General features: G+C 57.1%; 1 protein-coding gene across 24 annotated transcripts; it reads right to left on the reverse strand.

Moving 5' to 3' along the window:
* Nucleotides 1–4590: 4590 nt before the first annotated feature.
* SCRIB (scribble planar cell polarity protein) lies at nt 4591–114808 on the reverse strand. Of its 24 annotated transcripts, none has more exons than XM_051611365.1 (47): nt 114608–114808; nt 92453–92570; nt 92134–92212; nt 90346–90435; nt 89621–89677; nt 83362–83425; nt 82149–82223; nt 81917–82061; nt 80445–80563; nt 79200–79399; nt 77335–77501; nt 76653–76777; nt 76405–76530; nt 75236–75460; nt 73417–73728; nt 71415–71477; nt 61065–61154; nt 59635–59712; nt 56835–57149; nt 55839–55919; nt 50108–50359; nt 49586–49696; nt 48298–48474; nt 46664–46780; nt 44460–44648; nt 43448–43567; nt 43153–43209; nt 38880–38936; nt 38132–38215; nt 32417–32821; nt 29705–29773; nt 26376–26426; nt 25872–25913; nt 24936–25064; nt 23107–23214; nt 22647–22694; nt 22329–22494; nt 20750–20918; nt 19279–19368; nt 18355–18543; nt 14647–14811; nt 13695–13834; nt 12810–12847; nt 11797–11871; nt 8978–9029; nt 8795–8829; nt 6680–6769 (listed from the first exon to the last, which is right to left on the reverse strand). In XM_051611365.1, the coding sequence occupies exons 1-46, from the start codon at nt 114767–114769 to the stop codon at nt 8825–8827; spliced, it is 5796 nt and encodes a 1931-aa protein (XP_051467325.1). In that variant the 5' UTR covers nt 114770–114808; the 3' UTR covers nt 6680–6769; nt 8795–8824. The 24 variants fall into 24 exon arrangements, 23 of the variants coding, with proteins under 23 accessions (XP_051467313.1, XP_051467314.1, XP_051467312.1 ...); XR_007888679.1 differs by having other exon boundaries at nt 6703–6769; nt 8753–8829; XM_051611353.1 differs by lacking the exon at nt 8795–8829 and having other exon boundaries at nt 4591–6769; nt 24936–25061.
* Nucleotides 114809–120028: the final 5220 nt, after the last annotated feature.

Consider the following 120028-nt stretch of genomic DNA (forward strand, 5'->3'; position numbering starts at 1 on the left):
CTCTGCTCAGTGGTGCCTGTGACAGGACAAGGGGAAATGGCACCAAGTGACAACACAGGAGGTTCCACCTCAACAGGAGGAGAAACTTCTGCACCGTGAGGGTGGCAGAGCCCTGGGCCAGGCTGCCCAGAGAGGCTGAGGAGGCTCCTTCTCTGGAGACACCCCAGCCCCTCTGGAGGTTCCTGTGGGACCTGCCCTGGGTGCTCCTGCTGCAGCAGGGGGGTTGGACCCAAGGACCTTCAGAGGTCCCTTCCAACCCCTGTGGGTCTGAGCTGCCCTTGCCTGGTTGGTCTGACGTGGGGGACACGGTGTTTGCTCCTTGGGCAGCTCCTTCATTTCTGGGGGGTCCTGCCACCACCCCAGGGCTTTCCTGAGGTCCTTTCCAACAGCTGCAGCTGGAAATTAACCCCGACCAGTTCTGTGGCCTGACTGGGACACAGGTCTGGGGTGGCTTGAGCATTTCTGGTTTGGATGGAGAGGAGCTGCTCTGGTGCCCCAGCTGGACAACAACTCAATTCCCTCCTTTCCTTGCAAGCTTATTTACAGATTTTTTTTTAAAAAAACCCACCTTATTATTTAATTTCTACTGAGTCATTTGATTTGCACGACCCGGGCTTCGCAGCCCGGCGGGTGTCAGGCAGAGCAACAGCAGGAGTGACCCCGAGTTGTGCTGTTATCAGACCGAACAGGAAGGGAAGGGGCAACACGAACCCCTCGGGGAGCCTGGAAGTGTCTCCTGCCCTGGCAGCCCCCGCAGGGCGACCTCGGAGCTGCCCTGGAGAGCCCTCCCTGCTGCCCCCCGGGAGGGCAGAGCGAGGGAAACGGGGCTTTTCCCCCCAGAAGCTGGAGCTGCAGCCCCTCCTGGGCCCCCTGCCTGGCGGGGCCCGGGTTCAGTGTCTCTGGGAGGCTGAAGCTCAGACCTGGGCTGCAGCAGAGGAAGGTCGTGGCTGGAAAACCTGGCACCTCAGCGGGGTCGTTCCTGGGGGGACAAAGTTGAGAGCGAAGTGGCAGCAGCAGCAGCAGCAGCAGCAGCAGCAGCAGCAGCAGCAGCAGGTGGGATTCATGACCCTTCCAGCGTTGCTTGATCCTCTGGGCTTTGTCTCTTCCCCCCTTGCCCTGGGAGACCCTGCCGGGATCTCCAGCCCCTCCCTGGGGACACTTTTGTGCTTCCTCCCTCTGGGAGGGCTTGTGAGGAGCAGCAGGAGGGGAGTGTGACCCTGCTGTCCCACCCGTCCCCCCAGCTCTGGGCCAGGTGCCCTGGCCCACCTGGAGCTGCTGCAGCAGGAAGGAGCTGCTCCCTTCCCACCCGCTGGGTCCACCATTCACACCTGGGAGCTGCTCAGGTGAGGAAGCCCCCGTGGGAGGGTCTGGGGGCTCCTGAGCATGAGCCCTGGCAGCCTCAGGCTCCACTCAGGACCTTCTCCAGCCCGTCTTGGTGGTTGGTTGATTCTTGTTGGGTTGTTTGGTTGGGTTTTGTTGTTGTTGTTTGTTTTGTTTTGTTTTTTTCCAAAACAAGTGAAATGAACTAACTTGGGCTCCTGTCAGTGTTGTTCCTTCTCTGGGAACTGGCCCGGGGCGGGTGAGCCTGCTCCTGCCTGTCCTCTCCGGGTGGAAAAATGGTGAATAGGGTGGAAAAATGGGTAATAATAGGGCAGAAGAATGTAGGGCTGGGCCAGCCCAGAGGGGCTTGTGGCTCCTGCAGGGCTCCCTGCTGCGGAACCCGGGGGGAAATCCTTCCCAGCTGGGGAGCAGGGAGGGCAGGAGCTGCTCGTGGGGCAGGGCTGAGGGTCCCCAGGGTGCAGCTGAGGGGGGGACCTGTCACCAGGGGGGCTTAATGAGCGCAGGTCTCTGGGTGTCATTTCATCTGTGGCTTCATTAAAAAAAAAAAGAAGGGGCGGGTCTGCAGGGCTCTGGGAAAGCTGAAGGGGAAAGACTTGGCTGGAGCATCAAAGGAGCTGGTTTATCTGGGGTGTTTGGGTTAACACTGGTTGTGGTGAGGGTGAGAGACCACCCGGGTCATGGGGCTGGAGGAGCTGCTGAGGAGAAGGGCAAGAGAAGGCTCCAGGGAGACCTGAGAGCACCTTCCAGTGCCTGAAGGGGCTCCAGGAAAGCTGGGGAGGGGCTTGGGACAAGGGCAGGGAGGGATGGGAGCAGGGGGAAGGGTTTCCAGCTGGCAGAGGGAGCTGGAGCTGAGATGGGAGGGAGAAATTCTGGGCTGTGAGGGTGGGGAGAGCCTGGCCCAGGTTGCCCAGGGCAGCTGTGGCTGCCCCATCCCTGGCAGTGTTGAAGGGCAGGTTGGATGGGGCTTGGAGCAGCCTGGGCTGCTGGGAGGTGTCCCTGCCCATGCAGGGCTGGCACTGGGTGGGCTCTGAGGTCCCTCCAACCCAAACCAGGCTGGGATTCTGTGTCTTGTGCAAACCCTTCCTGAGCAGGAGGAGCCTCTCACCCGCAGGGGTTGGGGCTGAGCTGTGTCTGTCCAGGCTGTTTCTCTGCTAAATTAATCTTGGCAGCTGGAGCAGCCTTGTCCAAGGAGCTGATAATTCCATTCCAAGCCTGGCCCAAGCTCAGCAGCGGGATCCCAGCCCTGGCCCGGGCAGTTCATCCCTCTGGCACCAGAGGTCACACTCAGCCAAGATTCAAGGGACGTTTTTCAAGGTAAAATCACTTTGATCCCCCCGGCACAGGAGAGAAAAACCTCCCGACTGGTTTCATTCAGCACCATCATCCCTTCTCCTGACAGCGTCCCTGCGGGTTTTCCCCTTCCCAGGCGTGTCCATCAGCAGGTCTGTAACTTCACAGGAATTAATTTTGGGAACTAACTGAACAAAACAAGCGTTTTGAACCTCCCAGTGCTCCCACACCTGCCCGTGTCTGTTCCCACTGGTGCTGCTGGGCCCTGCCTGGGTTTGTATTCGCTGCTCTTTACCAAAAGGCTCTAATTCATTTTCTTGTCCCTCATCTTCATTCAGCTCCAGGTTCCTGGGTGTCCCTCCCCTTCCACCAAACCCAACACTCCCTGCAGCATTTACCATTTGAACACGTCACCTCTCAGGTCTCGGCTCCCGACAGACCCTGGCTCAGGTCCTTCCATTGTCCCTTCCAACCTTCCCTCGTTGGCCTCATCCTGAGGAGCCTCATGGAGCAGGAATGTTTGTCGAGGCGTGTTGCAGCTTTTCAGCAAGTCACACACTCCTGGGTTGACATTTCTCTCATATCTCTGAATACCAGAATCCCAGGCTGCTTTGTGTTGGAAGGGACCTCAAAGTTCATCTAGTTCCAACCCCCTGCATGGGCAGGGACACCTCCCAGCAGCCCAGGCTGCTCCAAGCCCCATCCAACCTGCCCTTCAACACTGCCAGGGATGGGGCAGCCACAGCTTCCCTGGGCAACCTGGGCCAGGCTCTCCCCACCCTCACAGCCCAGAATTTCTCCCTCACATCTCATCTCCAGCTCCCTCTGCCAGCTGGAAACCCTTCCCCCTGCTCCCATCCCTCCCTGCCCTTGGCCCAAGCCCCTCCCCAGCTTTCCTGGAGCCCCTCCAGGCACTGGAAGGTGCTCTAAGGTCTCCCTGGAGCCTTCTCTTCTCCAGGCTGAACACCCCAGCTCTCCCAGCCTGGCTCCAGAGCAGAGCTGCTCCAGCCCTCCCAGCATCTCGTGGCCTCCTCTGGACCCTCTCCCAACAGCCCTCCCTGCTGCCCTCAGGATCTTGAGCTCCACCACTTCATGGTCACTACAACCAAGGCTGCCTTGGAGCTCAGGACCCCTCACCAGCCCTTCCCTGCTGGGCAGAACAAGGCCCAGCATCACCCCTCTGCTTGTTGGCTCCTCAGTTACCTGGAAAAGGAAGTTGTCACCACCCATCAGAAGGGAGAACCAGCCAGGCAGGGCTGGCACCAAGTCCTTTACAGACCAGAAGTTCCATCCCCCCACATTTATACATTTTCATTGTTGTTTGTTTTTTTTTTGCCAGGTGATCCTGGATCTTGATGCAGGGAATGCAGGAGGTTGCAGCTTTCCCCCCCCCCTCTGCCCTCAGCAGGGTGTTGCTTTGTGAGCAGGTGGTGGTGGTGAATGTGACTAAAGCCCCATTTCCTACATGAATCATCTCTCCCATTTGTCCCCATTTCCTTTTCCCACAGCTTCTCTGGAGCAGAAACCTCTGCTCGAGAGGGAAGCTTGGTCCAAGGTAAGGAGTTCAGACCATGCAAGGCTGGAACTAACACTTCCTGGCCAGGGTTCTCCTCTTCCCCTGAGCACTGATACCACTTTTCTCCCAAATTTCCTACCATCCCAGCTGGGTTTGGGTTGGAGGGACCTCAAAGCCCACCCAGTGCCCCCCCTGCATGGGCAGGGACACCTCCCAGCAGCCCAGGCTGCTCCAAGCCCCATCCAACCTGCCCTCCAACACTTCCATGAGCAGCTCTTGCCATTCCTGCTGTTGGCAGCAGCTCAGGTGAGCACTGAATTCCTGCAGAAAAAGCAGGAAAACCACCAGGGTTTGTCAGGAAGAACCCAACTGATAAGGACTGAAGTGTTGATACAGAAACTCCTCACACAGGGAACAAAAAAACCCACACGGACCAAAGGCTCTAAAATGTAAAGTAAACTTTTATTATCCTTGAACCACAAAATAGATTTCTTTGGTTGTACAAATGTCACTAGTTACAGTCTTGATGCGCTAATTTTCCCTCAGAGTCTCTCAGGACAGAACAGGAGAGAACCCAGAGCCTGGCACCAGGTACCACCAAGGGAGAGGAAGAAAGAATCACAAGTTAGTCACCAAAACCAGCCCAGGATTGTTTCCAAAACTGCTGTTGTTAAAAAGCAAAGGCTAAAATTAGGTTTAAAAAGGAAAAGCTCAACTTGCTGCTGTCGGAAGCAGCCGCAGCTGGAGATTATCCCAGTCCCCCCCCTTCAAAGCTCTGCTAAAACTGAAACATCCCAAGGCAGTCAAAATGATCCACGGGATTTTGGCATGAAGGGAGATTCCCAGCTGAAGGGACCTGCTCCCAGCTCTGTCACCAGCCAAGGTACCAGCAACTGCCTGTGGCTCCCAGCCCCGACCAGTCCCTGCCAGGCTGAGGCTGCAGCAGGGAGCACCAAGGGGGCAGGGTGGGCAGCTCCTGCTGCCAGGCTGGGCCCTGCTCCCTGAGAGGGGCTGGAAACAAAAACCAGGAGAAGGGGAGTTTTCCTTGGGCTGTGGCAGCAGGGGCTGGTCTCGCAGCTCTCCACAGCTGTGGAGATGTGCAGCAGCTGTTCACAGCCCTTCCTCCACTCGTGGAACCCAGGAATCCCAGCCCTGCAAGCCAGAAATCCCAGCCCTGCAAGCCAGGAATCCCAGCCCTGCAACCCAGGAATCCCAGCCTTGACACCCAGGAATCCCAGCCCTGCTCCTTCTTCACTTTCCTTTTCTCCCTCCAGCAGGGGCAGGTGTTTCCCCTGGTCCTCAGGGAGCAGGGCCTGGAGCCCAGGGGTCTCTGTCCTGCTCCAGCTGCTCCCTGCCTGGCAGCTCCTGCTCCAGAGCTGGGGAAAGAAGGAATTTTTACTTCCAGCACAACTGGGCACCCCCGTAGGGCCCCGCTGCACGTCCCTGTGGACTCCCCACTAGTACCCTCCTACCTGTAAGACCTGTTACTCCTACCCCACCGATGCCACTTTCCTCCCCTTCCCCTTTTCCTGAATCCTACCCCACTATCCCAGCTGCTGCTCCCACCTCCCTGCCCTGCCAGGCTCCTGCTCCAGTCCCACCAGTCCAGCCCTGGTGCTGCCAGCAGATCCCTCCCCCAGCTCCCAGTGCCTCCAGAGGGGCTCCCCCTGCTCAGGCTCCAGGCAGGAATTCCTGCCTCCTGGATCAGCAGGTGGGCAGGATCAGTGTCCTGGGGACAGGTGGAGCTGGCCCAGGCTCCTGCCCGGGCCCTCCTGCTGAGCACAGAGGTGAGGGGCAGGGGAGGCACCTGGCTGGAATTCCTTTTTTTCCTTTTTCTTGCTTTTTTGTGTGTGTTCTGCTGCTTTTCCCTCCGAGCTCCCCGTTCCCACCCCCCAGAGGAAGGGGAGGGGGAAGATGCTGCTTTGTTTTTTTTTTTCTTTTCCTTTTTTTTTTTTTTTTCCCCCCCTTCTTTTCTTTTTTTTCCCGTTTCTGGTTTTGGCAAGAGGCCTGGGAACGGGCCAGGAGCAAAAGGCAGGAGGGACCTTCCTTCCACCCCACGGCAGGGCAGAAGCTCCCCCAGGAACCAGAAGCAGGAGCCAAGCGGAGGGGCAGCAGCTGGAGCCCCCCGGGCTCCCCCTCCCCTGCTCTCCCTTCTCCTCCCCTTCCCACACACACTATTTACAGGCTAACAAGCTGCACTACCCTGTCCTACCCACACCTCCTGCCCTGCCCGGGCCGCCCTTCCCCTCGGGCTGGGAACTGTCCCCGGGCAGCCTCGGGTGGGGAGCCAGGGCTGGTCACAGCCTGCAAGGAAGTTCTTGCCCAGGGTGATTCCCTGGGGTGCTCAGGTCCCATCCCGGAGCCCGGGAGGCAGCAGGGGGGGCAACCCAGGGCTGTCCCTGGAGCCCAGGGAGCCCCGGAGCCCCGTGCCGGGCTGTTCCATGGCCCAGGTCCATCGGCTCCTCTACGTGGGAACAGCAGCTTCCAGGCTGCGCCGGCTGTGCCGGAGCTTCCGCCTGTTGCTGTAGAGAGGCAGGTCCTCCAGGGCTGAGGGAGGGGGCGAGGGGTCCCGGGGGGCCAGCAGGTCCTGGTCCTCTGGCTGCCCATCCTGCTCCTGGGGAGCTGCGGGGACAGGAGAAGTCAGGGCTTGGAGAGGAAGTGCCAGGTTAGGCAGAGCTGAGACACTTCATGCAGACACTGATGTGGGCATCTCTGGAGGAGAAGAGAAGGCTCCAGGGAGACCTGAGAGCACCTTCCAGGGCCTGAAGGGGCTCCAGGAAAGCTGGGGAGGGGCTTGGGACAAGGGCAGGGAGGGATGGGAGCAGGGGGAAGGGTTTCCAGCTGGCAGAGGGAGCTGGAGCTGAGATGTGAGGGAGAAATTCTGGGCTGTGAGGGTGGGGAGAGCCTGGCCCAGGTTGCCCAGGGAAGCTGTGGCTGCCCCATCCCTGGCAGTGTTGAAGGGCAGGTTGGATGGGGCTTGGAGCAGCCTGGGCTGCTGGGAGGTGTCCCTGCCCGTGCAGGGCTGGCACTGGGTGGTCTCTAAGGTCCCTCCAACCCAACCCAGGCTGGGATGCTGTGCTCCATGACAGATCAGGTCCAAGGAGCAGAGCCTGCTGGGCTGTACCCAGGGCCCACCCTCTGCTCCAGAGCCAGGCTCCAGGATGCACCATCCCCGTGTTCCAGCATGAGGAGCAGACACAACTCACAGCCCTTCCTGAACTACTAACCAGGGCATTAACCTGCTGCTTGAACAGGTCCCCAGACCAGCTGACTGCAGGTGGCAGCTCTGCCATCTCAAGAGGACCTGGGGACCAGTGGGCAGGTGGCTTCCAAACCAAGCTGGAAGGTGCAGGAGAAGGGCAGGGGCACATGCAGGGAACACCAGCCTGGGCTGGGCTGGGCTGGGGGTCAGGGGGGCTCAGAGGGAAGTCCTTCCTTTCAGACCCCCCGAGGCTGGGATCTGCCAAAGGAGCCCCCAACATGCAGGATCATGGTCCCACCACAGCACCAGGAGCTGCTAAAACACTCCTGGCTGCTCCTCAGCCAAAGCTCAGCAGGAACCAGCTGGGCCAGGATCTCCCAGTGGGGAAGGAGGAGATCAAGTCAGCAGGAGACCCCCCTGCTGACACCCCCTGAGCAGTCACCTGGGTTGGGTCAGGCTTTGGTGACTGAGGAGAAGTGATGAAGACTGTACTGAGAGGAACTGCTGATGATCCCAAGCTGTGTATTCCTGCCTGGAAGTGTCCCAGGGCAGCCTGGATGGGGCTTGGAGCAGCCTGGGCTGGTGGGAGGTGTCCCTGCCCATGCAGGGGTTGGGACTGGATGGGCTTTAAGGTCCCTCCAACCCAACCCATTCCATGGTTCTGTGGTATCAGGGTAACCCAATGAAACTCAACAACAAAAAGGGTATTTAGGCTTTTCCCAAGTTCTCTGGGCAATGATCTGGAAGGTGAAATTTACTGCAAATGTGAGAGAAAGAAATAAAACCACTCTCCAAGGGAAGGCTCTGCCTTCCAAAGTGCTAACCCACAGATCCCTGGAGTGCCATTCCAGGAGGAATCACTCCATGCTCTTCTCCTCTGATGCTCTTTCCTTGGTGTTCCCAGGGGCTCCCATCAAACCAGGCGGGACCAGCCAGAACCTTGTGCTGACTTAAGGTTATTCTTACACTGCTGGATGATGCTCAAGCTCAACAGAAGTCACAGAGTGGTGAGGGAGCTCTGGAGATCACCCCTCGCAGCCCCCAGAGCAGGGTCACCCCCAGCAGGTCCCACAGGAACCTCCAGAGGGGCTGGGGTGTCTCCAGGCTTGGATGGGTGATCTCCAGAGGCCCCTTCCAGCCCCACCACCCTGTGACTCTGTGACCCTGCACATGGATCCACAAGTGGGGAGTCACCCAGAGGCTCTCAGTCCTCTGATGAACTTCCCCACGGCTGCTGGTGCAGGCAGCAAGAGGCTTTTCTCTAGGAAGAGGGGCAGGAGCCCCTGAACCATAGATATTATCTACTTCCAGCAGGTGACAGAGGCCAAAACTTCCCACCCATGTTCTGCCACCACTCCCCACTCCAGACCACAAAGCCAGAAGGGGACATGCTTGTTCCACACCATTCTCAGCAGATCAGCCACCACTCAATGCAAACATCCTACCCAGAACTCAACGAGGCCAGTTGGGAGGGTTCATTCTAGAACAGACAGAACAGGACATGGCTTCAAGCAGCAGGAACTGAAGTCCTTGGGGTGGATTCCACAGGCAGGCCAAGGGGAACCCTCTGGAACCAAGGGGGCAGGAAGCAAGGAGTGGGAAGATGACACCTTTGGTGGTGAACTTACCCGAGTTGTTTCTGTCATCCACGTATCTGAGGTCATCAGCTGCATCAGGTGACTGCAAGAGAAGAGAAGAAGACATGAGCACCCACCTCTGCAACGCTCCTGCCAGGTGGTTCCCCACCTGCAGCACCCTGCAGAGGGGCTGGGAACCCAGCACCCGGGCTCTCAGGGGCCTGCAGGTGGCTACACCCCCAGTCCTCTGCTGGAGACCATCAACCTGTGGGCTGATCTGCAGGATGAGGTGTGTGTCCCCCCATCAGGGCTCCCCTGCTTTAGCTGTGTGTGAGGAGGAGAGGAGAGCAGGGGACACGAGAGGCAGAAAGTGGGAAGACTAGAGAATGAGCAGAAACTCGGGAGCTGCATTTCCTTGGGGTCCTGGAGCCTAATTCTTCACCTTCCCTGCTCCCAGGCCCAGCTCCTCACGTGGACCCACCTTCTGCCTCTATATTCAGGTGTGTGGAGAGACCTGAAGTGGGACAGGGAGCCAAGAGATGGCAGAGGCAGCTTTGGAGAAATGGCTTTATGGTAGTCATGGAACTGCACCTGCCAGAGTCACTGAGGTTGCAAAAAGAGCTCCAAGGTCATGGAGTCCAACCATCAACCCAACCCCACTGTGCCCACCAACCCATGTCCCTCAGCACCACATCTCCAGGGCTTGGAAACCCCTCCAGGGATGGGGACTCCCCCCTGCCCTGGGCAGCCTGGGCCAGGCCCTGACAACCCTTGCCAGGAAGGAATTGTTCCCCAGATCCAACCTCAGCCTCCCCTGGCACAACTTGAGGCCGTTCCCTCTTGTCCCAGGGCTTGTTCCTGGGGAGCAGAGCCCGACCCCCCTGGCTCCAACCTCCTCTCAGGCAGCTGCAGAGCCAGCAGGTCTCCCCTCAGCCTCCTTTGCTCCAGGCTGGACACCCCCAGCTCCCTCAGCTGCTCCTCACAAGTTCTCCAGCCCCTTCTCCTTCTGCTCCAGCCCCTCCCCCAGCTCCGGGGCCCTTCCCTGGACACGCTCCAGCCCCTCCATGTCCCTTTCCTCACCCAAACCTGACCCCAGGGTTTGAGGAGTCCCCAGTGCCCAGCACAGGGGGATGATCCCTGCCCTGCTCCTGCTGGCCACCCCAGTGCTGACACAAGCCAGGATGCTGGTGGCCAAGCTGGGCACACACTGGCTCCTCTCCAGACCCTGTTGACCACCACCCCCAGGTCCTTCTCCCCCGGGCACTTCCCAGCTGCTCTTCCCCAAGCCTGGAGCCTTTGCTGCTAATTAAAACTCCCTCACAGCCTGAGGAACATTCCAACCACCAGAGCTGCCTGGAGCTCACCAGAGCTGAGCGACAACACCCTGAGAAAACAGCTTTGCTCGGGGTGAGGAGCTTGGGCTGGTGTAAAAACCAGCACTACCCCGGGATGGGCAGCAGCCCCAGGCCCTGCTGATCTGGCTGGAACAGAGAATCCATCCTGGCTGCTCCTGGAGCTTCGAGGCCAGGGAGGCCAGAGCATCCCCTGGGGCTCAGTGTTTGCTGCAGACGTAGCTGCCTTTGGTACTTCTACTGTTCCTTCCAGGCTTGTAGGTATCTCTGTTCTGTGATTTATTTTGTATTTGCACTGAGCTCCACACTTCTCTGAGCTCCACAAACACCAGGAGAGGGTTTCAGGGGAGATCAGTGTCCAGCAGGTTTAACAAAGCCAAATTCATCCAAAAGTTCCAGCCACTACTGAGTAAAACTGATTTTTCAGGGCTCTTGTTGCTCAGATCAAGAGCACAAGTGATGAGCTGAATTTTTCTTTAGTTGTAGGAGCATGGAATGGTTCAGGTTGGAAAGGACCTTAAAGATCACCCAGTTCCAACCCCCCTGCATGGGCAGGGACACCTCCCAGCAGCCCAGGCTGCTCCAAGCCCCATCCAACCTGCCCTTCAACACTGCCAGGGATGGGGCAGCCACAACTCAACCTGTTCCAGCATCTCCCCACCCTCAGAGTGAAGAATTTCCTCCTAATGTCCAACCTAAAGCCTTGGGTCCCTCCATCTCTGGCCAACTGGCACCTAGAGCAGAAAGGGCAGCAGCTGTGGCCTCTGCTCCTGCCCATACAGTGCCTTTCATCAGGAAATCCATAGGAATTCCAAACACCTGGTCAGCAGGAAGACCACCTTTGGCTCACCCAGACAAGAAAAGAAAGGCAGCTCATTGTCCTGGGCAACTGGTTCTAGGTGGCCCTGCCCGAGCAGGGGGGTTGGATGAGGTGACCTTCAGAGGTCCCGTCCAACCTTGACCCTTCTGTGAGTCTATGACAAGTCATCAATGGAAGGAGGTTCTTTCAGGCAGGAGAACCACCTCACCATGGTGTTCTCCCTCAAGCTTGGGGTCCCCTTCCCACAGGGGTAGCTCACAGCTCACCCACAGCACTGACAGCATCTGGGAATTGTCACCACAGCTGCTGCCTGGGCGGGCTGCTGGACACCTTCCAGTTGGGAGTGAACATCTGCTCTGCAGCCTGTTGGCAATCACTGCTATAGCTCTTCCCCTTGTTTTAGGTCTCACCTTTCACTTCAAGGTCTCTCAGGATCAGCTAAGGTGAAGATGTGGCTGCTCTGTAACTGCAGAGCTTTCGTCTTTAATTTTAACAGCATCTGGACCAACTTGTTGTCAGTGCCCCCCGACCAGGGCTCCAACAGACCCCCAGCCACCCAGCACGGCTGGATGTCACTGCCTCCCTCAGACAGGGCCCCTGAAGAGGCCTCCCCCAAGCTCAGCCTCAGCCCTGAAGGTCACCAGTTCCATCAGACCAAGTCCTGCCCCACCTGGGGGGGCTCAACATGCAGGTTATACCTGGATTTCGTAAACGGGTTTGGAGGAAGGAATAGCAGCAAATTCCCGGTAGTCAAACTTCTTTTCAGACATGGACTAGAAAGGACAGCAGGAGAGAAGAGAGAGAGAAGAGAGAGTGAGGGGAGAGAACTGGGGGGAAGCAGCAGCCAGCTGAGCAATCTGTGAGCAGATAAGAGACCAGCATTCCCAGCTATTCCCAGGAGTGACACTGGGCAGCTCTGGGACGGGGGCTTTTGCTGGGCCGGTGTCAGGACACGGGATCCAGGCTGCAGAGGAGGGATGAAGCCCCCCAGGGAAATGCAGATGCACTGGGTGAGGAAGGAAACCTGGTTTGTGGGAAGATTCCTGGTGGCACAGTCAGGATTTCGACCCAGAGCTGGTTGCAGTGTGACCCTGGGCTAAACCAGGGCCCCTCTCTCTGCAGCTGCCCCCCCTAATCTGACCCTTCTCTGCAGCCACTTAAGAGGGCTCAGAGAAGGGAAAATGCTGCTTCCAGCTACAGGTCTCAGGTCTCTGCTCTTGAGGAAATAAAGATCCAGAGTGGCTGGTGTCAGTGGCCTCCTGAACAGGGAGGTGCAGGACCAAGGAAAGGATGAAATAATAAAACAGGGAAACAGAAAACAGGTCACGTGGTAGAGCCATGGAATGGTTTGGGGTGGAAAGGACCTTAAAAATAATCTCATTTCAACCCCCTCTGCACGGGCAGGGACACCTCCCAGCAGCCCAGGCTGCTCCAAGCCCCATCCAACCTGCCCTTCAACACTGCCAGGGATGGGGCAGCCACAGCTTCCCTGGCCAACCTGGGCCAGGGTCTTAGTTGCAAAAAGGGGTGGATGCCCCAGGCAGCAGGTCTGGCAGAGCTGCCCCCCCTGCTCAGTGTATCCTGCAGCCAGACCAGGCTGGAGCATGTGAGGAGGGGCCCCATGGCCCATGGGCACAGTTCACACCCACACTCAGCAACTAGGAATTCCCAGGATGACAGGAGAGAGAACAGAGGTGAGGGGATGTCATACCAGCCTTCCTGGGGAGGTGACATTTCTGGGGCTGCAATCTGCAAAAGATGACAGAAAAGCACTTGTCAGGAATGGCTGCATCATCTAGTCATGGGATGGGTTGGAAGGAGCTTAAAGATCATCTAGTTCCAACCCCCTGCATGGGCAGGGACACCTCCCAGCAGCCCAGGCTGCTCCAAGCCCCATCCAACCTGCCCTTCAACACTGCCAGGGATGGGGCAGCCACAGCTTCCCTGGGCAACCTGGGCCAGGCTCTCCCCACCCTCACAGCCCAGAATTTCTCCCTCCCATCTCAGCTCCAGCTCCCTCTGCCAGCTGGAAACCCTTCCCCCTGCTCCCATCCCTCCCTGCCCTTGGCCCAAGCCCCTCCCCAGCTTTCCTGGAGCCCCTTCAGGCCCTGGAAGGTGCTCTCAGGTCTCCCTGGAGCCTTCTCTTCTCCAGGCTCAACACCCCAGCTCTCCCAGCCTGGCTCCAGAGCAGAGCTGCTCCAGCCCTCCCAGCATCTCCGGGGCCTCCTCTGGCCTCACATGCAACACTTCCCTGAATCTGACCCTTCCGTTTAGCAGGATTTAAGTGGGATAAAAGATGCTCAGGAAAGATGGTGCCTTCTCAGAACCAGTCAATGCATCATTCCTGTTGTACTAAGGACTCCTGATGCTGGTTTTAGTTCAGCCCTGGGTGCCTGGAACCAGACACCTCACATGTTCTCTCCCATTTTCCATGGATCAGGCCCATCCCCTCTGCTGAGAGATGGTGTCACACAACCCACAGGACCTCCCAGTCCAGGCTGAAGGAGGAAATTCCTTTCACCAGGTCTCCTTTCCAGCAAGTTAAGCTAGGGAAGCACCAGCTCTTTTCCTGGGAGGCAGAGAGAGGCACATTTACCTTCCAGTGGTGTTGGTGAGGGGGTGGGGACGGGGGAAGGTGACTCTGCCAGCTGCTCCAACGTGCTGCGCTTCTTCCCCTCCTTGGACTTGGCAATGACCATCTGGGCTTTCAGGGCATCCTGCTCAAGGGACTTCATCCTGCCTCGGGAGTGAGGGAGGGAGAAAGAGACATCAGGCTTTGTCTCCCTGGGAAGAGGCAGCGCTGCCTTCTGCACCCAGCCCACCAGAAAGGCGCCGTGAAGCACCCCTGCTTCCCTGGGTAGGGAGGAGAGGAGCTTGGTCTGCTGTCCCCCTCAGCCACACAGGCCCGTGTGGAACACAGCCCAGAGCTCAGCTGCAAGGTGCTGAGAACCCACAGCTCCTTCCAGAGGTGCCAGCTCCCATGGGAGACCAACCCAGGCTGGGCAAGGAGCTGCAGGGGCTCACAGGAGCAGTTCTCAGGGCCTGGCTCTCCCCCGTGCTCTCAGGCTGCTGCATCTCGACCCTCTACAACCATCACATTATGGAACAGGCATGAAAAAGTGGCCTCAGCCCTCAGAAAATCTGCTCCCTTCTCCCAGCCAAGCAGACCCAGCATCCCACCCCAAAACCTCCTTCTCTTGGAGACAACAACTGCTGGGAGTCTGTGGGACCTCAGGGAAATGAAGACCAGCAACAACTACAGTTGAATCAGACTGGTTTGGGTTGAAAGGGACCTTGAAGAACATCAGTCCCACCCCTGCATGGGCAGGGACACCTCCCAGCAGCCCAGGCTGCTCCAAGCCCCATCCAACCTGCCCTTCAACACTGCCAGGGATGGGGCAGCCACAGCTTCCCTGGGCAACCTGGGCCAGTGTTTCTGGAATTCCCTCCCTACCCTGGGCAGGGCAGAGCTGGGAGCCCTGCAGTGGGATGCAGGGGCAGAGCTGGGAGCACGGGACATGCAGCTGGCAGGGAAGGGCTGTGCACACCTGGATTGGCTTCCTGACCCAGGGAATCTTGAGGCGTGACTCTGCTTTGGACTAGACATCTGAGCTGGCCTGGCCCCGGGAGCAGGTGCCCACTGGCGGGACTGGTACAGCTTCCTGGCCAGATCCTGCTCGTACTGTTTAATACTGTCTTCAAGAGCTGAGGATCTGAGGAGGAGGAGGAGGAAGAGGAGGAGGAAGAGGAAGAGGAGATGATGGTGATGAGCATCGCAGCAGACAAGCGCAGGGAAAGAAAGAAACAGGTACAGGAACATACCCTGGCAAGGAGAAACACGGGGCTGACGCAGCCATGGAATCCTTCTGGTTGGAAAAGACCCTGAAGATCAGCGAGTCCAACCATTAACCCAACTCTGCTGAGTCCATCACTAACCCATGTCCCTCAGCACCACATCTACATGGCTCGGAAACACCCCCAGGGGTGGGGACTCAACCACCTCCCCGGGCCAGGGTTTGAGAACCCTTCCAGTGAAGGAGCTTCCTCTAAAATCCCATCTCATGCAACAGGCTCCTACACCTGATCCTGCCCTACACCCACTGCTGCAGAAGCAGGAACCTCCAGAGCACCATCTGGGATGATGGAGCCAGAAGCATCATCCTGCAGAGCCTCAGCAGCTGGAGCCTGTCCCCTTCCTGGGCTGGGAGGAGAGCCCAGGAGCACCTGGCAGAGCCCTGGGAAAGGCCCAGGAGCTGGTGGGGACACAGTGTGTGGGTGTGAAGCCAAGGGAGGGAGCACAGGGCACAGGTGGGTGTGTGAGCACATGGCTGAGGGTCTCTCTACGTGCTTTTGCACCCGGGTCTGACCACCTGCTACCTGCACCTTGGTGTGACCACGGGAAAAGGGGAACCCAAATGGAGAAGCATATTGTGAAAGGTCTGTTTGCCCTGGAGGACGTGTGAGTGGAGAGGTGAATGACTGCCAAGATCATGGAATACCAGGCTGGGTTGGGTTGGAGGGACCTGAAAGCCCACCCAGTGCCACCCCTGCACGGGCAGGGACACCTCCCAGCAGCCCAGGCTGCTCCAAGCCCCATCCAACCTGCCCTTCAACACTGCCAGGGATGGGGCAGCCACAGCTTCCCTGGGCAACCTGGGCCAGGCTCTCCCCAGCCTCAGGGTGAGTTGCCCACAGCCCCTCTGGACACCTGGAGATGTGCCTGCACCTCCTCAGCCCCACTCCTCCTCTGGCACTAGTGCCAGGGGCTGTGTGTGCCCCCCACTGCTGTACTGGGGTCCCAGGGTGTTTGTCCCAGCAGAGCACAGGGGTGTGCTGGGGGGTGGATCCCATGTCCTGGCACAGCACGGATGACACGGGGAGAAAAAGGAAAAAGCCCAAGAAGGTGCAAAGTGATGGGGTCAGGAGTGACAGGACACAGACCAGAGAACTGGAAAGAAGCAGAAGACAGCAGATTAGAAAGGAAGTCATTGCATCAGTGGCATGCACTTCAAACACAGGTTAGTGGGGCTCAGCACCACGTGCAGGATTGGGCAGTCCCACCCCCAGGCTGCCTGGGGCCTCTGGGAACAACACCTGAGCTGCTGTCCCCTCCCTGTGCCTGCTCCAGCAGCTCTGGGAGGGGGATCCTAGCAAGGCCAGATCATCCTGGGGGGTCAGTGGTAGCAGGGATGTGGCAGCAGCTTTGCCTGACAAGAAGGAGCACGTTGTGGTGGAGTCTCCTTCTCTGGAGATGTTCAGGCCCCCCCTGGATGCAGTCCTGAGGGATGTGCTCCAGGCCACCCTGCTCTACCAGGAGTCGGACTAGATGATCTCCAGAGGCCCCTGCCAACCCTGATGACTCTGTGATGGTTACTGATTCCTGCTGAGGCCAAAATAAGCACCAAGGAGTCAGGCAGGCACTTCTGCAAGGACTGAATAAAAAGCTGCAGGTTGGTATTGGAATGAGAGTGGAGCTGAGGACCTGCTCTGCTGGACCTAAACCCAGCAATACTGGATCTGATCACTGAAAAGCAAGACAGCTGCTAGGACCCCAGGATCCCAGACTGGTTTGGGCTGGAGGGAGCTTAAAGATCATCCAGTTCCAATCCCCCTGCATGGGCAGGGACCCCTCCCAGCAGCCCAGGCTGCTCCAAGCCCCATCCAACCTGCCCTTCAACACTGCCAGGGATGGGGCAGCCACAGCTTCCCTGGGCAACCTGGGCCAGGCTCTCCCCACCCTCACAGCACAGAATTTCTCCCTCCCATCTCAGCTCCAGCTCCCTCTGCCAGCTGGAAACCCTTCCCCCTGCTCCCATCCCTCCCTGCCCTTGGCCCAAGCCCCTCCCCAGCTTTCCTGGAGCCCCTTCAGGCCCTGGAAGGTGCTCTCAGGTCTCCCTGGAGCCTTCTCTTCTCCAGGCTGAACACCCCAACTCTCCCAGCCTGGCTCCAGAGCAGAGCTGCTCCAGCCCTCCCAGCATCTCCGGGGCCTCCTCTGGCCTCTCCAGCAGCTCCGTGTCCTTCCTGTGCTGGGGACCCCAGCCTGGCCCCAGCCCTGCAGGGGGGTCTCAGCAGGGGGGACAATCCCCTCCTGGCCCTGCTGGTCACACTGCTGGGGATGCAGCCCAAGACACGGGGGGGTTCTGGGCTCATTTTGAGCTCCTCTTCACCCAACACCCCCAGGCCCTTCTCCTCAGGGCTGCTCTCCATCCATTCTCCCCCCAGCCTGGATTTGTGCCTGGAGCTGCCCTGACCCATGGGCAGGACCCTGCCCTTGGCCTTGTTGAACTTCATGTCCATAAGCACGTCAGGAACACAAGCAGGTCTGTTCCATGATCAGGTAACAATGGGAAGCTTTGTTCTCTCAAAGCCCCAGACAATGAGCCAGCTCTCACTGAAGATCCCACTCTCTATTTCTTCATCCCTGGAGCCTGCCCAGAAGATGGCACCATCGTTATCATCCATGTCTGAGCACAGGCACTGGAACTTCCAAGTGGTCCCACAACTCACAGAATTCCCTTTGGCCTTTTATATGTCAGGGGGGGAAGGATGAACCCCTGGCAGCCCTGCTGCCAGCAGCTCTCCTTTCCTTCACCCCCCAAAAGAGACTGACTGTCCTTTGAATGCCTCCTGCAGGAACACTATGGGAAGAACACTAGAACTGATCATAGAAGAAGCCTGACTAATGTTTGAAAGGAATTATGTGGCACAGTAAATGCCTGGACGGGCTTCAAGTCTTCAGTTCTGAGCCAGGAACTTCTCTTCCTTCTCCAAGAGTTTTTCATCACCCTTTCATAGCTGATGGGCCAGCCTGTGTGGGTAGGAATGCCCTCCTCTTGCTCACTGCTGGACCTCAGGAACGTTTCCAGCCCAGTGGCACTGATTGTGGGAAGTGCTTTTCTCGTGTTGCAGTCACCCTGCAGCTCCAGGGTCTCCCAGGTGCTACCAAGGAGGGAACGTGTGCCGAGAGGGGGGAACACCTCCCCCATCCCATGGAGGTGCCTCAGGGGCGGTTTTCAGAGAACTCCACTTTCTGTGTGATCGTGGAGCAGCGTTGCAAGGGGGCACCTCCCCCGTGCAGCTGCCAGGAGGTGAGCTCAGCCCAGCAGAGGCTGCCCTGGACCCTCTGGACAGGCAACATCCAACCTCCCTAAGCTTCTCTGCTCCCTGGCCTGGGTCCCACGTCACCCAAAGGACAGGCAGCAGGTCCCCCTTCCCCGGGCTCAGCCTGGTGAAGAGTGCAGGTGCTTGTGTCTCACCGTGCTGCCCTCCACATGGCCCGTTTCTCTGCCTCCAGAGCACGACGTTCTGCTGGAGAGAGCTCCTTCTCCTGAGCGCTGAGGAGCTCGGGGCTCTGCATCCGCAGCCGCTCCTGGTGCCGCCGCTCGGCTTTGGCCGTCCGGACAGGGGCCCCCCCCTCCCCTGCTGCCAGGCACGAGGGGCTCGACCTGGGGAGAGAAAGAGGGAGAGGTCCCAGCCAGCCCTTCCCTGCCTGTCTGCAGGACAAAAGGGGACGAGCAACACCCCCCAGCAACAGCTCCCAGGGGAGGAAGGCCAAGGAGCTGCTGGAGAGAGTCCAGGGCAGGGCCCCCAAGATGCTGAGGGGCTGGAGCATCTGCCTGGGAGGAAAGGCTGAGGGAGCTGGGGCTGTTCAGCTGGAGAGGAGGAGCCTGAGGGGGGGTCTCCTCAAGGCTGAGCAGTATCTGCAGGGGGTCAGCAGGGGGGACCAGACTCTGCTCAGGGCTGCCCAGGGACAGGACAAGGGGCCACGGGCACAAGCTGGAGCACAGGAGGGTCAAGCTCCCCATGAGGAGGAACTTGTTGCCTGTGAGGGTGGCAGAGCCCTGGGCCAGGCTGCCCAGAGAGGCTGAGGAGGCTCCTTCTCTGGAGACACCCCAGCCCCTCTGGGGGTTCCTGTGGGCCCTGCTGGGGGTGACCCTGCTCTGGGGGCTGCCAGGGGTGATCTCCAAAGCTCCCTGCCAGCCCCTGACATCCTTTGATCCTGGGACATCACCTTGGGAGATGGATGGACAGACATCATAGGTGAGTTTCCCTTAAGCAGGTGGTTCTGGCCACAGTTTCACTCTCTCCACAAAATCCTTTTGCACGCTCTGCTGAGCAGGAGGAGCCACCTGCTCTGTCCCTGGCAGCTCCTGGGCAAGGGACACTGCTGAGCCACTTACCCAGACATCGAGCTGGTTCTCTGCTCAGGCTTGATCCCATCTTCCAGTGAATTCCTCTGTGAGCTGCTGTTCTCCCCGACCTCAGAAGGCCTAGAGCAAGAGCAACAGGTCACCCACGGGCTGCCAGGCCCAGGAAAGGCTCAGAACCCTTCCAAGCCCCACAGAGCCACAACCAGCTCAGTTTGCAGACACGTGCCCTCATGAATTTGCTTCTCCAGGGCTGGAAGATGTCCCTGGCCAGGCCATGAGAGCTCACTGCCTCTATCATAACTCATTTCCTTCACCTGGAGGAAGGAACCACCCTCTCCCACACACACACTCCTCAAAGCTGCCAAGCTCTGGCCCAGTTCTAGCCTGGCTCTTCCCAGCTTCTCTTTTGTGCTGGGTAGCCTGGCTGCTTCCTTTGCTGATGGCAGATGTGGGTACACCTTATGTCAGATGGTGACTGTTCCCAAGGGATGACCCCCTGGGCTGTAAGGGGATGCACATCTGGGCTGTAAGGAACCCTGAGTGCTCTCCCATCACCTGGCACGCCGAGGCTTAACGCTCACAACCAAACCACTGCAAAGCTTCCCAGGATCCCAGACTGGCTTGGGCTGGAACCCCCCTGCATGGGGACACCTCCCACTAGACTCTGAGACCTTGTTTTTACTGCTCAGGTTAATTTGGATTGATTGCCAACGTTCTAGCGTGACAAAACCCATTTCAAGCAGCATAAATGGAGTCTGTTCCACTGCCTCACCCCTGTTCAGGCATGGATAACAAACACCTGGGAGCCAACTGATGGATCCAGCCCTGCTGTCCTGAGCTCCCACACTTAGTACAACAACAGGGATAACTGGGCCTTCCCCCCAGACCAAGAGGCTGGTCTGCATCTGGCTGCTGTCCTTCCCTGCAGCTGCCCTGTCAGCACGGGAGGCCTCAAGATGTTCATTATGTGAGAAGTTTCTCAGCAGAGACTGGGCAGAAATAACATAATAAGATTCAAAATGCCAGGATAAGGGTTTTCAGCCTCCATAAGGCTGACAATAAAAGTATTTGTGAGGAGAAGAATGTCTGTACCAGAGACCTGGAAGGGAGAGTCAGGTAAGCACAGCTTCAGCTTTATTCTAGTGCAACCTTCTTTCTGTCTGAAGTCTTGTGAGAAGCCTTTTCTCATTCCCAGTTCTAAGCCCAAGAATTAGAAAAACATCAAGGTAATCTGGAGGACAAGCCAAGGAGAACCAGGAAACAACAGCCTGAAGAACCCCAAACCTGGATGCAGCATCGGGCCTGATTTTGAATTAGTGATCTCTAAAAGTCTCCAGCTGTGCAGCTGAAGGAGCTTTTCTTCTGAAAAGAAAGAGCTGGAAAACTCTGCTCATTTCCATGCTGAGGAAATGTTGGGCATGTCCCTGCCCAGCCCTCTTCCCTGAAAATGGCTGATCCTGGGACACCTCTGCACACGTGGGGGGCACCAGTCGTGTCTTACCGAGCTGCTGGGGGCTGGAGGCTCCTTCCATTTAGCCTTTCAATCTTGTACTCGACCCCTTCGATGATGACACTGGATGGCACGTTCACCTCAGGCACCTGCTTCACCATCTCCTCCTCTTCTGCCTCCTCCTCCAGCAGAAGGGCACGTTTTTGCTGCAGCTTTCGAGCTGCCAAAAGAAGAGAGACCCATCTTACACCCCCTGGGGATGCAGCCTCTGGGCAGGTCCTTATGCTCCCACCCCTGCAGGTTTGGGCTGTTTTAAGTCCACACCCTCTCCCTGGAGGCCTTTCTTTCTCCTCCACTCCACTAATGCTTCAGATGTAACAGACTCTAGCCCATTCCTTCATCCCTCCATCCTTATTCACCAGACTTCCATTCCTGGATACTCTACAGAACAGATTTCATAGGATCCCATCACACTGGTTTGGGTTAGAGGGACCTCAAAGCCCACCCAGTGCCAGCCCTGCATGGGCAGGGACACCTCCCAGCAGCCCAGGCTGCTCCAAGCCCCATCCAACCTGCCCTTCAACACTGCCAGGGATGGGGCAGCCACAGCTTCCCTGGGCAACCTGGGCCAGGCTCTCCCCACCCTCACAGCCCAGAATTTCTCCCTCCCATCTCAGCTCCAGCTCCCTCTGCCAGCTGGAAACCCTTCCCCCTGCTCCCATCCCTCCCTGCCCTTGTCCCAAGCCCCTCCCCAGCTTTCCTGGAGCCCCTTCAGGCACTGGAAGCTGCTCTCAGGTCTCCCTGGAGCCTTCTCTTCTCCAGGCTGAACACCCCAGCTCTCCCAGCCTGGCTCCAGAGCAGAGCTGCTCCAGCCCTCCCAGCATCTCCGGGGCCTCCTCTGGCCTCTCCCAACAGCTCCGTGTCCTTCCTGTGCTGGGGACCCCAGCCTGGCCCCAGCCCTGCAGGGGGGTCTCAGCAGGGGGGACAATCCCCTCCTGGCCCTGCAGTCTCCAGCAGTTGATCACACTGAGTGCACTCACCCTCAAACAGAAGTTTGCTGAGCCAAAGCTCAGATACCTGATAGGTATCAGATCAGAGATCTGATTGGGATGTTTCATCCTGAGTAACTTCCTAGTTTACTGTCTGGACAATTTTAACCCTGGGATTTCTCTTCCACAGAGGGATTTATTTTATTTTATTTTTTATTCTAGTACTCAGAGATACCCTAATTAGAGGTGATGTTTCTCCTCATCTATCCCATTTAGCAAATCTCAAACCAAGCCAACATGCAAGCCTGAAGCTCCTCATCACTCCAGAGTTCCTCCTCCCACACTTCCTGTCTTGATCACTGCATCTCCCCCCTGGGTCTGCAGCAGCTGTGTCGTGTTTCATGGAAGCACCCCCCAGCTGCAGGAAGCCCTGGCACCACAGCACCTCCCCCAGCCCGCAGGTAACAGCAGAGCACCCACCAAACTGCTTCACCTTCCACTGGCTGGAGCTGCTCCCAGGTTATGGAACAACCAGCTGGGAGAGCTGGGTGTGTGGTGTCCTCCCTCCTGCCTCCTCCCTCCTGCCTCCCCGTGAGGAAGGATCCCCCCACCGGCCACTCCCTGCACACATTCCAACCTACCTTCCTCTTCCTTCATTTTCTTCAGGTCGTCCTCTCCTACCAGGGAGACGCGCTTGGGGGGCCGGTCCAGCTGCTGCTGCTTCACCTCCACCTCGAAGTACTTCTGCCTCTCCCGGAAGGATCTCTGCTCGGGGCTGTGCAGCCCCCCGGGGCTCTGCCTGCCCACCTGCCAGGGACACGCCACAGCTGCCACGTGGCCCAGCCAGCCCTCCAGCTTGCCCCAAGCTGCCCACCCTCTGATCCTGCCTCTGCAACTCCCGGGAGCCCCAATCCCCCCGAGTCCCCATCCCACACCCAGCTCCAGCCACCACAACTCACCTCTGGGGAGGTTCTGGGATTCTCTGTGCTGGTCTGACCAGGTGATTCCTAGAAAAAGAAAGTGAGACCTTGGCCCAGGCTACCCAGGGAAGCTGTGGCTGCCCCATCCCTGGCAGTGTTGAAGGGCAGGTTGGATGGGGCTTGGAGCAGCCTGGGCTGCTGGGAGGTGTCCCTGCCCATGCAAGGGTTGGATCTAGTTGATCTTTAAGCTCCCTCCAACCCAAACCAGTCTGGGATTCCATGATACTATGAGTTGATACATTTACAGACAGGACTCTGCAAGGTGATCATCCACAGTACCAAAAGATCTTCCAAGGGGACCTCAAGACACCCCTCCTTCACGACAGCCTGCTTTGGAGGGGACACATCTCAGCCTCCTCCCTGTTCTCACCCTTCCCTCGCCCACCAGCAACACTCAACCTTGTGTTTGTGCAACTCCTGCCCAGGCAGCCCCAGTTACCTGTGTCTCGAGCAGAGGGTGTGACAAGGGCACAGCTGCAAAGGTCTTGTAGGCTTGCTTGACATTGATGGGGATCTCGTCAGGAGAGGGTGGTGAAGGTGGCTTCTGCTACAGGGACAGAGACAGAAGGCAAAGGTGACCAGAGGTGCTACAAAAAACCAGACACGGGTCAAACGCAGCACAAGCCTCAGCCTGCAAAGCCTGGGGAGTGGGATCCACAGGGGCAGCTCTGCAGCCTGGGTGGGCAGTGCACAGCCTCCCAGAGCAGCACACACACCACGGGCCCCTCTGCTGCTCAGCTGGGGGAGGAAGGAGCCTCCTGGTGGCACAGACCCTCCCCGGCTTGAGCAGAGTGGTGGGGCTGATCTCTTGGCCAAGGGGCCACACTGCTCCATGGTCCTGAGGGATTCCCACCCGGATCAACCAGCACGTGGCTGCTTGAAGCAGTGGGTGGTTGGGGCTGGGACAGGACAGCTGGGTCTGACCCTTGCTAAGGGCTGAACGAGCCACATTTCGTTGGCTAGAAAATGAAAGAGAAACCCTGGCCTCACCTGGCCTTTCTGACTGAAGGGGCCTCCTCCACCAGAAGGGATCTGTGAGTCTCCTTTGGGTTTTGCAGTGGCTGTTGCACTTCTGGTCACCCAATGACCAGTCTGCACCTCTACAGACTTCAGGGCTACCGGCCACTTCTCCCAAACCAGAGTGGGGACCCAACCACAGGTCTGTGCTCTGCAGAACACCTGCATTTCACCTCCAACTATCTTCCTTTCTAAAAACTCCACTCACTCAAGAAACACCTGGCAAGACCCAAGAGGATCCTCCTACTGCTTGTTACTTGTCTTTGCTGGCCTTTTCCTCACCCATCTTCCCCATGGCCCCTCCTACACATTCAAGGAGGAAGAAGAGGTGGGATGACCTGCTCAAAGCACCACAGGAGTGAAGAGGAGCAGGGGGGAGTGATACCCCTCACCTTCCTTTCTGCTAGAAAGCAAATCCCCTTGAGTTGCTCCATTCCTTCAACCCCTCTGGCTGCACTAACTCAGTTTCAGGCTCTTCTTTGTCCTGGACTGAGGTTAAATTATCTTGTTTGATAGTGTTCCCTTATGCACAGGCTAAAGAACAGCACAGAGATCTGAAGAAATTGTAATTTATGTGAACCTTGGGCAATTACACGGATTATTATTATTATTATTATTATTATTATTATTATTATTAGAGCTGCTGGCCTGCAAATCAAGTCTCTAATCTGGAGTCATGTCATACAAGCTCCAACAAAAAGAGAAGGGCCATATGGCAGGTAGACAAGCCTTCTGTCACGACAAAGACCAGAATACCTGAATCTTTCTCACCCATCAGCACGTAGCCCAGGGATTATGAATCTTTCAGAAACAATCACTTTGCAAGTCATAAAGCTTATTATCAGCAAGATGGAGCTGGCTCTTGCTCCAAGATGCAAGACATGGACAGACAAAGGTTCTGAAGGATTTATGACTCAACAGAAGGCAACTCCTCCTAAACAAGGAGCTAAAACTGAAACTGCTCTGGGGGTTTCAGCTACTACAGCTGGACAGTGGGTTAGAGAAGACACAGGGCAGGCTGGTGAGGCTCATCTGCCTTAGAAAAACAAATGTGGTGCACTGAGCATGACCCTGCTTGTGAAGAGTAAGGGTCCTCACCCAGGCTGAGGCACAAGCCAAGGTGTGTGGCCTTTGAACTCCAGCATCCCCCCCTGGGATTTGCCTTCAGCCTTCCTCTCCGGATCAAGTGGCCCCGGAGCAACCACGGGCAGGCAGGCACAGCTTAGCAAGGAGGACGTGCAGGCCACTTACAGGGTTGTGGATCCTGCTGCTCAGCTGGGGCTGCTGGAAGGGGTTGGGGCTGTCCCCGTCCTCGGAACTCGGCGGGGCAGCGCTTTGTCGCAGGCGGGGCAGAGGCTGAATGACACCTGGCTTGGTCTGCTGGTGTCAGTCCCACACAGCAGGGGCAGGCAGAGGAAGGGGGGAAAGGAGAGAAGAGAAACGAGCAGTTAGGGCAGCAAGATGTCAGTGCCATGCAGGGGGGAGTCAGACAAACCCATGCGCCCGAGCTCAGCTCCTCAGCTGTGCTGGGAGGCAGAGCTCCTGAAGCCAGCACCAAACCGTGCCTGTGGGGCAGGGATTTTGGACAGGCAAAGAGGGTCAGACAAGTCAGGGTCACTACAGGATCAGTGGGTTACAGGACACAAGGAAGAACGTGCCACACAAGAGCAGCTGCACGGGTCAGAGGGGGATGGCAGGAGCACGACGAAGCCTGGAGAACGTCAGCACCATGAATGGAAGATGAAATAAGGGGAGGTCAGCCAGGAATGGGTATCAGCAAAAGCTGGGGATGAAAACGAGCTGAGACCCAGCCAGGGCTGCAACTAGAAATGCCAACAGAAGAGCAAAGAGCCTGAGGTTGACCTAGACGGCATCACTGCTAAATGTCTGGAAGTGAGCAGAACTTCTAGCACCGAAGAGCAGAAGCAGGAACTGAGTGAGCCAGGAACAAGGGTGGACAGGAATAAAAGCTGCAAAAATACTCGCATCTAGTTTTCAAACTGATGATATTTAGGACTTGGTGCATTTGTACAAACTCGAGGCACAGTGGGGGACAGAGGAAGGCAGAGCCAGAGCCAACAGTGAGACTTGCAGAGCTGAAGTGAGCACACACAGGAGGAGGGAAGCTCTGTGTGCTGGAGAACACGCAGGGACTCTGCAGTAAGGTCTCCTGGTGGGTCTACTTACTGATTTACTGTCATCCTGTGAGGTAATGAAGTTGATGGAAGCCTGAGAAAAGAAAGACAGGTGTAAACGTGGAGTCCAGGCGGGAAGCCCGCAGGTTACCCTGCTCCACGCAAGAAGAAACACCAAACTTCCCCGCTCCTCCCCTCCGGGAACAGCCCCAGCGCCACACTCACCCACCCCTCCTCGTCTTCACACAGAGCCTCTCCCAGAGACCTTCTCCCCTCCCAGAGCTCTGCCCGCGCCTCCCGGGCACTGCCCCCCATCCCCTGCCCCGGGCTCCCCAGCTCCGTCCAGCAAGCCCAGCAGCACCGCAGCTCCTCGGCCGGGAAGCGAGGAGCCAGCCCAGCCCCGGCGAGCGGGAGCCCCGAGAAAGCGCCGGCCCGCGGCGGGAGCAGCGCTGGGAGCAGCGGGGGCAGCACTGGGAGCACTGGGAGCAGCACTGGGAGCAGCGGGAGCAGCACTGGGAGCACTGGGAGCAGCGGCGGGGCACACCAGGGCACTTACAAAGCGGGTCTCCCTGCCCGCCAGGCGAGCGGGCCGAGGGGCTGCAGGCGGCTGGAGAGGGTCGTCAGGGGAGAGAAGAGAACGAGAGAATCACGGAGCTGGTCGGGGTTGGAAGGAACCCCCTGAGAGCACAACCCAGGGACAGAGCTCCCTGCGAGGGCAGGATCACGTGGGATGGTGTCCAGAGGGGCTGGGGTGTCCAGTTCTCCTCCGGAGAAGGAGCCTCCTCAGCCTCTCTGGGCAGCCTGGCCCAGGGCTCTGCCACCCTCACAGGCAACAAGTTCCTCCTCATGGGGAGCTTGACCCTCCTGTGCTCCAGCTTGTGCCCGTGGCCCCTTGTCCTGTCCCTGGGCAGCCCTGAGCAGAGTCTGGTCCCCCCTGCTGACCCCCTGCAGATACTGCTCAGCCTTGAGGAGACCCCCCCTCAGGCTCCTCCTCTCCAGCTGAACAGCCCCAGCTCCCTCAGCCTTTCCTCCCAGGCAGATGCTCCAGCCCCTCAGCATCTTGGGGGCCCTGCCCTGGACTCTCTCCAGCAGCTCCTTGGCCTTCATCCCCTGGGCAGCCCAGAGCTGGGCCCAGCTCTCCAGAGCTGTCCCCCCCAGGGCAGAGCAGAGGGGCAGGAGAACCTCCCTGACCTGCTGCCCACGCTCCTCCTCATGCACCCCAGGATTCCATTGGGATCCCACTTTGCTGGCTCATGGATCACTGACTATCTCCCGGGACTCCCAGATCCTTCTCGGGGCTGACGGGGCAGGGGATAGAAAAGGAAGGGACGGGGTTTTCCACGCAAGAGGCTGAGACAGGCTCCTCTCCCAGCACAGAGGCTGCCATGCCCTGGAGCCACCTGTGTCCCCACGCAGCTCCCTGCTGCCTGCCATGGAGAAAGCTCCTCTGCCCTCCTTGGCAGGCACACACAGACCCACCCACCACCTCCTTCCTCCCCCACGTCTGCTTCCTCCCCCTCAAAAGCCAAGAATGCACGCAAAAAAACCAGATGGCAGCAGAGAATCAGAGATGTGTCTCCTTGCAACTTCTGCTCCAGAGCAACAACTTGAAGGTCAAGTCTCCTGAATCCCCAGAAAATGTACAAGCCACAAGATCAGTGATGGCCCCATGTCCTTTGGTGTTATCTGTTGGACCTGCTCCATCTGGTATAACATTAACTGGCTAGAGGGGATGAAAAGAAACAACAGAATCTCTCATGGCATGCACAACTGAACAGGGATAAAGGAGAAAGACAAGGAAAAAAGCCACCTAGATGATTCACTGTGTCTCTGAAGCTACAGAGAATTGATGATACAAAATCCTGAAGTGATAAAACAGGCTACAGGTTACAGCAAGTTCCACAACGGGGGAGCTGAGGCACTCAGCTTACAGTCAGAAAGGCAAACACGTCGCAGGAATGCTCCTGGGATGCTCCTCACTCCACAGAGGGCATCAGTGAGACCTTGTTTGTTCTCCTCAGAGCCCAGGGAGGAGGGTGTGAACAGCTTCCCCTGGGAAGTCTCCACTGTCAGAGCAGTGGCTGCCACGAGGAGACAAAGCAGTCACCACTGCCAGAGGAACTGGGCTGGGACAAACCTTTAGACTCTAAAGACAAAGAATCTCGCATGGAGCAAGTCCCTCCAAGTCAGAACAGCAGGGACCTTGGCTCCTAGTGCCAAAACACCAATAACCAGAAACATCAGGGGCTCTACCAGAGCCACCCATGTCAAACTGGAACGAGGGACACTCCATCCAAATACAAGTTGAATAAAAAACCCCATCACAGTGAGAGTGCTCAAACACGGGGGGTGGCATCTAGAATGATGTCACCTTTCCCTCAATAGAGGTGCTCAACATTTACCTGGCCTTGAAGAACCTGATCTAATTGGACCTGCTCTGAGTGTGATCTCAGACCAGACCTTCCATCCTAAACCATTCCACGAGCAGCTGCACGGCCTCCCCTTGGGATCTGGGCTTCTTTTTCACCTGAGAGCTGAGAATCTTTAAAGACTGAGCGAATTAACATCTAGGTCTCTTTCTAGTGTAGAACGAGGAGCATCATCCCCACCCTGTTCCTCCTGCTCAGCTCAAGACCAGTAAGAGCCAGTGGGACCAAGCAGCTGGCGAGCACTCCATGAGAAGTACAAGGGGCACAAAACACCTCTGGGCAGAGCACCAAGTACCATGTTCATTCCTGTCCCCCCAGGAAAACCAGTAACATGTAATGACTGCGAGGGGAAAACCTACAAAGGCACCAAAGAGCACTGAATAGGCTCAACCAACTTGGGAAAAGGGCTGTGATGGGATGGCAGGTGGGAGCAAAGACCCAGCAGGATTTAAAAGGAAAGATCAGAGGAGATACGAGAAATAAGAACAGGGAATGCTTCCAAAAAAAGTAATATACAGAAGCTGCAGGAAATAAAGAAACTTCCCCTTCCAGAGGACAAGCTGGCCTCTGACCAACAAGTTTGAGAAAATCAGTCCCTATAATCTACACAGTTCTCTGCTGCAGGATCCTTCCATTTTCTTCCCAGCAGCTGATGTGGGTTTGCTGGCAGCACAACAGAGAGCTGGGGATCTCTGGGGGGCCTGAGCAGCACTGGTTCCAGATGAGTCACCAACTCCTGACTTCTCCATTTCTTCTGACATCCCAGTTACCAGAATTAAACAGCCTCTGTTCTGGGCACTGGTGAGGCCATTCCCAGCAAAGACAGACAACCACCACTGCTCCAGGTGCTCCCCTGCTCACTGTCCTGCCAATTCAGTTCCCTGTCAGAGCAGCAGCTGCCCCTGAGTTTATGACCAGCCAGGAACTGTATTCCTGGGTCTCTGAGACATTTTGAAAGAGCAGAGTTCTTCCCCATGTCCTTTAGTTGCCTCCAGCAATGGACACCTCTCCACCTCAACAGTACCACTCTCGAGGATGGAAGTCATAGAATCCCAGAATGCCAGACTGGTTTGGGTTGGAGGGACCTCAAAGCCCACCCAGTGCCAGCCCTGCATGGGCAGGGACACCTCCCAGCAGCCCAGGCTGCTCCAAGCTCCATCCAACCTGCCCTTCAACACTGCCAGGGATGGGGCAGCCACAGCTTCCCTGGGCAACCTGGGCCAGGCTCTCCCCACCCTCACAGCCCAGAATTTCTCCCTCCCATCTCAGCTCCAGCTCCCTCTGCCAGCTGGAAACCCTTCCCCCTGCTCCCATCCCTCCCTGCCCTTGTCCCAAGCCCCTCCCCAGCTTTCCTGGAGCCCCTTCAGGCACTGCAAGGTGCTCTCAGGTCTCCAATCATACTCAGCTTCCTCTGCCCTGGTGCCACCTTGCCCTGCCTGTCCCGGGACAGTCTCACCTGCTGATTTCCAGGAGAACAGGGGGTTTCACGCCTGGAATTTCCTGTCCCCGACTCGCCTGCAGGAGCCTGGAAGAGAGGAGACAGAGCTCGATGGTCACTGAGCAGCAGCAGCTCCCCTGCCTCTCCCTGAGCAACCAGACCAGGAGCAAGGGACACCCCTGGCACCCAGAGGCCACCTCACCACGAGAGAGCAGAGTTAGACCTGGGCCCGACAGCAGCTGCCACAGAGCAGAAACTTGCAAACAGCACTAGAACAGCAGCCAGGGAAAGTCATCAAACCTTGGAACTGAGCACAACCTACTGCCCTGAAAGGCCAAGAACCAGGTTAAAGCCTCTGCCTTGTCAGGCATGCCCAGGAATCCTCTTCCCTATAACTGGGCCACAGTCTGAGCAAAGCCCTGTCCTGAAGACACTGAGAAAAAAGCCACTCCCAGCTGAAGGGGACAAGATCCATCGTCCCCAGTCACATCCAGTCCTGTTGGCCTACAGGCAAGACCTTTACAGGCAGCCCAGAGCACAGAATTCCCAGAATAGCTTGGGTGGGAAAGGACCTTAAAGCCCATCCAGTCCCATGGGCAGGGACACCTTCCCCCAGACCTGGGTGCTCCAAGCCCCATCCCACCTGGCAAGACAGGACTCTCACTCCAGAACCCACCATCACCACCCAGGCTGAGCCAGCTCCAGCAGCTATGACCAGCAAGCAGAGTCCCACTATTGAACTCCTCAGGAGCAGGATTTTAAGCCTTTCAGATGCCTACAGATGGAAACGGGTCCTTTGGGATTCACAGACCTGTTGGAGCACACCGAGGGTTCTGCCCTCATGAATCCCACACCCCTCATGAATCCCACACCCCTCATGAATCCCACACCCATGCACTAGGCAGTCGTGCTCATTTGGCTCAGGTCAGCCTCGGGCAAGGGCATTTCTACTGAGCAAGCCACGAGATGTGACCTGAAGTTTCCACTGGAGCCCAGAAAACACCTTTCTTAGCCCCGCAGCGGCAGGGAAGGTGGCAGCACCGAGGCAGCTGCTCCCAGACCTGCTCCTCCAGCTGCTGCCTCCAGCACACACAGCCCTGCACTGTCCAAGGAGCTGTCCTACAAGCCTGGTTTTCAGGGACCTCATGCCCCTGAGCCAGCTCCAGCTCTGGTGTGGGGACACGGGAGGGACCAGGCAGGGGAACTGATCCCTTCTGGCTGCAAGGTGGAATCAGACCGGGGCTGCAGCTACCCAGGACACCCACCCCCAGCCTGCTGGCAGCTCAGCTGGCACCATGTCTGCCTTCAGAAAGGGTCAGTGCTCTGGGGCTGCTGCTTTTTCATCTGTTGAACTCCAGGGCTGGATGCCCCCAGTGTCCAAACCACAGCCTTTGGACTTGTAGTCACTCAGTCACACTGAGAGGCTGGGGAGATGCAGCCACGTGCCTGGCTCTGTGCTCCCCTGCCCACACATCTGTGAAGAACAAACTCCCACCAAGGAACCAGGCTAAAAACACCTGTGAGAACTAACTGGTGTTTTGTTTGTTGGGGTGTTTCTCCCCTATGTGTGGGGGCTGCTTGTTTGCAGTCGTGTTGCTCCTCTTGCTTTTCAGACCTCCTGAAAGGCTGAAGAAGGGAAAAGGGGGGAGTCCTGTGGTGTTAATCTGGACTAGAGTATCTTTGTCTAGTCCTTGCTCTGCCCCAGGTCTTCTGTGGAACAGTGAGAACATGAAATGCAAACAGATTTCCCAGAGCAGAAAGTAAAGTTCTCCCTTGAAATCCAAAAGCCAAGCTCCAGTGTCAGGCCAAGGAGCAGCTCCCGGGCTGCAGAGGAGCTGCAGGGCCTCTGGGCTTCCAGAGCTCTAGGAAGGGCTGCTGGTCCTGGCCCAGAGACACACTGTGCCCCCAGCCCCGTGCTGCCCCCAGCCCCTCTCACAGCACAGGACACAGGAAACACCCTGTTCCCAGCCTGGCTCCTGCCTGCCCAGAGAGGCACTGGGGAAGTCATAGATCATGGAATGGGTTGGGTTGGAAGGGACCTCAAAGCCCACCCAGTGCCACCCCTGCACGGGCAGGGACACCTCCCAGCAGCCCAGGCTGCTCCCAGCCCCATCCAACCTGCCCTTCAACACTGCCAGGGATGGGGCAGCCACAGCTTCCCTGGGCAACCTGGGCCAGGCTCTCCCCACCCTCACAGCCCAGAATTTCTCCCTCACATCTCAGCTCCAGCTCCCTCTGCCAGCTGGAAACCCTTCCCCCTGCTCCCAGCCCTCCCTGCCCTTGTCCCAGGCCCCTCCCCAGCTTTCCTGGAGCCCCTTCAGGCCCTGGAAGGTGCTCTCAGGTCTCCCTGGAGCCTTCTCTTCTCCAGGCTGAACACCCCAGCTCTCCCAGCCTGGCTCCAGAGCAGAGCTGCTCCAGCCCTCCCAGCATCTTCCTCCTCCAGGGAAGCCCATCCTCTTCACCCACCCCAACTGATGTTTCAACACCCTGCTGATTTTCAGGCCTGACACCCCTGCCTCCCCTGCAGGAGGGGTTCCCACCATGCACCCTTGGCAGCAACTGGGGCACGTTAGTGGCTGGAAACCAACCCCCTGCCCACCCGGGGCCGAGAGCCGGGGCTGGAGCAGCGGGTTAGGCGGGACCAGCCTGGTGCTGCCCGAGCAGGGTTTAGTAGGAATGGCCTTCCCTGGGGACACAAGCCACACACAGCATGCGGGGGGGACTGCTTGCCTTGGAGTACAGGTTGGTCTTCAGCACTCCCCCCCTGCCATAGCCCAGGGGCGGGCCCCCCAGGCCAGCCTGGCCCGCTGCCTTCCCCCTGCGGTTGGCCACCACGAAGGGGTTCTCACTGAAGAGGATGGGCTGAGAGTCGATCAGACACTCTTGCTCTGGCGTCTCTGGCAGCTGGTCCTGGGACAAGGGACCACCCGTGGGATCCTGCTTGTCTAGCTGGGGCTTTTCTGCCCCACTGGTGGGCTTGTCAGGTGCTGGAGGGTCCCGAGGCCGGGCGGGCGCACCGAGGGTCGGACCCGCTGCTGTGTCCGGGGGGGAATCCCGGCTGTCCCGAGCCTCTGGCAGAGGCTGCACAGCAGAGTCACCCTCCATCCTGGAGCTGGCCTTATTATACCAAAGGAGCTGAGAGGAAAACAAAAGGATCAGAAAGAAATAAGGAGAACAGAGTAAAGGAGAGAAGGGAGAAAAACACAGAGCAGCTGCTGGTGCTGAAGGACGGGGGAGAGGAGGGAGAAGCGCAGCACTGACGCCCACACGACCAGCCCTTCCCTCTCTCCTGCTCCACCACCACGCTCAGGATCTCACCAGCTACTTTCCAAGGGGACCTTGCTGCCAGCCTGCAGCACTGGCACCCAGCTGCTGGCAGGCACAGGCTCACTCACTGCACCCTCCAGCCTGCTCTCCAGGAACACAAACCCCACTGCCAGGACCTGCAGACGTCCTGTCCCACCTCGCTGCAGCACAGCCCCGTCTCCACTCCACCAGCACGTGCCCAACCAGCTGCATTCCCACCCCAGGACGCTCTCATGGAGTGGTTTGGGTTGGAAGGGACCTTAAGGATCCTCTAGTTCCAACCCCCTGTGTGGGCAGGGACATATTTCAGGTAGTTCCAGCAGTGTCAGGCAGACAAACACCTCCGGCTTCAACACGTCTCCGCAGGGTCTCAGGGATCACAACACTGTCTGCCCCACATGTCCCCATCACACCTGCACGGGCAAACATGCTTCTGTGGCCTCACTCCATCCAAACACACCCTATCAAGTAACAGCTAATTAACAGCTAATGAAGCACACATCCCTCTGAGCCCTCTTCCTGAAGGCAGGACCAAGGCAGAGCTCCCGTTCTGCCGGGGCTCAACTGCACCCATCCAAGATGAAGCACTGACCTTTCCTCCTTGATCCCTGTAAAAGAGTTTGTTACCCCTGCCAAGGCCTTCTTCAGGGAAGCAGAGATGATCAGAGAGCAATGATCAAACCTCCTTCTATCCAAGTGCCTGCTGGGGAGCAGAAAGAGCTCTTCTGCTCAGAGCACATTCCCCAACTCCCGTGTCGTGGCAGCAGTCACAAAAATAGCTCTCAAGGGCTGGGTGGGCTGGTGACTACAATGGCAGCTGAGAGGCTCAGGAATGTCTGAGGCCCTGCCCTAGCCCCTCAACCCCAACCTCCTATCAGATTTCTTCAGACAGTGAAGTGCTACCCATGGAAACTGGAGTTATCGGAGCAACGTGACTTTCCAGCATGAAAAAACCCGACCAAAAAACTCCCCCCCCAAAAACCCACACCAAAAAAAGCACCCAAGCCAAAAAATAAACCCAAACAAAAAAAAGCCCCAAAGCAAACAAAACCCAAACAAACAAACAAAATCCCACATTCCAACCTTCTCTTCCCAGAGGGCACCACAAACTGCACTGGCCTGAGCCCCAGTGCACAGAAAGTGATGCTGGGCAAAAAGTCCTGTCGGGGTCACCACCTGCTGCCTGGGGATGCTGTCATTAAGCCTTGCTAGGAACACACCCTCACCAAGGGGGTTTGTGGTGGCCCAGCCAGGCCCCCCCAGCACCAGTGCCTCTTCTTGCCCAGGAGAGCAACACAAACACCCACCACACACTTGTAGGGCACTGTGGAGATGGGTGTCTCACCAGTACTGCATGAATGCTGATAGTGCATTGGGAGCCTCAATCATGGAATGGGTTGGGCTGGAGGGACCTGAAAGCCCACCCAGTGCCACCCCTGCATGGGCAGGGACACCTCCCAGCAGCCCAGGCTGCTCCAAGCCCCATCCAACCTGCCCTTCAACACTGCCAGGGATGGGGCAGCCACAGCTTCTCTGGGCAACCTGGGCCAGGCTCTCCCCACCCTCAGTCTCTTACTTTGCCCACAGACATGACTGAGCTTCCTCTGCCCCTCACCTTCCCCTCCAGCCCTTCTGCTGCAGCAGCTCACTCCAGAGCAGGATGCCTCACTCCCTCTGCTCCACAGGGGACTATTTTTATCAGACAAGCAATGGTTTCTATTTTGGGGCAGCCAAGATTTTGGCTTCTGCCAGCCCTGCCTCTGTCACTGCCCAGGCAGGACAGTCATGTTTCACCCTGTCCCCTCCAAGGCACATCCAGGAGAAATTAATTTCCACCACTTTGGCCCAGACACTGACACCAATCTACTTTTAAATCTAATGAATGAGCAGAGAGAAAGAATCAATGGCCAGGAATAGAAGAGGAACAGATTCAGACTAAAAAGTGCCCCTTGCTAATGAGCTAACGATGGTGACCTGCTACAGAGAGATGCCAAGACTTCTCCATTTCTGACACTCCAGCCACAGCAAAATGAGGTGACCAAGGCTTGGCTGTGGCTGGGTGCAGCCCTTCCTGGCTGTGGCTCTCAAGCCTGCACTGTGCAGAAGGCAGAGCCCACAGCAGCTCCTGAGGAGCTGCCACAGCCCGAGGCCATCGCTGAGGCTCCCATGCAGCTTTCCTCTGGAATTCTTCAGCTGGGATTTTAAAAGCACACAGAAACCCCCCAGGCTTGCCTCTCAGCCTTTGTTAAACCTTGCTCCCCAAAGGACCAGGCCACAGCGATCCAGGCTAATCTAAGCCAGAAAATAACATCTGCCCCCTTCTTCAGGGGCAATTCCTGGGGAATCCTGGTGACAAAGTCCACCTGCCAAGTACAGAGAGCTGCAGTGTGAGGAGCAGCAGATCCTGGAACTGCCTGCAGGGAACTTGGGGCAACAAAGGATGTGCAGGCACTGGGGAGAGGGCAAAGCACCTGGTGAGAAAGCTGGCCTGGACAGGAAGAATCACAGAGAGGTGGGGCTGGCAGGGAGCTCTGGAGATCACCCCCGGCAGCCCCCAGAGCAGGGTCACCCCCAGCAGGGCCCACAGGAACCTCCAGAGGGGCTGGGGTGTCTCCAGAGAAGGAGTCTCCTCAGCCTCTCTGGGCAGCCTGGCCCAGGGCTCTGCCACCCTCACAGGCAACAAGTTCCTCCTCATGGGGAGCTTGACCCTCCTGTGCTCCAGCTTGTGCCCGTGGCCCCTTGAAAGAAAAAGTACTCTGGGAACTGGGCAGTTAGTCATAGAACCATTGTATCATCCTGGTTGGAAGGGACCTTGAAGATCATCAAGTCCAACTATAACCTGATTCCCTGACCATGACCTGATTTACCCGCTCAGTGCTGCAATCATGTCCCTCAGCACCACGTTTCTCCTGAACACCTCCAGGGATGGTGACTCCACCACCTCCCTGGGCAGCCTGTTCCACTGTCCAGCCACTCTTTGGGTAAAGAAATTCTTTCTAATCTCCAGTCTAACCCTCCCCTGGAGCAGCTTCAGGCCATTCCCTCTGGTCCTGTTATAATTCCCTTGGGAGAAGGGCCCAACTCCCACCTCACCCCAACCTCCTTTCAGGCAGGTGTAGAGAGCAATGAGGTCTCCTCTTCCTCAGCCTAAACATCCCCAGTTCCCTCAGCCTCTCCTCACAGGGCTTGTTCTCCAGACCTTTCACCAGCTTGGTAACTCTTCTCCAGCAACTCCACCTCCTTCTGGTGGTGAGGGGCCCAGAACTGCACCCAGCAGCCACCCTGACCCACAGATGGACAGAGGGACAGAGGGACAGATGCAGAACCTGCTGCCAAGCCCTGTGCTCTGCTGCTGGCAGGACTCACCCGTGCCCACGTCTCCCAGGCAGGAAAGGTGCAGCTCCTGAGGGAGCCCAGAGCCCTCCTGGCCCTGGAGCTCAGGCTGGGCAGAGCCCTGGTTTCCAGGAGAGGAAAGGCAGGGCTGGGCAAGTGACAGCTGGGAAAGATCAGCCCGGGCACCAGCGGGACATTTATAGACGCTGCCCGTCCAGCCCGGCATTCCGGCCCCGCATTCCAAGGCATTCCCAGGGCTGCTGAGGCACAGGCTCCCAAGGCTGCTCTGCTCTGGGTGACAGCAGGGCTGCCCCAGCACCCAAGCAGCTGCTGGCCTGGGCTGGCTGCCCCCTCGCTTCCCGCTCCCAAGTGACAGTCAGAAATGCTAAAAACACAATGCACTTTTTCCTGGTGATTTTTCAGCCAGGAGAGAAAACCCAAAAGCTGGGGAGAACAGGGAGGAACAACATGAGGCAAAGCTGGAGACAAAGCAGACAGCAGAAAAGCAAGAGGGTCTGAAGTCCATGAGAGGATGGAGACAGGAGAAGAGACCTGCCTGGATGGGATGAGACGGAGACAGGAAAGGCAAAGGAGATGATCCTGAAACAAGGGAATGGGCATGTGGGATCTGATGGTGACAGCAAAGGGTGGTCTTGCTGCAGCAGGAGGGAAGGAGTGGAGGTGAAGAGAGAGGATGTGAGTGAAGGAGCAGGCAGAGCCCCAGAGGAACAGGAATGGAGCAGGGAAGGTAACACACGACCACGGGAAGAGAGGAGAGGTGGGATCTGTGTGGGAAGCCTGGATCGTCCCTCTGCTGAGCTGCCACCAGGTCCCAGGGACTGAACTGCAGGTCCCAGGGGCAGGAGCAGCCCAGGCTGAGGCAGGGTTGGTCACCAGCACTTCTGCAGTCCCAGATGGACCCTGACTTCCCCCTAATACTGTTGGAACCAGCAGCATCCCTGCTCTTCCCCGAGCACCCTCCCGCAGAGCTCACAGCTACACTGCACACGTTGGCACCTCCTGTGTCAGGAGGAATCTTCCTCCTCCTCCTCTGCAGCTCTCAGCACTTGCCCCCTTCCACGACAGACCCCCTGTGCTCTCCCACCCCCATGTATCCCTCTCTCCTCCTCTCTTTTTCCAGACACTTCCATCTGTGTCTGGGCAGCGACACATCCCACTTCCCTTTCCACCCGGGAGGTGACCTGCCCCTCTGCTCTCCTCCTTTTCCTTCATTTTCATCTTTCGTGGCTTCCTCCTGTTTCAGGTGGTGTCCAAGCCTACCCAGGGTTCTGCTTCCCAGCTTTCCTCTGCAGGGAGCACTGCCATGGAATCACAGGATGCTTTGGGCTGGAAGGGACCTTTCAAGGTCACCAGGTCCACCCCCTGCAGGGCACAGGGACATCTTCAACTAGACCAGGTTGCTCAGAGCCCCATCCAGCCTGACTTGGAATGTGTCTCCAGGGATGGGGCCTCCACCACCTCTCTGGGTGATCCTGCTTGAGCAGGGGGCTGATGATCCTCAGAGGTCCCTCAGAAACCACTCAGTGACTGGGCAACCTGTTCCTCACCACCCTCACAGTAAAGAACTTCTCCCTGATGTCTCATCTCAATCTTCCTGCTCTAGGTTAGGACCAGTGCCCCTCATCCCATCCCTCCCTGCCCTTCCGAGTCCCTCCCCAGCTTTCCTGCAGGCCTCACCTCTCACCCCAGGGCACAAGGGAGAGAGCAGGCAGCAGATGGAGCAGGTAGCAGATGGAGCCCAGGTCCCCCATCCCAGGGGCCCCCACCTCCACAGCCCCCACTTACAGCACGGTTGACTCTCTGCAAGCCAGTGCTGGGCAGGGCAGCCAGGGTCCTGTAGTCCAGTCGCAGAGGTTCACTGGGGATGTTCTGCAGAGGGGCAAGGAGGTTGGGGAGCAAAAAACAAACACACACCAGGAAAAGATCAGGCCAGAACTCGACTGCATCGACCAGAAAAAGCAGCTACAAGGAAAGCCCCCCCCCCCAGTAATAACCCAGGCCTTATCTCCAGACTCTGCAGAGTGTTCCCACTGCCTGGAAATGAACCTGGAATTGTTCCAGACACAACAACAGGGACTCATGATAGAGGAATCCTGCAGAGATCATGTCCCCCTGGGCCCCTGGTGCACAGACCCCCCCATTGCTCCTGCCCTCCCAGGGGAGAGGAGCAGGCCACACAGCCCCCTGTTCTCCACATCCAGAGAGGCTTCCAGCCTGGACCTGGAGACCTTTGAGGGTGCAATTCTACAGCTCCTCTACACTTCTCTTTCTTCAACCTTCACTCACACTCAGGTAATTTCATTTGACTTTGATTCCCATTTGCTCTTCTCTGCCTTTCTATTCCAGCCCTTGGTTTTCACCATTCCCTCCTCAACCAGTTTCTTGACTCCTGGTGTCTTACATCTTTTGGGAAGAGAGGGAACAGAGAAGAGAGGTTTTGGGGAACCAGCACTTGTAGAGATTTATCTGGCTCTCCAGTCCAGGTCTGGGGCTTTTTCCAGGGCTTCTCCAACCCTCCCCTCCTGCTCCTCACCTCCACCTCCTCCTCAAGCTGCTGCGTGGCTGCCTCCCGCTCCCTACGCATCCACTCCTTCCAGGAGACAGGACAGAGTCAGAGCAGCATCCAAGCAGCACAGGCAAAGAGAGAGGGAAAGAGGTCAGCACCATGCTGGGGGGGCACTCCAGAAGGGACAGAGGAACAGGGCTGGCACCAGGAGAGGGAGAGCAGGAATCCAGCACAGGGAAAGAGGAGCTGGAATTCTGCGTCAGCAGGAAAACGGGGGGGAACAGAACCCCTTGGTACAACAGAACCCAGGGTGTCCCCAGGGGAGGGCAGGAAAGCAAATGTCCCCGAGACCCTCAGCAGGGTGAGTCCTGGGGAACTGCCAAAGCCTCCCCAGGCACCAGCTGCACCAACCCCAGGGGAAGGGAGGAGATGGTTGTTGGGAGAGACATCTCAGCAGAGCACAGACCGGAGGGGCTGGGAGGGAGTGGAAAACCCAACCTAGAGAGCACAGGCCTGGCTGCCCCTGAGGAAAAAAGCCCTGGAAGCAAAACCCACAGGCTTGTGAACAGCCCCACAGCCCAGAGGGACAGCAGGGGGTGAGCAGGGGGCAGGGTCAGACCCCCTGCTCAGCCCCCAGACTGCAGCACCGAACGTGGTCAGTGACCAGGGCCTCATCCCACAAGCCCCAGGCTTGTTCCCAAGCTGCCAGAGGAAGGCAGTGACATTCCCTGTCTGAATCAGTTGATTTTGGGGGGTTTTTGCCCAACCCCCGTGCTGCAGTGGCCAAGAGCAGCAGCACCTTTCTGTCCTGCTGCACAAACCAACCCTCCTGGCTGTTCCTCCCAACCAGCAGCAACCAGGTGGTCCAGAAGACCCCAGGCTGGGGGGGTGGGAGGTGGAATCTGAGAACACCAGAACCAGCTCCCCAGGGCAGGGGTCACAGCATCAAGCCTGCCTGAGCTCAAGAAGCCTTTGGATGATGCTCTCAGGCACATGGGGTGATTCTTGGGGTGCCCTACACAGGGACAGGAGTTGGACTCCATGATCCTGACGGGTCCCTTCCAACTCAGCATGTTCTAGGATTCTATGAAATAATCAGTGTCCCTCAACACACTCCCACCTCCAGACAATAATGAGCAACATGAGAAGACACCAATGCTCTGGGGGATCACAAGACCCCAGAGGATATTGAAGCTAAAGTCTATTCTGAATCTGATCCTGCTATTTTGGACAAGTGTGGTGAGTGCCCAAGCTGACAGTGATCTTGTAGCTGATCCTTCTCTGAGACCTTCAAGCTGAAGAGAGGCAAGAGCCCCAGCCAGCCCAGATGGAGCTGAGGAACATTCAGAGATCATCTCTACATCATCTGGGGAGCCTGGGGAAGCTCTGGATTAAAACTAGAAAAATGACATAGGATATCTCTCTGGGATAGAGAAATGCCCCATGAATCAGTCCAGAGAGATCTGGAGTTACTGACACTGCTGAAGGGCAGGCAGTGAGGGCAACAGTGGGACCTGGAAACCTCTGCAGGGCTGATGGTGAGTGCAGCAAGGTCAAAATCCTGCCTGTTTCTGCAGCTCACAACCTTCTGTGAGGAGACACGTTTGATCTCTGTCCCCAGAGTGGGCTGGGTTGGAAGGGATCCTGACAGGTCCAGACACTGAAGGGTCAAGAGGAAAGGGCCAAAAATGATACAAAAAGTGTCCCCGGGCACGAGGTGGGTCCCCCAGCAGTACAATGGTGACTGTTACAGAGCTGGCTTCACCACTGACACCCATTTAACCATCAAAACCAGTATGAAAGGCAGAATCCCAGTTTCAGGGACAGGCTGAGAGGCAAGAGCAGAAAAACATGTCCTTGCTCTTGGGTCTCAGGTTCCCCAGAGACCAGAGGAGCCTGGAGCTTCCACTGCCACCTCCTTAACGGAGGGGACACCAAAACCCAGGGGATGCTGAGAAGGCACAGGTGGTTCTGCAGGGATGTCTGGGACTCTGAGGGAAAATCCTCAGCCCTCCAGAGGCTGAAGAGCCCTGCAATCCCCCCGAGCCACACGGTGAGGAATGAGGCAGCACGGGGGACCTCACAGTGCCCCAAGCACAGGGCACTGCCACCCCAGGCTGCTGCTGTAACCTCCACCCGTGCTGAAGCAGCCAAGAAGGATGAAGCAGCACTCCTGGGTGCTGCTCAGCCTGCAGGGGGAACTGATCCCACCTGCTGGAAGGTGCCCAGCACTGCCTGGAATGACCACCTCTTGCTGAGGGTTTGGCTCGTTTGGTTTTTTCCTTTAAGTTAAGCATTTTAATAAAATGCCAAGTTCTCCATTACCAGCTGCCAGGAAACCACCAGTGAGATTTAACCAAGGCTGCATCTCCCACCATAAAGGTTTTTTCTGCTCTTTTGACAGAGTCTCTGGGGTGTTTTTAAGCAGCCTTAAATCTTGCAAAGCCCTTACCCAGCCAGGCCTGAGCAGCCTGCTGGGACAGAGCAGCACAGCTCTGGGGCCAGACCTGCTCCCAGTTTACCCAGAGCTGCTGGACATGCTGATGGGGACTCCCAGCACCTGAAGGCTCCTGGAGAGCCCTCCAGTCCATGTGCCACCCAGGGAACAGTGGCAGGAACAGCAGAGCAAAGAGCTGCAAACTCAGGTGTTCTGACACCACAATCAACCACTCTCCCCAGGCAAGGACCAAGACGTTCCACAGGGAAAACCTCCAGCTGATCTGAACTGGGCCAAGTGACCTGTGCAGGTCCCTCCCTACATGACTCACAGGCCCATGGGATGGCTCAGGCTGGAAGGGACCTTTAAAGGCCACCTCCTGCAGGGAGCAGGGGCACCCTCAGCTGGCCCAAGGCTGGAGATTCCTCTCTCATGTCCTTCCCCTGGAGGAATTCCCACCTCAGGGCAGATCTCAAGCACCACCAGAACACCCTGCAGACACCTAGGGCAGAAAGCCCTTGTCTAGGGGGTTGGTGCAGACACCAACCCAGGCTGCAGGCCAGGGAAGAGCTTCCCAAGGGAGTCTGCAGACCCCAACCCCTTCTGTCTCCCCCATACTCTGACAGAACTGTGCCCTGCACAGGCCTCTGCAGCCACAGACAGGAGGCAGAGCAGGAGTATAAACATATAAAAGACATGAATTTATACTCAATGACTGCACACACTGCATGGCTGAAAGGGGACAGGGCCATTTCCTTCTCCATGGCTCTGTCCTCTGGGCCAGTCTCTGCTCAAAACCTCAACAGCTTTTTCCCAAAGCAGGTAAAATCTCAAGTGTTAAGGACACTACAAACCCCACCTCCACCCAGACCTGCCAACAGATCTGCACTCCTGTGGGGCAGGACGTGGCCAAAAAGCTGAGTGGTTGCAGCTACAGAAAGAACCTGGAGAACTGTTGGGTGTAACTGAACTGGAAACCTGGAGAAACACCTAAAAAATGTACACAGACTTATCTGCCAATGCTGGGGGATCCCATCTTCCCTCAACTTCCCCAGGAATCTGACTGAACAAAGTACAGTTTTAAGTGGGGTAAGAGGAAATGGCCTCAAGGTGTGCCAGGTTAGATGGGAAGAAACTTCTTCACTGAAAGGGTCATTAAACCCTGGCCCAGGCTGCCCAGGGAGGTGGTTGGATCACCATCCATGGAGGAGTTTCAAAGCCTGGTAGGTGTGGTGCTGAGGGACATGGGTCAGTGGTGGCCTTGGGAGAGTTGGGTTATGGTTGGAATAGCTGGGTTAGGGTTGGACTTGATCTTAAAGGCCTTCTCCAACCAGAAGGATCCTGTGATAATGATAAACCCAAGTCCTGGCAGGGCTGGGCTCTGCTGACCTCTTGCTGTGAAGGGCTGACCTCCTGGGCAGAGACACCAAATTCTCACAAGGGGTCAGAAAAAGGAGGCTGTGACCTGAGAAGCACAAACGTGGTGGGTTTAACAGCACCCCTCTGGGGGCGGCTTGGAGCTGTGTGTTCTCATCTTGGCTCCCAAAAGCTCTGCCAGGTCACAGAGTCTGTGCAGAGGGACCTGGGGGAAGGTGGGACCCCTGAGCCCACGGGACACTTCTCCAAGTGGCAGCTTGTGTGGGAAGAACCAGCAGGTCACAAGGCCTGTGAGCGACAGGGAGCACCAGCAGGGAGGGTGGCAGGAAGGCAGGACAAAGCAGCTGGGGCACCCCAGGGGGGCACTGCAAGGAGAGGAGGCCCCAAAGCCCCCCGGGCAGCAGGAGCTGGGCAGGGACCCTGTCCTGAGGGGGCTCAGCAGAACCGCTGTCCAGAACAGATTCTGCTACAGGAAAAATCTCTCACCACTTTCTCCATTTCTTCTCTCTCCCACTGAGTTGCTTCTCTCACCATTTCCATCTCCTAGGAGAGACCAAAGTTAGAGCCACTTCCCCCCGTGCTCTCTCCCCACTCCTGTAGCCTCAGGGAGATTCCAGAGCCCCATCCTGGCACGTTCCTGACTGGGGGGACCTGCTGATCCCCCAAGAAGCAAGTCCACTACCCATGGTGCTGCAGACTCCACACACTGAGGGAGACACCAGAGATCTTCAGGAGGTTTTTCCACTCCACACCACTCCCCCAGCTGTACTGGAACACCCACCTTCTGGAGGATCTCCAGTTCCTCAGGGCTGAGATCCCGGTCGATGGAAGAGATGCTTTCCAGGCTGTTCTTGCGCCCAATTCCAGCAGCAAAAGGGTTTGCAATAATCCCAGGGGACATCTGCAGAGCAAACAGGCAATAAGACACGGTGGAAGTCCCAGCGTGCCATAAAAATAATTCCATATCGTGGGCTCCCAGAGCACCAAGAGGATCCCAGGAGAGCCACAACTCCCTCACAACCTGGAAGCTCCTTTCAGCTCCCGGAGCTGGAGGTCTGAGAAAGATGAATTTAAACTGGGGATGAGGTGACCTGGGACTGGGTACAATTTTCTAGTGGAGAATAAAAGGGCTTATTTGCTAAGCCTGGAAAAAAGGAAGCTGGGAAGGCAGAGGATGGCAGTGGGTGCCTCCCTGGGGGAAAGGCAAACACCAACTAACAATTTAAATAAAACAAAGGCATGAGAACAAGTGGGTATAGACAGTCTGGAAGAAAGCAGCTGGAAAACTACATTTCTAACCAGTGCAGACACTGAAACAGTTCTGTAACCACAGAAGCATCAGGGTTGGCAGGGAGCTCTGGAGATCACCCCTGCAAGCCCCCAGAGCAGGGTCCCCCAGGAGGAGCCTGAGGGGGGGTCTCCTCAAGGCTGAGCAGTATCTGCAGGGGGTCAGCAGGGGGGACCAGACTCTGCTCAGGGCTGCCCAGGGACAGGACAAGGGGCCACGGGCACAAGCTGGAGCACAGGAGGGTCAAGCTCCCCATGAGGAGGAACTTGTTGCCTGTGAGGGTGGCAGAGCCCTGGGCCAGGCTGCCCAGAGAGGCTGAGGAGGCTCCTTCTCTGGAGACACCCCAGCCCCTCTGGAGGTTCCTGTGGGCCCTGCTGGGGGTGACCCTGCTCTGGGGGCTGCCAGGGGTGATCTCCAGAGCTCCCTGCCAGCCCCACCACCCTGTGGCTCTGTGAAGAGAGAGGTGGGATCCTCGTGGTCACTCCCTGGCAGCCTGTGTCCTCACCTCCATGGCAGCTGCAGCCTTGGGGTCGAAGCCCTCGCAGACCAGCACCAGGAGCGCGTCCCCCACGGCGCGCAGGATCTGCACGGCTTCTGTGTGCGTCATGCCCAGCAGGCTCTGGTGGTTCACCTCCAGGATCCTCATCCCCACCTGCAGCCTCCCATCCCGGGCTGCGGCCCCCGAGGAGCTCACCTGCAGAACGGGGGGACACGGGTGTCACCAGGGGGACAAGAGGAGAGCGCGGGGAGCAGGGAGGGACGAGAGGGGACGGGGCGGCGGGAGCAGGGGGAGGAGGTTGTGGCCTCGTGGCAGGGAAAGGCCCTGGAAGTTCTTCTAGGTACTGAAGGAAAGGGCAGGGAAAATGTGGCAGTTTGGGGGAGGAAAGGGGTATGGAGGGAATCGTGGAGAGGAGATGAGAGGAACCTGTATCTAAAACGGGTTGTCCCGAGGGGAGAAACCGCTCGTTTGGTCAGTGAAGCTGCCGAGAAAGGCAGGTCTCGTGTCTCTGCCTCATCCTCACAGAAAGTGGGTGGGAGATAGACAATGCAGGTCTGGGGGTGATTTCAGGGGACAAACGAGGTACAAGGACCTTCTCACCGTCTCTGTGGCAGGGACAGGGGGAACACACGACATGTGTCTGCCATTTCCCACCCTCCCTTTTAGAGAGCTCAGGGTAATTCCTGTTCTCTGTCCCCAGCAAGTCACAGAACTCCTCCTGGCCCCGTGTCCCCAGGCTGTCCCCAGAAAGCAGCTGGGCAGCACCCTGAGCAGAGGGATGGGGAGGCAGCCTGAGCCCCAGCACTAAGGCCGGGAGGGACAGGAGGGTTGTTCCTTTTTATCCCCTTTGGAACAGGGCAAAGAGCCCACAGGACCTGCTGTGGGGACAAAGTGAGAGGAAACAACCCCAAAAACCCCAAGACCTGCAGGCACGAGGCTGAGGAGCAGGCAAGCTGGGAAAGTGAGGAGAAAGTGATCAGTGGTGACAGGGGAGAAGAGCAGAAGCACAGGGTGCAGCTCAGGGGCAGGAACAGGGGCACCCAAGGGGCACCACTTTTCCTGCTGGAAAACTGAAGAGCCTGGAACAAACTGGGATGTGCAGGGAGCCCAGTTGGGCTGCAGACCTTGGAACACAGGGAACATGGACAGGGCTCGTGGGGACACCAGGGCCAAGCAGCAGCTTCAGCCCCAAAGAAGAAGATCCAACATGACCAGGACCATAAATCAAGGGAATTCAGAGCCAGACCAGGGCAGAACAGTCCAAGGTGAGGGGGCTCAATCAGAGCCTGTGGAGGTGGGACAGGAGGGTAAGGAGAGCAGGAGGGCACCCAGAGGGGGGTGCTGGGTGAGGGAGACATGAGGACATGTCTGAGTGGTGGGTGAGGTGGGAGTGAGGCAGAGGGAACATCAGGGGAAGGGGAGAGGGGGGCAGGGGAGAGGGAGAGAGAGAGAGAGAGGGAGAGGGAGAGGGAGAGGGAGAGGAGAGGGAGAGGAGAGGAGAGGAGAGGAGAGGAGAGGAGAGGAGAGGAGAGGAGAGGAGAGGAGAGGAGAGGAGAGGAGAGGAGAGGAGAGGAGAGGAGAGGAGAGGAGAGGAGAGGAGAGGGAGAGGAGAGGAGAGGGAGAGGGAGAGGGAGATGAGGAGGAGAGGACGGGAGAAGGAGATGAGGAGGAGAGGAGAAGGAGATGAGGAGGAGAGGAGGAGGAAGAAAGGAGAAGAGGAGGAGGAAGGGAGGAGGAGGAGAAGAGGAGAAAAACAGAAGAAGAGAAAGAAGCCTGTACACCAGATATTGCTGGGGTCAAGTGTGACAGCAGAACACCCAGAAATGTTGGAAGGAGGTGAAGTTACTGTAGAAAAATGTCCTTAATGCCACTAACTGCCACCTGTGCTATTGCCACTGAGGGACACCGAGCTGTCCCCACTGAGGCAGACCAGGAACACCAAGTTCTGGATAGAATTTATATCCTTATGGTGTCCACCTTGTAACACCTCATTGAGGAGGTTTTTGAAAGGAAGAATCAGATTACAACTTGTTGGGCTTTTTTAAAATTACAACTAAGGGACTCAATGGAAATGCACATTAAAAGAGCTAAGGAGAAGGTATTAATCAGACACCCAAAGGGGAGGAAGAGCAAAAAGCTCTGCTGCGTGTCAATCACCCTCCTCCCTGGCAGCCCCTGCAGGCCCCAGGCTGCAGGCAGGGCTCTGGTACCTTGGAGATGAAGATGCCTTCATCAGTGGGATCAAAGGGGTTCCCAGCATGGCCCTTGGCTCCACCACGGATGCTGATGCCCAACTTCTCTCCTGGAGCCTTCTCAATGCATATTTCCTGTAAAGAGAGACAAGGTCTCCTTGCTTCTGGGACCAGCTCAGACTGGACTTGGTGAGGAAACACCCCCAGCAGCTGCAGTCTCTCCAAACACCCTGGAAAGGACCCAAGTGAGAGCTCCTGCTCATCTGGCAGTTTATTCTTTTTGATGAGGCTCTGGTCATCAGGTCTGATCACTGAGCACAGCAGCACCACGGGCACGGCCAGAGACCCTCCCATGTCCTCAACTGGACACACCCGTCCTGCTTTGAGCCAGGATGGAGCCAATTTTCCTTTTGCTGATTTTATTTTTCCCTCCAGTGAGCTCTCCCTTAACCAGCAGCAAGTGCTCCAGCTGGGGGGCTGGTAACACCGAGCACAGGAGGGTCAAGCTCCCCATGAGGAGGAACCTGCTGCCTGTGAGGGTGGCAGAGCCCTGGGCCAGGCTGCCCAGAGAGGCTGAGGAGGCTCCTTCTCTGGAGACATCCCAGACCTGTCTGGATGCCTTTCTGAGTGACCTGCCCTGGTTTTGGTGCTGCTCTGGCAGGGGGGTTGGATTCGTGGTCTCTGGAGGTCCCTTCCAACCCCTGACATGTGGTGATTCTGTGACACACACACTGACAGGAGACTGGATCCTGCCACAGGAGCAGGGAATTCCCACCCGGAGCTGCCTTGCCTCTTTACTCCCAGACTTCCGTCCAGGTAGGAAACCCCCTTCAGAGCAAGCCCATGTCCCACCTGCCCATGTCCCACCTGCCCACGCCCACCTGCTCCTGCCCACACCCACCTGCCCCATGCCCACCTGCCCATGTCCCACCTGCCCCTGCCCACCTGCCCATGTCCCACCTGCCCCTACCCACCTGCCCATGTCCCACCTGCCCACATCCCACCGGCCCATGACCACCTGCCCCATGTCCCACCTGCCCCACGTCCCACCTGCCCATGTCTCACCTGCCCATGCCCACCTGCCCCATATCTCACCTGCTCCACATCCCACCCGCCCCGTGACCCACCTGCCCACATCCCACCTGCCCTGCCCACCTGCCCACCTCCACCTGCCCATGCCCACCTTCCCCCATGTCCCACCTGCCCACCCACCTGCCCGTGCCCACCTGACCCATGTCCCACCTGCCCCTGCCCACCTGCCCCGCCCACCTGCCCATGCCCCTGCCCACCTGCCCCTGCCCACCTGCCCGGCCCACCTGCCCCATGTCCCACCTGCCCACGCCCACCTGCCCCTATGTCTCACCTGCCCATGCCCACCTTCCCCCATGTCCCACCTGCCCCACGTCCCACCTGCCCCATGTCCCACCTGCCCTGCCCACCTGCCCATGTCCCTGCCCACCTGCCCCTGCCCACCTGCCCCATGTCCCACCTGCCCCTGCCCACCTGCCCATGCCCACCTTGCCCCATGTCCCACCTGCCCACGCCCACCTGCCCCTGCCCACCTTCCCCTATGTCTCACCTGCACATGCCCACCTTCCCCCATGTCCCACCTGCCCCATGTCCCACCTGCCCTGCCCACCCACCCTGCCCACCTGCATGCCCGGGGGCGGCGGGTCCCTCCGCACCAGCAGCCGCAGCTCCTGGGCGCTGCAGAGCAGGGCGCTGACGGCCTCCTGGTGCGCCGCGTGCCGCAGGTCCGTGCCGTTCACCTCCAGCAGCCGGTCCCCCACGCGGAGCCCGCTGCGGGCGGCCAGCCCGCGGGGAATCACCTGCGGGGCAGCGGCCTCCAGAGCGGGGAAACCAACCCAGCCCTCCTGCCTGAGACGCCCCCTCCCCAGGTGCCCACCCAGCGGGGCCGCGGGGGCTGCTCCGACTTCTCCCTCTGCACACAGGGTTCCCCAGGAGATGATCAGAGCTGAGACCTCCTGGCAGGGAAGGGAGTCAGATTTGCTCTGAAGTGTCATTTGGGAGAGTTGGGGTGTTCAGCCTGGAGAGGAGGAGGCTCCAGGGAGACCTGAGAGCACCTTCCAGTGCTTGGAGGGGCTCCAGGAAAGCTGGGGAGGGGCTTGGGACAAGGGCAGGGAGGGCTGGGAGCAGGGGGAAGGGTTTCCAGCTGGCAGAGGGAGCTGGAGCTGAGATGGGAGGGAGAAATTCTGGGCTGTGAGGGTGGGGAGAGCCTGGCCCAGGTTGCCCAGAGAGGTGGGAGATGCCCCATCCCTGGAAACATTCCAGCGTAGGTTGGATGGGGCTCTGAGCAACCTGGTCTGGTTGAAGGTGACCCTGCTGATGGCAGGGGGGGCACTGGGTGTCCTGGGAAGGCCCCATCCCACCCAAACCATTCTCTGATTCTGTCCCCTGATTCCAACCCAACCAGTGTGAATGTGCAGGACTGTGAAGGAACCACCTGCAGCTCCTGTGCTCTCCCTGACCAGCACCAGCTGGTGCCACCACTGGAAAGGGAACACCAGGACAAAGGGCCCTGGTCTGACTGCAGAAAGGTGCTTCTGTTTTTCCCTGCAGTTCCACATCCATCCCACGAGCCCTCCTGGGGCAAGGTCTGGTGTTCTGAAACGCCTGGATCTCACCAGGTCTCACAGGAAGGGAACACGAGCCCAGCAACTTCACACTCTCTCTCTCCAGGCAGCTCAGCACAAACCCAACCTGTCTGCAGGGCTCCTCAAGCCCTTGAGATGCCTGCAACAGCAGCAGGATGGCAAGGAGAAGCTCTTGGCACGTGCTCACATCCCTCACCCAGCCTGTTCCCCTCCTTTCAACCCATTCTCCACTTCTCAGAGTCCTGCCCCAAAACCCTTCACCCCAAGCCCAACCAGTGAGCAGCTCAGGGCTGCCCAGGGCCAGGCTGCTCCCACCAGGCTGTACCTTTGAGATGAAGACACCAGGTTCATGGATCCCGAAGGGATGGCTGGAATGGTCACTGCCTCCCACGATGCTGAGCCCCAGGGGACCACCTGCTTTTACAAGGTGAATTTCCTTGAGGGAAGAAGAAGCAGGGAACAAGGGACATCACATGAGGACCACGAACATTGGAACACACGGAGTCAGGGACAGTTGGCACCAGTGAGCACCACAGGACAAGGGGTTCTCCAGCACATGGTGAGGGTGGTGAGAGCCTGGCCCAGGTTGCCCAGGGAAGCTGTGGCTGCCCCATCCCTGGCAGTGTTGAAGGGCAGGTTGGATGGGGCTGGGAGCAGCCTGGGCTGCTGGGAGGTGTCCCTGCCCATGCAGGGGGGTTGGAACTGGATGGTCCTTAAAGTCCCTTCCAGTAGATCTTTCACAGAGTCTCAGTCTGGGACTGGATGGTCTCTGAGGTCCCTCCTCCCCAACCCATCCACCTGTGATTGTTTCAAACCAACCCCCCCAGTTCCCGCTGCCCCAGCTCACCTCGATGGGATACTGGTCCTCCAGGCCTTTGGAGAGGTGGTTCCTCTGGGGTGCAGGTGTCTCCTGGGCTGGGCTGTCCCCGTGGCCGGGGGGTGGTGGGGAGGGCATGAGCCCCCGGGGGGCACCAGGGGCCTCTGGGGGGCCGGGCTGGGCCCCCTCCCTCTCCACCAGCAGCAGGATGGTGGGGGCAGCCGCGGTAAGCAGCGCTACGGCCTGATCATGCCTGGCTTCTGTCATGTCTACCCCATTGATCTAGAACAACCCGCAAAGGCCGTGTCAGAGCAGCCCCCCGGGCACCCCAGGCTCGCAGGGATGCTGCTCTGGCTGGGCATCCCAACCCTCCCTTCCCAGTAGCCTGATCCCCCTGAGCTCTCGGCAACGCATCCCCACTTCTTCTTCTGCCAGGCTGGGAGAGCTGGGGTGTTCAGCCTGGAGAAGAGAAGGCTCCAGGGAGACCTGAGAGCACCTTCCAGTGCCTGAAGGGGCTCCAGGAAAGCTGGGGAGGGGCTTGGGACAAGGGCAGGGAGGGCTGGGAGCAGGGGGAAGGGTTTCCAGCTGGCAGAGGGAGCTGGAGCTGAGATGGGAGGGAGAAATTCTGGGCTGTGAGGGTGGGGAGAGCCTGGCCCAGGTTGCCCAGGGCAGCTGTGGCTGCCCCATCCCTGGCAGTGTTGAAGGGCAGGTTGGATGGGGCTTGGAGCAGCCTGGGCTGCTGGGAGGTGTCCCTGCCCATGCAGGGGTGGCACTGGGTGGGCTCTGAGGTCCCTTCCAACCCAAACCATTCTATGACTCCTATATGGCAAAGGGACCTGCTCATTCCTCCTGACCACAATCCTCCTTCTGTCCTCTCACCAGCCCCTTTCCCTCCTCCCCTCTACACCTCCAAGCCCTGACAGCAGCAGTGATGCTCCAGGGGACCATGAATCACAGAGTCCTTTTGGTTGGAAAAGACCTGTAAGATCATCAAGTCCAACCATGACCCAACTCTACCAAGTCAAAGCTTACACCACGTTCCCAAGCCTCAGACATGCTGGTTTGGCTTGGTGGGTTTTTCTGGTAGCAGGGGAAGGGCCCCAGGGGTGGCTCCTTAGGAAGCTGAGAAGCTGCCCCTGCTCCAAACCAACCAAGGAGCCATCAGAGGGACAACAGGTGTGCCCCTGCCATTAACATATGAAAGAACTGAGGTAAGAGCTGGAAAGAGGAGCAGGAGAAGGAGCTGAGCTGGAGAGGGTGGAAGCAGTGCCAGGGTGAAGATCCTGAGGCTGGTGAGGAAGAAGGAGAAGAAGGTGCCCAAGCAGAAGTTTCCCTGCAGCCCATGGTGAGATGGCAGCTGTGCCCCTGCATCCATGGGCAGAAGGGCCCAGGGAAAAGGGAGGGTGGGGTAAGATATGTGAGCCCTGCTCTGGGTGTCTGTGTCCTGTGGGCATTGATTAGTGTGAAATGAAATTATTAGTTTTCTCCAAGTTGAGTCTGTTTTGCCTGGGACCTTAATGGGTGAAGATCCCTCCGTGTCCTTGGTCTCAACCCATGAGCTTCTAGTTGGGTTTGTCCTCCCCACCCCAGTGTGTGTGTGTGAGGGGAGTTCAGTGAGTGGCCACGGGGCTGGTTCTTTGTTGCCAGGTGAGGCCCCAACCAGGACACCAGGACACACATCTACACGTTTCTCCTGAAACACCCCCAGTGATGGAGACTGAGCCACGAGGATGGAGACTCGACATGAAGACCATGTATGATGCTCCACCTCCTGGAGCTGCAACCCCAGCCCACCCTGGGGCTCCCTCATTCCCAGGAGACCACCTCTCACTCCTTGGTTTCACCTTCCAGCTTTGCTACAGGGTCCTGACAAAAGAAGCCCAAGAGGAATGGGTCCCCTAAAGGTCCATGAGAAGAAAGGGCCCAAAGATCTGCACATGGGAAGAGGCCAAACCAGCAGCGACCTGGCAGCACATGGATGTGCTGCACCAGCTGCCTTTGCTCTGGGCCAACTGTCCTGATCCATCACTCCCAAAGCCCAGACATGGGCACTGAAGAGCACGACCTGCTGGGTGACAGGACCTGCCTCTGGGCCAGGCAGCTTGGGGCAAAAAACGTCTGTTTTGAGCCATCAAAATGTAGCCCAGGTGTAAAAAGAGTTGGAAGCACCGAGGAGGAGACTCTGCTGCCCCACAGGGACTGCTGGCTGGCACCAAAGGAGAACCAGAATTCTTCTGGACAAGCAAACAGTTCCCAACAGGCCGTGCCAGACTGTTCCAAGAGCACAGCTCCAGTTGTGGTACCAGTGCAGGACAAAACGCTTCGGAGAAAAGCAGCCCTTGCAGGACACCCAGGGGAGCAGCAAAGTCACCCCTGGGAAGCCCTGAAGAGAACTCATCTGAAAAACTACACCCTGTTCTCACCCTTCACAGGCCAAGATGTAATTACCTCGTGTAACTGAACAAGATGTGCAGAGAAAAACTGCTGTGACAGGCAGGGGAGCAGGGAGACCTTCCTGCAGAACCAGACAATAGAACATGGAAATGTTCTGCAAATTCAAGGGACCAGAAAGGAAGTGACTGTTCTCCAGGAATGTCTGAGGGGCAGAGTATTAAGAGGAGAGCACTGCCTGAAGGGCCCAACTTAACATCAAAAAGTTGAAGCTGGAAATTAAAAGGTTTCTAGTCCTCAGGTTCTGGAAAAGCTTTCCAGAATTAACCATGATTCCATGAAAACCACCCTTGTTGAGATTGAGTTTGACCAGCTGACAAAGCAACAACGTGGTCTTGGGCATGAGGAGGAAATTCTGGGCTGTGAGGGTGGGGAGAGCCTGGCCCAGGTTGCCCAGGGAAGCTGTGGCTGCCCCATCCCTGGCAGTGTTGAAGGGCAGGTTGGATGGGGCTTGGAGCAGCCTGGGCTGCTGGGAGGTGTCCCTGCCCATGCAGGGGAGTTGGAACTGGATGGGCTTTTAGGTCCCTTCCCACCCAAACCATCTGGGATTCTATGATGCCTGTGAAGAGCCCCTGGACACACTGGAATAGGGAAGAGCTGGGGAGTCAGAAGCAGTGACTGGGAGTTCTGGTAACTCTGAAGGGAGATCCAGGCTGGGCTCTTCACTCCCTGCACTCCCAGCTCCCCTGGAGAAGCAAAAGGAGCAATTCCAGCCCTTTCCCTGTGGGGAAGTCCAAGATGACTCTGAGCCCAGAGGAAGGAGGGAAGCTCTGCTGTGCTTCTGGTCCTCAGGAGACAGGAATTCTTTGGCAAAGGGAGAACTGAGGCATGGCTGGGAGATGATGGTTTGGACACCACCCCATGTCCCAGGGACTCTCCTGCTTTCCCTGGGCAGGCACCAGGGAGCACCTGCACATCCCAGAGTCCTCACATCCTGAAAAGCTTTCCAGTAACAAATGGGCAACCACTGCTGCAGGAGCTGTGGGAAGCAGGGAGCTCACAGGAGGCTACGTGGGGTCTGCCTGGAATTGAACAGCCCCTCTGACCACCCAGCAGCCCAGGGCCAGGGCTCCCACAGCTCTGCCCCAGCACCAGATCCCACCAGGGATGGAGTGAAACCCACACAGCTGCTCGTGCTCCTCTGCCAGCAACGAGAGACCCTCGAGGACAAATAGGGCCAGGCCAGTGTTCTCCTGGAAGATCATGGTTTGTTGCTGCTTCCATCACAGCTGAGCACAAGGTCTGAGCTGCAGCTGCTGCTCAGCATCAAACCAGCAGAGTGCACACATGGGTGACATCCCTGAGAGCAGAACCACAGGATGGTTCTGGTTGGGAAAGACCTTTAGGATTATTGAGTCCAACCATAACCAAACTCTACCAACCATAACCCAACTCTACCAACCATTCATCTGACTCTAGCCAAGGCCACCCCTGCCCCGTGTCCCTCAGCACCATCTCCAGGGCCTGGAAACCCCTCCAGGGATGGGGACTCCCCCCCTGCCCTGGGCAGCCTGAACCAGGCCCTGACAACCCTTGCCAGGAAGGAATTGTTCCCCAGATCCAACCTCAGCCTCCCCTGGCACAACTTGAGGCCCTTCCCTCTTGTCCCAGGGCTTGTTCCTGGGGAGCAGAGCCCGACCCCCCTGGCTCCAACCTCCTCTCAGGCAGCTGCAGAGCCAGCAGGTCTCCCCTCAGCCTCCTTTGCTCCAGGCTCAACACCCCCAGCTCCCTCAGCTGCTCCTCACAAGTTCTCCAGCCCCTTCTCCTTCTGCTCCAGCCCCTTCCCCAGCTCTGGGGCCCTTCCCTGGACACCCTCCAGCCCCTCAAAGCCTGTAGTGCTGCTTGGGGTTGGTGTGACCCAAGTGTAGGACCTGGCACTTGGCTTGGTTGAACTTCATACAACTGCCCTCAGCCCCTGGATCCAGCCTGTCCAGGTCCCTCAGCCCATGGATCCAGCCTGTCTGGTGTCAGAGGACAATGGCAGCAGGGCCTTCAGCACAATAAGAGCTGACAAGGGCCCTGAGCCCAGCAGTGCCTTCTGAAGACCCTGCAATCTATAACCAGGGAATGAGATCTGCTTTTCCTATGAAGCTGCCCAGATACCACAGATATAAATAGAGCTGCTGATGGGGGTGGAGACAGGTTTGACTTGTGACTCTATTCTGAGATCTTGTGTTTCCTCCCTGCCCCAGGTAGGGTGAACCAACTCCACAGGCTGTGTCTGCAGCCTCCCAGGTCATGCCTGTGGAGCATCACAAGAAGAGCAACACCAACATAATTCACGCTGGTGGAAACTACCAGGATCAGGGCTTGACTCTGGGAGGAGAGGGTGCCCTGGCAAGGAGGGACAGATGCTGTTCAAGTGTCCTGCAAAGATCTGAAGGTCAGACCTGGGCCAGAGCTCCACTGAAATTCTGTGCCAGAGCAAATGGTGGGGAGAGCCTGGCCCAGGTTGCCCAGGGAAACTGTGGCTGCCCCATCCCTGGCAGTGTTGAAGGGCAGGTTGGATGGGGCTTGGAGCAGCCTGGGCTGCTGGGAGGTGTCCCTGCCCATGCAGGGGTGGCACTGGGTGGGCTTTGAGGTCCCTCCAACCCATCCCATGACTCCCTGAAACAGAAGACAGCCCCAGCCTAGGGATAGAGCAGACAGAAGCCAGCACTGACGAGGCTGTATCAGTGTTTACTCACGCCAGCTCTGTGGTAACACGTGCTCTTACCACAGCAGCTGGAGCAGAAACCCACCACCAGCACCAGGAGGCAGGAGCTTCCAGCCGGAGCAGCATGCGAGCTTGGGAAGAGGGTCAGGAGCCTGAGCAGACCCTCCCCACAGGAGCGGGGGAAGTGGCACATCAGGCACAGAAAGGAGGTTAGAGGCAGCAGTGAGATCCAACACTGGCACAACCAGGAAGGGAAAGTGAGGCTGGAGGTCCCAACAGAAGGAGGAGGAGACACGGTGGCCACAGGGGTCCCTCCCCACCCACCATGCCGTGGCAGAGACCCCAGCCCATTTTGCCAGGCCCTGAGGGACCCCAGGATGAGGCAGTGCTGTCACATTGCCCCTCTGGGGTCCAGCCTGGGCTACCAATGCCATTCCTGTGGGAACGTGCCCACAGGCAGTGCTTGGGAAAAGGGGAGACATGGACGGCACCCACCACCCGTCACTGGCAGGGGGAGAGCCAGCAAAATGAAACACCCCCCCAGAAGGTTGAGGAAAGCACCCCCAAAATCCAGCTTCCACGACAGGAAAAGCAGCCCCTGGGTGAGGAGGGGCAGGGGCCTGGGTCAGACCCTCCCTGCAGCCCCACACTCACCGAGATGACCCGGTCTCCAACGTGCAGGATCCCGTCCCGATGGGCTGCGCCACCCTCTGCGATCCGCGAGATGAAGATCCCCTGGAGCACGGGCAGAAGGGTCAGAGCAGCTGCCCCTGGCCAGGGCTCAGCTTTCCAGAAGTGCTCCTGGTCCCCAGGCAGGTCCCAGCCCCTGGGCAGACCCCTCCCCTTGCCCTGGCACTTCCCATCTGTTCCTCTCTCCACACAACCCCCTTTGCTGCTTTTGGAGCCACCTCCAGCAAAGCCTCCATGTGGGCCAGAGCCCAGAATACATGTCAAGAGGACAGCAGCAGGATTAAATGTCACTGGCAGGGACTGTGAGTCCCAGCTCCTCTTCCTTCTGAACTTCTCTCCTTCCCCAGCTGAAGAGCTCCCAGGGGATGAAGGCCAAGGAGCTGCTGGAGAGAGTCCAGGGCAGGGCCCCCAAGATGCTGAGGGGCTGGAGCATCTGCCTGGGAGGAAAGGCTGAGGGAGCTGGGGCTGTTCAGCTGGAGAGGAGGAGCCTGAGGGGGGGTCTCCTCAAGGCTGAGCAGTATCTGCAGGGGGTCAGCAGGGGGGACCAGACTCTGCTCAGGGCTGCCCAGGGACAGGACAAGGGGCCACGGGCACAAGCTGGAGCACAGGAGGGTCAAGCTCCCCATGAGGAGGAACTTGTTGCCTGTGAGGGTGGCAGAGCCCTGGGCCAGGCTGCCCAGAGAGGCTGAGGAGGCTCCTTCTCTGGAGACACCCCAGCCCCTCTGGAGGTTCCTGTGGGCCCTGCTGGGGGTGACCCTGCTCTGGGGGCTGCCAGGGGTGATCTCCAGAGCTCCCTGCCAGCCCCACCACCCTGTGGCTCTGTAAGAGCAGACTGTGGCTCTCACAGCCCTCCTGGCCCACCCACCCAGGACCCTGTGGCTGGAGCAGACCCCTCTGCTGCCACAGGAGCTGCCAGGCCTGGGGAATCCAACCCCTTCCTCCCCAGGGAGCTGCACTGACCGTGTCCCCAGCCCGGTAGGGTGTGGAGCCTTTCCCCCCCGCGATGCTGAATCCCAGGCCCTTCTCGTTGCGCATCAGGCAGGTGGAGAACCTCTGGCTGGGAGGTGTCCCCTCGGGTCTGTCCGGGAAGCGCAGACCCCCCCTCCTGTCCCGGGGGCTGTAGTCATCCTCGGGGCGCAGGGGGGTGACGGTGATGGCGTTCTCAGGCTCCACCATCCGCTCCCGCAGCACCGTCATGGAGACGGAGCTGCCCGAGCCCCGCAGGGCTTCCACGGCCACGTGGTGCTCAGCAGAGTGCAGGGACACGCCGTTCACCTGGGGACAGGCAGGGACAAGGGTCACCTTCCAGGGGAGTCACTGCAGCAGGGACATGGGCAGCTCCAGCCCTGGCACCTGCTGCAGCGCGAAGAGCAGCTCGTCCCCTGGGGACACCTGGAGAGCAGCCGAAGGAGGGGATGGGGCTGTTGGGTGAGGAGGAGCTCAACGTGAGCCCAGAAACCCCCCGTGTCCTGGGCTGCATCCCCAGCAGTGTGACCAGCAGGGCCAGGAGGGGATTGTCCCCTCTGCTGAGACCCCCCTGCAGGGCTGGGGCCAGGCTGGGGTCCCCAGCACAGGAAGGACACGGAGCTGCTGGAGAGGCCAGAGGAGGCCACAGAGATGCTGGGAGGGCTGGAGCAGCTCTGCTCTGGAGCCAGGCTGGGAGAGCTGGGGTGTTCAGCCTGGAGAAGAGAAGGCTCCAGGGAGACCTGAGAGCACCTTCCAGGGCCTGAAGGGGCTCCAGGAAAGCTGGGGAGGGGCTTGGGACAAGGGCAGGGAGGGATGGGAGCAGGGGGAAGGGTTTCCAGCTGGCAGAGGGAGCTGGAGCTGAGATGTGAGGGAGAAATTCTGGGCTGTGAGGGTGGGGAGAGCCTGGCCCAGGTTGCCCAGGGCAGCTGTGGCTGCCCCATCCCTGGCAGTGTTGAAGGGCAGGTTGGATGGGGCTTGGAGCAGCCTGGGCTGCTGGGAGGTGTCCCTGCCCGTGCAGGGGTGGCACTGGGTGGGCTTTGAGGTCCCTCCAGCCCAAACCAGCCTGTGACCCTACCACATCCAATGGAAACACCCATTTCCTTTCTATCCATGCAAAATGAGTACAGTGTTTGCAGGGAGGACACCGGGATCTGCAGCTCTGAGGGAAGAAACCTGATTCCCTCCACTTTTGCTTCCCTGATGTCAGAGAAGAACCTCCTACCACGATCAGAACATCGAGGAAATGCAAAGCAGGGGCCCGTGAAGCTGAAAACAAAAATAGTCTTCCCAAAGCTGTCACGGAAGGGGGATCTACTTGACAGAAAATAGTAGGGCTCCATAAATCAAAGGGCTGGGAAAGGGAGTGATCATCTCTAACTCGTCAAGATGTGAGTCCCTTTTGACAGCCATTCTGCAGCAGATGCAGCACCAGGGGCTGGAGACACCTCAGGGCCTAAAACATGCACTTGATCCTGCCTGGTCTCAGGTATATTCCTTTTTGGACTTAAAACTTCACAGAGTTCCCAAGACAATCCTCAGGTAACTGCAGAAGTGAAGCAGGTGACTTCTGAAAGTCCAGAATCAAGCTTTCCACTCCCTAATTACAGAGCCCCACAGCCCTTTGATTGACTTCTGCATGGCCAGTGCCCCGAGAGAGGGAAGAAAGCCTGAACACAACGGAGGCAAATGCTAATTCATGGGCTGTGGGGAGGAGGAGTGGGTGAGAGGCCTGGAGACACCAGAGCAGAACACAGAGCACTTGTCCCTCTCATCTCTGTCCAGCCCTGTCATGACACCTCCTCCCTGCATGGCACCATCAATCCTGCCCCCACTGCAGCTCAATCCCCTGTGATTAATTATGTCTTTAAATAACGTGAGGACAGGCAAGTATGGCCCGTGCCTGGTTCCCTGGTCAAGGAGTCATTCGACAAGGTCCACTTTTGCCCCATGCAGGATGTGCAGAGCCTGGATGCTCTGCTGAGCCCCCCCTGCAGGGCTGGGGCCAGGCTGGGGTCCCCAGCACAGGAAGGACACGGAGCTGTTGGAGAGGCCAGAGGAGGCCCCGGAGATGCTGGGAGGGCTGGAGAAGCTCTGCTCTGGAGCCAGGCTGGGAGAGTTGGGGTGTTCAGCCTGGAGAAGAGAAGGCTCCAGGGAGACCTGAGAGCACCTTCCAGGGCCTGAAGGGGCTCCAGGAAAGCTGGGGAGGGGCTTGGGACAAGGGCAGGGAGGGATGGGAGCAGGGGGAAGGGCTTCCAGCTGGCAGAGGGAGCTGGAGCTGAGATGTGAGGGAGAAATTCTGGGCTGTGAGGGTGGGGAGAGCCTGGCCCAGGTTGCCCAGGGAAGCTGTGGCTGCCCCATCCCTGGCAGTGTTGAAGGGCAGGCTGGATGGGGCTCTGAGCAACCTGATCTAGTTGAAGATGTCCCTGCTCACTGCCGGGGGTAGGACTGGGTGACCTTGAAAGGTCCCTTCCAACCAACACATTCTGTGACTCTGCGGGGACGTGGGCCCAGGCTGCTGAGCATCATCTTCCAGCCTGGGTTCCAAACCACTCCAGAGCTGGGCAGAGGGAAGGCAGGAGCAAGCCCTGCCCCTGTGAAGCAGCACAGCATCAATGGTGACACTAACTACACAGCCCGCTCGGAGCCAGGGATGTTGTGTCACGACCCTGCACAGCTCCTGGGGCTTCACTGGGGCCACAAACCAGCGGGATGCAAACAAACACCAAACCCTCCTTCTTCCTCCTTTCTCCAGTCGTGAGAAGCCCTGACTCCTCCAGAGTAGTTGGGTTCTTACCTCCAGAAGCTTGTCCCCCACACGAACCCCTGCCCGAGCCGCAGGACCCTCTTCTGACACGCGGGAGATGAAGATGCCCTGGGAAGAAAAGCTCTTGTTAGAAGAGGTGGAGCCCCTTGCTCAGCCCTCTGAAGTGTGGAGAGACCACAGGACCCTGCCCAGCTGATGGGAAAAGGCAAATCCCTCACCAGTCCCACCCCTGGCTGTGTGACAGGACAGGGAGATCACCCCACCCAGGAGGAGGGAGAAAGGGGAAGGAAACTCCTGGCAGAGCCACCCCAGAGGTGACAAAGGGGAAAAGGGAATGACAGTTGAAGCCTTTTCCAGCAGGATGACCCCATGATGCAGCTGATGCCACCAGGTGTGGAAGCCAAGCCTGTGAGTCCTGCAGCTCAGGACAGGGATGGGGAAGAGGTGGCTGTTCTGGTGGCTGCTCTCTGGGGTCAGCAGCAGGAAGGTAGAACCAGTCGTGCTCCAGAGGCAGGAGGACACTCAGCCCTGCCCAGGGTGGGTCAGAGCTACTCCCACCCTGCTCTGAGAGCCCAGCCACAAAGCTGAGGAAGGGTCTGGAGCACAAGTCCTGTCAGGAGAGGCTGAGGAAACTGGGAGTGTTTAGTTTGGAGAAGAGGAGGCTGAGGGGAGACCTCACTGCTCTCTGCAGCTCCCTGGAAGGAGGGGGTGGGGAGGGTTGGCTTCTTCTCCCAAGGGAATAAGGACAGGACTGGAGGAAACAGCCTCCAAGTTGCCCCAGGAGGTTCAGGTTGGACCTTGGGGAGAATTCCTTTATGGAAAGAGGGGTCAGGCCCTGGCATGGGCAGCCCAGGGAGGTGCTGGAGGCACCATCCCTGGAGGGGCTCAAGGAACGTGTGGATGTGGCAGCTCAGGACGTGCTCTGGTGGGCATGGGGGGGTTCATTTCTGGGGTGTGGTGCTGGGTTTGGGGGCTTTTGCTGTTGTTTGGGTGGGTTGTGTTGTCTTCCTCCCCCCACCTCAGGGTGGATGGTTGGTGATCTTAGGGGTCTTCTCCAACCCTGATGGTTCTGTGATTTTGGCACCTACAGACACCCAACCTGCAGCGAGGGGGACCCTGACCAAGGGAGATCTTGACCAAGGGAGATCCTGGACCAAGGGAGACCCTGGACCAAGGGAGATCCTGGACCAAGGGAGATCCTGGACCAAGGGAGACCCTGACCAAGGGAGATCCTGGACCAAGGGAGACCCTGGACCAAGGGAGATCCTGGACCAAGGGAGATCCTGGACCAAGGGAGACCCTGACCAAGGGAGATCCTGGACCAAGGGAGACCCTGGACCAAGGGAGATCCTGGACCAAGGGAGATCCTGGACCAAGGGAGACCCTGACCAAGGGAGACCCTGACTGAGGGTGACTCTGAACCAGGGGTTCTTCAAGGCTGCCAGAGCCCAGGGTCTTACCTCATCATCACCCTTATAGGGGGTGGAGCCCTTGCCCCCCGCGATGCTGATCCCCAGCCCCCCCGTCTGCCGCACGATTGTCAGCGTCAGCTGGAAGCAGAATGGACACAGGTTATGGGCCAGTGCAGACCGGGAGAACCACCAGAAGGTCTGGAAGAGCAAGGGGTGACCACTCAAAGACAAAGGGCAGAGCACGGGCTCACAGCTGTGCCAGCTGTGGGATCCACACCTCCAGGGCTCCGAGGTCACAACACGCGGAAAGAAACCAACCCCCTTTCCCAGCTGAGGCCTGGACCTTTGTCTCCAGACCAGGAGTCGAGTCTGCCTGGAATGGACAGGCTGGGAGGAGATGTCCAGCACCCAGCAAGCTGAGCTGCAGTGGATGGGGCTGGATAAAGACCCAGGGGCAGTGGTCACAGCCCAGCCCCACCACATGGCTCCCCTCGGGGGGCAATTCCGTGTGGTCACTGGCAGATTCAGGGTCACCCCAACCCCAAGCTCAGCACCTCTCCCACAGCACCCTGGACTGATCCTTGGCTTGGCTCTGCTGATGGGAATCAACGTGTGGCTCCAGAAAAGCCATCTGCTTTGTCCAGCTGGCTCCTTCCTCTCCTTCCCTCTGCATGGGCAGGCCCAGGATTGTAGCTGTGCAGGCCAGAAGCACCTTCTCCTTCCTGTCTCCCACCTCTAAGTACCAAATTATGCCCATTTCCAACAGCAACACTTTTGGTCAAACTTGCACTGAAATGGTCTCTGTTCAGGACAGCAGCACGAGCTGTTCACGTCGGTGAGCAGGCAGGCAGGGAGCAGGTGGCAGGACACAGAGGCAGGAATGGGATAGCCAGGACTCTCTCAGGGATCTGTCAGGGCCAAGGAGCAAGGAGCTGGGGAGGTTAAGTGACAGAAATGCACAGAGAACCAAATCTGCTGTCCTCCAGATGTCACCTCCCTGGAAACCAAGCCCAGTTCGGAGAGCGGCTGCTGCAGAGGGTTCTACCAGGGCTTCAGGGCTCCTGGCCCAGGTCGGGGTGTGTGGGGCAGCCAGGGAAGCAGCAGCCCTGCCTTCCTGCACCCCTCTGCCCTTCCTGCAGCCACAGGGGCAACAGCCCCTGGGGCTTCATCTTCTGAGGTTGGAAACCGACCCACAAGCTCCCCCCGGGAAGGCAGAGCTCAGAGCTGAGGTCCCTGCCACCCCCCTGGAGCCCGTCAGCAGCAGAGCTGAAAGCTGCTGGGGTCTCCCCCAGGAGATCCCTGCTCCTAGAGGGAAACCCAAGTGTGGAGAGACAAGGATTGCTCTGGTGAGACAAGAGAAACGTGGTGGTCACGAGACAGGACTGCGTGCCCCTGGATTGATACCAGGGGGAGGTCCCACCAAGGCCTCTGCCACGAGGAGGTTCAGTGGGATCTAACTACAAACACCACTTTTTCCCCTTCCCATCTCACCGGGCTTCAGCAGCCCTCTCCAGATTTACACCTGTATCCAGCACAAAACCTCCTAAAGACAAAGGCAACAACCTCGGTCTCCCAGAGAGCGTCCCAGTAACAGGATCCAGGTGTTCCCAAGGCAGACAGCTGAGACTTCTGCTCCGTGCCTGGATGCACAGGACAGGGTTGCTGTTCCTGACCACGAGTGAGGAACACGCAGGGTCACTGGTGACAGAAAGTCACTCCCAGCTGCACAGTGAGCTGGCTGTGCAAACCAACTGGAAGATGAACAACAAACCCCATGGATTTCACAAACCCACAGAAACCAGACTGGAAATAGGGGGAAATCTGCCAGAAAAGTCCACTGGGCTGAGGGTTAAGAACCTTATGTCTATCACATAGACTGAAAAAACAAAACACCAGGGAGGAACCAGACCTAACTACTCTTAAGAGACACTGCTAGAACAGCAGCAAAGGGGCTTGTTGCACATCAATGTTGTTTAGGCTGGAGAGTCCAAACTTCCAAAGCAAACTGGTTCTCCCACAAAATCAGTGTGTGAAGAAACTAGAGAATGTTTGTTTGAAGTCTGTGAAAAGAATAATTGACAGGAAAATGAATCAGAGAAAGCAGGAACTGGATCCAAGAACCTGGAACAGCCTTTCAGCTTTACCTCCAGTATTTCCACGACAGCCCAGACACTGCTCCTGGCACCAACCAGCCGGGTATTTCGCCCTGAAAGTGAATCTGTCCCAAGGCTGCTCCAGAGCTGCCTTGATTTCCATCATGTCTGGACTGGAAACCCAGCAAAGAGCAGCAGGGACAGCACAGCCTGCACCCCCTCCTGCCTCTGACTTCCCTGGGGAGTCCTCTCCTCTTGCATTTCCCCCCTGGAAGCAGGGATGCAGCCACCACCCAGCACCAGCTCATCGGAGACCTCACAGCTCATCTCTGATCACCCCCCTAGGAACTGGTTCTGGCTCAAGGCTGGAGAAGCTCTGGAGCCAGGCTGGGAGAGCTGGGGTGTTCAGCCTGGAGAAGAGAAGGCTCCAGGGAGACCTGAGAGCACCTTCCAGTGCCTGAAGGGGCTCCAGGAAAGCTGGGGAGGGGCTTGGGACAAGGGCAGGGAGGGATGGGAGCAGGGGGAAGGGTTTCCAGCTGGCAGAGGGAGCTGGAGCTGAGATGGGAGGGAGAAATTCTGGGCTGTGAGGGTGGGGAGAGCCTGGCCCAGGTTGCCCAGGGAAGCTGTGGCTGCCCCATCCCTGGCAGTGTTGAAGGGCAGGTTGGATGGGGCTTGGAGCAGCCTGGGCTGCTGGGAGGTGTCCCTGCCCATGCAGGGCTGGCACTGGGTGGGCTTTGAGGTCTCTCCAACCCAAACCAGTCTGTGATTCTATGAATCCCTGCAATTACTGCACACGAGGCTGGATTGTCAACAATGACCCAGCAAACTCCAAGAGGAGACAAATCCTCCTGGTCTGTATTTGGGCACAAGCCGGAGGAAAGACACATCACATCAAGGTGACGAGTCACTCCAGCAGCAGCTGAGGGATCCATTTAACAAGTTTTTCAAAGTTTAAGGACTTTTAAAAGTTTAAAGGACTGAATAACTTGTGTTCAAGAGTCCTGACAAGCGACTGAGATCTCAGATAAACTTCTAGAGCATCTGTACAATTCTGGACTCTTGGTGCCTTGTGGTGTTAGGCAGAGATTACACAGGATGGTGCCTGGAGCCACCAGCTCCCTATCCTAGCACCAATTCCAGAGAAGCAGCTGGAGAACAGGAAAGCCTCTTACCAGGCACACAAAGAGCACTGGACTGTATGAAAATGAGGTCTCCCAAACACAGTTCTGCTTCATTCCAAGACTCCAGACTTGGCTGATAAAGGAACAGCAAAGTTTTAATGAGACTTCTGTACAACATGGAACTCACTGTCACAACATGTTCTCACTGCCACGTGGTGCTGGGTTTGGGGTTATCTTACAGAAGGGAAGGAGCAGAGAGGTCAAGCACCACCAGTGCAGAATGAGGGAGCAGGAGACCCAAGTCGGGCCTGATCTTGTTCCACATCACAGGCACTAAAAATGCTCCTCGTTCCACAGGAGGGGAAGCAAAGAGCCTTCAAACAGAGGAGGGGGAGGGACAGGCATCCTTCTACCTTTTCATTCCATTAATAACTTCATAGGAAACCATCAAACCACGTTTGTAACAGCAGAGGAGTTAGGGAGACCCAGTGGAATCTCAGCAGCAGGCTTAAAAATGCTGACAGAAAGCAACCCTGTGGGTGAACCTGCCCTGGCAGGGGGGCTGGGACAGGTCTCCTGAGGTTCCTCTCAAGCCCACACCTTCTGTGGTTCTGTGAAGTTTAATTTATTGCCACTAAATACTGTGGAACTGAAATGTATAAATAAATAAAAATAAATGAATGTATCATCTAGCAGAAAGGTGGGAAGGGTCCAGACATCCTGAGGGGCAGGTTGCAGGGACCCGGGACCAGCCTGTCTTGCTGGGGTCTGTGCTTCCCAAGCCCTGCAGGAAGCCCCTCACACCCACCACCAGCAGAGGCACCTTCACACACACACGATGACACCCAACTCTGTGTGTCCTTTTCCCAGGAACACCCTGAGAAGAAAGAGGGCCCTTCCACGGCACAGAACCCTGCGGGAGTCGGGAGCTCCAGAGCCAGAGGCACCGACTGCCCAGGAAAGATGAGAAGAGCTAAATCTGTCTGGCTTCGTAACTCGTGAGGACAAGGGGAGAGGCCAAAAATATCAGTGAGCACACAGAGGGTGGGGGAATCACTGCAGGAAGGGCTGGGAACTAAGTGAAGAAGGGGCCAGGGAGGAAGGCAGATGAAGGAGAGAACAGCCTGCTGGGACTCAGCTGCGCATCTTCTGGCTCCAACGTTGCTTCCTGCTCCCTTCAGATGGGTTTTTAGTCACCAAGGGGATGGATAAGTGCAAGGCAGAGATGGGAGGGTGCAGAGCAGGAGTCAAGCACTTCACTCCCTTCTTACTAACCCGTTTAGTGCTGACCAGGGAGAGCAGCAAAGAGGAGAAGTCTGGGAGCCCCAGTGACCAAGGGCGGCAGGAGCAGACGGGCCAGGTCCAGGCCACCTCCAACACTGCACAGCCTGAGATATTCCTGCAGATCCCGAGAGAGCCCGAGGCACTCAACAACTCCTCAGTCAGTGAGGATGAAGAAAAGCTGCCTCTTTAACACTATTCAAGATGATTACTTTGGTACCATAAATAAAAAACTAGGTTCGTACAGATACGCTTCATCTTGATCTGAAAATGTGTATCACAGAAGGGTTTGGGCTGGAAGGGACCTCAAAGGTCAGATGGTTCCACCCCCCCAGATGACATAAATATATATATATAGACATGAACATGGAGCTCTCATAGAGACATGAATCTCTTTACTGTGAGGGTGGCAGAGCCCTGGGACAGGCTTCCCAGGGAGGTTATGGAGCCTCCTTCTCTGGAGATTTTCAGGACCTACCTGGACACGTTCCTGTGGGACCTGCCCCAGGTGTTTTTGCTGCAACAGGGGGGTTGGACTTGATGACCCTCAGAGGTCCCTTCCAACCCCTGTGGTTCTATGATTCTATGAATCATGTATCGTGAGATACGAACTCAATGATCTTAAAGGTCTTTTCCAACCAGAACGATCCTGTGATAGGCATGAACACCCAGCTCTGTGTGTGTGTCCACAGAGACATGATTCCACCTTGGTACCAGAGCAGCTGCCTGCAGTGGGATCAATCCTCCCCTGAACAAACTCCCCAGGGATGTGGCAGAGTCCCCATCAGAGGAGGTTTCCAAGATGCAGTTGGGTCAGGGTGCTGGATCATCTCATCTAGACTTTCACTGGACCTCCCGAGGTCCCTTCCAACCTCAGCTGTTTTCTGATTCTATGATCAATTCTTCCACTACTGAATTCCAGAAATAGGGATTTAAGAAGCTCGTGCTTCCTCCTCATCACTGTGGGCACCCAGGTTTGCCACAGGATGGCAACTCCAACGGCACAAGAAGGGATCCTGAGAGGAACCAGGCTGGCTAAACTGTGGGAGGCACCAGGACAGAGCCTCTTGGGGAAAGAAAACATCCAACTAATTAAAGAGAAACAAAATGAGCATTGGACAAAGCTCCCAGAACTGGAAACAGCACAGAAACCCAGACATGGAAGTCCTGTGGATTCAGCTGGAACAAGTGGCACTGCAGCATGTTCTAGTTCTTCCTCTCTTCAGCAGTAAAGGATTTTTATTTCTATTCTTATTATTTTTTTTAGGTAAAATCATTGGTGTAGTCATTCATTTTGCACCATCCCCACTACAAAATTGCACTGAGAAACACCCTTAAGCCCCATAATTTCTCCCTATTTAAAGGTTCATTTTAGCCCATCATTTAACACCTCTAGAATCTGTCTCAGCTTAGGGCTGCCCAGGGCAGACAGCAGAGCGGGACAGTCTGTCCAAGGTATAAAAGCAGATAAATGGAAAGTTCTTGCATTAAAACTGGAATCATTCATTTTGAACCACACAGGCAGAGACATCTCTAAGTTCACCAACAGTCTGGAGGACCAAACTCACCGAGGACCTAGACGTTGAGTGCAGGAGCAAAAGCTGGGCAGCTACAGAGAAAGCCCATCCATGAACAGAAACCAGCATGAACCCCAGGGAATTCAGTGAATTAAATCCGAATAAACTGTCCTGGTACCCAGAGCCAACACACCTGAGCTCAAGTGGAACAGGTGAGGGACAAGGCAGTGGGAAAGACAGGGAATGGAAATCTGTCCTACCAGGGAAAATGAGAATAATGTGGTTTCTTTAATCCAGCTAAATGAAGGCTCAAAGGAGCTGTGACTGAGTGGCCATAAAAATATCCCAAGGACAAACAGACAAGGGGACAGACAGCAGGGAAGAGACTTTCCAAGATAAAATACAATGAAAACAACAAATTTGAACTAATTGATCTTTAAAGTCCCTCCCTACCCAAACCATTCTATGACTCTATGAATTAACAATTGCAAGTTCAGCTTCAAAGTTCTATAATCATTCAAGAAATCGAAATCTGGGGAATTGTTTGGTTTCTGCCAGTAGGAGGAACCCGTGTGTCCACACACCCAAGTCTCAACACTGCTCCAGGAGTTCTCTGCTGACACAGCCAGAAAACACTCCTGAGCTGCAAACAAGGACCAGTTTTCAAAGCCATGCAAATGCTGCAGCCTCATCAATCCCTACAGGGCTATTTTAATGTCTAAGCTTTTTGTATGATCCTCTTCCTCAGCAGCAAGACCCAGGAATGTTCCACACGTCCTGTTGTCCTATTTCAAAAGCAAAAAAAACAGGTTCATAGTGGAGGATTCTGTTTGAACACTGTTCTCCCTGGTTACAAACTCGTCCATTGCTTCCTGGTCCTTCTAGCTGAGGAAGCAAAGCAGAGGGTTGTGCCCCCCTCCCTGGAGCAGAAGGAAGCCCTGCAGGTTGTCCTGCCTGTGTCTGAGGAACCACCCCAATTTGTCACTGGGTCTCTGAGGAAGCTCCAGACCAGGCACAATTTGCAGCTGACACAGGGTGGTCTGTGATGATGAACAAGCAGCAGCCACAGGGAACCTCTGCCTCCTGGGGGTGAATCCCACCCCAACTGTGCTGCAACAGCCCTGGATGCACATGGAGAGGAGATCCCAGTCCCTCCCCAGGGAGGGTCACAGCACCAGAGAGAAGAGGAAGGGCCCTTCAGCCCCAGGAAAAGGTCATAACAACACTCCTGGGCAAGAAATTAAAAGCCAGACAGATTCAAACAGAAAACATGGCATATTTTTCCTTGCTCAGTGGGAACCTGAGTCATGTAAAAAAAGGAATGACAGAAAGCAGAGGGTCATGTCTCCCTAACTCTGAGAGGACCCTGTGTGGGGAACGCCCTATCTTCTTTACCCCACATAAGACTAAACAAAAGATGCCTTTCAAGCCAGCAAAACAGGAGTGACGCCTTCACTCAAGGACAGAATGAGCAGGCCTCTTGCCCTGCGAGACAGGTGCATAGCAAAGGAACAACATAGAGGTTATGATGACTGGCAGAAGAAAAAACAATAGATTAAAACGTAAATATACATGGCCAATGGTGATTGGCTAATTCAGACAGTGGTACCTTTTGGAACAATGGTCTTTGGTCTATAAAAAAGAAGAAAGAGAAAGATCTGTGGGGTTTTCAGGACTCTGCTCGCCCTCTCTGCCTGCTTTGGACAGACCCCGCTGCAGCACCTGGACCTGCTTGGACGCCACTCCCGCGCTCGGAGGGACGGAGAAAGGGGGGCGCCGCCTGTGCTCGCCCCGCGGGGGTCGTGCCCGCTCCCTGGAACTCTGCCTGCCTGGCCCGGACCGAATCGGACCAAAGAAGCCAGCCCAGCCTGCGTCTGCCACTTGCCACGGGACCGGAGCCTTGCCCGCCAGCAGCAGGAAGGGGTCACCCCGGTCACTGGGACGCCGGCCCCCTTGCAGATCTCCAATTGAGCCTGCCAGCACTTCTGACCATCAAATGAAGGAAGGAAGGTAAATACACACACACAAACACACACACACTTTTACTTTCTTACAGGGCTCAACTCCTACCCTTTCACTCCATTGGTTTGCACCTCTCCTGAACCTTGATCTATTAGTGTGTATTATCCCTTAATAAACTGATTAATTTACAAACTAAACGTTGGTCTCAGTAACAATTTCTGAGCGTGGTGGGGGGGTACTTTAATCTACCCTCTAAGAAACGACCCCACACTCAGGGCTCATTCATAGACCTCTCCACATTGGGGGGGGGGAAGTCGCGAAAATATCCTGACAGCCGGTAGCTCTTGGTACCGGCCCGCGACACAGGCTCTTCTAAAGAACATGAAATCACCATGGGAAACAACTGGCAGATGCTTTGTCAGGGATCAGTCCCTCCCCAGGCCAAGTCTCTGCTCAAAGCCAAGCAGCCTTTAAGGCCCTGCATGTTTCCCCTGCTGTCCCTCCACCTCTCCACTGAGAAGCACGTGCTTGTCACAGCCAGGACAGATGGCAGTGCACCCCCTCAGCACCTGCAGGGTGTCCCAGCACCCACAGCACCCTCAGCCTCACAATTTGTTCTCACTGATGTTTCTGGAGGCTGAACCTTCCACGGGAGCTACAGCCCTGGCAGGAGCTCAGCACGACTGCCCGGCAGCAACTGGAGGGGTCAGCACCATCCCTGAGCTGCTGTGGGGTGACCTCAGCTCCACCACCCACCTGGTGGACCCAGGTTGGCCTTGGGAGCTGCCACGTGCCACTGCCACGTCACAGTGAGGGAACAGACCTGCAGGGACCCCAGAGGGAACTGGGGCCTCTAAGCAACCACCACAGAGAAGCTCCAGACACTTAGAATCATAGAAGCCCAGACTGGGTTGGGTGGGAGAGACCTCACAGCCCACCCAGTGCCATCTGCCATGAGCAGGGACACCTCCCAGCAGCCCAGGCTGCTCCAAGCCCCATCCAACCTGCCCTTCAACACTGCCAGGGATGGGGCAGCCACAGCTTCCCTGGGCAACCTGGGCCAGGCTCTCCCCACCCTCACAGCCCAGAATTTCTTCCTCATGCCCAACCTAAGTCTCTCCTCTTCCAGTTTTATTATATCTCACTACAAGCCCTTGTAAAAGCCCCTCCTCAGCTTTCCTGCAGGCCCCACTACCCTCAGGTGCAGGTGGAGCACAGGCAGGAGCCAAGCAAGAGGCAGGGAGACTGTCCCCTGACACAAGACTGAGGTTCCCTGGGCCACAGCACCTCCAGGAGCAAGAAACCTCTGCAAATGGAATGTGACACCCAACAGCTGGAAAGCAGGGGTTTCCCAAACAAGGGGTGCAGAAGGACCAAGAGGATCCCAAGGGAGGGGTCAGGACGCCCCTGGCTCCACTCAGTTTGCCTGAGTGACAGAGGAGCAATGCAAAACCAACACAAGAAATACTCATCTTTGTTTTCCAGTGCTCTAAAGCCAAGAGGATCAGATCTTCAGGACACATGGACAGTGGACCATGGGTGAGCCAGCTCATGACTTGCCTGAAGTGGGAAGGACTTGTCATCTCCCTCCCAGAAAGTTTTACTCCAAAACCAAGGCAGAAAACCCTCCACTTTACAGCTGAGGAGGTGGCAGAGAGCCCCAAGTACCCACTGGTTTGTGCCCCTTGCCAGGGCCCTCTGCTTCCAGCAGCTCCTTGGAAACACTGCCTGCAGGTCTCCTGACCCCAAGGAGCAACAAGCCTGCCAACATCTTGGAATAACAAATTCAGGAAGCTGATGGTGCCAGAGGATGAGCTAAGGAAGCAGGACACACAGCACCACGCCTGATCCAGGGGCTCCATGGACCCTCTGGCACCACCTGCCCCTGCCTGGCCTCCAAAGTGCTGAGGGGAGCAAAGACCTCCCAAAGACCTGAGGGGATTCTGCAGGGGAAGCTGCCTGAGATACATGGATCCTTACTCCCAGCTCACCTTTCCCATGCCATGCAGACTCCTGAGTTGGATCCTCCTCCCTGTCCCAAAGACCCTCAGCAGGCTCCTGAGGTCCGTGCTCCTCAGGGTCACCCACCCCAACTGTGCATTGATCTTCCACCTTCTCCAGCAAACAGGAACTGAATTTTCCACCTCAGTCCCCTCTGTTTTGGTGTTGTGTTTTTTTTTAACAACTCTTTCATCTCACTCCTGATCTGCAGCAGCCATTCTCACCTCAGGGATGGAGAAGTAGGGAAAGGAGGTGAAAGCAGGGGAGGAAACAATCATGGTGTGTTTGTGATCGGGCAGGTCCAGAAGCCACTTGACCCAGAGAGACCAGAGTTTCCCCTACAACAACGGGTGAGCCTGGGAAGCAAATCAAGCAGACTGAATGATTCTTTGGTAGAGAGAGAACAGTAGGAGTGGTACAGACCTCTTCCTCCTCAATGCGAGCAGGTTCAATCAGCAGATTATTGGCTTGATCAAACGACACCCCCTGTTAGGACAGGAACCAGCAAAGAGGCATGCGGATTAGTGGAGCATCAACCAAACCCACCACCACGACCACCACCACCCAACACACACACCACGCTCAGCACTCCAGGGCACCAGAGCAGACCCCTCTCACAGCACTCAGAGGGGTCCCAGTGACAGGCTCCCCCCAAGCCAGAGCCCCCGGGAAGCTCCAGCTCTGAGGCTGGATCCTGCCTGCCCTGGCGCTCCGAGGCTGTGGCCACCAAGCTCACCAGCTGAGCACTAATTAGCTGGTTTTGCCCCCTCTTGTCCCAGGTCATTGGGTGAAGGAGGAAGGATTAAACACCACAGGAGGAAAGCACAAAGAGCCATCCCAACTGTGGAACGGTGCGTCCTGCCAGACACCCTGGGATCCTGCTCCCAAATGCAGGAAAACTTAGAATTTCTCCTGAAAAACAACTGTCTTTGCAAAAAATCCAAGCCCCTCTGGCTTAAGGACTGAAGCACCTGCACACCCTGTCCTGCCTCCTTCAGTGCAGCACCTCTGCCTTGAGAACCCCCTGCACTGGGCCCCTGCTCCCCACATCCCCACCTCAGGAATGGGGAGGAATGGCAGACAAGCTAATCCAGCTGCCTGCATGGAGCAGACATCCAGCCCACGAGGAGGAAAGCTGTCACCTCCAGGCTTGCCCAGCAGCAAAGAGACCCTTCTGCCAGACACCACCAAAGCCATGGTGGGCTCAGCACCTCTGCAGACTCCACAGCCTTTGCCAGGGGGTCAGGGCAAGCTCAGTTTCAGTCCTTGACTAAAACAAGCTGTTTTGGGTGAGGGAACTTCCCAGTGGTAGGTCTTGGATGGAAGGGACTCAAAACGGCTTCACACATTCTTCCCAGCTGCAGCAACTCCTTTTCATTCTGAAGAGCTTCCCAAACAGGAAGGGAACCAGGTGCCTTGTCCCTCAGGAGCAAGGGAGGGGCTGTGTCAGCTTGGACACAGCAACCAGAGAGACAGGCTCCAAAGCCAACCTGAGTGCAGGAACCTGCCCTGAGCAGTAGGGTGGAAATGGTCCCCATAGTCTGGAGTGTCTTAACAGCAGGAACAGATTTTACTCCAGCATTTTCCACCAGTTCAGAGACTCATATCTCCCCATGGGATCTGCTGGTGTTGGGACTGTGAAGGAGGTTCAGCCACCTTCTAATCCCTGCCTCCCAAATAACCCTCCCAAAAGCACCACCCCAGCTTCAGCAGGAACTGCCCTAGGCTCAGCCAGTGTCCCTCACCAGGAGGACCTTCCTCCAGCAAGAATCCTAAAGGAACAGGGTGATTCAGCCCAGGGCCTCCTGTCCCAGCAGCACCAGAAAGGCCCAGCACAGCCTCATGGTGAGGGCAAAACTCCTGAGGACATGTTCCCCTCAATCCCAGTCATTCCCAAATTGTTAGACAGCATCTGCCCTGGGGCAGGCACGGGATGGAGCCAAGGGGACAGGGAAACTCCTGTCTGCTCTCACCACCCACCCCTCTCCAGGAAGGACTGTGGCAGAAGGACAAGTGTGAGCAGCCTGACCACCAGCCTGGGATTAGATCCATCAGGGACAAAGCTCATCCTGCTGCAAATGAGGTGCAACAACCAGCAAGCGAGGAAGAGATTGGAAAGAGTGGAAGAATCTGTGAGTGATGGGACAGAGGAACCATCCTGCAGGACACAAGACATCCCCCCCACGGGGAGGGTGCCAGGGCTGGACACAGCACAGGGATCAGACACAGGCAACGTGGCCCAGCTCTTGGACCACCACAGGACCCCAGAACAAGCTGCAGCTCTCCCACCCTCAGCACATCTCTCCTGACGTGCTGGAGCCTCTTGCCAACGTTTCCAGTGGCACCACAGTGACCTGGTTGGTGGCTCAGAGGAGCAGAAGGGAGGCCTGGCACCCTCTGACACCCCCAGCCCACCAGACCTTACCTTCACCGAGGGCTGGGCAGACAAGGCTCCGTTCTTCCTCTCCTCCTCATCCCACACCTCCTCCTGATCCTCAGGCTCTGCATTGTTATTGCAGCCCCCCAGCTCCTCTTCCTCCTTGGGGACCCCTTCGCTGCTCAGCCCCTGCAGAAGTGCCACCACAGCCTCTGGCTTGGGCAGTTTAGTTATCTTAAAGTGTTTCTTGTAGTGGGGTGTGTCCTTGCGGATCAGCCTCTGCTTCTCCACTGGGAAGGGCTGCTCCTCATCCTCATCCTCGCTCCGCATGAGTGTGTCCTCAGCAAAGTGCACTGTGGGCTACAAAGGCAAAGCCCCAGCAGGGCTGTGAACCTCAGGTGACAGCTGCACCTGGGGGCAGCACAGAAACCTGCTGTCCCCCCAGGCAGCTGCCTCTGTGCTAAAAACCCTGCAAGACACGATGAAGTTTCCCCATATTTGCCATTTTTTACCCCAGCTCCCACACCCCCACACAGCTTCTGCTGGCTCTGGGGTCTGAGGGCACTCAAACCTGTCATCCCAGTTTTCCTGCAGTCCTTCTCTGGCTCCCACATTGTCCCTCCTACTCTCCCACAGACCCAGCTCCCCCAGGCTGCCTGGATCCCTCCTTGCACTTGGCTCCCACGGCCTGGATTTTCTCCAGGAAAGCCCAAACCACCCTCAGCACACTCAGTTACCCTTTCCTCTGAAACTTTTGAGTCCTTCACAGAATCACAGAATCTCAGGGGTTGGAAAGGACCTCAAAAGATCACCCAGTCCAAGCCCCCTGCCAGAGCAGGGTCACCCAGAGCACATCACACAGGAACATGTCCAGGTGGGTTTGAATGTCTCCAGCTAAGGAGATTCCACAGCCTCTCTGGGCAGCCTGTCCCAGGGCTCTGTCACTCTCACAGGAAAGAAGTTTCTTCTGATGTTTACGTGGAACCTCCTGTGCTCCAGTTTACACCCGTTGCCCCTTGTCCTGCCACTGGACATCACTGAACAAAGCCTGGCTCTGCCCTCCTGACACTCACCCTTAACATAGTTGTAACCATGGATGAGGTCACCCCTCAATCTCCTTTTCTCCAAGCTCAAGACACCCAGCTCCCTCAGCCTTTCCTCATCAGGGAGATGTTCCACTCCCTTCAGCATCTTTCTGGCTCTGCCCTGGACTCTTTCAAGCAGTTCCCTGTCCTTCCTGAACTGAGGGGCCCAGAACTGGACACAATACTCCAGATGCAGCCTCACTAAGGCAGAAGAGAGGGGGAGGAGAACCTCTCTTGACCTACTAACCACACCCTTTCTAATGCACCCCAGGATGCCATTGGCCTTCTTGGCCACAAGGGCACATTGCTGGCTCAGGGTCATCCTCCTGCCCACCAGGACCCCCAGGTCCCTTTCTCCTACCCTGCTCTCCAGCAGCTCAGCCCCCAACCTGCGCTGGTACATGGGGTTGTTCTTCCCCAGATGCAAGACTCTGCACTTGCCCTTGTTGAATTTCATCAAGTTTCTCCCCACCCAGCTCTCCAGCCTGTCCAGGTCTCACTGGATGGCAGCACAGCCTCTGGTGTGCCAGCCACTCCTCCCAGTTTGGTGTCACCAGCAAACTTGCTGAGGGCACACTCTGCTCCCTCATCCAGGTCCTTGATGAAAACACTGAACAGCACCAGTCCCAGTACTGACCCCTGAGGGACCCCACTAGTCACAGACCTCCAAGTAGATTTTGTCCCATTGACCACAACTCTCTGACTTCTTCCTTTCAACCAGCTCACAACCCACCTCACTACCCGACGTTCTCATGGCCCTGCTGCAGTTCCTGGAGTCCTACCTCATTGTATTCCACTTCCACATCCTCCTCCTCACGGTCGGCAGCTTCCTTATGCTCCTCTTCAGCCCTGGGCTTTGGCTCCTTCTCCAGCTGCTGCAGCTCAGGCCCCTGCCCGTTGGGGCAGCCCCTCTCCCTGTCCTGCTCCCCCCGGGGCTCTGCAGAGGTGGTGCTGGTGGAGAGGTGGGAGTCCTCGCTGCGGTTGGACGTCCCGCTCAGCCTCTTCTCCTGGGGAGACGGTTGTGGAAGTCAGGATGGAACCCGAGGCCCAGCTGGAGCCTGACAGGGCCGAGCTGGGACGTGCTCCATCACCACCAGACACTGCTCTGTCTGGCTGCATCTCACCCCATCTCTCCAGGCACTTATTCTCAGCACCATCCCTGGGCAGCAAGAAGCCTCCTTTGAGCACTCAGTTCCCATCATTCTTTACTGGAAACATCAGAGACTTCTTTTCTTCTCCCCATCTTATCACAAGAGTGGTACCAACGCACCCATTCCCCTTGTGCCTGCTCTGTCTCCTGGTTGCTCCATCTCAGTGGCTCCATCTCAGAGCACCAGGCAGATCCCAGACACTCCAACCTCAGACCCTTCCAGTCCTTCCAAAAGTAAGTTCCTTCTGCCCAGCTTAACACACTGCCTCCCCATTCACAGAGTCATCAGGGCTGGCAGGGAGCTCTGGAGATCACCCCTGGCAGCCCCCAGAGCAGGGTCACCCCCAGCAGGGCCCACAGGAACCTCCAGAGGGGCTGGGGTGTCTCCAGAGAAGGAGCCTCCTCAGCCTCTCTGGGCAGCCTGGCCCAGGGCTCTGCCACCCTCACAGGCAACAAGTTCCTCCTCATGGGGAGCTTGACCCTCCTGTGCTCCAGCTTGTGCCCGTGGCCCCTTGTCCTGTCCCTGGGCAGCCCTGAGCAGAGTCTGGTCCCCCCTGCTGACCCCCTGCAGATACTGCTCAGCCTTGAGGAGACCCCCCCTCAGGCTCCTCCTCTCCAGCTGAACAGCCCCAGCTCCCTCAGCCTTTCCTCCCAGGCAGATGCTCCAGCCCCTCAGCATCTTGGGGGCCCTGCCCTGGACTCTCTCCAGCAGCTCCTTGGCCTTCATCCCCTGGGGAGCTCTACCCACCCAGGACAGGTCCTTCCATGCCCCACGCCCTCCCCAGGGGCCCCAGCACTCACCTCAGAGCGGGGGGAGCTCGGGTCGGTGTCGGGCTTTGCCGCGAGGGCTTCGTTGCGCCGAACTTCAATCACTTTCTTCATCACCTTCAGCTCGCTGGGGTGGGGGGTTGCCCGGCGCTGCAGGCCCTGCAGCGTTGGAAGGGACCTTAAAGCCCATCCAGTCCCACCCCACCACGGGCAGGGACACCTCCCAGCAGCCCAGGGTGCTCCAAGCCCCATCCAACCTGGCCTGGAGCACCTTTGCTTACCCGCCTCTCCCCTCCAGACTCCTCTTCATCATCTATTTTGGGTTCATCCAGGAACTGAATCACACTGACCCTGTTTAAGTTGGTGTCTGTCCAGCTCTCATCCACGCTGTTCTGCAAAAGGTTCTCTGGGGAGAGAAGAGGCAGAAGACACCGGGAGATACTTTCTGAAAGAGGAGGGTTGTAGGCTTGGATGAAAGACAAGATCTCAACCCATGAGGGCACTTCTGGTGTATCTGCCCACAGCATCAAACCACAGAGGCACTGAGGACACAGGATGTGGCCTCCAGGTCTTGTCACCCCTTGTACATCTCCCACCAGATCTTTAGTAGCCTCTACCACAGGACCTGAAAGGTTCAGCTCCAGTACTCCTTGCCCAAGAGCTGAGGAAACAGGTTGGACTGAGGCACTAACCAGAAGTACTAACACCAAGAACATCACGATGACAGGAAGCAAACCTGACAGACAATTAACTACTTGGCCAATAGATCACAGCAGAAGACCTGGGGACTAAGCTGCAGCCTCTTTGCCACCTGGCAGAAAAGCAGTTTCTCAGTCTCAACAAACTCTGCCTTGGAAAGATGCCACCAGGTGTGGAGGAGCCCAGGTCTGCCACAGGTACCAGGGGGATGAGGGACAGGAGCACCAGGCACCTCCAGGCAGTGCTCACAGGACAGGCTCTTACCTAAGCTGGGGGAGGGCTGCTGGGGAAGCAGGTAACAGGTGAGGACTTTTTCTCCTGTCTTTTCATCGTCCTCTGTTTGGAATTTCAGCATGGGCTGGGACTGATTTTCTGCCAGCCACAGGGCCTTCAGGTTCAGGTTTGTCAGAGCAAACGGCAAGTTCTGCAGCCTGCCAAAGAAAAGAAGAAACTGGTGGCTAAAAGTCATGAAGGAACGTGAACTCAGCTCCAGAATGTCTCAGCTGCACTGGAGCTGCTGCAGGACCCCTCACTCCCACACACACCAAGGAAGCTGCTTCCTGCTGCCTGAGGCTCTGCCCCAGGCCCAGCCTGGACTCCAGCAACCCACCCTGACCAGTTTATAGCAGGGGACAACTCCCACCAGCAACATGGAAATAAATGGTGAACTCTGAGGAGGGGTTTGGAGACAGAGGAATGATGCTTCCATGGAGCAGCACACAAGAGTGTCCCAAACAGGAGCTCTGGTCCAGCTTCCAACTGCCCCCAAGACACCAGCCTGAGCTAACAGGACTGCAGAGTCCCCAGAGCAGTCCCAGGGTTGCACTGAGGGGTTCTGCACATCCCAGAGGGCACCAGGGCCCTGAGGACTGATGGCACACAACGACAAGACCCAGAGGAAGGCAGGGAAGCAGGGATTTCCCCTGGTCTGTGTTTCCCAGGAGGCAAAATGCTCCCACACTTAGCTAGAATGGTTTGGGTTGGAAGGGGCCTTAAAGATCCTCAGGTTCCAACCCCCCTGCATGGGCAGGGACACCTCCCAGCAGCCCAGGCTGCACAAGCCTCATCCAGCCTGGCCATGAACACCTCCAGGGATGGGGCAGCCACAACCTCCCTGGGCAACCTATCCCAGTGCCTTCCTGCCCTCATGGTGAAGAATTTCTGTCTGATGTCTGACCTGAACCTCCCCTCTTTCGGGTTAAAACCATCACCCCTTGTCCTGTCACTGCCCTCTCTGGTGAAAAGCCCCTCCCCAGCTTCTGCATCAGTTCTACCCCAACCTCAGCTGCAGATACAACTGGCAGGACTCCATGAACTTGCTCTGATTTTACTGGTGTAGAAATGATTGGGAATGTAACCACAGCCACCTAAAAACAGCCCATTTTTTCTGTTTCAAGAAGCTTAACAGGACAGGGGAGGTTCAGACGGGGTATTAGGAAAAATGTCCTCCCTGAAAGGCTTGTCAGGCATTGGAACAAGCTGCCTGGGGAAGTCCTGGAGTCACCAACCCTGGAGGTGCTTTAAAGTCATGCAGATGTGACATTAACAACATGGCTTAGTGGCAGGCCTGGTAGTGTTGGGTTAATGGTTGGACTTGATGATCTTAAGGGTTTTTTCCATCTAAAATGATTCTATGATTCTGTGTATTCAAGTAACACAGAGAAGGGCTGAACAGGCAAAGCCTGAGAGAGACATCTCCTCTTTCCAGAGCCCTTTGGGGCCTTCAGGAGAGCTGGGGAGGGACCTTGGATGAGGGCATGTAGGAGGAAGACAAGGGGCAATGGATTAAAATTGTGAGAGATTTAGGTTGGACATTGGGAGGAAATTCTGGGCTGTGAGGGTGGGGAGAGCCTGGCCCAGGCTGCCCAGGGAAGCTGTGGCTGCCCCATCCCTGGCAGTGCTGAAGGGCAGGTTGGATGGGGCTTGGAGCAGCCAGGGCTGGTGGGGGTTGGATCTACATGAGCTTTAAGGTCCCTCCAAGCCAGACCATTCCATGATCCTCAGCAACCCTGGGCTTCTCCAAACCACCATTCCCGGGATCAGCGCAGATCCAGCGTCTCCCAGAGCAACCCATGGGCCCAGCCCAGGCTGCTCCATCCCCGCAGCCTCCCTCGGCAGGTGCTGCTGACCTGTTCCCAGCCACATCCAGCACGTGGAGCTCGGTGGTGCTGGCCAGCTCGGGGGGCAGCAGGGCCAGGCGGTTGTCGCGCAGGGACAGCACGTTCAGGTTGGTGCAGCCCCCGATCTCGGCCGGCAGCGCCGTCAGACGGTTCCGGTCCACGTTCAGGTTGGTCAGCTTGGCCAGCTTCCCCAGGGACTTGGGCAGGGCCTAGGGAGAAGGGGAGGCACTGGGTGCAAAAGGCAACAGCAGCAGAGGAAGGGTGTGCAAGGAGAAGGTACCAAGCCCTTCACCTGGAGACAAAAGCTCCTCCTATCTGAGCAGACACGGTCTCTGTGCTGCTCCCACGGCAGCTCTGGGAGACGTTTCCCTCCTTACACACCAGCTCTTCCCCACAGCTCACTCCCAACAACACTGGTCAAGGTTCTTCTCCTGTTCCTCTCTCTGTTCCCAATATTTGTGTTTTAACAACCAAATCATGAGCGGTTTGGAGCAGGGTCATTTGAAATGTCACTGCTCCACGGCCCCTCAGCAAATGCAGCTTCTGATGTGGTGCTTAGAGGCCAAGGAGCTGCTGGAGAGAGTCCAGGGCAGGGCCCCCAAGATGCTGAGGGGCTGGAGCATCTGCCTGGGAGGAAAGGCTGAGGGAGCTGGGGCTGTTCAGCTGGAGAGGAGGAGCCTGAGGGGGGGTCTCCTCAAGGCTGAGCAGTATCTGCAGGGGGTCAGCAGGGGGGACCAGACTCTGCTCAGGGCTGCCCAGGGACAGGACAAGGGGCCACGGGCACAAGCTGGAGCACAGGAGGGTCAAGCTCCCCATGAGGAGGAACTTGTTGCCTGTGAGGGTGGCAGAGCCCTGGGCCAGGCTGCCCAGAGAGGCTGAGGAGGCTCCTTCTCTGGAGACACCCCAGCCCCTCTGGAGGTTCCTGTGGGCCCTGCTGGGGGTGACCCTGCTCTGGGGGCTGCCAGGGGTGATCTCCAGAGCTCCCTGCCAGCCCTTATGATTCTATGACTCCTGCTCCCATCAGATGGGGTGGCCTCCAGGGCTGGCTATCTTAGAGCCAGCATCCCAGCTATCCTAGAGAAAAAAACACCACTTTCCACCAGGGTCTTCTCCAAAGCCCGTGAGCTGGTGAAACTGTGCATGAGAGCAGAGAGCTGGAGCACACTCAGGAATCCATCCAGAAGATGGGAGAAGGTCCCTGGCACACGGCTCAAGCAGAGGGCCCAGGAGAGGCAGGGGCTGCTGGTTACTCACTGTCAACATATTCTCTGTCAGGATGAGCTCAGACAGATTTTCACAGTCCCCAATGGCCTCTGTCACCTCTGTCAGTCGGTTCTGGTCCACCTTGAGGATGGAGAGCTGCTTCAGCTGACCTGGCCAGGGCAACAAGTGAGGTGTGAGCTCAGCCAGAGATAACAATGCTCCTCTGCCCCAAACCCTCCCAGAAGGGCTCACCTGCCCGCTCAACACAGGCTCTCCTGCTCTCCCCACCTGCCTTGCTCACAGGTTTCACTCCTGCACGAGGCAGGTCAAGGACCTGATCTCCTCCTGGAGGGTTCTGCTCACCAGTATCACCTGCAGCTTCTGCATTCAACTGGCTCTGTGTCCCCAGCCCCAACAGCTCATTACACACAGTCTGGCCTGAAGGCCCTGGGCAGGGAGCCCAGCCCAGGCAAAAAACTGTCTGGTGACCAAGGCCCAAAGAGCTGTGGGGAGTGGAATGAAATCCAGTGGGTGGCTGGTCACTAGTGGTGTCCCCAGGGCTCAGTTCTTTTTAATGTCTTCATCCATGATCAGGACGAGGGGACTGAGTGCCCCCTCAGGCAGTCTGCAGCTGGCACCAAGCTGGGAGGGAGTGTCCATCTGCCTGAGGGTAGGAAGGGACCTGGACAGGCTGGAACCCTGGTTTGAGGTCAATCTAAGGAAGTTCAATAAGGCCGAGTGCCAGGTCCTGCCCTTGGGTCACACCAACCCCCCCCCAGCACTCCAGGCTTGGGGAAGAGCAGCTGGGAAGTGCCCGGGGGAGAAGGACCTGGGGGTGATGGTCAGCAGGGTCTGGAGAGGAGCCAGTGTGTGCCCAGCTTGGCCACCAGCATCCTGGCTTGTGTCAGCACTGGGGTGGCCAGCAGGAGCAGGGCAGGGATCATCCCCCTGTGCTGGGCACTGGGGACTCCTCAAATCCTGGGGTCAGGTTTGGGTGAGGAAAGGGACATGGAGGGGCTGGAGCGTGTCCAGGGAAGGGCCCCGGAGCTGGGGAAGGGGCTGGAGCAGAAGGAGAAGGGGCTGGAGAACTTGTGAGGAGCAGCTGAGGGAGCTGGGGGTGTCCAGCCTGGAGCAAAGGAGGCTGAGGGGAGACCTGCTGGCTCTGCAGCTGCCTGAGAGGAGGTTGGAGCCAGGGGGGTCGGGCTCTGCTCCCCAGGAACAAGCCCTGGGACAAGAGGGAACGGCCTCAAGTTGTGCCAGGGGAGGCTGAGGTTGGATCTGGGGAACAATTCCTTCCTGGCAAGGGTTGTCAGGCCCTGGCCCAGGCTGCCCAGGGCAGGGGGGAGTCCCCATCCCTGGAGGGGTTTCCAAGCCCTGGAGATGGTGCTGAGGGACATGGGGCAGGGGTGGCCTTGGCAGGGCTGGGGGAACGGGTGGGACTGGAGGATCCTGAAGGGCTTTTCCAACCCAAAGGGTTCCCAGATTCTACGACTCCTGCCCCCTCCCCATCCCACCACACTCACCAATCCCCTCTGGGATGCATTCCAGCAGGTTCTGTGACAGCAGCAGGTCAGTCAGTGCTATGAGCCCACTGACCTCGTTGGGCAGCTGCTCCAGCTTGTTCTCCGACACGTCCAGACAGACCAAGCGGCGGAGGTTGCCCAGCTCCTGGGAGCAGAAAAGAGACACCAGGGCTCAAGGGAGCAGCTGGGCAGGGTGGGAGGTGGTGGGGCCAGGGGCTGAGCAGGTACTCACTGGAGGCAGGGCCGAGAGCTGGTTCCGGTCCAGCCAGAGCTCACGCAGGTTCGGGAGCGCTCCCAGGGTGTCTGGCTGCAACAGAGCAGGACAGGGAAGGCATCAGTCCCTTCCATGGGCAAGGAGCTGCTCTAGGATGCCACAAAGCACCCCACACCTCTGCCAAGCCACACTGCTGCTGCCTTCACACCTCCTAGGACCCTTCACCACCTGGTTTGTGAAGGTCACGTCCTGCTGTGCCACAACACACCTGGAAATGCCTGGGAGGGCAGCGTGGCTGCAGGAGGTCCCGATGGGGAACGTGGCAGACAAGAGCCAGGACTGCCTGGAAGCAGGAAGGCAGGAGCTAAACGGAGCTTTGGGAAGTCTGGCCTTGTGGAAGAAGTGAGTCTTTCTCCTCCTTCCTCCTCTGAGACATGAGAGCAGTTACAGGGGCCAACTCAACGTGACAGAGCAGCAGCACCAGGTGAGCACCTGGGCTTGGGGCTGAGGCCCCAGGAGGGCAGCTCCTTGGTCACACAGCTGCTCTCCCCAGGGAGCTGCACAAGCTCCTCTGCCTCCCAGCTTAGGTGGGTTCTGCCAGAAATCATCCCAGGACGTTCAGAGCAGGATGCAGGAACAGTTTAATCCAGGGCTGCAAGATTGAAGGACATCACTGCGTGTCCCCGGGTGTCAGGACAAGCTGAATGCTGAGGGTGTGCTCTCCCAGCAGTCTCACCCACAGCCCCCCGTGGGCACCCCAGGGCAGGGGGGTCCATGCCAGGCTGACCTCACTGCCAGGAACACCAGGGAATGGTCCTGCACTTTGCAGTAACTGAACCAGAAGGAGGGAGGCAGAAAGCTGGCCCAGCAGGAGAGGACAACAAAGCTGGGAGGGGAGCAGCACGGCAGGGAAAGGAAGTGCCAGAGAGTCTCACTGGAAAGGGAAGATCCTCAGGCAGCCACTTGCAAGGACCTCCCTCCCAGAGCACAAGGGCTTGGAGAGGGCAGAGCAAGCTGTGCATCAGGACAGCAGGCAGCAAGACACAGGGGCCAAGATGTGAAGAGAAGGTTGTGCTGGGAACCATGCCCTGGGCAGAGCAGAACCTCCCCAGCAACCCCCAGGCCTGTTCCTCTGCATTTCAGGTGAAAACCCACTCGTTCCCACTGAGGTCCAGGGTTCTGCTCCAACCACCCACCCATATTTGCCCCCCCCCCACCACCCCTCACCTACCAGTACTTCCAGGTCATTGCCACCAAGATCCAACTGTTCTAACTTGACAAGGAAGGAGAGTGAACTGCGAGATCCAGGGAGCAGAGAGAGGAGGAGGGGAAAGAAAGAAGGAACGGAGGGTTAGCATCTGGGACACACATCTCACAAATTGCAGAACTGGCTCCTAAACCACGTGGGGCAATCCTGACCTCTTCCACAGTCCCTCTGAGCTGAGCAGTTCAGGGACTTGGAGCCCTTCCCCAGCCAGACCCCAGCAGGGAGTTGGGCTCAGCAGCCCCACAGTGGCCCCTTCCCCCTGGCACCCACTTGCCTTCTCCCCCTCCCACCCTAACAAATTCTTGGATCAAAAATGTGACAAGGGACAAGCCACCCCTGGCCACTGCTGCCCATTTCTGCAGCAAGGATGGAGGACAGCAGCCAGCAGAGGACAACACGGATGGCAAGGGGAGCGCAGCTGCAGGGAGAGGCAGGAAGGACAAACTCCACAGCCTCAGTTTCCCCAGAGGGGAGGCTCATGCTGCTTGAGAGAAAGGGAGGGACAACAGTGGCACGATGGCTCAGAGAGGTCAGGACGTACAAGACAAGAAGCTCATGAGGCAAGATACTGTGAGAAGCCTGCAGGGGACACCGAGCCTGCCAGCAGGGGTGGCCCAAGGACCTGCCCTGAGCACCCAGACACCTCACCAGACAAGGCTGGACTCTGCAGCCCCACAGAACCAGGATCAAGTTCTTCTGGCACTGCCCAGGTGTTCTGAGTCCTCAGCTCTCAGTCCTGCACCATCAACTCTCCCTTCCCCAAACAGGGGTGGTTGTCTCCTGCTTTACACCAGGGCAGAACTGACACCTCAGTCCTGCCCACTTCCCTGGTACAGTCTGCAGTTCAGAGGATCATGGAATGGTTTGGGTTGGAGGGCCTCAAAGCCCACCCAGGGCCACCCCTGCATGGGCAGGGACACCTCCCAGCAGCCCAGGCTGCTCCAAGCCCCATCCAACCTGCCCTTCAACACTGCCAGGGATGGGGCAGCCACAGCTTCCCTGGGCAACCTGGGCCAGGCTCTCCCCACCCTCACAGCCCAGAATTTCTCCCTCACATCTCAGCTCCAGCTCCCTCTGCCAGCTGGAAACCCTTCCCCCTGCTCCCATCCCTCCCTGCCCTTGTCCCAAGCCCCTCCCCAGCTTTCCTGGAGCCCCTTCAGGCCCTGGAAGGTGCTCTCAGCTCTCCCTGGAGCCTTCTCTTCTCCAGGCTGAACACCCCAACTCTCCCAGCCTGGCTCCAGAGCAGAGCTGCTCCAGCCCTCCCAGCATCTCCGGGGCCTCCTCTGGCCTCTCCAACAGCTCCGTGTCCTTCCTGTGCTGGGGACCCCAGCCTGGCCCCAGCCCTGCAGGGGGTCTCAGCAGAGGGGACAATCCCCTCCTGGCCCTGCTGGTCACCTGCTGGGGATGCAGCCCAGGACCTTTTTACTCCTTCCATCAGGAGTTGTCCCAGGACAGAAATGACTCTCTTTCTCTGGAAATGGAGCTCTGCATCTCAACGCCATCCAGAGTCAGGCAGCTGGGGGCTGCAGCTCTGTAAGGAAGCACTAGGAAGGATCTGTCTGTCTGTCTTGCTCAGAGCAGGCTGAAAAAACACTTGTGCTGCCCAGGAGAAGCACGTTCTCACCTCATGCAGTGGTGGATTTTGAGATATGACATTAACTCAAGGAAGGGTTTATCAACAGGGTCATCAGAAGGATTCTGTTGCACACAGTCTCTCATGGTGACTCTACGTTTGCTCTTTGCCTCCCTGAAGGCTTCACACCTTCACAGGTGCAATTCCCAAACCAGGGAGAAGCAAGCTGTGGAATCCAGGCTGACACACAAGGGCTTGCCAAGTGCCTCACTACAGATCACCCCCCACCAGCCAGGGAGTCACAGAACCTCAGGTTGGAAGGGATCATCTCCTCCAACCTTTCCTGGCAAAAGCACAGTCTAGACAAGATGGGCCAGGCCCTGCCCAGCTGAATCTGAGGAGTGTTCAATGCTGGGGAACCCACCACTTCCCTGGGAGATCATCCCAATGGCAGGTTCTTCTTTTAAAATATTTTCCTCTTGAGTACAAAGCAGAACCTCCTCTGGACTAACTTGTACCCATCACCCCTTGTCTTTTCCATGTGACTCCTTGTGAAAAGGGAGTCCCCATCCCTGTTCCCACCCTTTCCATACTAGAATGTGGGATCAGATACATGGTGTATTCCACAAGAATCCCTCAAGAAGATGCTGGGAGGAGTGATGATCACCTCCACCAGACCAACTGTTCCAGAACTCAGCCAACAGCAGAAGACAAACCAATGAAATTACATGTTGACAAGTCAAGGTCCTGGCAAGCTGGACCTTCTAAGCAGCTCAACAACTAAACTCCAAAGGACACCCACACCTCACTCATCCACAGGGTTGAAACCCATCGACCCCCTGGGTTCAGTGACCTGGAAAACTGGAAACATCATCCACTTCCATGGCATTCTGCTCTTTGGGAAGATCACTCTATAGATTCCACAGAACCATTGGAGTTGACAGGGATCCAGAGACCACCCAGTCCAACCCCCTGCTCCAGCAGGACCCCCTGCAGCACATTCCCCAGGGCTGCATCCAGGGCTTGGGATGTCTCCAGAGGAGGGGACTCCTCACCTCCCTGGGCAGCCTCTCCCAGGGCTCTGCCACCCTCACCACAGAGAAGTTTCTCCCCATCTTCCAGGGGCACTTCCCATGCTCCAGGTGTGCCCGTTGCCCCTGGTCCTGTCCCTGGGCACTGCTGAGCAGGGTCTGGCTCCAGCCTCCTGCACCCACCTCAGATACTCCCAGGCATTAACAAGGTCCCCCCTCAGCCTTCTCCTCCCCAGGCTGATCAGCCCCAGCTCCCTCAGCCTCTCCTCACCAGGGAGATGCTCCAGCCCCCCAGTCATCTTTGCTGCCCTCCCTGGACTCTCTCCAGCAGTTCCCTGTCTCTCCTGAACTGGGGAGCCCAGAACTGGTCCCAGCTCTCCAGATGTGGCCTCACCAGGGCAGAGCAGAGGGGCAGGAGAACCTCCCTGACCTGCTGCCCACACTCTTCCTCATGCACCCCAGGATTCCATTGGGGTCCCACCAGGGCACTTTCCTGGCTCATGGATCACTGACTATCTCCCAGGACCCCAGCTCCTGCTGCCCAGAGCTGCTCTCCAGCAGCTGCCCCCACCCTGTGCTGCCCCAGGGGTTGTTCCTCCCCAGCTGCAGGACCCTGCCCTTGCCCTGGGGGAACCTCAGCAGGTTCCTCTCTCCCAGCTCCCCAGCCTGCCCAGCTCTGGGTGGCAGCTCAGCCCCCTGGGGAGTCACCACCCCCCCAGTTTGGTGCCACCTGCAGCCCTGCTGAGGTCACACTCTGTCCCCTCCTCCAGGTCACTGATGAGGATGTTGAACAAGACCAGACCAAGTACTGACCCCTGGGGACACCCCTGGTTACAGGCCCCAACTCGACCCTGCTCCCTTGATCACAGCCCTCTGAGCTCTGTCCCACACCAGCTCCACCCACCTCCCTGCCCACCCATCCAGCCCTCACTGCCTCAGTTTCCCAAGGAGGATGCTGTGGGACACAGAGGCCTTGCTGCACTCAAGGTAGGTGACATCTGCTGCTCTCCCCTCATCCAGCCAACCAGCTGTGTCCCCACAGAAGGCTGGCAGATTGGTCAAGCACGATCTAGCCTTGGTAAATCCATACTGACCACTCCCAATAACTTCCTGTTCTTCAACATACTTAGAGATGACATTCAGAAGGAGTCACTCCATCCCCTTCCCAGGGACAGAGGGGAGACTAACCTGCCTGTGGTTCCCTGGGTCCCTTTTTGAAGACTGGAGTGACACTGGCCTTCTCCAGTCCTCAGGAGCCTCTCCTGTTCTCCAAGACCTTCTAGAAATGATGGAGGGTGACCCAGCAATAACATCTGCCAGCTCTCTCAGCACTCGTGGGTGCATCCCATCAGGGCCCACGGATTTATGGATGTCCAGTTTGGCCAGTTTTCCAACTGGAGCTTCAGACCTGGGCAGAGTACCTGACAGCACCACTGAAGTGTCTTTGGCCGTTGATTTCCAGCTCGTATTTGACTGACAGACCTGATGCAAATTGCCTTGGCTTTCAAGACCCTCCTTCTACTTTTGGAAGTCATACACAAGTAGACACTGGGGAAAAACGAAGGGAAGCTGGAATTGCTCTGCAGAAGGAGTATCAAGCCTGGACTTCTCTTCCAGAGAAACCTCCCAAACTGAGAGCATGCTCCAAGTATCTTGCTGGATGGCAGACAGATCCAACAGAGGGAAACGATGGAGCACTGGGCAAGACAGAGCTCCCCAGAAACCACAGGGGTTTGGGGACAGACTGAATTCTCACACTCCAGATACTTGCTGGTTCCCAGGTGATGAAAAGCCATTGGGACCACTCTTCTCTGCAGTGTGAAAGCCCAACTTTGGCTGCACCTCTTCATGTACGTGGTGTGTCACAGTGGGGGCACCTGTCTGTGTGAACACAGAGAACACATGGAGCAGGGAGCAGTGGGCCCAGCACCTGGACCCAAACACCTCCTGCCTGTTCCCAGCCTGGCAGGAGGAGCTTTGGCTCTCATGTTCTCCCTCGTGGCCACATCCCACGTGGGACCATCTCAGCTGGTCTCTTAAAGCCACCTTTCCATGGCAGGGTGTTAATGCTGCCCATGTCTGTGCTGAAAAGCTCCAGTGCCTTTGGCACCAGAGATGACAGTGACAATCTGAGCTCCTGCCATCCCCAGCCATGAAGCTGACCAGTGCAGACCCTTCCAGGTCCTCTTTGGAAGTGCCTTGTCCTCTGGGCCAAAGCTGACACATGAATTCTACAAGCAGACACAGCTGATGTCACACGAAGCCTGTACCTGCAGGTCCCAGAGGAAAACACCCACTGGGAGAGCTCCTGAGTCAGAGCAACATCTGGCAGTGAGGGAGCCGTGGCCATCACAGAAGAAGCAAGACCCTGACTGCTTGGAGTCCCAAAGCCTTGCCAGGCCACTGGATCATCAGGTGCCTCCTTTGCTCTCTTCTTTAAACCAAGCAGAGGAGCTAGGGGGGAAGCACAGGCAGCCAAACGAGCACTTGCCATGAGCACTAAGAGGCTGCTGAGGGAAGGTGAGAAGAGCTGCATGCTTCACACCTTCACTGAGGAGCTTGTGTGGCCCCAAAAGACACTGCTACTCACAAAGAAGTCAGGTAGGATCCCTTCCAACTCAAGGAAGACTGAGGGACTCATCACTGGGAGGGGTAAGCAGGCAGAAAACAAGCTGGCAGAGACCAGGCAGGTGAGAAACCTCAACAAACAACACTCCTGGGCTCCAAATCAGAGCTCAATGTATAGAGTCATTGGTTCCCCACACCCCAACCACCTGACAGCAGCAGCTGTACCAACCAGCTCCTCCAGGAACTCACCTCTGGCCCTGACTCTCTGCACCACTCAACAAGACTTCCCTCTTCTCCCTCCCTGGCTTATCTCAACTGCTGTGGGAAAGCCCCTTATCCCACCCAATCCCACAGGCTGCTCCACCACCACAACCAGAAGGGAAACTCAAGAAAGCAGAGATGTCAGAAGCCAAGTATATCTTGAGCTGCATTCTGCTGCTCTTCAGATGATGAACTTCCCTGGGTACAGAGTTCTCCCTGTACCCACATCAGGCCATTTTTCTCTTTTTTTTTTTTTTTCCCCCAAAAGATTCCATCACCTGCTCCACCTCTCCAGGAAAAATGTTCTCCTCATTTCCAGCAGCTTCACTGTGGAGCTCTGTCTATTCCAAAACAATCCTGACACAGAGGCTGAGCACAGACTCTGAGCATCCCTCCCTGCTCTCAAGCCCTGCACCATCCTTGTCCCACCTCACCCAGCAAGATCATAGGATCATGGAGTGGGCTGGGTTGGAAAAGACCTCAAAGCCCACCCAGTGCCAGCCCTGCATGGGCAGGGACACCTCCCAGCAGCCCAGGCTGCTCCAAGCCCCATCCAACCTGCCCTTCAACACTGCCAGGGATGGGGCAGCCACAGCTTCCCTGGGCAACCTGGGCCAGGCTCTCCCCACCCTCACAGCCCAGAATTTCCTCCTCAAGTCCAACCTGCATCTCCCCTCTTATGCAAAGCCTTGAGCCCACCCAAGTCTGCACTACAGAAACAGCAAGTCCCTGAGGAACCAGTAGAACCCAGCAGGCAGGAGACTCCTGAAGCCACCAGGCAGACACTCACGTGGGGAGAGTCTTCAGCAGGTTTTCACGTAGCTCCAAAGTCACCAGGTTTGCCAAACTGCAAGAGAAAAGGGAGGGGGAAAGCCAGGGTCACTGGACAGGGCTCCAGAGGTACAAGGAGATGTTTGTGTCCCCTCCCTTGGGACCACCCCTCGTGGCCTGCACACAGGGATGGAGGGGACAGAGAAAGACTAAAAACAAAGAGGATCTTCAGTGACTTGTGAGGAAGGTGGCTGCTTGTTGCAGAGTCATGGGGAAACAAACCCTGTGCCCAAGGCCAGGGCAAGGGCAGGTGGGTCACACTCAGCACCATCTGCCCCACAGAGACAGAACCCCTCAGGTGCAGAGAGCCCAATCCCATGGGAAGGGCACCCACGGGCTCTGCCTCGGCCACCTGCCAGCAGGACAAACCCCTTCAACAGACCCCACTGGTCTGGAAAGGGACAAATGGGAATTACAGGAAGGCAGAGGGCTGGGGAACCTGGATGTACTTCTTGGCCGTGCCACTGGCCATGGAGGAGGAGCAGACAAGACCAGGAAAAGGCACTTGTTAAAAGGCTGGCTTTTCACAGCCACAATGCCCAGAGGTGCTCGGGCAGCACAGGGGCAAGCTGTAATGGGGTGTCATGCTGCCCCCCTCCACGTCCTGCTATGGCCCCACCCCAGCAGCACAAGTGTCCCCACCCCTGCCCACCTGCCCCTGGTGAGGAACTGGGCCATACTCACTTCCCAATGTCGTTGGGGAGGCTCTGCAAGGACACATCATTCAAGGCCAAATGGCCCAGGCTGCGGAGCTGCGTGAAGCCCTCTGGAAGCCTGTGGAAGCAGGACAGAACACACCCCCATTCACTCTGTGCACGAAACAAGCCCTAAAGCCCTCACTTAAATCCCCAAAAGCCAGTCCTGTCCCAGTTGGTATCAATCTGTGGAAAGGAGGAGCTCAGGAACCGAGTCTCACCCTGGCTCCTGCTCCAGGACTTGTCCTGTTTGCAAGGCAATGCTCCCTTGCACCAAGGCCACCCCATGTCCCAGTGTCCTGACGTGGCTCCGTGGTTCTCCAGCACAAATCCCAGACTCACTTGTGCCACCTCACCACTTACACCTGGAGGCAGGAAGGGCTACCAAGTAATCCCAACACCTATCTGAGGACACTTCTGCAGATGAAACAGGTTGCCCAGGGAAGCTGTGGCTGCCCCATCCCTGGCAGTGTTGAAGGGCAGGTTGGATGGGGCTTGGAGCAGCCTGGGCTGCTGGGAGGTGTCCCTGCCCATGCAGGGCTGGCACTGGGTGGGCTTTGAGGTCCCTCCAGCTCAACCCAGTCTGGGATTCTGTGACACTGCAGCACTCCCTGGGACCAAACAGCACCATCACAACAGCTCCAAGGTGCAACAGAAGAGGGAAAGCCCCATGAAGAGGAGAAATCCTTTGGTGTTCACAGGCAGCTCCTGGAGCCCCCCTGCCCCACTGGTCACCACACACACCTCACAGCTCTGGGCCACAAGATGACTCTGAGAAATAACTTCTGGTGCAGAAGTGCTGGTCCCTCCTGGGGTGGAGGGATTCCCCCTGCCTGAACAGCCTCTCCCATCGGTTGGACAGTGGAACAGGCTGCCCAGGGAGGTGGTGGAGTCACCATCCCTGGAGGTGTTCAGGAGAAATGTAGATGTGGTGCTGAGGGACATGATTTCAGCACTGAACAGGTAAATCAGGTCATGGTCGGGGGACTTAGGTTATGGTTGGACTTGATGATCTTCAAGGTCCCTTCCACCCAGGATGATTCTGTGGTTCCATGATTCTGTCTTGGCAGAGTCTGGCTCCACCAGAGGGAAGCAGAGACTTCCAGCTTGGAGGGCCCAGCAGCAGGAAGGGCAGCAGGTACCTGGAGTCAGGCTGGCACCCCCAGAGCCCTGGCACCCCCAGAACCCTGGCAGACAAGGCACCAAGACACCAGTGCCAGAATGTGTGGGTCACCAAGGCAGAGAAGCCACCCTCCCATGCCCAAAACATGGATTAAGAGCTGCAGAGCCAGAAGAGACAAGGCAGGGAGCCCCATCCTTGGACACAGCTCTGAGCACTGAGGGGTCAGGGCAGCCAAGCAAGGAAGGAGGTCAAGGGATGGTCACCCTAAGTTAGACAGAAGACAGAGAGCACAGCAGGAGTGACAGAGCACAGAACAGCATGCAGGCCTTGCTCTGCTCCTCTGTAGTACAATGAGGCCACCTCCATTCTGGTTTGTGCATGGGGGAGGGACAAGCTCATCCCAAGAGGACAGAAGTCCTCACCATTCCCACCAGTGTAACTAAAGGCTCGTCCATCCAAGAGGCAGCACGAACCAGCTCCTCCCTATGCTGAGTGTTCCACCTGCCAGGAGAGCAGACATCTGCAGGTCTTGGCAAGGGCTGGGTGACCCCAGGCCTTGACTCTGAGGGAAGACGATTACCAGATGAAGAGCAGAGAAAGCTCAGGAGGAAGAGGAACTTCAGCTGGACAAAAGGGTTGCAGATGCCTTCCTACCTGGAGAGGGGATTCCCACTGAAGTCAGCAATTTCCAGGGACTTGCAGAATTTGATGCTTTCAGGAATTTCTGGAATGTCTGGAAAAATACAACAAACAAACAAAAAAAAGAAAGAGGTTTGAGAACAGGCCAGAAGGGGTGGCCAAGCAGTGGGGACAGCCTGAGACACAGTCAGACAACCTGACTTTAACCGCTCAGGACCCAGCAAAGCTCACTCTGCAGGACTGTGGACAGACACCTCCTCTTCCACAGCACAGGGAGGTGGTACCACACAGAGGGAGGACCACGGGGCACCAGAGCCAGCCACCTTGGACCTACCATTACGGGAGATGTCCAGCTCCACCAGCTGCATGAAGTTGGCAACCTCGGGGGGGAGCCTCTGGATTTCATTGTCACTCAGACCCAACTTGCGCAGGTTCAGGAGCCGGAAGAAAGGCTGGAGAGGAGAGAGCAGAGCTGGGTCAGCAGCAGTTCTGGGGGAAACCTGAGCGTCCACCCCTGGATACAGCTGCCTTTTCTCATGACTTCTGTCCTGGAAGGGTCCTCCAGGCACAGTGGCTGCACAGGTAAGAACAGCAATTGAGGTCTACAGGAGATCAGGGTGAAGAAGAAAGGCGATGATGAGCTCAGCTGGGTGATGAATTTAACATCTCTACAATTTCACTTCTCTTAGAACCACTGAAACACAGGATGTAAAGCCCACCCAGTGCCAGCCCTGCATGGGCAGGGACACCTCCCAGCAGCCCAGGCTGCTCCAAGCCCCATCCAACCTGCCCTTCAACACTGCCAGGGATGGGGCAGCCACAGCTTCCCTGGGCAACCTGGGCCAGGCTCTCCCCACCCTCACAGCCCAGAATTTCTCCCTCACATCTCAGCTCCAGCTCCCTCTGCCAGCTGGAAACCCTTCCCCCTGCTCCCATCCCTCCTGCCCTTGTCCCAAGCCCCTCCCCAGCTTTCCTGGAGCCCCTTCAGGCACTGGAAGGTGCTCTCAGGTCTCCCTGGAGCCTTCTCTTCCCCTTTCCTTGCAGGATACACCATGGATGTTCCTAAGACACTGCAGGGCTCATGAGTCTGGTTCAGAGAAGCCAACAAAGCAGGACCATGAGGTGACTCCCAGAGCATGGTCCTATCCCTGCTGTCACACACATCTGCACCTTCTGTCAGGCCAGCAGGGACAGGTCCCTCCAGCAGCTTTTGTGCCACTTGTGCCAGAGAAGGAACAGCCTTTAAACAACCTGTTTGTTTAAACCTGAGGAGCCCAAGGAACAAAGAATCATAGAATCATCAAGGTTGGAAGGGACCTCAAAGATCATCTAGTTCCAACCCCCTGCCATGAGCAGGGAACCCTCCCACTAGACCAGGTTGCACAAAACCTCATCCAGCCTGGCCTTAGAAACTCTCCAGAGATGGGGCATCAACAACCTCCCTGGGCAACCCAGCCCAGTTCCTCACCACCCTTACAGTGAAGAATTCCTTCCTAACATCTAACCTAAATCTCCCCTCTCTCAGTTTAAAACCATCACCCCTTGTCCTATCATGATCTTCTCTGATGAAAAGAACAGAAGGAAAGAAAATTCCTTTCTAGAAACTCCACAGTCGTACAAATACTGGCTGGAAGGGTCTCTCGAGGTCTCCTAGGCTGACAACATCCAACTTCTTCACCTCCCCTTCTTCTCAGATGCCAATTACAGCAGCTATAAATGGAAGACTACAAGATCCATCCATCACGCTCTTTCTAGACATCAACAGCCTCCCAGCAAGTTCACAGCAAACAACAAACTATAATTATCAACTGAGCAAATCTTGCAGCTGCCCCTGACTATTGTTGGACACGGGACAGGATGGAAACCAGGGCTGTGGTGTTGGCTGCATTTCCTGGATCGTTCCAGAGCCTGGGAAACACAAACAAACCACGCTGGGCCACAGCAGAAAATGAGACTTCTAAGAAGTTTACCCAGAACCACCTGAGGAACCTGAAGGTACACAGGTCCATGGCATCTGATGAGATGCATCCACGGGTCCTGAGGGAACTGGTGGAGGAAGTTGCAAAGACACTGCCCATCATATTTGATGAGTTGTAGTGATCCAGTGAAGTTCCCACTGACTGGAAAAGGAGAAACATACCCAAATTTTCAAGAAGGGAAAAAGGAAGACTCTGAGAACAGCAAGCCAGTCAGTCTCACCTCTGTGCCCAGCAGGATCATGGAGCAGAGCCTCCTGAAGGTGCTGGTGCCCAGCAAGATCATGGAGCAGAGCCTCCTGAAGGTGCTGGTGCCCAGCAAGATCATGGAGCAGAGCCTCCTGAAGGTGCTGGTGCCCAGCAAGATCATGGAGCAGAGCCTCCTGAAGGTGCTGGTGCCCAGCAGGACCATGGAGCAGAGCCTCCTGAAGGTGCTGGTGCCCAGCAGGACCATGGAGCAGAGCCTCCTGAAGGTGCTGGTGCCCAGCAGGACCATGGAGCAGAGCCTCCTGAAGGCTCTGCACATGGAAAATAAGGAGGCCATTGGTGACAGCCAACATGGCTTAACTAGGGGCAAATCCTGCCTGACAAACTTGGTGGCCTTGTACAACAGGGTTACAGTTGGTGGGCAGGAGAAGAGCAACTGATGTCATCTACCTGGACTTGTGGAAAGCATTTAACACTGTCCAGTGTGGCAGCCTGGTTCCTAAATTAGAGAGACACGGCCTTGAGGGACGGACCGCTCGGAGGATCAGGAACCAGCTGGATGTTGGCACTCACACAGTTGTGCTCAACAGCTCAATGTCCACGTGGAGATCCGAGTTGCTTCACATTTATTGGCGACATGGACAGTGGGTCAAGGGCACCCTCAGCAAGTTCCTGGTGGCACCAAGCTGTGTGGTGGGGTCGATATGCTGGAGGGAAGGGGGACACCCAGAGGGACCTGGACAGGCTGGAGAGGTGGACCCATGCAAACTGCATGAAGTTCAAGAAGGCCAAGGTGAAGGTTCTGCACCTGGGGCTAGACAATCCCAGGCACAAATCCAGGCTGGGCAGAGAAGGGATGGAGAGCAGCCCTGAGGAGAAGGGCCTGGGGATGCTGGGTGAAGAGGAGCTCAACATGAGCCCAGAAACCCCCCGTGTCCTGGGCTGCATCCCCATCATGCGACCAGCAGGGTCAGGGAGGGGATTGTCCCCTCTGCTGAGACCCCCCTGCAGGGCTGGGGCCAGGCTGGGGTCCCCAGCACAGGAAGGACACGGAGCTGCTGGAGAGGCCAGAGGAGGCCCCAGAGATGCTGGGAGGGCTGGAGCAGCTCTGCTCTGGAGCCAGGCTGGGAGAGCTGGGGTGTTCAGCCTGGAGAAGAGAAGGCTCCAGGGAGACCTGAGAGCACCTTCCAGTGCCTGAAGGGGCTCCAGGAAAGCTGGGGAGGGGCTTTTCACCAGAGAGGGCAGTGACAGGACAAGGGGTGATGGTTTTAAACTGAAAGAGGGGAGATTCAGGTCAGACACCAGGAAGAAATTCTTCGCCACAAGGGTAGGAAGGTGCTGGAATAGGTTGCCCAGGGAGGTTGTGGCTGCCCCATCCCTGGAGGTGTTCAAGGACAGGTTGTGCAGCCTGGTCTGGTGGGAGGTGTCCCTGCTCATGGCAGGGAGGTTGGAACCTGGTATCTTTCGGGTCCCTTCCAACCTTCACTATGCTATGATCCTATGATGAGTCTGAGAATCTAACTTGAGAAGTTTCTCTTCTGTAGATCAAAACCTCTGCAGTTTCCCAAAGAAATGTCTCCATCCAGAACCACTGCTGGGTGCTAGAGCACGTCTGAGGGGCTCAAAACTTGACTTATTTAGCAGTAGAGTAAGGAAAAAAAGGTGAAAAAGAAGTCCTCTTGGTGAGGAGCAGAGCACGTTCTTTTTGCTGCAGCTGATCTAATGCAAATCAGTTTAATAGGAAAGGAAGTAGGTGAAAGTCTAAATGACAACAAAGGTTCAAGCCAGAGCAGGAGGTTTACAGACTTGATTTGCTATTGTTTCCTAGATCCTCCTCCTAATTTTAGAATGCAAGGAAATTCCAAGCAAGACATTGTGTTGACCTGCTGGAGCCTACAAGCTGGACAACAACCAAGGGCACTGAAGATCCACGGTCCAGGCTTCGAGCCCTGCTGCTCCCACACTCAGGCTGCCTCAAAATACACCTGTACACTTATTTTAAAAAAGAGTTTTAGCCTAAAGAGGAATAAAATCATCACAGAGAAGTTCTCCTTTCTCAGCTGGGCCATCAAAGTCAAAACAAGCACTTCTGGGGCACAGGCTTGAGTCCAGCAGCAGAACAAAGTGCCCAGCAGGCCCGGAATGGCTGCCCTGCTGAAAGGATCAGAGCCCAGACACACACAGACCTGCTGGTGAAGGCAGGTGCAGAGCAAGCCCCAGAACTCGGCTGCCCTGACAATCCCACAAGCCTTCCCATCAACTCACTTCACTTCAGGGAGACTTCTACCAAATGTAATCATCTAACTATGGAATGGTTTGGGTTGGAGGGACCTTCAAGCCCATGTAGATCCAACCCCCTGCATGGGCAGGGACACCTCCCAGCAGCCCAGGCTGCTCCAAGCCCCATCCAACCTGCCCTTCAACACTGCCAGGGATGGGGCAGCCACAGCTTCCCTGGGCAACCTGGGCCAGGCTCTCCCCACCCTCACAGCCCAGAATTTCTCCCTCCCATCTCAGCTCCAGCTCCCTCTGCCAGCTGGAAACCCTTCCCCCTGCTCCCATCCCTCCCTGCCCTTGTCCCAAGCCCCTCCCCAGCTTTCCTGGAGCCCCTTCAGGCACTGGAAGCTGCTCTCAGGTCTCCCTGGCGCCTGCTCTTGTTCCAGAATACCTTACTTTGTAGGCTACTTCTTTATATCAGTTAAAATAACATGATTTCTTCTCCCCCAACTTTGTCTTTTTTTTGTAAATAGAGGTAACCAGAAGCCTGCAGCCCCTCCAGAGCCCACAGGCCACAACCTGGTCTGTGCACAAATTCCCCTTCAGCAAACAGCAGGATCAGGACGTCCCACTTCTTCAGTTAAGTGAATAAAACATTTTGATGTGACAAAAATTCAAACTAGCCACCAGTGGAGGTCACAGAAAACAAATGCAGAACTGTAGAATTCCCAGGCAAGAATATTTTATCCTTGCAAAAAAAAAAAAACAAACAACAAAAGAGAACCAAAAGCAAATGAAGCAGAATCCAAGCAAGGCACCAAGTCCTGTTAATTATTAGTTACCAGGCACTGACTCCTCATCACAAACCTCTCCCAGCAGGACTGTGCCAGTGAAAGGCTGTGAGCTGCAGCACAGACACACCAAGGAGCCTGGATTTTCCCTTGTTTGTTCCCCAAGTTCTTCCCTCCACCTCAGGACTGCAGAGAACGTGATGCAAACCAAGGCAAGGTGGTGTGATCTGGAGCTGCTGAGATGCAAACCCTGCACCTCCCGTGACACAGAGAATTCCCAGCTCACTGTTTGGTGAACTCCCGAGTCCCAACAGCCAAATTTACAAAGCCAGGCATCCACCTGAGACACTGGAAAAGGAGAACAGATTAATTTTAATTGTTACTGGAACTAAAAGTGAAAACTTAATCAAACGTCTCTTCAGAGCCTGGGAATTCTCCCTCTTGTAATCAACATGAACCTTGTTTCACGCAGCTGCCAAAAAAGTCGCAGATTTGGGTCTGTGCTGATCTCTCTGCTGAGATAAAACAAGCACAATTTCAAGGTTTTCTGAATATCAAAAAGGGAAACAAATAGAAGTCACCAAATCCACATGACTTGGATCTTTCAGTGTCAAAACTGAACTGGTAAAAGATCAAAAACAAAAGTTTGAAGAAAAAAAAAGAAAGAGCAGTGACCTTTCAGTGTTTCCTGACACACCAGGAGCCTGCAGAGCACAGGGAGAGAACATGGAAAGGACTCTGGTGCACAGGAATTCTGCCAGGTCAGGGCACCACCAGTAAAAAAAGACTCAAGACAAAGACTGGAGGGACACTGGTAAATGAACAGTTTGTTGGATAACTTGGGGGGGAAAAGCCTTTTAAGCTAGAATATACTACAAAGACATTCTACCATTGAAGCATGTGAACACCAAGGGATGGCCAAGATGGAAAACTACAAAACTGACCTGAAAATAAGACTCTGGGGCCTTAAACTCTTCCACTACCCAGGGCAGAGCAACTGCAGAGAAGCGGATTGGAAATGCAAAGGTTGTTGCTCTCACTGGTGCATCCACTGGCTGGAAATCACCGACAGGTCCCAAGAGACTGAAACGACTCCAGGAAACAGAACCGTGCAAATCAAGGCAAGAGAACTGTGCAGCACAGGCCCTGCACCTGCTTGCAGCTGTGACATTCTCTCCAGCAGCCCCTCCAAAGACAAAACCAAACACAGGAGAAACCGCTCCAGGGTCAGTTTCTAATTCCTGACCCAACATGGAGTTCCTTCCATCTCTTTTTAAGAAAAGGGCCACCTGGATCCATGATTCTTTCAGTCAAAAGGGACCATGAAATAATGTTCATCTAACCCTCTGGAGATCACAGACCTTTACCACAGAATCATGAATTAATTCAGGTTGGAAGGAACCTTGGGAGGCCTCTAGTCCAACCTCTTGCCCAAAGGAGGGGGAGCCAGGAGGTCAGACCAGGCTGCTCAGCCCTTTGTCTAGTCAAGCCTTTCAAAACCTTCCAACAATGGAAGATGCAAAAGTCCTTTGGGCCCCTTGGGCCGTCAATTATTCATGGAATGGTTTGGGCTGGTTAAAGATCATCTACCCCAACCCCCCATGGGCAGGGACACCTCCCACCAGACCAGGGTGCTCCAAGCCCCACCCAACCTGGATGTGAACAATTCCTGGGACACGGCCACCCTGCAAGGAGCTGGACTCTGAGTACATGGACTGAGGCTGAAAGCTGAGCCCTTCTAGCACAGCATCCAGCAGGAAGAGCAGAGAGGAGCTGGCCATGGACAATGGACAAAGAACCTTGCCAGCAGTGCAGGTCACACTAAGTCAATTCACAGGCCCATTTGCATAACCAAATAAAAAGCCTCCAACATCTCTTTTTCCTCTCGCCAGGCAAATATTCCAGTGTGCAACCAACATAAGCAATGGGAGAGAAGATCAGAACTTGAGGAAACCTGACTGTGCCAAACCTTTCACAATCAAACCACACCAGTTTGGAAGCTACACGTGCCCAAGTCAGACAGCTACCTGCTGCAGATGGGCTGGGTTCCCAAGAAACCCCAACCAACCCCCCCAAACTCTTCACTGTGTTCCTGTATACCACACCTGCCAGCTTGGACCAGCTAACCACAACCAAGCTGGACAGACTTCTGTTTCACCTGACTGATGTCTCAGCAACTTCAGGAGACAACTTCAGTAACAAAGTATGATGATACAACCTAAAGTGAGAAAGGATGAAACACCTGTGCAATTACTAAGGAGCCTCTTGGCCCAGACCACTGCCTTGGGAGTGATTTTACAGAAGAAAATCATGAATCCAACAGAGCAGAATCAGTGTGACAATGGTCAGAACTACCCTCACTGCAAAGGGGAAGAAACACAAGCTTCACATGGAAACCCTACCAGCCAAGCAGAGAGTGACCCTGACCACGCAGAGCTGAGTTCTGCTCCAGGAACACTTCCCAACAGCACCTGTGGTTTTCTCAGGGTTCTCCAGAGAAAGAGTAACGGGCTCAGACAGTTTATGGGAGCAAGAAACCCCGGGAGCAGCAACCACCAGCTCCCCTTGGCAGACCCACCTTTGGCCTCTGCCAAGGAACCTGCATCTTGAGAAAGTCCTGAGCCACACGTGCTGGTGGTGAGACCCTCTCATCTGGGACACATTTCTTACTGATCACAGAATCACAGACTTATAGAATGGTTTGGGTTGGAAAGGACCCTAAAGCCCATCCAGTCCCACCAGCCCAGGCTGCTCCAAGCCCCATCCAACCTGCCCTTCAACACTGCCAGGGATGGGGCAGCCACAGCTAATGACAGTGCAAGGATGCTCAACACTCCACTGTGCAGAGTTTCTCACCCAGTGAGGTCCAGAAGCACAGAAGTCCCTGATGCCATGGAATTCATGTAGGAGAAAGGGACCTGGGGGTCCTGGTAGACAGGAGGATGACCATGAGCCAGCAATGTGCCCTTGAGGGTAAGAAGGCCAATGGATCCTGGGGTGCATTAGAAAGGGGGTGGTTAGTAGGTCAAGAGAGGTTCTCCTCCCTCTCTATTCTGCCTTAGTGAGGCTGCATCTGGAGTATTGTGTCCAGTTCTGGGCCCCTCAGTTCAGGAAGGACAGGGAACTGCTGGAAAGAGTCCAGGGCAGAGCCACAGAGATGCTGGAGGGAGTGGAACATCTCCCTGATGAGGAAAGGCTGAGGGAGCTGGGTCTCTTGAGCTTGGAGAAAAGGAGACTGAGGGGTGACCTCATCAGTGTTTACAAACATGTAAAGGGTGAGTGTCAGGAGGGCAGAGCCAGGCTTTGTTCAGTGATGTCCAGTGACAGGACAAGGGGCAATGGGTGCAAACTGGAGCATAGGAGGAAACTTCTTTCCTGTGAGGGTGGCAGAGCCCTGGGACAGGCTGCCCAGAGAGGCTGTGGAGTCTCCTTGGCTGGAGACATTCCAACCCTCCTGGACACGTTCCTGTGTGATGTGCTCTGGGTGACCCTGCCTGGCAGGGGGGTTGGGCTGGGAGATCTTTTGAGGTCCCTTCCAACCCCTGGGATTCTGTGATTCTGCACACATGAAGGGCTCTGCCTGCCCTTGATTCCTAAGCCAGCTCAGCCCACAGCTCCAACATGGTCAGTGGTGGCCCTTGCCCAGGAAAGTGGAGCAAACCCAGGCAGAAGGAAATCCCTGACTGAGCAACAAGCTTCTGGCCCGTCCTCAACACGTCCCAGCTGCTCCCAGCAAGGCAGAGGGGTGGCACTGGAGTTGGTGCTGGCCAAAACTGAGAGAGGGAGATGCCCAGCTCCAGAGTGGACATTCTGACAGTCCTGCATCCCTTCCTCATCCATCCCTTGAGGAACTCCCACTGTCCCACCCTGACACTGGCTGATCAGCCACCTCCTGCCTCTGTTGCCTCCCCACCCAGCCTCCATCAGCAGGAACCTCCTGCCTGTGGATACTGGCACTGAGCTGCCAGCCGAGGGAAGGAAGCAGAGCAAGCTTCTGGAAAGCCAAGGTCTGCAGAACTGCCACGGAGGGGGCAGCAGGACAGTCAGGGGGGGATGCAGCTCCATCAAAAAGGCAACTTGTGTCACAGAGGCAGGTCCAGCAGAACCACAGAACAGTTAAGGTTGGAGAGGACTCTCAAGACCAGCTCCTCCAGCCTCTGCTCGAAGCAGGTTACCCAGGGCTGTATTCACTGGGGTTTTTAGTATCTCCAAGGATGGACACCCTGCAGCCTCACAGGGCAACATGTTCCAGTGTTTGACCCCCACCCCCTCAGTGAAAACAGAGAAGTGTTTCCTTTTGTTGAAACAAAATTTACTCTATTTGTCTCTGTTGCCTCTTGTCCTGCCACAGGACACTCCTGAGAAGAGTCAGCTCCATCTCCTCTGCTCTCTGACATCACACACACATTGGTGAAGTGCCCTGAGCCTTCTCCTCTCCAGGCTGAACAGTCCCAGCTCCCCCAGCCCCTCCTCATGTCACAGAAGCTCCAGTTCCTAATCATTGTGTTGCCCTTCACTGGACATGCTCCTGCACATCCTTGTCTTCCCTGCTCTGGGATCCCAGCCCTAGACAGAGTCCTCCAGGTGTGGTTTCACCAGTGCAGAACAGAGGGGAGGAATCACCTGCCCTGACCTGCTGGAAATGCTGGCTAAGTTGTGGTCCAGCAGGACCCCGAGTGTCTCTGCAAAGCTGCTTTTTGGGTGGTCAGCACCCTGGCTGTGCTGGGGCTTGAGGTTATTCCTCTGCAGGTGCAGAAATGGACACTTCACTTCCCTGAGCTCCAGGAGGCTCCTGTTGGGCCACTTTTCCAGCCTGCTGAGGTCCCTCTGAACAGCAGCACAACTCAGAACACAAAATCACTCACAGCATGTACACAGAATCATCATAGAATGGCTTAGGTTGGAGGGACCTTCAAGCCCAGGTAGATGCAAACCCCTGCATGGGCAGGGACACCTCCCAGCAGCCCAGGCTGCTCCAAGCCCCATCCAACCTGCCCTTCAACACTGCCAGGGATGGGGCAGCCACAGCTTCCCTGGGCAACCTGGGCCAGGCTCTCCCCACCCTCACAGCCCAGAATTTCTCCCTCACATCTCAGCTCCAGCTCCCTCTGCCAGCTGCAAACCCTTCCCCCTGCTCCCATCCCTCCCTGCCCTTGTCCCAAGCCCCTCCCCAGCTTTCCTGGAGCCCCTTCAGGCACTGGAAGGTGCTCTCAGGTCTCCCTGGAGCCTTCTCTTCTCCAGGCTCAACACCCCAACTCTCAGTCATAAAGCCCCTTGTGAGCCCAGTCTCTGGTCTGCAAGAGGCCCTAGGAGACACCTGAAGGAGGTTCCATGCCCCTCCCTGCAATCATTGTGCCTCCAATGAAGTTGTCTTGAGCTCACAGACATGATCCAAACCTGAACCCTGCCTCCTGGCCTGTGGATGTTTGTATCTGTGAAGCTCCCAGCCTCGCTCCTGAGGCTGTGGCGAAGCACCAAAACATGAAAGGGAGGTGAGTGGAGCTGCTGGGTTAGCCTGGAGAACCACAGCTTTCAGATAGGGATGGTGGGAATCTGGACACCACCCCCAAGGGCTTCCTTTTGTGCTGCAGAGCAACCCTGGGCAGAGCCCCGCGGCTCCGCTGCTCCCCGGTGCACTCGGATCGAGAGGTGGAACATGAAACAAGGAGAAAGCACAAAGGATAAAAGGATCAGAACAAACCTCTGAGCTACTGCTCAATGACACCATTTCCCAGAAACAACAAAATCCTGAGGGCAGGCCTGGAAAGCCAACTGCTCCCAGGATGGGACTGATGGCCACAGAGCTACCACGCTCCTGCAGCAGGTCTGATGGGTCTGTCCCTGCTTGGGCAGGGAAGAGGGAAAGGGCTCAGGCCCCAAAGGATCCAGGCAGGGTGCCTGGCAGGGCCAGGGGCACAGATGTGGCTTGGAGAGAGGCCAGAGGAGCCATGGAGATGCTGGGAGGGCTGGAGCAGCTCTGCTCTGGAGACAGGCTGGGAGAGCTGGGGTGTTCAGCCTGGAGAAGAGAAGGCTCCAGGGAGACCTGAGAGCACCTTCCAGTGCCTGAAGGGGCTCCAGGAAAGCTGGGGAGGGGCTTGGGACAAGGGCAGGGAGGGATGGGAGCAGGGGGAAGGGTTTCCAGCTGGCAGAGGGAGCTGGAGCTGAGATGGGAGGGAGAAATTCTGGGCTGTGAGGGTGGGGAGAGCCTGGCCCAGGTTGCCCAGGGAAGCTGTGGCTGCCCCATCCCTGGCAGTGTTGAAGGGCAGGTTGGATGGGGCTTGGAGCAGCCTGGGCTGCTGGGAGGTGTCCCTGCCCATGCAGGGGTGGCACTGGGTGGGCTTTGAGGTCCCTCCAACCCAAACCAGTCTGGGATTCTATCATCTTAAGCACTGCCCATGGAGAAAGCAGACAGTGCTGTGGGGTCTGCAGAAGCTCACCTGCCTGCCCTTCCAGTCTTGGAGACCTACAGATAGGAGAACTGTGAAGACCTGAGATCCATCCTTTTCCATCTCTGATGACAGAAGGAGCTGATTCAGCCAAATGCCTTTGGGGACAGCCAGCTCCATGAGAGGGACTCAAGAGGAGCTGGAAGCAGAAACTGCAAAGCAAAACACTGGGGAGCTGATCAGCTCTAAGGACTAACTCAGCCTTTCCAAGTCCCTGTGCCCAAAGCAAACACCTCCCAGGTGAGGCCACAGAACCAGAAAGTCCTCTCTGGCTCAGCAGGGCAGCGTGGGCAGGGGGCCAGCCCCAGAGGCTGCACAGCTCCCCTGGCAGAGCAAGATCAGTCCACTTCAGCAGAGCCAAGTGCCTCCAGGCAGCAGCAGGTTGCATCACCAGAGCAGTGAACTCCAGACACACCTTTCCCTGCATCCAGAGGAACCACCCAAGCAACATGTATTCCCAGAATAGCTCAGTTCAAGAAGAGTCAGAGAATCAATCACAGAATCTCAGGGGTTGGAAAGGACCTCAAAAGATCACCCAGTCCAAGCCCCCTGCCAGGCAGGGTCACCCAGAGCACATCACACAGGAACGTGTCCAGGAGGGTTGGAATGTCTCCAGCCAAGGAGACTCCACAGCCTCTCTGGGCAGCCTGTCCCAGGGCTCTGCCACCCTCACAGGAAAGAAGTTTCCTCCTATGCTCCAGTTTGCACCCATTGCCCCTTGTCCTGTCACTGGACATCACTGAACAAAGCCTGGCTCTGCCCTCCTGACATTCACCCTTTACATGTTTGTAACCATGGATGAGGTTGCCCCTCAGTCTCCTTTTCTCCAAGCTCAAGAGACCCAGCTCTCTCAGCCTTTCCTCATCAGGGAGATGTTTCACTCCCTCCAGCATCTCTGTGGCTCTGCCCTGGACTCTTTCAAGCAGTTCCCTGTCCTTCTGGAGCTCAGGGGCCCAGAACTGGACACAATACTCCAGATGTGGCCTCACTAAGGCAGAAGAGAGGGGGAGGAGAACCTCTCTTGACCTACTAACCACACCCTTTCTAATGCACCCCAGGATCCATTGGTCTTCTTAGCCACAAGGGCACATTGCTGGCTCATGGTCATCCTCCTGTCCACCAGGACCCCCAGGTCCCTTTCTCCTACACTGCTCTCCAGCAGCTCAGCCCCCAACCTGTGCTGGTACTTGGGGTTGTTCTTCCCCAGATGCAAGACTCTGCACTTGCCCTTGTTGAATTTCATCAAGTTTCTCCCCACCCAGCTCTCCAGCCTGCCCAGGTCTCACTGGATGGCAGCACAGCCTCTGGTGTGCCAGCCACTCCTCCCAGTTTGGTGTCTCCAGCAAACTTGCTGAGGGCACACTCTGCTCCCTCATCCAGGTCCTTGATGAAAACACTGAACAGCACCAGTCCCAGTACTGACCCCTGAGGGACCCCACTAGTCACAGACCTCCAACTAGATTTTGTCCCATTGACCACAAAGAACCATCATTCCACCTGACATTTCAGTGGGGATAACACTTAATGGAAGCAGAAGTCAAAAGGTGATCAGCACTGCTGAGAGGTGAGAAGAACAGCTTGGTGCCCCAGGGGAGAGGCACCCAAGGGGTCCTGGTGCCACAGGAAGGGCACCACTACCACCCCCCAGGTGGGCCTTTGCTCCTGGGTGATCCTCAGAGACCCCTGTGTTTGGGTCATCCAAGCAGGTGTGGGACAAGACCCCAGGCAGTGGGTGCAGACCCATCCACCAGCACAAACCAGGATGGGATCCTCCCCCAATACCTGACCCCAGCTCCACCAGCTTTTCATTCTCCACTCCTCACAACATTTCCCACAGACACTGAACTGGCTTTAGCCTCCTTGGCCACAAACACCTGAAGGGCAGCAACTCAGCAGAGCCCCAGGGAGAAGCAGCTGGTGTTCAGCCACGCTGGGCTGTGCAGCCAGAGCCCCACGGGCTGGGCACCACCCCTGGGCCTCATGGGGATGGGGTCCCCTCCCTGCCAGCCCACCCCAGGCAGACCCATGGCAAGGAGGAGACACATGGATGGGCCTGGCTTCCCCTGGCAGGGCAGGAGTGCTGGGCACACTGAACATTAGCAGCTCCACATCCCAGAACTCCAGACTGGTTTGGGTTGGAGGGACCTGAAAGCCCACCCAGTGCCAGCCCTGCATGGGCAGGGACACCTCCCAGCAGCCCAGGCTGCTCCAAGCCCCATCCAACCTGCCCTTCAACACTGCCAGGGATGGGGCAGCCACAGCTTCCCTGGGCACACATGTCCCCACGCTCCACATGTCCCCAGAGCTCGGAGGGAGGTGACCAACCTCCCTGGCTGCCGCCCCAGCCCCCCCAGACTGGCCGGATTTCCAGCTATTTAACCCCGTATCAGCCCCTGAGGAATGTATTTCAAACATATAAAGGTACTTAAGCAGCAGGAACACCTCCCAGCAGAGGCACAACAAGCTGCCTGCAAGCCCAGGGCTCCCCAGCTGCCTCTTCCCAGGAATGCAGGCCCCTCTGGGGCCAGAGGCAGCAACTGCTCCCCTGCCAAGAGGGCTCCCTGCTCCAAAGGGACACGACAGTTCGGCAGAAAGGAAATGCCTGAGCCACAATGAGACCAGGACACCCTGGCTCCCCATCCTCAAGAAGCAAAACCTGATATACCCCAGGGAGACCTGAGAGCAGCTTCCAGTGCCTGAAGGGGCTCCAGGAAAGCTGGGGAGGGGCTTGGGACAAGGGCAGGGAGGGATGGGAGCAGGGGGAAGGGTTTCCAGCTGGCAGAGGGAGCTGGAGCTGAGATGGGAGGGAGAAATTCTGGGCTGTGAGGGTGGGGAGAGCCTGGCCCAGGCTGCCCAGGGAAGCTGTGGCTGCCCCATCCCTGGCAGTGTTGAAGGGCAGGTTGGATGGGGCTTGGAGCAGCCTGGGCTGCTGGGAGGTGTCCCTGCCCATGCAGGGGGGTTGGATCTAGATGACCTTTAAGGTCCCTTCCCACCCAACCCACTCCATGGCTCTATGAAATGTCAGCAACAGGGAAAAAGGCCAGGAGTTACAGTATTACCAGTTGCAGTTGTTTCAAACAAGACCACGTTTCTTGAGGCAGAAATCCTATCAGCCTGTGAGCTCATGCCCAACAGATTCACTGAGAAACACCACACAACAAAGAAAAAAAAAAAACCCACAAGCAGCTCTGTTCCTGAAAGTTGGAAACCAAGACAAGGCAGGTGAGATCCAAGTAATTACCTGGTACAGAGCAAAGTGTTCAGCCTTACAGCAGGCTGCACCCTTGGGGTCCAGGGAAGCACATTTGGGGGACTGGAAAAGTCTCCAAGAAGAGGTAAGTGTCCCTGTGTGGAAGGAGGCAGCAGGAGATTCTCAGACACTCAAGGCACAAACAACTCCAGTGAACAGGAAGAGCACAAAGCAGCTCCCCGGGGAACAGCTCAGACATACACCCCTAAATACCCTGAACCAGAAATGGAGACAGGAAGAGTCAATCTGCAGGGCAGGAGCTCTGTGGACCAGCACATCCCCCTGGTCAGCAGGGCCTGTCCTGCTTCACCAGGCTCTGCCACCCCTGCCCCATCCCGTGTCCATCGCACAGAAGGTGCAACAAGGCTACGAAACCCAGAACATTCAGGGGGAGGTCAGGGGAGACCTGAAGAGGTTAACCTGGTTCTGCCTTCACCTCTAACCATCAGTGAAACACCACCTAAACCATTCCTGACCGGTGTGCAGCCACAGCCAAAGGGAATCAGGAGAGATCTTGGAGCTGCAAGCAGACCAGGCTACAGAATCACAGAGAATCACAGTCACAGAGAGGTGGGGCTGGCAGGGAGCTCTGGAGATCACCCCTGGCAGCCCCCAGAGCAGGGTCACCCCCAGCAGGGCCCACAGGAACCTCCAGAGGGGCTGGGGTGTCTCCAGAGAAGGAGCCTCCTCAGCCTCTCTGGGCAGCCTGGCCCAGGGCTCTGCCACCCTCACAGGCAACAAGTTCCTCCTCATGGGGAGCTTGACCCTCCTGTGCTCCAGCTTGTGCCCGTGGCCCCTTGTCCTGTCCCTGGGCAGCCCTGAGCAGAGTCTGGTCCCCCCTGCTGACCCCCTGCAGATACTGCTCAGCCTTGAGGAGACCCCCCCTCAGGCTCCTCCTCTCCAGCTGAACAGCCCCAGCTCCCTCAGCCTTTCCTCCCAGGCAGATTCTCCACCTTAAAGCACAAAATCACTTCCGTGTCCCTCTTTCCTGTTCCCTTGTGTGTCTCTCCAAGAACTCTATGGCCAAGAGCTTGACTTGCTCTTTTTTCCTCAGCTGAGCCACTACTCTGCTGCCATCACTCCAGCACAAACCCTAAATCCCCCTCATCACCACCCAGAGTTTAAGACAGTTCCTGCACAGAGAGAAAAGGGTGAGGGTGAAACAGCATCTACTTAATCTTCTGGGCAGCAGCACATCCAGAACACCTGGGTTTTGGAGCAACAAAACCACATCCATCTGTACACATCAACTCACAGGGCTCCCAAGCTGCTGGAAGGAAGACAGGCGTGCCAACTCTGTGCACAGGTCTCCTAACAATCAGGTGAAACCAGTTTCTTGACTGGTTTGTTAAACAAAGGCAGCCTGCAGTTTTGACACAAGGAACTCCCATGCAGGACCAGCTCTGGTGCCCACCACACACTCAGGCCTTCATGGGCACCAGAGCTTGGCTCAGTCTCCACAGAGAACCACAGGGGAGTCCAGTCACTGGTGACTCCCAGTTTCCCTGACTTTCTCAGGGAAGAGCTATTAGCATGGAGAGGCTGAAAGGAGCAGCTTTACTCCTCCATGGAAGTAAATAAAACCCCAGATCCTCCCTGCAGGCTCCAGATGCCAAGAAATTAAAAGCTGCTCTTAATTAGCTTTGCCAGGCCCCACCTCGCCCTGGGAAAGTGACACACACGCTCGGGTTTCGCCCTGCTCAGGGCAGCAGGGTCCCAGGACAAAGGACAGGGATGCTCCAGCCCCAGGCCAACAGCAGCCAAACAGGAGGAACCCAGAAACCCTGGCCAAGAAACGGCCGAGATGCAAACAACCACGAGCCACAACACGAGGGATCTGCACGGGGCCCAGAGCTCCTCTGGCCAGGAGCCCACCCCTCTGAACCCCCAGTGCAAACCAGCAGCAGCTCCCCAGGCTGCAGGGAAGGGAGATTTCTGCACTGGGCCAGGCTTCTTGAGGGAGCTTCAGTGAGCAAAACCCAGAGGAACTCCAGCCCCTCCAGGAGACACCCTAAGGCTTGCCTCTCCAGCCCCTCCACCCCCCAACACCTGCTATCAGAGCCAGCTCTTTGATGGAGAATCATAGAATGGTCAAGGTTGGAGGGACCTGAAAGATCATCAGGGTCCAACTTCCCTGCTGTGACCAGGGTCACCTCCCACCAGACCAGGCTGCTTAAGCCTCATCCAACCTGGCATTAAACACCTCCAGGGATGGGGCTTCCACAGCCTCCCTGGGCAACCTGTTCCAGTGCCTTCCTACCTCATGGTGAAGAATTTCTTCCTGATGTCTGACCTGAATCTCCCCTCTTTCAGTTTAAAACCATCACCCCTTGTCCTGTCACTGCCCTCTCTGGTAAAAAGCCCCTCCCCAGCTTTCCTGGAGCCCCTTCAGGCACTGGAAGGTGCTCTCAGGTCTCCCTGGAGCCTTCTCTTCTCCAGGCTGAACACCCCAGCTCTCCCAGCCTGGCTCCAGAGCAGAGCTGCTCCAGCCCTCCCAGCATCTCCGGGGCCTCCTCTGGACCCTTTCCAGCAGCTCCATGTTTTCCCAGTGCTGAGGGCTCCAGAGCTGGACACAACACTCCAGGTGGGGTCTCACCAGAGCAGAAAGCCCCCCTCTCTGGCTGACTCCCCCACCTTCACCACCCTCACTGCCCAGGTGTCCCTCCAGCAGATCTCCAGCAGCCTGTCCCTCTGGATCCTCCTGCTGACACTGAGGTTCCCTTCCTCCTCCCCACTGACTTGCTCATAACGTTCAGTCCCTGCTCAGCTCCACCCTCTCTTCCTCCTACACCGGGTCCTTCAAGCTCTGCTCCACCCAGGTTCCTTCTGACCTCTCCCTTTTCCCTTCCCATACTCCAACCCTGGGCACTCCTCTGAAAACCCTCTGGATCCCTCTTGAACACACACTCCTGGGCTGCGACTGGCTCCATCCGCACCTCCAAATTCCTGCTCTGAATTCCAGACTGTTCATTCCTTCCTGGTGAGACCTGCACCTCTGAAGTGCTCAGGAGAGTGGACTAAACAAGTCCGGTGGATTCTGCAGCTCTTGTGTCATGGTTTATCAGGATGTGTCCTTGAAACCTGCCCCCCTACCTGAAGGGCCTGCTCATTCTCCTGCTGCTGAAGGGTGCTCCATGCTCATGGTCCTGCAGGAATCACTTCATGCAAGCCAGGTGGAGCAGAAGCAGGCAGAGAGCAATTCCTCCTCTGGAATTCATGCTCCTGAAGAGCATGGGGAACTTATCAAAAGGAATTTATCATTTGCCATTAAATCAAGCTGTATCACCCTGGCAGCAAATCCCTGCCACAAGGCAGCAGATGCTCCCAACACAGATTTAATCTCTCACCTCAACCAACCAGAGCATGGCCAGCCACCCCTCCACTCTCCTGCTTCAAAAATCACCTCTACATGGACACCTCCCCCCAAAATCCTGCTTGAGCCCTTAAAAAACAAGCTTGCTCTGGGCAAACGTGCTACCAAAGACTGTCCACGCTCTCTCACTCAGTTTTTCTATGTGATCTGCTGCTGCTCTCTGCTCCTGCCCACACTCCTCTGCAGTCCTTTAAACTCTTCCCCCAAGGAACAGGAACCCACAGCCCCATTCCATGAAGCCAGCACACTTCCCTCTGCCCCACCTTCCCCATGGTGTGCACTAATTCTCCCCCAGCCTCTCTCTCCCACAAGAGATGTTTCCACAAAGAGCTCCTCAACTGGAGAGCATCCTCCCTACCCCAGCCAAGGGGCTCTGTCATTGTCCTCCCCCAATGAGAACGTGTCCCCAAATCCAGCATTGCTGTCCTCTCCTTCCCTGCTGGAAGGGCAAGTTATTTTCAGTTTTCATCCCATATCCACCTCCTGTAACACTCAGGAATGTGTCCCTACCCACACAGCCCCAACAGTAACACCCCCCAGTGATGCCCTTCCTGCACCTGATCTGTGTTCTGGGACTGAGAGGGCACCTCTTCACTGCTCAGGTCAGCTCTGTTAGCACAAACCATCAGGACACACACTGGGACAAAGCCCAGGTGGATCTAACCTTGCACCCTGGTCCCACCAAGCTGGAACCTCCTTACCAGAACCTCCAGACCATCCAGCACCACCTGGAAGAAACCTGGGGGGGCTGGAAAGGGGAGAGAACATGGACCCTATTTCTGCTCTCCCTGCCATGTCTCCAAGGCACAGCACCTCTAGGCAGCACCCACCAGCTCCCTAGACTCTTCAGGAGCAGTGACCAGGGTGTTCCCTTGTTCCCCCCTCCTGTTCCCCAGCTGCACAGATGTCATTCCCACACGGCTCCTGAGGGAAAGGGCACGTAGCTTGTGCTGGGGATGGGCTGAAACCTGTCATGACTGGAGAAAGGCCACAGCAGCTGCAGACAGACCTCAACAGAAGAAGGACAGCACCCCAACATGAGAAGGACACGGAGCTGTTGGAGCAAGTCCAGAGGAGGCCCCGGAGATGCTGGGAGGGCTGGAGCAGCTCTGCTCTGGAGCCAGGCTGGGAGAGTTGGGGTGTTGAGCCTGGAGAAGAGAAGGCTCCAGGGAGACCTGAGAGCACCTTCCAGTGCCTGAAGGGGCTCCAGGAAAGCTGGGGAGGGGCTTGGGACAAGGGAAGGGAGGGCTGGGAGCAGGGGGAAGGGTTTCCAGCTGGCAGAGGGAGCTGGAGCTGAGATGGGAGGGAGAAATTCTGGGCTGTGAGGGTGGGGAGAGCCTGGCCCAGGTTGCCCAGGGAAGCTGTGGCTGCCCCATCCCTGGCAGTGTTGAAGGGCAGGTTGGATGGGGCTTGGAGCAGCCTGGGCTGCTGGGAGGTGTCCCTGCCCATGCAGGGGGTTGGAACTAGATGGTCTCTAAGGTCCCTCCAACCCAAACCAGTCTGGTATCCAATGATACAGAAAAGCACAGTACAGCAAGTCCAGAACAATCTTTCCTCTACGTCTCCCCCGGGACACGCAGCAGAAGCAAGATGGTGTCATTTTGTATCCTCATTTTTGGTCATTTTCTCTCTCATGAACTGATCCACTTCTTTCCTGAGCTCATGTAAACCCTGAGCCCCCACAACATCACACCGCAGTTAGTTCCACACTTCACCTTAACTACGTTTTGCATGAAAAATGATGTTTCTTCTGAGCTGAGCCCCTTCTGGCTTCACTGCGTGCCCTGCAGCCCTGGTGCAGGAAGGAGCAGTGTCAGTTGCTTTCCCTCCAGGCCACTTGTGACACTCCAGACCTCTCTCCTGAGGGAGGAAGGGCACTATCTGTTCCAGACAGATCGAAGGGATCTTGTAAATACTCATTTTCCTTGTGCCAAAGCTGATGTGGATCGTGTCTGATCACACCATTTTCTGCTCACCATCCTCTGCCCTTCTTCTGGCTTCACCACATCTCCTTTGAGACCGGGGAGCAGAACCTTCCCTGTCTGCTCTCTCCTGCTTTCCTAGTAATTCTTTGCTGGAAGAACCCAAAAATATGGGGAACTCCAACACCAGAGAGGAACCCATGATCCCAGGACAGGTCATGGCAAGAGCCCTGAAGCTCCCAAGCTGAACAGACACAACGTCTGGAGTTAAACAAGAGGGTTCACAGATACAGGCTCTTGGGGTGACAACAGGAAGGAGGGACAGTGCTAAGCACAGACACTCAGCACCTGCTCCCACAGGCAGGACTGCACCTCTCTGGCCACAGACTACATCAAATGCCAGTATAAAATTTACATGAATAATCCGGTAAGGTAGGAAGGAGCACAAGGATCAGACATGTTGCCATTGGCCTCTTCTGTGGGAAAAACTCTCGTCCCTCAGTCCTGACCTGCCCTGAACACCCATTTTCCAGGGGGGAGAGGAATATCCCTGCCTGAAGTACAAGGTCCCCAGGTAGACGACAGAAGAGCTGCTCAAGCATCCATCCCTGGACAACAAGCCCTCCCACCCAAACCCCACAGGCAGCCCAGGAAAAACGAGCAGAAAAGGCAGAGAGAACATAAAAAAAATACCAGAGACACCAAGAGAGCAAGAACCTGCCCTTTCCACACCAGGGAATCTGCTCAGGTGGGGAAGCACAAACTGTACAATTTAACTAAAGCTTTTGGTTTGCATGGCTTTTTTTTTTTTTTTTTCCAGATTTCATTAAAAGTTTCATAAGTCTCAGTAACTCAAAAAGAAACTCTTAAGTCAAAAACTAACTACCTTTTTCTCTTTTTTTTTTTTTTAATGTATAAAGAGGTGAGTTAGCCAATATTCCCTGACAAGCATCTATCCAAACATGCTACAGTCAAACACTTTCTCTCTCCGGCACAAGGAAGACTTCACCAGTTTTTTAAAAATGGTACAGTTTCCATGGAGGATGTCATGGAATCATAGAATGATGGAATGGTTTGGGTTGGAGGGACCTCAGAGCCCACCCAGTGCCACCCCTGCACGGGCAGGGACACCTCCCAGCAGCCCAGGCTGCTCCAAGCCCCATCCAACCTGCCCTTCAACACTGCCAGGGATGGGGCAGCCACAGCTTCCCTGGGCAGCCTGGGCCAGGCTCTCCCCACCCTCACGCTCAGGAATTTCTTCCTAGTGCCCAACCTAAATCTGCTCCCTTCCAGCCTAAAACCATCACTCCTGGTCCTACGTGGCACAACTTCCCCCAGAGCACCCTGCAGCCCAGTCCTGCCCCACGGCCTCCTCCTTCCCGAGAGGCAGGCTCAGACTCCAGCCCACCAGCCACGTCCTGTGCCCCCAGCCCCCGCAGCAGGCGGGTTCCCACCCCAGCCCCTGTTGAAGGGCACTTTGGGCCCAAACTTTGGGCTCAGCCGTAGCCAGGACCCGTGCCCGGTGCCAGCAGCCCCGGCAGCCCGGGCTGGCGCTGGGCACACACACACCTGCCCAGCAGCAGGATTCCTCACCAGCCGCGCTCCCGGGCTCCGCAGAGGGCCGGGAGGAGCTGCCAGGGCAGGCTGGAGTCCCAGGTGAGGAGCACGAAGCAGCCCTACCCCTTCCAACAGCCGCCTCCGAACCCTCCTGCAGCTCACGGACGAAACCGGAGGGGTTTGTCCACACTCACCCTCCGCTTTGCTCGGCAGCCGGGGCAGCTCACAGGGCTGCGGGTGACGGGCTGAGACCCTTCCCCGGGGCTCCCGGGGAAGCCCAGGGCCGGGGAGCCCCTCACCCAGCCCGGGAGCCCCTGGCCCAGCCCCGGGAGCCCCTCAGATCCTCAGCCCGGGAGCCCCTCAGATCCTCAGCCCGGGAGCCCCTCACTCAGCCCGGGAGCCCCTCGCCCAGCCCGGGAGCCCCTCGCCCAGCCCGGGGAGCCCCTCACTCAGCCCGGGAGCCCCTCGCCCAGCCCGGGAGCCCCTGGCCCAGCCCGGGGAGCTCGCCCCTCCCGAGGCGGGGTCTCCCCTTCTCTCCCAAGCCACAACCCCCCGCCCGAGCGCCGGGCCCCGCAGAGCCCGCGACCCCCCGCTCCCGCAGCCCCGGCTGCTCGGCCCCGCGGTTCCCGGAGCCCCTGGGAGCCTCTGCCCGGGCCGGGCCGGGGCCGCGGCGGAGGCCGGGCCGGGCGGGGAGCGGGGAGCGGGGAGCGGGGCGGGCCGGGCCTGCCGGCGCCCGGGCCGCGGCCTCACCTTGGGCAGCTCGCGGAGCTGGTTGGCGTCCAGCAGCAGCTCCTCCAGCGAGCGGCTGTAGCGGTAGATCTCCTCGGGCACGGCCTGCAGCGAGCAGTGCCGCCGGTCCAGCGCCTCCACGTGCCGGTTGCAGCGCCAGAGCGGCGGGACGCACCGCAGCATCGCGCCGGGGCCGGGACCGGGGCCGGGGGGGCTCGGCCGCGGGGGTGCACGGGGCACCGGGCACCGGGCCCCGGGGGGTCCGGGAGCGGCCGCGCCGGGAAGGGGCCTCGCCCCGGGAGCGCCGGTTCCGCCGAGCGCCCCGCGCCGCCTCGGGCCTGCCCGCCGCGCCCGCCGCCGCTGCCGGGGCCGCTCCCGGGGCCGCCCCGCCCCTCCCGAGCGTCCCTGGGAAACCGAGGCCGCTCCCGCCCTGCCCCGCGCCCGGCCCGGCCCCGGGGCGGGGATGGAGCGGCCCGGGAGCCGGGGGAGCTGGGGAACCGGGGAGAACGGGGAGAACGGGGCGAACCGGGGGGAGCGGGGGAAAACGGGGAGAACGGGGGGGGGCCGGGGGGAAACGAGGGGAGCGGGGGGAACCGGGGGGGGCCGGGGGAGCCTGGGGGAAACGGCGGAGCTGGGAGAGCCGGGGGGAGCCAGGGAGAGCCGGGGGGAACCGGGGGAAACGGGGGGAGCCGGGGAGAACGGGGGGAACCGAGGGGGGCCGGGGGAGCTGGGAGTTCCAACCCCCGTGCCATGGGCAGGGACACCTCCCAGCAGCCCAGGCTGCTCCAAGCCCCATCCAACCTGCCCTTCAACACTGCCAGGGATGGGGCAGCCACAGCTTCCCTGGGCAACCTGGGCCAGGCTCTCCCCACCCTCACAGCCCAGAATTTCTCCCTCCCATCTCAGCTCCAGCTCCCTCTGCCAGCTGGAAACCCTTCCCCCTGCTCCCATCCCTCCCTGCCCTTGTCCCAAGCCCCTCCCCAGCTTTCCTGGAGCCCCTTCAGGCACTGGAAGGTGCTCTCAGGTCTCCCTGGAGCCTTCTCTTCTCCAGGCTGAACACCCCAGCTCTCCCAGCCTGGCTCCAGAGCAGAGCTGCTCCAGCCCTCCCAGCATCTCCGGGGCCTCCTCTGGCCTCTCCAGCAGCTCCGTGTCCTTCCTGTGCTGGGGACCCCAGCCTGGCCCCAGCCCTGCAGGGGGGTCTCAGCAGAGGGGACAATCCCCTCCTGGCCCTGCTGGTCACCTGCTGGGGATGCAGCCCGGGACACAGCCCAGGACACGGGTGGGTTTCTTCATGTTACTCCTCTTCCAAACCACTGAGAGATGGAGATGCTGCTGAACCTGGTTGATCCCAAACACACCAGGGATTTAATGTGTTATTCTCTGGCAGCCTCTCTTCCCTAGTTGGTAAAGAAGGAAACTGCATTTTCTGTGTCAGCTTCTCCTGCTCCATCCAGCTGCTGCTGGGACCCAGTGCTGCCCCCCCTGCTGAGCTGCTGCCAGGAGTTCATCCCCCACCCCAGGAGGGATCTGGGGCTGCTTCAGTGCCCACACATGGGCTTCCAAACCAAGCTGAGGATGAAACTTATCAAAGAGCCCTGGAAAAATCCCAACTCAGCCTTGTTCCCATCTCTCTGGGGACAAGAGGGAACGGCCTCAAGTTGTGCCAGGGGAGGCTGAGGTTGGATCTGGGGAACAATTCCCTCCTGGCAAGGGTTGTCAGGGCCTGGCCCAGGCTGCCCAGGGCAGGGGGGAGTCCCCATCCCTGGAGGGGTTTCCAAGCCCTGGAGATGGTGCTGAGGGACATGGGGCAGGGGTGGCCTTGGCAGGGCTGGGGGAACGGGTGGGACTGGAGGATCCTAAAACTCTTTTACCACCAAAACCATTCCGTGGTTCTATGATTCTGTGACCAGGTTTCTGAGACAGCCAGTTTTGTGGCCACATCTCATTGTCCTTGGGTGGCTGCTGCAGAGCAGACTCCGCATCTGAACACTCTGCCCTGCAGCCCCAGAAGCTTCAGGCCCCTCAGGTTTCTGTTTCCTCTGGAGAGCTGCACCCAACATGCTGTGCAGTGTTGCTGAGGAGCAGGCTCATTGGGAAGCCTGGACCTACAGCAGGTCCAGGACAGACCCAGCAGCCCTTCCTGTGGCCACCTGCTGCCCTGCTCTGCTGGGTTTGCTCAACTCTCTTCCTTCAGCCTCACCCACCCCCCAAGCTCTGCCCAGCCTGTCCCCCATGGAGGCACCTCAGCAGTTCAGTGGGAAGTTCACTGAAACAGGCCCAGAGGGAAATGCTCTTTTCTAGGAAACCCCAAGTCCTCCAGGGTCCTGTCCCCCCCCGGAGGGTCATGGGCAGCAGGGGAGGCCGAGGGGGGTGTGAGGGGCTCTGACCACAGCCACCCTTGGCTGCTCCAGTGGCACCTGCATCCCAGAAGGGATGAGAAACCCAGGGAGCCCCGCGCTGTGGGATGCCCTGGAAACCACGGCTTGGTGGAGCATGGATTGACACAGCCTCTCACTCAGGAAACCCCTTCCCTGGAAGCTGGTGGCACCTGATCCACACTCAGTCCATGCTTGCCCCGTTCCACACTTTTGCCTAGGGTAGGATCGGACCTTGATGATCTCTGATGTCCAAACCATTCCATGATCCTGGGATCCAAACCCTGGGCAGGACGGACCCTTGGAACAGCAGAGCTGTCACCTGCAGCAAGTCCTCTGGGTGTATCCTGTAGGAAGCAGGGCTGGGCACTGAGATGAAAACCTCGGGAGATGCTGCCCCACCCATAGGATTAACCAGCTGCCAAGATGGTTTATGAACCTGGTGAGGAGAAGAGAGCCAAAGTGAGAGGAGCTGAACCAGAGAGAAGAGGAAGAGTCAGAGCTCCAAGGTTCCAGCTCTTCTGCACCAATCCCCAGGAACTGCAGGTGAGATCCAAGAGGAGACACAGGGACCCCCAGAGCAACATCAAGATGTGACAGAGATCTCTGCCAGGAGCTGCTCCAGGTCCTTGCAGGGTAGACCCACCAACACCAAGAGCTCTGATGTCACCAGGGACAGGAGGGACAAAGCTGAGGCTTTATCTGAGTGTGAAGGGTCCAGGCAGGGACTGTCAGGAAGCATGACAGTGTGTCCAGCTGCAGAGCAAGGACTGTGGTCTGAGAAGCATGAACACTGACCAGCCTTCTGCAGGGTGGGGAAGTCCTTTCTTGTAGGCATAGGACACTGGTGCCAGGGTGAGCAGCAGCCCTGTCAACTCAGGCAGCCCCTCAGCCCAACAGCCATGGAACTGAAGATCTGCACAGCACCCACAGGGAAGTGCTGACAGATCTGGATTTAACCTTGTTCCTACTGCACCTTGAACCATTTCAGTGGACAGATGGGCCAGTGAGATCATAGTCATAGAACCATGGAATGGGTTGGGTTGGAGGGAACTCAAAGCCCACCCAGTGCCAGCCCTGCATGGGCAGGGACACCTCCCAGCAGCCCAGGCTGCTCCAAGCCCCATCCAACCTGCCCTTCAACACTGCCAGGGATGGGGCAGCCACAGCTTCCCTGGGCAGCCTGGGCCAGGCTCTCCCCACCCTCACAGCCCAGAATTTCTCCCTCACATCTCAGCTCCAGCTCCCTCTGCCAGCTGGAAACCCTTCCCCCTGCTCCCATCCCTCCCTGCCCTTGTCCCAAGCCCCTCCCCAGCTTTCCTGGAGCCCCTTCAGGCACTGGAAGCTGCTCTCAGGTCTCCCTGGAGCCTTCTCTTCTCCAGGCTGAACACCCCAGCTCTCCCAGCCTGGCTCCAGAGCAGAGCTGCTCCAGCCCTCCCAGCATCTCCGGGGCCTCCTCTGGCCTCTCCAACAGCTCCGTGTCCTTCCTGTGCTGGGGACCCCAGCCTGGCCCCAGCCCTGCAGGGGGTCTCAGCAGAGGGGACAATCCCCTCCTGGCCCTGCTGGTCACACAGCCTAGGACACAGCTGGTTTCTGGGCTCCACAACACTGTACCAGCTCATGCCCAATGTTTTATCCACCTTCCAGCCAGTTCCTAATCCACCCAATGGTTCATCCACTGGTCTCCCCAGTTTGGCTACAAGGACGTTGTGGACTCTGCCAAAGGCCCCACAGAGGCCAAGACAATCGAGGTCTTGTGAGACATTTCATCTGTCAAAGACACTTAAGATCTTACTTTTCCAAGACACCATCTCATCAGCCAAGGAAGGTTCCTCGTGTACAGGAAGGACCTTGTAGACCAGCCCCTGGGCTGTCCCTGTCCTGTCCCCTGTCCCTGCATCAACTCTTACCCACTCTGGTGGTTTAAACCATCAATACCTGAAGGAACCTTCTGGTGCAGTTTTCATCCTCCTAAATCCAGCCAACGGAACAGGAGCAAAGAGCAGCAAATGGCAGCTGGACAGACCAAGGAAGTCATGGAGAGGTGTTCTGGGATACTTCAGAAGGAATAATAAACCCTGGAACTACTGGAAAGGGTGGATTTCCTGCTGCTTCCTCAAGGAAAGCAGCCGTGCTGAACTGGGGAAGCATGAGCTCCCAGAATGGTGGGGCTGGGAAAGGGCAGTGGGATCAGGGCTGGGAGAGGGCAGTGGCATCAGGGCTGGGATGGCTCCCAGCACGGCCAGGAAAAGGACAAACCTGTCTCCACCAGATCAGCAGGTCTAAGGGTGCTGCCAGGAAAAGGAAATGAAGTGAGAAATGCAGGGAAGGGCTGCTGAGGTAGGTGAGCAGGGGGAGACAGCTGAGCCCCAGGGACTCTGGCTGCCAGGCACGAGCTGGGCACCACAGCCTGTCTGCTCCCTTGAAACAGGCACAGAACAGGGAAGAAGGAAGGGTATTCCAGGCAGTGCTGGCACAGAAAGAAGAAGAGAAATTAATCAAGTTGAACTGCGAACACAAATTTCTAACCTGCAATAGAAGGAAGGGTTGAGTGTTTGAAACAAAATACAAAAATTTAATGTTAAGAACATCTCCAAGCTTAGAAGCAACCCCAGCTGCAGGCTGGACTCACATTCCCTCCTGAGGTTCCTCTGGGATCACCCTCCCTTTATTTGACCTTCTAAACTAAAATGATCCTTTTCTTCAGCTCTGTAGCCTCTTACATACTTAAAATATTTAAAGTAATTAACCAGCTAATTCTGTTCCTACTCATTAGCTAGACAGAAAGATTACCAAAATAAACAGATTTAAGCTTTGTAAATACTACTCAAGCTTTGAGTCCTCAACAAGCCCCCAGCCTCTCCCTCTGGGCCAGGCACGTGTCCCCCAGCACTCTCCAGAGGACAAGGGCTGGATTTTTAATCCAGAAAATGCACTTGAGGAGCTGCAGATCAACACTGCTCCCACCCCCAGCCCTGGGGCCTGCAGCCTGACTTGCTGTTCAGCTTTTGGAACACAAAGAAAGGATCAGAAAGGGTCACTCTGACCCACCAATGAGCTGTGGGGG

Source organism: Apus apus, chromosome 2 (assembly GCF_020740795.1).
Source record: "Apus apus isolate bApuApu2 chromosome 2, bApuApu2.pri.cur, whole genome shotgun sequence".
NCBI lineage: Eukaryota > Metazoa > Chordata > Aves > Apodiformes > Apodidae > Apus > Apus apus.

Bases quoted from the DNA above. Each gene is read 5' to 3' on its own strand.
- SCRIB (XM_051611352.1), bottom strand. From the start codon at position 114,769: ATGCTGCGGTGCGTCCCGCCGCTCTGGCGCTGCAACCGGCACGTGGAG. The intron at 25,914-26,375 runs GTAAGTGCCCTG...TTCTTTTCTCAG, and splicing joins CGGGCAGGGAGACCCGCTTT to GCTTCCATCAACTTCATTAC. The intron at 11,872-12,809 runs GTATGACATCCC...TGTCCTTTCTAG, and splicing joins TCACCTCCCCAGGAAGGCTG to TCCATGTCTGAAAAGAAGTT.